Consider the following 132,288-nt stretch of genomic DNA (forward strand, 5'->3'; position numbering starts at 1 on the left):
GGTGGAGGCTCATTTTTTTTTGTTTATTTTCTTTTACATACTACATGTATTATAATTGTTTTACTCTGTAATATGATCATAATGACCAATACTTGTATTTATGTACCTTTTTAAAAATGTTATTGTTTTTAGTGGCAGCCCACAGGTGAATACAAACTTAATATGAAATTATATGCATGTGTAACCCCCCTCCCAATGATTAGAAATATATATACAGTGGGGAAAAAAAGTATTTAGTCAGCCACCAATTGTGCAAGTTCTCCCACTTAAAAAGATGAGAGAGGCCTGTAATTTTCATCATATGTACACGTGAACTATGACAGACAAAATGAGAAAAAAAAATCCTGAAAATCACATTGTAGGATTTTTAGTGAATTTATTTGCAAATTATGGTGGAAAATAAGTATTTGGTCAATAACAAAAGTTTCTCAATACTTTGTTATATACCCTTTGTTGGCAATGACACAGGTCAAACGTTTTCTGTAAGTCTTCACAAGGTTTTCACACACTGTTGCTGGTATTTTGGCCCATTCCTCCATGCAGATGTCCTCTAGAGCAGTGATGTTTTGGGGCTGTCGCTGGGCAACACGGACTTTCAACTCCCTCCAAAGATTTTCTATGGGGTTGAGATCTGGAGACTGGCTAGGCCACTCCAGGACCTTGAAATGCTTCTTACGAAGCCACTCCTTCATTGCCCGGGCAGTGTGTTTGGGATCATTGTCATGCTGAAAGACCCAGCCACGTTTCATCTTCAATGCCCTTGCTGATGGAAGGAGGTTTTCACTCAAAATCTCACGATACATGGTACCATTCATTCTTTCCTTTACACGGATCAGTCGTCCTGGTCCCTTTGCAGAAAAAACAGCCCCAAAGCATGATGTTTCTACCCCCCATGCTTCACAGTAGGTATGGTGTTCTTTGGATGCAACTCAGCATTCTTTGTCCTCCAAACATGACGAAGTTGAGTTTTTACCAAAAAGTTATATTTTGGTTTCATCTGACCATATGACATTCTCCCAATCCTCTTCTGGATCATCCAAATGCACTCTAGCAAACTTCAGATGGGCCTGGACATGTACTGGCTTAAGCAGGGAGACACGCCTGCACTGCAGGATTTGAGTCCCTGGTGGCGTAGTGTGTTACTGATGGTAGGCTTTGTTACTTTGGTCCCAGCTCTCTGCAGGTCATTCACTAGGTCCCCCCGTGTGGTTCAGGGATTTTGCTCACCGTTCTTGTGATCATTTTGACCCCACGGGGTGAGATTTGCGGTGGAGCCCCAGATCGAGGGAGATTATCAGTGGTCTTGTATGTCTTCCATTTCCTAATTGCTCCCACAGTTGATTTTTCAAACCAAGCTGCTTACCTATTGCAGATTCAGTCTTCCCAGCCTGGTGCAGGTCTACAATTTTGTTTCTGGTGTCCTTTGACAGCTCTTTGGTCTTGGCCAGAGTGGAGTTTGGAGTGTGACTGTTTGAGGTTGTGGACAGGTGTCTTTTATACTGATAACAAGTTCAAACAGGTGCCATTAATACAGGTAGCAGTGGAGGACAGAGGAGCCTCTTAGGGAAGAGTTACAGGTCTGTGAGAGCCAGAAATCTTGCTTGTTTGTAGGTGACCAAATACTTATTTTCCACCATAATTTGCAAATAAATTCATAAAAAATCCTACAATGTGATTTTCTGGAAAAAAAATCTCAATTTGTCTGTCATAGTTGGCGTTGTACCTATGATGAAATTACAGGCCTCTCTCATCTTTTTAAGTGGGAGAACTTGCACTTGGTGGCTGACTTAATTTTTTTTCCCCACTGTATATATACAGTGGGGAAAAAAGTATTTAGTCAGCCACCAATTGTGCAAGTTCTCCCACTTAAAAAGATGAGAGAGGCCTGTAATTTTCATCATAGGTACACGTCAACTATGACAGACAAATTGAGAGAAAAAAATCCAGAAAATCACATTGTAGGATTTTTTATGAATTTATTTGCAAATTATGGTGGAAAATAAGTATTTGGTCACCTACAAACAAGCAAGATTTCTGGCTCTCACAGACCTGTAACTTCTTCTTTAAGAGGCTCCTCTGTCCTCCACTCGTTACCTGTATTAATGGCACCTGTTTGAACTTGTTGTCAGTATAAAAGACACCTGTCCACAACCTCAAACAGTCACACTCCAAACTCTACTATGGCCAAGACCAAAGAGCTGTCAAAGGACACCAGAAACTAAATTGTAGACCTGCACCAGGCTGGGAAGACTGAATATGCAATAGGTAAGCAGCTTGGTTTGAAGAAATCAACTGTGGGAGCAATTATTAGGAAATGGAAGACATACAAGACCACTGATAATCTCCCTCGATCTGGGGCTCCACGCAAGATCTCACCCTGTGGGGTCAAAATTATCACAAGAACGGTGAGCAAAAATGCCAGAACCACACGGGGGGACCTAGTGAATGACCTGCAGAGAGCTGGGACCAAAGTAACAAAGCCTACCATCAGTAACACACTACGCCGCCAGGGACTCAAATCCTGCAGTGCAAAACGTGTCCCCTGCTTAAGCCAGTACATGTCCAGGCCCGTCTGAAGTTTGCTAGAGTGCATTTGGATGATCCAGAAGAGGATTAGGAGAATGTCATATGGTCAGATGAAACCAAAATAGAACTTTTTGGTAAAAACTCAACTCGTCGTGTTTGGAGGACAAAGAATGCTGAGTTGCATCCAAAGAACACCATACCTACTGTGAAGCATGGGGATGGAAACATCATGCTTTGGGGCTGTTTTTCTGCAAAGGGACCAGGACGACTGATCCGTGTAAAGGAAAGAATGAATGGGGCCATGTATCGTGAGATCTTGAGTGAAAACCTCCTTCCATCAGCAAGGGCATTAAAGATGAAACGTGGCTGGGTCTTTCAGCATGACAATGATCCCAAACACACCGCCCAGGCAACGAAGGAGTGGCTTCGTAAGAAGCATTTCGGTCCTGGAGTGGCCTAGCCAGTCTCCAGATCTCAACCCCATAGAAAATCTTTGGAGGGAGTTGAAAGTCCGTGTTGCCCAGCGACAGCCCCAAAACATCACTGCTCTAGAGGAGATCTGCATGGAGGAATGGGCCAAAATACAAGCAACAGTGTGTGAAAACCTTGTGAAGACTTACAGAAAACGTTTGACCTGTGTCATTGCCAACAAAGGGTATATAACAAAGTATTGAGAAACTTTTGTTATTGACCAAATACTTATTTTCCACCATAATTTGCAAATAAATTCATTAAAAATCCTACAATGTGATTTTCTGGATTTGTTTTCCTCATTTTGTCTGTCATAGTTGACGTGTACCTATGATGAAAATTACAGGCCTCTCTCATATTTTTAAGTGGAAGAACTTGCACAATTGGTGGCTGACTAAATACTTTTTTTCCCCACTGTATATATATATATATATATATATATATTTCCCAGAAAGAGGGATCAGTATTGTCAACCCACAGCAGGAGGCTCTCTTCATCTGTATCATAGTGACAGCCTTATTAACTCTCCTCCCTTCTACTAAACTACTATTACTGGGAACCCAGTAAACTCAACCCACTAACCCTAACTTCACATGAATGGAGAAACTGATTACAGCTAAATTAATGATGAATATTCACTGGTGTATAGATGAATGTATGTTTACCCTGTTGTATGATGATGACATATTGCTGAGTCTACCGTTAAGTTCTCATCTGTCTACCACAGGCGTTCACAGAGAGGGCCGGACACTGTTGTTCTCACAAAGCCAGTATAAGCAGGAGCAGAAGCTTTGTCTCTTATCACCCCTTCAGCTCCAATGGAAACTCTGTACACATCCTATTCTACTGCATAGTATCTCTATCATCATCATACTGTACTACTTCCTCTGGGGATAAAACTAAATGACAACCTTAAATTTGCATGTCACAAAGATAGTTCTCTGGTGTCTGAGTTCCTTCTCTACTCCCTCCTTCTATCTCTTTTGCTCTCTCAGTTTTTGAAAATACCAAATACCTGATAACAGTGAAAAAGGAATGAATAGTTTAGTGTGTTCCCATGTCACATCTGTCCCAAACAAGGAATGGCATTTAGGCGTTTAAATATAACATGACATAAAATGGACCAAAACAACAATTTATTATCAATATTTAGAAAGTAGATAACCCATACTCACTGTAAGTATACAATCATTTAGGAAATAGTCAACCCATATTAGGAAATCCCTTTGTGTGTGTGCGTGTGTGTGTGTGTGACTTCTTCTCACCTTCGTTATCCCCCACTAAACTAACAGTGTGTGGGTGGGCGTTCATTCAGACTGGTATTTTCCATCCACCCACCGGCCGCCCAGCCCCAATGCATCACTCTGACGCATGCAAGTTCTTCACTCGCCTCCCCCAAATAAATAAGTGGCATTACCTCCAGAGGAAGCCACGGCCCGCCACTGACTACCATTGATCCAACCAGAGATGTTACACCCATCAGTGCTAATATTTACTGCCAGAGAGCCAAGTCTGAAATGTCACAGGGCACGTAATTGCGAAGAAAGAGGAAACAGTGTGAAGAAGTCACAGCCTGTTATCAGTCTAATTACAGCAGGAGGATTGTCGTGATTGGAAGTAAAGAACAAGATCTATCAAAGTGAATTAAACTATGTAAAGTAGCTACAGTGTAGCGACTCCATGTTTCCCGTGCTTTTCTTACCTATTACAGTACAGATGCAACCTCTTTCGCTATCTCTCTCTTTCTCTGTCTCTGTCTGTCTCTTTCAATTCAATTCAAAGGGGCTTTACTGGCATGGAAAACATATTTTTACATTGCCAAGGCAAGTGAAATAAACAATCACAAATTAACAGTTAACATTAAACTCACAAAAGAGAAATACGTTTGAAATATTATATTATTAACTATGTATAGTATTGTTATAATGTGCAAATGGTAAAAGTACAAATGGAAATGAATAAACATAGGTTTTATTTACTTTGGTGTTTGTGCTCCACTGGTTGCCCTTTTCTTAACGCAACAGGTGACTAATTTTGCTCTGATGATTACGCATTGCGGTATTTCAACTAACATATACAGCAACTTATCAATATTTGTTCTCTCTCGCTCTCGCTCTCGCTCTCTCTCTCTCTCTCTCTCTCTATATATATATATATATATATATATATATATATATATATATATACACTGCTCAAAAAAATAAAGGGAACACTAAAATAACACATCCTAGATCTGAATGAATGAAATAATCTTAGTAAATACTTTTTTCTTTACATAGTTGAATGTGCTGACAACAAAATCACACAATAATTATCAATGGAAATCAAATTTATCAACCCATGGAGGTCTAGATTTGGAGTCACCCTCAAAATTAAAGTGGAAAACCACACTACAGGCTGATCCAACTTTGATGTAATGTCCTTAAAACAAGTCAAAATGAGGCTCAGTAGTGTGTGTGGCCTCCACGTGCCTGTATGACCTCCCTACAACGCCTGGGCATGCTCCTGATGAGGTGGCGGATGGTCTCCTGAAGGATCTCCTCCCAGACCTGGAATAAAGCATCCGCCAACTCCTGGACAGTCTGTGGTGCAACGTGGCGTTGGTGGATGGAGCGAGACATGATGTCCCAGATGTGCTCAATTGGATTCAGGTCTGGGGAACGGGTGGGCCAGTCCATAGCATCAATGCCTTCCTCTTGCAGGAACTGCTGACACACTCCAGCCACATGAGGTCTAGCATTGTCTTGCATTAGGAGGAACCAAGGGCCAACCGCACCAGCATATGGTCTCACAAGGGGTCTGAGGATCTCATCTCGGTACCTAATGGCAGTCAGGCTACCTCTGGCGAGCACATGGAGGGCTGTGCGGCCCCCCCAAAGAAATGCCACCCCACACCATGACTGACCCACCGCCAAACCGGTCATGCTGGAGGATGTTGCAGGCAGCAGAACGTTCTCCACGGCGTCTCCAGACTCTGTCACGTCTGTCACGTGCTCAGTGTGAACCTGCTTTCATCTGTGAAGAGCACAGGGCGCCAGTGGCGAATTTGCCAATCTTGGTGTTCTCTGGCAAATGCCAAACGTCCTGCACGGTGTTGGGCTGTAAGCACAACCCCCACCTGTGGACTTCGGGCCCTCATACCACCCTCATGGAGTGTGTTTCTGACCGTTTGAGCAGACACATGCACATTTGTGGCCTGCTGGAGGTCATTTTGCAGGGCTCTGGCAGTGCTCCTCCTGCTCCTCCTTGCACAAAGGCGGAGGTAGCAGTCCTGCTGCTGGGTTGTTGCCCTCCTACAGCCTCCTCCACGTCTCCTGATGTACTGGCCTGTCTCCTGGTAGCGCCTCCATGCTCTGGACACTACGCTGACAGACACAGCAATCCTTCTTGCCACAGCTCGCATTGATGTGCCATCCTGGATGAGCTGCACTACCTGAGCTTTTGTGTGGGTTGTAGACTCCGTCTCATGATACCACTAGAGTGAAAGCACCGCCAGCATTCAAAAGTGACCAAAACATCAGCCAGGAAGCATAGGAACTGAGAAGTGGTCTGTGGTCACCACCTGCAAAACCAGTCCTTTATTGGGGGTGTCTTGCTAATTGCCAATAATTTCCAACTGTTGTCTATTCCAATTGCACAACAGCATGTGAAATGTATTGTTAATCAGTGTTGCTTCCTAAGTGGACAGTTTGACTTGGAGTTACATTGTGTTGTTTAAGTGTTCCCTTAATTTTTTTGAGCAGTGTATATGCATTTTTCCTATCTTGTTGCCTTACAACCTGGAATTAAAATGTAAATACTTAGTAGAGCCAACTTTGGCAGCAATTACAGCTGCATGTCTCTATAAGCTTGGCACATCTAGCCACCGGGATTTTTGCCCATTCTTCAAGGCAAAACTGCTCCAGCTCCTTCAAGTTGGATGGGTTCCGCTGGTGTACAGCAATCTTTAAGTCATACCACAGATTCTCAATTGGATTGAGGTCTAGGCTTTGACTAGGCCATTTCAATACATTTTAATGTTTCCCCTTAAACCACTCAAGTGTTGCTTTAGCAGTATGCTTAGGGTCATTGTCCTGCTGAAAGGTGAACCTCCGTCCCAGTCTCAAATCTCTGGAAGACTGAAACAGGTTTCCCTCGAGAATTTCCCTGTATTTAGCACCATCCATCATCCTTCAATTCTGACCAGTTTCCCAGTCTCCCAGTCCCTGCCGATGAAAAACATCCCCGCAGCATGATGCTGCCACCACCATACTTCACTGTGGGGATGGTGTTCTCGGGGTGATGAGAGGTGTTGGGTTTGCGCCAGACATAGCGTTTTCCTTGATGGCCAAAAAGCTCAATTTTAGTCTCATCTGACCAGAGTACCTTCTTCCATATGTTTGGGGAGTCTCCCACATGCCTTTTGGCGAACACCAAACGTGTTTACTTATTTTTTTTCTTTAAGCAATGGCTTTTTTTCTGGCCACTCTTCCATAAAGCCCAGCTCTGTGGAGTGTATGGCTTAAAGTGGTCCTATGGACAGATACTCCAATCTCCGCTGTGGAGCTTTGCAGCTCCTTCAGGGTTATCTTTGGTCTCTTTGTTGCCTCTCTGATTAATGCCCTCCTTGCCTGGTCCATGAGTTTTGGTGGGTGGCCCTCTCTTGGCAGGTTTGTTGTGGTGCCATATTCTTTCAATATTTTTAAATAATGGATTTAATGGTGTTGCGTGGAATGTTCAACGTTTCGGATATTTTTTTATAACCCAAACCTGATCTGTACTTCTCCACAACTTTGTCCCTGACCTGTTTGGAGAGCTCCTTGTTCTTCATGGTGCCGCTTGCTTGGTGATGCCCTTTGCTTAGTGGTGTTGCAGACTCGGGGGCCTTTCAGAACAGGTGTATACAGTGAGGGAAAAAACGTATTTGATCCCCTGCTGATTTTGTACGTTTGCCCACTGACAAAGAAATTATCAGTCTATAATTTTAATGGTAGGTTTATTTGAACAGTAAGAGACAGAATAACAACAAAAGTATCCCGAAAAACTTATGTAAAAAATCTTATAAATTGATTTGCATTTTAATGAGGGAAATAAGTATTTGACCCCCTCTCAATCAGAAAGATTTCTGGCTCCAAGGTGTCTTTTATACAGGTAACGAGCTGAGATTAGGAGCACACTCTTAAAGGGAGTGCTCCTAATCTCAGTTTGTTACCTGTATAAAAGACACCTGTCCACAGAAGCAATCAATCAATCAGATTCCAAACCTTCCACCATGGCCAAGACCAAAGAGCTCTCCAAGGATGTCAGGGACAAGATTGTAGACCTACACAATGGCTACAAGACCATCGCCAAGCACCTTGGTGAGAAGGTGACAACAGTTGGTGCGATTATTCGCAAATGGAAGAAACACAAAATAACTGTCAATCTCCCTCGGCCTGGGGCTCCATGCAAGATCTCACCTTGTGGAGTTGCAATGATCATGAGAACGGTGAGGAATCAACACAGAACTACACGGGAAGATCTTGTCAATGATCTCAAGGCAACTGAAACCATAGTCACCAAGAAAACAATTGGTAACGCACTACGCCGTGAAGGACTGAAATCCTGCAGCACCCGCAAGGTCCCCCTGCTCAAGAAAGCACATATACAGGCCCGTCTGAAGATTGCCAATGAACATCTGAATGATTCAGAGGAGAACTGGGTGAAAGTGTTGTGGTCAGATGAGACCAAAATCAAGCTCTTTGCCATCAACTCAACTCACCGGGTTTGGAGGAGGAGGAATGCTGCCTATGACCCCAAGAACACCATCCCCACCGTCAAACATGGAGGTGGAAACAGTATGCTTCGGGGGTATTTTTCTGTTAAGGGGACAGGACAACTTCACCGCATCAAAGGGACGATGGATGGGGCCATGTACCGTCAAATCTTGGGTGAGAACCTCCTTCCCTCAGCCAGGGCATTGAAAATGGGTTGTGGATGGGTATTCCAGCATGACAATGACCCAAAACACACGGCCAAGGCAACAACGGAGTGGCTCAAGAAGAAGCACATTAAGGTCCTGTAGTGGCCTAGCCAGTCTCCAGACCTTAATCCCATAGAAAATCTGTGGAGGGAGCTGAAGGTTCGATTTGCCAAACATCAGCCTCGAAACCTTAATGATTTGGAGAAGATCTGCAAAGAGGAGTGGGACAAAATCCCTCCTGAGATGTGTGCAAACCTGGTGGCGAACTACAAGAAACATCTGACCTCTGTGATTGCCAACAAGGGTTTTGCCACAAAGTACTAAGTAATGTTTTGCAGAGGGGTCAAATACTTATTTCCCTCATTAAAATGCAAATCAATGTATAACATTTTTGACATGTGTTTTTCTGGATTTTGTTGTTGTTATTCTGTCTCTCACTGTTCAAATAAACCTACCATTAAAATTATAGACTGATCATGTCTTTGTCAGTGGGCAAACATACAAATTATGCAGGGGATCAAATACTTTTTTCCCTCACTGTATATACTGAGATCATGTGACAGATCATGTGACACTTAGATTGTACACAGGTGGACTTTATTTAACTAATTATGTGACTTCTGAAGGTAATTGGTTGCACCAGATCTTATTTAGGGGCTTCATAGCAAAGGGTGTGTATACATATGCACACACCACTTTTCCGTTATTTTTTGTTGTTGAATTTTTTGAAATAAGTTATTTTTTTCATTGCACTTCACTAATTTTGACTATTTTGTGTATGTCCATTACATTAAATCTAAATACAAATCCATTTAAATTACAGGTTGTAATGCAACAAAATAGGAAAAACGCCAAGAGGAATGAACACTTTTGCAAGGCACTGTATGCTTATCTGTAATGTCAATCCCCTTGTATGTTTTCTTTCATATACTGTAGTGATCATTTGATTTACTGTCTTGTACGTGCAGGTACATATTTTAGGAAACAAGATTAAACAGTTTACACTATGCAAATTTGTAGACAGAAATTCTTGTTATCAAAAAAGTTCAACTGTATCATACCACAAGGGTCTTTACTAATGAAGAATACCTAGTAGTGTGATTAAAAGCCTGGAGAGCCAATCCAGCTGAGACTGATTAGATGGAGAAGTAGTTTTACACACATACAGTGTATAAACAAAAGCATTAACGCAAACTCTTACACACACACACACATATTGTTTGTGCTGCACAAATAACACTAGATGGACTAGATTTTAAATCCAGGGATATTGTTAATAGGTGGACAGGTGTACAGTCTTTATTAATTTACATTTTCTATTGCACTAGTTTGGTCCAGTTTTGGTCCAATGATGCCTTCATAAAGTCATATGGAAGTGAAGTGAATGACACGTGGGCACACACACATGACACACAAACACATACACACGCTCTCACACAATTGCTTGGGAGGTTCTCCTTGTTGATGAGTCATCTCCTGCAAGTATAGAGAGGAAGAAAGAGAGAGAGAGTCTCAGGGGTTTTTGAATGGCAGCAGTGATGCCAGCAGCATTAGTGAGCTCTGAGAGTAGCAGCCCTCTGAAAGGTGTGTGTCCTTGGTCTACCGAGTGGGCGGACATCTCACATCACTTTCCCTTTGTGGAGTTCTTAGTATTGAAAAGGGCTCCATTTGATTTGCATGGGCTGATTAACTCCTTGTCGCAAACACTCTTTGCTTCCGTCTGGCGTGGGCTGATGTGGAGGGGGGTTATGTCGTCAGAATATTTAAGTTAGGCAAACAGAACAAGTGTGCTTGCATACGCCCTTAAAAGACCTTCTCTAGAAAAATTTGGAATAGTACTGTTTGTCCATTTTGAGACGCCGTTGCCAGCATATACTTTCTCAAAATAGTCTGAATAAATCTAAGATAATTCTAGTAATCTTAGATCGGTCATACATTTTTACATATTTGCAGAGGAGATCTTAGTCGCACAATTTTACATCTAACTAATGTAAAATGCTTGGTGCAGTATTTCTCAAGTGAAAAAATTTGCATGAAAACCATTAGTCTCTTGTTGAATGACAACAAACACTTGAAGAATCCCTACTGTTGACCTATGACCAACGAAGGGGCGTAGACTTCGGCTACCGACTTGGGGTTGCCTCGAGAAACATTTTTGTGTGCACGAACAGCCGAAAAAACCCTTGCCGAAGACCAAAATGAACAAAAACATCACAACATTTTGTCATAATGTATGCACGAACTGTTCCGAACTGTTTTGGCTGGGAAGCATGCGGGCGGCTTTAGATTACAAAGAAGAACGGGAGTAATGTTGAGGACTCAAGAGTCCATGGCTGATTCAGCTCAGTGCTCTTCAGGGTGAGCTTCTTGACAGTTATGCACATTTCTGATTTAATATGCTATGAAAAGCACCCGTTAAGTGCATACTGTCGCAATTGGCATTGGCGATATTAAGGGATGGCATGTTTGTTGTTGTTCAGTAATTGGCAGCTAAAGTGCCTAGTGAAAGTCTACACACCCTTGAACAGTTTTCATTTTGCTGCCTTAAATTTCTATCTAAAAAGGGATTAAGTTGGATATTCTCCCCACTGATCTACACAATCTACTCCACATTATCCATGCAAAAAGTATTTAAATTGTAAAATAAAAGCAACAACAAAGAAGTCTTGATTGCGAATGTCTTCACACCCCTTGCTGTGGCACTTCTGAATAAGTTCAGCAGCAAATATTTTCATACGCCAAGGTAAATAAAAGTAGTGGTTTCGATCCCCGGGACCACCCATACACAAAAAAAAAAAAATGTATGCACGCATGACTGTAAGTCGCTTTGGATAAAAGTGTCTGCTAAATGGCATACAGTGGGGGGAAAAAAGTATTTAGTCAGCCACCAATTGTGCAAGTTCTCCCACTTAAAAAGATGAGAGAGGCCTGTAATTTTCATCATAGGTACACGTCAACTATGACAGACAAAATGAGAATTTATTATCTCCAGAAAATCACATTGTAGGATTTTTAATGAATTTATTTGCAAATTATGGTGGAAAATAAGTATTTGGTCAATAACAAAAGTTTCTCAATACTTTGTTGTATACCCTTTGTTGGCAATGACACAGGTCAAACGTTTTCTGTAAGTCTTCACAAGGTTTTCACACACTGTTGCTGGTATTTTGGCCCATTCCTCCATGCAGATCTCCTCTAGAGCAGTGATGTTTTGGGGCTGTCGCTGGGCAACACGGACTTTCAACTTCCTCCAAAGATTTTCTATGGGGTTGAGATCTGGAGACTGGCTAGGCCACTCCAGGACCTTGAAATGCTTCTTACGAAGCCACTCCTTCGTTGCCCGGGCGGTGTGTTTGGGATCATTGTCATGCTGAAAGACCCAGCCACGTTTCATCTTCAATGCCCTTGCTGATGGAAGGAGGTTTTCACTCAAAATCTCACGATACATGGCCCCATTCATTCTTTCCTTTACACGGATCAGTCGTCCTGGTCCCTTTGCAGAAAAACAGCCCCAAAGCATGATGTTTCCACCCCAATGCTTCACAGTAGGTATGGTGTTCTTTGGATGCAACTCAGCATTCTTTGTCCTCCAAACACGACGAGTTGAGTTTTTACCAAAAAGTTATATTTTGGTTTCATCTGACCATATGACATTCTCCCAATCCTCTTCTGGATCATCCAAATGCACTCTAGCAAACTTCAGACGGGCCTGGACATGTACTGGCTTAAGCTGGGGGACACGTCTGGCACTGCAGGATTTGAGTCCCTGCCGGCGTAGTGTGTTACTGATGGTAGGCTTTGTTACTTTGGTCCAAGCTCGCTGCAGGTCATTCACTAGGTCCCCCCGTGTGGTTCTGGGATTTTTGCTCACCGTTCTTGTGATCATTTTGACCGCACAGAGATCTTGCGTGGAGCCCCAGATCGAGGGAGATTATCAGTGGTCTTGTATGTCTTCCATTTCCTAATAATTGCTCCCACAGTTGATTTCTTCAAACCAAGCTGCTTACCTATTGCAGATTCAGTCTTCCCAGCCTGGTGCAGGTCTACAATTTAGTTTCTGGTGTCCTTTGACAGCTCTTTGGTCTTGGCCATAGTGGAGTTTGGAGTGTGACTGTTTGAGGTTGTGGACAGGTGTCTTTTATACTGATAACAAGTTCAAACAGGTGCCATTAATACAGGTAACGAGTGGAGGACAGAGGAGCCTCTTAAATAAGAAGTTACAGGTCTGTGAGAGCCAGAAATCTTGCTTGTTTGTAGGTGACCAAATACTTATTTTCCACCATAATTTGCTAATAAATTCATAAAAAATCCTACAATGTGATTTTCTGGATTTTTTTTTCTCAATTTGTCTGTCATAGTTGACGTGTACCTATGATGAAAATTACAGGCCTCTCTCATCTTTTTAAGTGGGAGAACTTGCACAATTGGTGGCTGACTAAATACTTTCCCCCCCCACTGTATTATTATTATTATAATTCATACAAAATCAAACAATTTCTTGAGTTCCATCTGTTTGGTAAGGTAGTGGTTCTCATGATTTAAGAACAACTTCCCCTGTCCCTGTAAGGTCCCTCAATTGGCTAGTGAATGTCAAATAATTATTCAACCACAGAGCCACCAATAAACTTTAAAGCATGTCTGAGATACAATTTTAGACAGGCATTAATGGTAATTAATCTGTGGATGGTGTATCATATCACCCAAACACTACAAAGATCTGGCATTCCTTCCTAATTGAGATGCGAGAGAGAATGGAAATGGGTCAGGGACATCACTATGAGGTTTAAGATTATTTTAAAACAGCCACAGAATTAATTGTCTGAGCTGAAAGAAAACTGTGCATGGATCAACAAAATTGCATTCAATCCACATTACTGGCATGTATGACAAAGTGAAAAGAAGGAAGCCAGTATTAAAAAATCAATTTCAAATCATCCATTCTGTTTGCAACACGGCCGTTAAAGGGATTGCATATTCATCCTATTTCCTTAGAGTGATCGAAAACATCACCCATAATATCCTCTGAATTTGAGAAAATGAATCCTATCTCTCATCTGTGACTATCAGTGAGGCTGTATGCTTGGGTTAGTGGGGGGCGGGGAGCAATATTATAATAAACTCAGATTGACACACCGATTGACACGCCTATTGCCCCACATCACATACTGCTGTGTTTTCTTGTTGACTGTTCGGCAATCGGCATGAACCTGATTCCCGGTCTACGGATGGAGAGCAATAATGGAGATGGACAAATGGATCAAAATCAATATTCACTCCAATGTGTATCGGAATGGTAAATAATTTATGTATATCTTATAAGCACGTACTGACAATGTTTGGATGTAACCTTCCTATCTTCCGATCTGGGTGTGCTATGTTAGCTAAGCTAGCTAGGTGTGAGTGCTAGTTAGATAGCTAGCTTAGCTAATGTCAATGCAAGCTGTACTTAAGCTCTTTATCAAGTGGCCACTTACTGATGTGTTCAATAGTGATCACTCGAGTCTACAAGTGTTTTGGCCAAAATGTGCATTGAAATGATACACACTCAACGTCCCAAATGCCAATATCAATATTCCGAAAATCTAAATCCATATGTGATCATTGTCTCCCGCGACCTGTCTTGTAGCATGACTCGCTATGAAACACTTGCCCTCAGGCAGACACAGACACAATCTCCGACAGACAGTGAGAAAGTTGTAAAAACAAACCACAACCTGCTTGCTAAGTTATTTTATAGTTGACAAGAGAAAGCAGATTAATCATTTATAGAATAGAAAAACGTACAGTGCCTTGCAAAAGTATTCATCCCCCTTGGCGTTTTTCCTATTTTGTTGAATTACAACCTGTAATTTAAATGGATTTTTATTTGGATTTCATGTAATGGACATACACAAAAAAGTCTAAATTGGTGAAGTGAAATTAAAAAAATAAACTTGTTTAAAAATAACGGAAAAGTGGTGTGTGCATATGTATTCACCCCCTTTGCTATGAAGCCCATAAATAAGATCTGGTGCAACCAATTACCTTCAGAAGTCACATAATTAGTTAAATAAAGTCCACATGTGTGCAATCTAAGTGTCACATGATCTGTCACATGATCTCAGTATATATACACCTGTTCTGAAAGGCCCCAGAGTCTGCAACACCACTAAGCAAGGGGCACCACCAAGCAAGCGGCACCATGAAGACCAAGGAGCTCTCCAAACAGCGACAACGTTGTGGAGAAGTATAGATCAGGGTTGGGTTATAAAAAAAATCCGAAACTTTGAACATCCCACGGAGCACCATTAAATCCATTATAAAAAAAATTGAAAGAATATGGCACCACAACAAACCTGCCAAGAGAGGGCCGCCCACCAAAACTCACGGACAAGGCAAGGAGGGCATTAATCAGAGAGGCAACAAAGAGACCAAAGATAACCCTGAAGGAGCTGCAAAGCTCCACAGCGTAGATTGGAGTATCTGTCCATAGGACCACTTTAAGCCATACACTCCACAGAGCTGGGCTTTACAGAAGAGTGGCCAGAAAAAAGCCATTGCTCAGAATTGAAGGAATGATGGATGGTGCTAAATACAGGGAAATTCTTGAGGGAAACCTGTTTCAGTCTTCCAGAGATTTGAGACTGGGACGGAGGTTCACCTTCCAGCAGGACAATGACCCTAAGCATACTGCTAAAGCAACACTTGAGTGGTTTAAGGGGAAACATTTAAATGTCTGTCAAAGCCTAGACCTCAATCCAATTGAGAATCTGTGGTATGACTTAAAGATTGCTGTACACCAGCGGAACCCATCCAACTTGAAGGAGCTAGAGCAGTTTTGCCTTGAAGAATGGGCAAAAATCCCAGTGGCTAGATGTGGCAAGCTTATAGAGACATACCCCAAGAGACTTGCAGCTGTAATTACTGCAAAAGGTGTCTCGACAAAGTATTGACTTTGGGGTGGTGAATATTTATGCACTGTCAAATGTATTTCTTGTTTTTTTCACCCCCCAAAAAAAAAAAACATCTTCAAAGTGGTAGGCATGTTGTGTAAATCAGATGATACAAACCCCCAAAAAATCCATTTTAATTGCAGGTTGTAAGGCACCAGAATAGGAAAAATGCCAAGGGGGATTAATACTTTCGCAAGCCACTGTATAACTAATATATGTGGTTTGTTCTGTAAACAGCCCATGTAGTAACTGATAGGCTACTGTACCTCTCTGTATAGCTAAAGATACTCTCTGATTTAGCTGTTGATACTTGGGATAAATGCAGTATTAACCAGTGTTAGAAGCCGTTTACGAGGATAAGGTGCATCTGTTCAAATTCATCTGAATAGGTTTGCTATTGTCAGCTTTCTCAGGTATTGTTTCAAGTAATGTCAATAGTATTCCCCCAACTACTTACACATTATGTCTGCAATGTCAATAGTATCTAACTACTTGCCAAGAGGAATTGACTGTTTGTCACGCCCTGACCTATGGAACTCTAGTTAGTTTGGTCAGGGTGTGTATATCATGTGTGTGTTTTCTATGGTGACATTCTAAGAGGCAGCTGTCGCTCGTTGTCTCTGATTGGGGATCATACTTAGGCAGCCAGTTTTCCTGCCTGTGTTGTGGGATCTTGTTTGTGTTCGGTGAGTTTGGGCTTGTTAGTGTATAGCCTTCTGACGTCACGTTTCGTTGCCTTTTGTTGTTTTGTATGTTTATTCAGTTCAATAAACATGTATGCATTTCACGCTGCGCCTTGGTCTGACTCGTTCTTCAACGACCGTGACAGAAGAACCCACCAAAAATTGACCAAGCAGCGTGCCCAGGAGCAGACACCCTGGACACAGGTGGGGAAGTAATTTTGGACTTGGGAGGAGATATTGGCTGGTGGAGGACCCTGGGCGAAGGAGGAAGCCCAGGCCGGAGAGGAGCAACGGCAACACAGAAGGCGCCGGCCGAGGAGGAAGCCCGAGAGACAGCCCCAATAACTTTTTTGGGGGGGGCTAAAAGGGTGGTCGGGTATCAACAGAGAAGTGCCCCGACCACTGCACTCGTGGGGGCTCGGGGAGGAGTCCTCACAGGAGGAGGACTGGGCGCGGAGAGTGAAAGACTGGTACAGTCGGAGATCTCTAACGTCAGTTCCCAGTCCGGTACACCTCGTGCCTGCGTCTCGCACCAAGATAGTGGTGCGTGTTCCAAGTCCGGTACGGCCCGTGCCTGCTCCTCGCACCAAACCAGTGGTGCGTGTCGCCAGCCCGGTACGCCCCGGACCTGCTTCCCGCACCAAGCCAGTGGTGCGTGTTCCCAGTCCGGCCGGCCCGTTCCTGCTCCTCGCACCAAGCCAGTGGTGCGTGTTCCCAGTCCAGCCCGGCCCGTTCCTGCTCCTCGCACCAAGCCAGTGGTGCGTGTTCCCAGTCCGGCCCGGCCCGTTCCTGCTCCCCGCACCAAGCCAGTGGTGCGTGTCCGCAGTCCGGCCCGGCCCGTTCCTGTTCCTCGCACCAAGCCAGTGGTGCGTGTTCCCAGTCCGGACCGGCCCTTTCCTGCTCCTGGCACCAAGCCAGTGGTGCATGTTCCCAGTCCAGCCCGGCCCGTTCCTGCTCCTCGCACCAGACCAATGGTGCGTGTTCCCAGTCCAGTCCGGCCCGTGCCTGCTCCTCGCACCAGACCAGTGGTGCGTGTTTCCAGTCCGGCACGGCCCGTGCTCGTTCCACTGGTGCCCAGTCCGGCACCGGTCAGCTGCTCCACTCCGGAACCAGAGCAGTCCGCTCCACCGTTGCCTAGTCCAGCTCCGGTCAGCAGATCTACTCCGGAGCCATAGCAGTCCGCTCCACCGGTGCCCAGTCCAGCTCCAGTCAGCGGCTCCACTCCGGAGCCAGAGCATTCCGCTCCACCGGGGTCCAGTCCAGCTCCGGTCAGCGACTCCTCTCCGGGTCCAGATGTCAGCCCCTCTCTAGGTTCGGAGACTCCCACACCAGGGTCCAAACAGGGATCGGTGCATCGTGGGAGGACTGAGAGGGGAAGCTCTGCGTTGAGGTCCAGACCGGTCCAGGGGTGCAACGCGGAGTTAGTAAGGGAGGAGACGTCACGGCCGGAGCCGGAGCCACCACCGAGGTTGGAAGCCCACCCGGACCCTCCCCTGTTAAGTCAGGTCTGTGCGGCCGGAGTCCACACCTTTAGGGGGACTGTCACCCCTGACCTATGGAACTCTAGTTAGTTTGGTCAGTGTGTGTATATCATGTGTGTGTGTTTTCTATGGTGACATTCTATGTTTGCATTTCTATGTTTGGCCGGGTGTGATTCCCAATCAGAGGCAGCTGTCGCTCGTTGTCTCTGATTGGGGATCATACTTAGGCAGCCAGTTTTCCTGCCTGTGTTGTGGGATCTTGTTTGTGTTCGGTGAGTTTGGGCTTGTTAGTGTATAGCCTTCCGACGTCACGTTTCGTTGCCTTTTGTTGTTTTGTATGTTTATTCAGTTCAATAGCTGCGCCTTGGTCTGACCCGTTCTTCAACGACCGTGACACTGTTTGAACTTCTCCTCCATGCTGAATGTTCCTGTGGTCACTGGCTCTGCCAAACTAGCACTATGGCACTACTGCAGAAAACTTTTTTTTGTATGGAAGTCCCGTTTGTAGGCCATGTGAAATAGGTGTCATTATAAAACTTAGTGGCCTATTAAATGTTGTATTTTTTTCCACAGGTTACCAGAAGGTTCAACAAGTTCCCTGACGTCCCCAACTACTTGATTAATATTTGTTTAGCAAAAATGCCTCAAGTCATTTTCTCTGTAAAATGCCTTCATGGAGCTGATCATAGGACCGTTGGATATCAAACAGCAGACATAAACAAGCTTTGACTTCAATTCAGTTGTGACTACTTACGGATTATTTATTTCTTGCCTACATCCCATCAATACACATTTTTGTATTTTTATACTGCATCAAGAGAAACACAAAATCAAAAGATAGCTCTGTCTCTTCTGTTATTGACAACAAAAACAGAGCATATACATATTTATTTATGTATGTGCACAATGTATATACAAATATACAGCAGCTTTGTATATGGTGTACATTCCTCTCATTGTACTCTGTCATTGCAAAACATCTTTGGCACATGACACGGAGTACAAGTAGTGGAATGTTTGCTAAACAGACTGGGTCCCAGAATAGGTGTATGAACATTTCTGGGAAAAAGTATCACCTCGTGCCCCCTGGTTGTTGCTGATAATTTAGCATTAGCTCAGTTGTTCTCTTCTGGTGTTACTAGCAGAGACGTAAAAGCAGGAGAGACATCCCACTTGTGGGCCACTTCCACATTTTTTGGGTTTCAATGGAAGTAGACCAGACCCAGCTGCTATGGCAATGGTGTCTATAGGAGAGTTTCCCCCTTAAGTAGACCGGAACTGACCATGTAGGCCCGTGGAGGGATGGTGTTGACCAGTATGAACTGAACAGAGTTTGTTAAACAGAGTGTATACCAGAGGGTTGATGGCTGAGGAGAGGTATCCACCCACACAAGCACGTTCAGAAGCCCCCCCATCACCCCCGGGTCACAGTTCACAGGGTGGCACACCACCACCAGTATATTGGTGATAAAGAAGGGACTTTACATGACCACGAACAGGAAGAAGACCACACCCAGGACCTTGGAGGCCTTCTGCTCATTGCTGAGTGACTGCATGGTGCGACGCCCGTACCACAGTTCCACCCGGCCCCACCGACCCCTCCTCCTACCCCTCCTGTGTCGGGGCTTAGCGAACAGGAGAGGAAGAGCTTCTCTTTGAGGTCTGGGGGAACAAGCCCAGGATCAGGGTGGCACTCTACTCAGGCCGGGGCACCAGCTGTTCCAGGCAGATGGCAGCATCAGTCTGCAAGGCGCTGATGGTGAAGAAATAGGTGATCACCATAATGGTGACGGGGAGGTGTGTGTGTGCATGTGTGTTCCACTTCTTAATTAATCATCTTTGTCATCAACAGATGTTTAAACATGGAACGATTAGTCAGTGCATTGAAAACTAACATGCGCCATCTCTTCCGGTGCCTATGGTGGAAGAGCCCATAGAGCCCAGAGTCTTCACTTTCCCCCTGCATCTCTGAAGCGGGACATAAAGCCAGCGATGGCTTCCTTGTCAGGTTTCTCATACTGGGCACACAGGGGTTCTGGGATGGAGAGCTCACACACCTTCTCCACATACGGTGCTGGATCAGGGGTGACCTCATTGAAGAGGAGATCCAGCAGCCTGTCTACAGTTGAAGTCGGAAGTTTACATACACCTTAGCCAAATACATTTAAACTCAGTTTTTCACAATTCCTGACATTTAATCCTAGTAAAAATTCCCTGTTTTAGGTCAGTTAGGATTACCACTTTATTTTAAGAATGTGAAATGTCAGAATAATAGTAGAGAGAATGATTTATTTCAGCTTTTATTTCTTTCATCACATTCCCAGTGGGTCAGAAGTTTACATACACTCAATTAGTATTTGGTAGCATTGCCTTTAAATTGTTTAACTTGGGTAAAACGTTTTGGGTAGCCTCCCACAAGCTTTCCACAATAAGTTGGGTGAATTTTGGCCCATTCCTCCTGAAACAGCTGGTGTAACTGAGTCAGGTTTGTAGGCCTCCTTTCGCACATGCTTTTTCAGTTCTGCCCACAAATCTTCTATAGGTTTGAGGTCAGGGCTTTGTGATGGCCACTCCAATACCTTGACTTTGTTGTCCTTAAGCCATTTTGCCACAACTTTGGAAGTATGCTTGGGGTCATTGTCCATTTGGAAGACCAATTTGTGACCAAGCTTTAACTTCCTGACTGATGTCTTGAGATGTTGCTTCAATATATCCACATAATTTTCCTTAATCATGAAGCCATTTGTTTTGTGAAGTGCACCAGTCCCTCCTGCAGCAAAGCACTCCCACAGCATGATGCTGCCACCCCCGTGCTTCACGGTTGGGATGGTGTTCTTCGGCTTGCAAGCAACCCCCCTTTTCCTCCAAACATAACAATGGTCATTATGGCCAAACAGTTATATTTTTGTTTCATCAGACCAGAGGATTTCTCCAAAAAGTACGATATTTGTCCCCATGTGCAGTTGCAAACCGTAGTCTGGCTTTTTTATGGCGGTTTTGGAACAGTGGCTTCTTCCTTGCTGAGCGGCCTTTCAGGCTATGTCGATAAAGGACTCATTTTACTGTGGATTTAGATACTTATGTACCTGTTTGCTCCAGCATCTTCACAAGATCCTTTGGTGTTGTTCTGGGATTGATTTGCACTTTTCGCACCAATGTACGTTCATCTCTAGGAGACAGAACACGTCTCCTTCCTGAGTGGTATGATGGCTGCGTGGTCCCATGGTGTTTATACTTGCGTACTATTGTTTGTACCAATGAAAGTGGTACCTTCAGGCGTTTGGAAATTGCTCCCAAGGATGAAGCAGACTTGTTGAGGTCTACAATATTTTTTTCTGAGGTCTTGGCTGATTTCTTTTGATTTTTCCATGATGTCAAGCAAAGAGGCACTGAGTTTGAAGGTAGGCATTGAAATACATCCACAGGTACACCTCCAATTGACTCAGATGATGTCAATTAGCCTATTAGAAGCTTCTAAAGCCATGACATCATTTTCAGGAATTCCCCAAGCTGTTTAAAGGCACAGTCAACTTAGTGTATGTAAACTTCTGACCCACTGGAATTGTGATACAGTGAATTATAAGTGAAATAATCTGTCTGTAAACAATTGTTGGGAAAATGACTTGTGTCATGCACAAAGTAGATGTCCTAACCAACTTGCCAAAACTATAGTTTGTTAACAAGTTTATTTGTGGAGGGGTTGAAAAACAAGTTTTAATGACTCCAACCTAAGTGTATTTAAACTTCCGACTTCAACTGTATGTTGCCTGTAATGTTTGTGAAAAGAAAAATGGTAGATTAAGGGTACTGAATTTAATTTCCTTTCCTTTACTGTTTTGAGTTATGATGGGATTTGTTCTTGAGGGGATGGTCGGGGGGCCGGAACATAATTACAAATAATTTGTAGACTGCAAATTGACCGCAAGACGCCCAAACAGATATAATGTTTGACTAAAATGTAATCATTTCTCAAACCTTGCTTACATCTGTATACGATCAGTGTCTCTCTATTATGCGTGGGAATACTTGGGAACAGATTTCCAAAATTAAAATCACTTAGAGCTGTTTTTCTGGTGTTATTACTGTCTTTTATGTGGATGTGCCGACTCTGGTCTTGGCACTTGCGGTCTAGCCAACAGCTCGCAGATACAGTGTGGGTATTGCCTACTACATTATGAGATTATTTTGGACAAAATAGCGAAATTATTTTTATTTGTGAAATGGCAGCCATCATCATCATGTCACCAGAATAAGACCCTCGATATTTATTGGAAAGGAGCATCAAGGTCATCACCGTGCAATTTCATCACCCTGTGAAGTTCATCATAACTTATTTCCTAATAAACTGCATGCTTTCCCGAGTCGTAGTGGGAGGACTACACACCATATCATCGCGTGACTCCAAGTTTACTTTGATATGATGGTTATTATGTCAATATTTGCGCATAAGTGTTTCCACCGCCATTTCTCACATTAATTAATTTTACCCAAACAGATCCCACTTTGTCTAGCGTATTTATGTTTTGTCAATATTTGGAAAGTTTACAGACAAATTAGCTGTTTCCATCAGGCCCGTCGTGAAGTTTTTTCTCCGACATGTACTTTACTCACATAAAAAGGTTAGATGGAAACCTGGTTTATGACTCAGAAGAGAAGACGTTTTACAATCTGATTTCGATCTTTCTTGCACCAAAAGAGATGCATAGAAATCTGATTGTAAAATGTCTTCTCTTTTGAGTTATAGATTTGACTAACAGCTAGCGAGCTAGCTAAGTTAGCGAACTAGCTCAGTGAAAGCAAGGATATGGAGAATCGTGTCAGAGATATAGCGTAGCACAATGACAAATCAATTATCTAGCTAGTTAATAATCTCTACTATTCTATGTTAGCTACTTACATGGTGATGCACGCTTGCTTTTGGGACTGTCAGTGGCAAGTCAAGTGTTGGAACTGCATCGGGCTTCAGAAGCTTGGCATACCCCATCTTTTTTTGCAGCAGGTTTGCAAAGCACTCTGCAAAATGTGCTCTGCAACGACACTCTTTGTGATCAATTTGGGTGCGTCCTGAGCTTGGGAAACGAATGTAACCCACTTTTCCCATAAGTCTTACTTTTTGGGGAAGAAAAACAACTGTAAATCCGAGTGAAGTCAGGCCATTGGATTTTCAGATGCAGCTCAACGGACAGAGCAATAATATAGCTTTTTCCGACTTTGGTGATACTAATTACATCTGCTTTAGTAAAAATGTGAATCAAATTCAATATAAATCACAGTTTTCACTGTACAACTCCTTTAAGTAATACTGCAAGACAACATGGCAAATAATTGACATTTCTGGCCTAAATTGAACAGGTTTGAGTCAAATCCAATACAACACATCACAGAGTGAAACCCTCTGTGTTTTCAAGCATTGTGGTGGTAGCATCATGTTATGGGTATGCTTGTCACTGGCAGGAACTGGGGAGTTTGTAAGGGGTGAAAATGAATATGAAAGGAGCAAAGCCCAGGTAAAAGAAAACCTGCCTTAGTCTTCTGAATACATAACCCTGAGATAGAGTTTTATTGTTCAGTGGGATAATTACAAAATGTGTTATGCCAAAGACACACCAGAATGGCTTTCCAAGAGGTGTTGAATGTTCCTGGGTGGTCCAGTCTCAGTCCTGACCTGAATCTGCTTAAATAATCAGACACAAGGTTTGTATGTTGCTGTACATCAATGATTCCCAACCAAATTTACTGAGCAATTTTAACAAAAACAATGGATGTTGCTCTAAGAATTGTGCATAGTTGGTATAATATTATTCAAAATGAATCACTGCTGTAATTGCTACCAAAGGTGCTTCCATCAAGTGTTAACTCTGGGGTTAGAAGACATACGCAATAAAGACATCTTCATTTTTTATGTTTTATTTATTTAGAACATTAAGAAAACAAATTTGTTTGTATATGTTGTGTAGATCAGTAGGAAATAAATCTAATTTAGTGTCTTTTTAGATTTAATTTAAAGGCAGCAAAATGTCCAAGGGGTGTGTAGACTTTCACTAGGCACTGTATGTCCTTCCCAAAAGGGTTGTTCAGTAGTGAAGTGTAAGTGCCAATTATGCCCATGTAGTGGCGGTTAAGCTGACAAATTTAACTCAATCGTTCACTTTGTAATAAAAGCACCACATTTGGTAAAGATGTATATTTATGTACAGTGGGGAAAAAAAGTATTTAGTCAGCCACCAATTGTGCAAGTTCTCCCACTTAAAAAGATGAGAGAGGCCTGTAATTTTCATCATAGGTAAATGTCAACTATGACAGACAAAATGAGAAAAAAAAATGCAGAAAATCACATTGTAAGATTTTTAATGAATTTATTTGCAAATTATAGTGGAAAATAAGTATTTGGTCAATAACAAAAGCTTCTCAATACTTTGTTATATACCCTTTGTTGGCAATGACACAGGTCAAACGTTTTCTGTAAGTCTTCACAAGGTTTTCACACACTGTTGCTGGTATTTTGGCCCATTCCTCCATGCAGATCTCCTCTAGAGCAGTGATGTTTTGGGGCTGTCGCTGGGCAACACAGACTTTCAACTCCCTCCAAAGATTTTCTATGGGGTTGAGATCTGGAGACTGGCTAGGCCACTCCAGGACCTTGAAATGCTTCTTACGAAGCCACTCCTTCGTTGCCCGGGCGGTGTGTTTGGGATCATTGTCATGCTGAAAGACCCAGCCACGTTTCATCTTCAATGCCCTTGCTGATGGAAGGAGGTTTTCACTCAAAATCTCACGATACATGGCCCCATTCATTCTTTCCTTCACACGGATCAGTCGTCCTGGTCCCTTTGCAGAAAAACAGCCCCAAAGCATGATGTTTCCACCCCCATGCTTCACAGTAGGTATGGTGTTCTTTGGATGCAACTCAGCATTCTTTGTCCTCCAAACACGACGAGTTGAGTTTTTACCAAAAAGTTCATCCAAATGCACTCTAGCAAACTTCAGACGGGCCTGGACATGTACTGGCTTAAGCAGGGGGACACGTCTGGCACTGCAGGATTTGAGTCCCTGGCGGCGTAGTGTGTTACTGATGGTAGGCTTTGTTACTTTGGTCCCAGCTCTCTGCAGGTCATTCACTAGGTCCCCCCGTGTGGTTCTGGCATTTTTGCTCACCGTTCTTGTGATCATTTTGACCCCACGGGGTGAGATCTTGCGTGGAGCCCCAGATCGAGGGAGATTATCAGTGGTCTTGTATGTCTTCCATTTCCTAATAATTGCTCCCACAGTTGATTTCTTCAAACCAAGCTGCTTACCTATTGCAGATTCAGTCTTCCCAGCCTGGTGCAGGTCTACAATTTTGTTTCTGGTGTCCTTTGACAGCTCTTTGGTCTTGGCCATAGTGGAGTTTGGAGTGTGACTGTTTGAGGTTGTGGACAGGTGTCTTTTATACTGATAACAAGATCAAACAGGTGCCATTAATACAGGTAACGAGTGGAGGACAGAGGAGCCTCTTAAAGAAGAAGTTACAGGTCTGTGAGAGCTAGAAATCTTGCTTGTTTGTAGGTGACCAAATACTTATTTTCCACCATAATTTGCAAATAAATTTATTAAAAATCCTACAATGTGACTTTCTTCTCAATTTGTATGTTATAGTTGACGTGTACCTATGATGAAAATTACAGGCCTCTCTCATCTTTTTAAGTGGGAGAACTTGCACAATTGGTGGCTGACTAAATACTTTTTCCCCACTGTACTATTCAAATATATTTAAGTATGGAGCAACCACAGATTTGTCCCCTGGGGTCCGTGGTGGCCATTTTTCAAAATTGCTGCCGACTGTAACACTATTTTACAATTCAGAAGGACTGTTTCGAAATAAACAATCCAAATTTGGCATAGAGGTAGATTTATGCAGCCTGAAAATATTTAGATATGGGGCCACCACAGATTTGGCCCCTGGCGGCGTTGCCAGCAATCTTACAAAATGCATTTGACCCCAATTAGGGTAGATGTTATACTGGCTGTTATAGTTTTGAGACTTTTGTGTACATCTCCCAAAAATTTTTGTAACATGCCTATGTAACAGTGTGGCCTCCGTCCCTCTCCTAGCCCCAACCTGGGCTTGAAACAGGGATCCTCTGCACAATTTAAGGCTTTATCAGAAAGTGAACCATTTATCAGCATATCCACCCCACTACTGAACGAGAGAGACATACAGAGAGAGAGAGATAGAGAGAAAGGAAGAGAGACAGAGAGAAGGGACAATGAAATAGATTGAGATGACAAAAAGACAGATGGACAAACGGAGAAAGAAATAAAGTGATAGAAAAATAGACAACCCTGGCTCTCTCGGGAAGTGTAGCTGCTCCACCACGTAAAATAAAACATTGGCAGTACTTGGAAAGGTATTTATTCCTTCTCTACTGTCTAAGAAGAACAATAGGTAGCTAACATGTATCTGAGCTGCTGCTGTGTTTACCTCCTGAGTGTGCTTGCTAGGGACAGTGTGTGTGTGTGTTTGTTTTTTTGTTTTTTTTAGGGGGTAGATCAGCTTTAATATTGCAGATAGATTGTAACTTCCATCAATGTAATTGTCTGCATCACTTCCAATCCCCCATATGTTTTTTTTTGTTGCAAATATATATATACACACATACATACATACATACACATCCTTTAAAAATATATATATTTCCCTTTATTACATTCCAACCCCACCACCCCTTCCCTAATTGGAGTAAACTAGTGAACAACAATGCTTAGGCCTCTACTTCCAGCTTATACATACTATATACATTTTATGGACACAGTCAATTTTACAATAATTATATTTTGTTTGTTTTTACCCCTGAACTTCCTCTACCCTGAAACTCTCCGATCATTATCATGATGTCCATCCGGTTTGCTTCTATATGCCATATCTTTCTAACTGTGCTCTTTCACAAAAGTTCTCAACCTATAACCTATATAATTATTATGGACACAGTATGCTTACATTATTAGTTATCTTGTTGTTATTAGTTGTTGTTAGTTGTTATTAGTGCCATCCTTCAACTCCATTCAACACCACCCATCTATCTCTTAACACCATCCGTATTGGATTTCCATTTACCATATATTTTTCAACTGTACTGTGATGTTTTACAAGAGTTCTGGACCTTCTTATTCTCATTGTTTCTACAGATTGTAAATTGATAATATTTTTTTGTTTCTAAAAGTATTATTATATTATTGATCGATTGACTATGACTTTCAGATCACCCAGTAATGCTATCTGCAGGGTTAGTTTCAGGTAAATATTGCAATCATTTAGCCATTCCTGGACCTGTGTCCAAAAACAATCTACAAATGGACAGTACCAAAACAAATGATCTAATGATTCTGTCTCTTCGCAGCAAAATCTGCAGAGCTGGGAAGATTGTATCCCCATTATAAATAACATTATATTGGTAGCAAGAATTGTATATAATAATTTAAATTTAAAAAATCTAAGTTTTGAATCCGGTGTCGTTTTGCGTATCAGTTCATAAACACTATGCCATGGGATCGGTACGTCAAAAATCTCTTCCCAACTATTTTGAATCTATATGGGACGGCTGTCAATCCTTTGGTCCTTAAATGAAACTGGTATACTTTGTTATTTATCACAGTTTTCTTTAACTAATTATGTTCTTTAATGCAAGGCCGACAGACAAGTTCCTTACATTTTCCCCCTTCCACTTTCCTCTTCCATTTTTGCGGTAATGCTGCAATTATTTGGTTGTAATTTTGGGTAGAGCAGACATTTCCATATGTTTTTGTTACCTGCATGTGCGACATAACTCCACCAGTCCCACCAATGATATCATTTAGTGTGTGTGTGTGTGTTTGTTTGTGTGTCATATCTTAGTTATTAGATGTTCAGGGGGAGGTTTTCTCTGTGTGGAAGCTGCATAGTGGTCATATCCTTGCTGTTAAATCTCCCTCTGCTAAAATAATATATTTCCTCTCCTATCCTCTCCATCCTCCCCTCTCCCCCCTTTTCTCTCCTTCCTCTAAGAGAGAGGTGGATGAAAGGAATTAAGGCTTTATTCCATCTGCCAGCATCATTATTATCTTCTATCAGCTGAACAATGTTTCTGTCCCACCTTTTATCCCTACAGTGCCCCAACAGAACTAGAACAGTATATTTTTATACAGATCCTGTCTAGAACTATTTTTACATAGCCCTTGTCTAGAAAATTATATTTATATTCAGCCACTGTATATTTATAGCCATATATCGTCTAAACAACCACTCTGCTAGAGCTTGGCTTGTCTTCAGAGAATTCCCTTACGGAAAGAACACATTAATTTCACGTGATCACATATGAATTGTTCCAAAAACACGTGATCACGTGATCTTATGTGAAGTTAATGTGATTAAGTCGCTCTGGATAAGAGTGTCTGCTAAATGACGTAAATGTAAATGTAAATAACATGTGACAACATGTAAATCAACATGTGATTACATGAAACTACACAAATGAAAATGTTCCAAAAATACGTTTTCACATGATTTCACATGTGAAATTATGAGGATTTTCTGTAAGGGTTCTCTGTGCATAACAATGTTATCTGCCTATCCCTCCCTCTCAGTTTCTCCCTCTTCCTAACCCCCTCTCCCTCTGCCCGTCTCCGTTCCCCCGCCACAACGTTTTCACACTAATGAGCATGCTGCATGGCTTCTAGCCTCCTACTTACGGCAATTGTAACAGTAACAGCAGATATATCGCCACACAAGAGGAGTGCCATCGCAGACAGACACACACACACACACACAGTCACGCACACACCGACGTGGATAAATAGCGGCTTGTTCCTCTCAAACGTACACTGGGGAGGAAAAGAGAGAAAGTGTCCACCTACGCTCATCAAATACACAACAGGGCTAAGGTAAAACATCATCCATATTCATCTGGCTAGTAGATCGCTACGTTACTTAGGTCCACTATGGATAAAGGATGGGAGGCAGGCTGTCGTTATGTAGATCTGTTGTCAATGTGTCTGATCACCAGAATAGAACAGATGGAGACTTCGTTTACAGGACAGACAACTGTCATCATCTGGAAACACACTGTTTGAGACATAAGTGGATAGTTTGTTTGCTACTCCAAATATAGTTTGGTTTTGGTTATTGATTATTTACAACAGCAGAGCATTGTTTACACAATTAGAAATTGTAGTGTGTGTGCGTGTGTGTGTGTCAGTAAATGTCAGACAGTGGAGGAGCTACAGACAGAGGGGCTTTGAAGCACCCACACATCCCACCTACAGGTTTCACCCCTCTCTCTCACTGTCTCGCTCTTTTATCTCAATCATTATCTCTCCTCTTTTTAATGTCTCACACAAGGGTAATCCAACAAATATTCATCATCCTTGTGTACAGAAATAATCAATATCTCTCCCTCCCTTCGTCCCTCCCTCTCTTCCCTTATATGTCTCCACTCGTCCCTTACATCTCAGTATGCCTCCCTCCCTCTCCTGCATATTTCATCCAAAAACCTGCCCCGAATCAAACAGAGATTCTGTGTGGCCACTCTCAACACAGAAACATTATATGAAAGTCTACATCCAAACTGCAAACAGTGTGCGTTTGAAAGAGCAAACAGCTATAGCTACCTAAATCTAGATACAGCTACAGTATTTTTTTAAACCATCTGACCCTAAAAAGGGTTAATAACTATGAAAGCTTTCAACAGAATGAGCTGTCAAGCTTATTCAGTCTGGATGGAGGGGTCTGCAAACCTAATCTCCCAAATACATTGATTACATAATAAAAGTCAGGATTAAGAGCATAATTCCTAACTCAGCAGAAAAAGAAAAAGAAAGAAAAAGACCAAAAGAAGGGCAATGTTCAAACTTGTAATCATCTACTTGATAATCACCAGCCCAGTGGTTATTATCCAACAAGCTCTCACAGTCTCACTGCATAATTAGACGTTGATCCAAGTTCTTTAAATTTCAAATTTCTAAGTTGCTCCAAATGTCAATTTTTGAAGTGTTTTTGTTGCTCTGTATTGTTCTGTTTCTCCAAACGTCAAATTTAGAAGTTAAGGGTTAAGTTTAGGCACTCATTCTGAATGGTTAAGGTAAGGGTTATGGTTTGGGATATGGTTCATCCTTAAGAGTCTATTGATGCACATGTGCATCAATCTAAGTAACATAATAAAAAAATCCTCATCAAAATCTGTCAGTTTAAGATAGAGATATCTGCATGGGCTGCATCTCAATCCACCTCATCTGCCCATGTCACCCTTCTGCATCTGCGGTGGAAGGCAGCCAAGTGGTGTTTGTCAGATCATGAGACGTCCCGAAAATGGGTCTATTCACGAAAAGGTCTGTAGCGTCCGAACGGTTTGGCCTACTAAATTATTATGACCACTCTATGGAAAGGGGAGACTCGCACGAACGTGATGGTGTCACGAGACTCGTCTGAAGGTAACCCATACAAACGAATGGAAGTATGGAGGTAGTAAATGTGTTATTCAATACGTTTCTATGGGCTATAGTAGTAAAGGCCAAATTCAATATTTTATCAAATCATTTTTCAATATTTTATTTTAAACCTAAAGTGGTCCTCATATTCTTAATCAAATAGCTAAATGATCTGTGGTATGACCACCCCCAACGGCTTAGACTTTTAAATAAAAAATAAAAAACCAGTTTCCAAGGCTGGGATCGAACACACAACCTTCTGATCCAGAGTCCACCACCACCTCCATCCACCTCCGTCCACAATGCTATAGTAAAACCCAAGCTTTGAAGGCATTTCCCAACGTCCTCAGGACATGGATAGATGTCCAATTTCAACGTCAATCTTGAACAACCTGGCTGAATTATCACCATATAGAGCATGAGTCCAGAGCAATTTAACAAATATATGTATTTTTGTTGTGCTAAGATTGAATAAATAAGCACATGACTGTGCTCGTTGTAAACCATACAATGACTCTGAAACAGAGATGAAAACGAAAGCTTAAAATGTAATTATAAATTGCATGCTGTGATGCTCTGCACAATGTTCTTTTTAGCCAATATTACATCATAATGTCCCAATTAACATGAGCCCTCTGTGCATATATTTACTTTAAATAGAACTGTCCTCATCGCTCAGGGCTGGATGGGTATGGCCTCGCTCAGGGTCCTTACTGCCCTTGTGTCATATGCCTCAGTCCCCAACTTCCACCTCCAGGGGGCAGTGTGCATGTGTGCATCTGGGCGTGGGTGTGCGTGTGTGCGTGGGTGTGCGTGTGCGTGCGTGGGTGTCTTATTTGATATGGTAAAGAGTGCCTTAGATTCCATTGTAGCCTACGGGGCAGCAGCACCTGTGAAAATCAACCACTTTGGGGAAAAAAGTGACATTAATATGATCGTGCCTGAAGAGAGCTAGGGTAAAAATAGATAGACAGTGTTAGTTTGATGAACTGAGACTGGAGGCTTCTATCCTGGCTTAACCCCACGCCTGTCGAGGTGCGCCATGCATCAGGGCTGATGTGTTTATCAGGATTAGGCATACTCTATGAGAGTGTATAGAGATAGCCTACACTCAGTGTTGTTTACTGCAAAGCTGGCATAACATTACATTTACATTTTAGTCATTTAGCAGACGCTCTTATCCAGAGCGACTTACAGGAGCAATTAGGGTTAAGTGCCTTGCTCAAGGGCACATTAACGTCATTTAGCAGACGCTCTTAGCCAGAGCGACTCACAAATTGGTGCGTTCACCCTATAGCCAGTGGGATAACCACTTTACAATTGGGGGGTAGAAGGATTCCTTTATCCTATCCCAGGTATTCCTTAAAGAGGTGGGGTTTCAAATAACAAGGCAAGGGCATCAGTGAGACAGCTAGCTGCGGCCTGTGGAACAGACAACAGGGCTAATTTTAGTTAGATTACCTGAGAGGGTAAGGTCAATGCCTCTGTGGATAAAAGCATGATAGCTGGGGGTCCACATAACAATGTTCATGAAGGGTAGTAGTTGACAGTGGCTACACGTACATAAATAGGGATGGAGAGAGAGTGATAGAGAGAGGGATGAGGGAGGGATGGAGAGAGGGTACAGAGAAGGATGGAATCAGTTCAAATGGAGTCAAGTTTGCCTTTAGGAGACACACTGGACATCAGACAGATAGACGGACAGACAGATAGAGCAGGGCAGGGACAGGCAGGGCAACCCCAGCCTTAAACAGAGCAGCATATGTCTATAAGGCTAGAAATAGCCCAGAAACAGCCCTCCACCCAGATGCTGCAAATCAGACGGCCTGCCACACTTTGGGCGGCAAGGCTTCAGCAGGGGCACTCATCTTTTGGACAGGGACACAGATGGTATCCAAATGTGTGCACGCGCATACACCTATACAAAAGTAGGCACACACACACACAATAAATAAAAAGGACACAGAATTATTCAGTGATCCCATGATGTTTAACTCACATGGGAAATAAGTGTAATATTTATTGCAGCAACTGCTTCTCTCCATTTCTAATGCAACATTTAGATAATACTGTACTTTAGCTATAGAGAGAAACTCTGCATGGTGGGAAACTGCTTGCACCAAGTCAACGGGGTGGTTATTCCAACCTGGTCTCAGAGCATTTTGTATTATTCTGTAAGTAAATCTGAGACGCTCCATTTAGTATGATATGTTACATTTGGTATGGTTACAGAAGACAGATGGTTATTTCAGGCAAAAACTAAAGTAGGGTGGTTGGTCGTGGTGGGTGGGTCGGAGTATAAAGCAAACGTCCAGTAACACAAAGGTTGTGAATTCGAATTTCATCAACTACTTACTACTTTTTACCTACTTTGCAGCTACTTAGCACGTTAGCTAACCCTTCCCTTAACCCATTAAGCTAGCCCTTCCCCTAACCTTAACCCTGTAACCTAACTCCTAAACTTAACCCTAACCCCTAACCTATTGTACTTTTGCAAATTCGTAACATATAACACGTTTTGCAAATTCGTAAGATATTGTACGTTTAGCATTTTCATACCATATAATACAAATTGTAATTCGTAACATATCAAACAATAGGTGATGGACATCCACAAATTAATATATACAGTGGCTTGCGAAAGTATTCACCCCCCCAGCTCCTTCGAGTTGGATGGGTTCCGCTGGTGTACAGCAATCTTTGAATCATACCACAGATTCTCAATTGAATTGAGGTCTGGGCTTTGAGTAAGCCATTCCAAGACCTTTCAATGTTTCCCCTTAAACCACTCAAGTGTTGATTTAGCAGTATGCTTAGGGTCATTGTAAAGGCCAAATGTCTTCTGATAGTGATGTTTGCGTGACAGATGGACATTACAGAATTTGCTCTCCAACTACATTCTCCACACTAAGAAAAAGAAAACCTTGGCACAGGAAACAGTCAAAATACCGCAATGCACCAAAACAACATCAAAGGATTTATTTTGACTCAGTACTTTCAGGATCCCTTTTTATCAACCAGGCATCTTTTAAAGGAATTGCGAATGTTGTAATATAAAAAATTCATGAGGCAACTGACATGTTCAAATTTTGAATCCTTTTTATAGCAGCCCCTCCAGGAGTCTGTGCCTACTGCATGGCTGAATAGAACATCAAGTGGTTTCCCCCTGACTACACAGATTTGTCAGGGAACTTTATAAATAGCTCTGCAGGCAGGAAAGGCAGGCTTACAGGCAGACAGGCACGTGTTCCCACCCAATGTAGGTGAAGAGATTCAGCCTGCTGCAGAGCAGAGAGAAAACTGGAAAACACAGCTCTGCTTTCCACTGCAGAGAATGATTGATTGATTGAATACTTTATTGTCCCTTTAGGGGAAACTTGTCTGGCAACATACAGCATTTCCTGGCAAACATACACAAAATCAAAATCACAGGACATACAACACTTCACTTATAGACAACACATATCACAAGACATACTTTGAACATATACAGTGGGGAAAAAAGTATTTAGTCAGCCACCAATTGTGCAAGTTCTCCCACTTAAAAAGATGAGAGAGGCCTGTAATTTTTATCATAGGTACACGTCAACTATGACAGACAAATTGAGAAATAAAATCCAGAAAATCACATTGTAGGATTTTTAATGAATTTATTTGCAAATTATGGTGGAAAATAAGTATTTGGTCACCTACAAACAAGCAAGATTTCAGGCTCTCACAGACCTGTAACTTCTTCTTTAAGAGGCTCCTCTGTCCTCCACTCGTTACCTGTATTAATGGCACCTGTTTGAACTTGTTATCAGTGTAAAAGACACCTGTCCACAACCTCAAACAGTCACACTCCAAACTCCACTATGGCCAAGACCAAAGAGCTGTCAAAGGACACCAGAAACAAAATTGTAGACCTGCACCAGGCTGGGAAGACTGAATCTGCAATAGGTAAGCAGCTTGGTTTGAAGAAATCAACTGTGGGAGCAATTATTAGGAAATGGAAGACATACAAGACCACTGATAATCTCCCTCGATCTGGGGCTCCACGCAAGATCTCACCCCGTGGGGTCAAAATGATCACAAGAACGGTGAGCAAAAATCCCAGAACCACACGGGGGGACCTAGTGAATGACCTGCAGAGAGCTGGGACCAAAGTAACAAAACCTACCATCGTAACACACTTCGCCGCCAGGGACTCAAATCCTGCAGTGCAGACGTGTCCCCCTGCTTAAGCCAGTATATGTCCAGGCCCGTCTGAAGTTTGCTAGAGTGCATTTGGATGATCCAGAAGAGGATTGGGAGAATGTCATATGGTCAGATGAAACCAAAATATAACTTTTTGGTAAAAACGCAACTCGTCGTGTTTGGAGGACAAAGAATGCTGAGTTGCATCCAAAGAACACCATACCTACTGTGAAGCATGGGGGTGGAAACATCATGCTTTGGGGCTGTTTTTCTGCAAAGGAACCAGGACGACTGATCCGCGTAAAGGAAAGAATGAATGGGGCCATGTATCGTGAGATTTTGAGTGAAAACCTCCTTCCATCAGCAAGGGCATTGAAGATGAAACGTGGCTGGGTCTTTCAGCATGACAATGATCCCAAACACACCACCCGGGCAACGAAGGAGTGGCTTCGTAAGAAGCATTTCAAGGTCCTGGAGTGGCCTAGCCAGTCTCCAGATCTCAACCCCATAGAAAATCTTTGGAGGGAGTTGAAAGTCCGTGTTGCCCAGCGATAGCCCCAAAACATCACTGCTCTAGAGGAGATCTGCATGGAGGAATGGGCCAAAATACCAGCAACAGTGTGTGAAAACCTTGTGAAGACTTACAGAAAATGTTTGACCTGTGTCATTGCCAACAAAGGGTATACAACAAAGTATTGAGAAACTTTTGTTATTGACCAAATACTTATTTTCCACCATAATTTGCAAATAAATTCATTAAAAATGAATGAATGTGATTTTCTGGATATTTTTTTCTCATTTTGTCTGTCATAGTTGACATGTACCTATGATGAAAATTACAGGCCTCTCTCATCTTTTTAAGTGGGAGAACTTGCACAATTGGTGGCTAACTAAATACTTTTTTTCCCCACTGTAGATGAATACTGTAAGTTTGGGGTTATGGTGCGGCAGTGCATAAATGCCGTCTTATGGGTTCCTGACCAATTCTGCAATTTTGAGTTTTTTTTTACGCTGATCTTCTTCTTATTTTTGTACATAATGTTTCTGCCATCCTATGACCGAAAACAGCTTCTGGACATCAGAACAGCGATCACTAACCTCGATTAGGATGAAGATTTCTGAAAAGTCTGCGCATGTACAAAAATATTGACATTTACAAACTTGCCGCACACCTTACATAAGCATGTTTCCCATTATAAATCAGATCTGTCGTAAAACTGTGAACAAGCATTAAAACTCTGCCTGGAAAACGCCTCCATTCACCCTTTATGGTGACGATAACGCTGTATTTGCTGTATAATTTGGAAAAATTGGCATTAGGCCACAGCATGCAAAAGACTAAATGTTGTTCAATATTTAGCTCATCAATAGATTATAGGGTTTATATGTTCTGCCTTTGTATAAACTCTGAGATGAAATAGGCAACTATATCGCACTCCTATTGCACAGCAATACTGTATCCTTCCCATACTGTCAAAAATTTTACAAAAGCTACTGGTCTATTTACTGTGTTGGCAGAATGTTTTAATCTTCAGCAGTAATTTATGCTGTATCTGTAAAAGGACTGTCAGTTTCTGAAAGAGAAAACGTAACGTTATGATGCTAACTACTGTTCCCTGAAGGAGGGAAACGAGGTACAACATACTATGGGGAGTCGCATTATGCAACTTCCGTTGAAGGACCTACTATCACGCCGGACAAGGCCAATGAAATCCGTGTCCTTGCTGGAAGCCCCTCCTTCCACAGGTGATAAGTGTGAGGCTTGCGCTGCTTATTGACTTTCCCCTGTCCCAGCAGTAAGCACACTGTGTGCCATACTGGGAGCAGTGACATCCAAGTGATAAAGCCTCACAAAAGTGTATGGTGAGGCCCAACTCGCTGCAGCACAAATATCTCTTATAGTCAACCCTTTAAACAACGCCCAAAATGCTACCAGAACCCTGGTGGAGTGGGTGCATACACCGCTAGGTAACTCTTGCCCCTCGCTGCTATATGCCAGGGAGATAGAATCCATAATCCAGTGGGAGCGACGCTGCTTAGAGAGCACCCTGCCGCAAGCTGGATTAGCAAAACAGACAAAAGTTGGTCACATAACAGGATATCCCTGGTCCATTCAATATACGTGCATAAAGCTCGCACCGGACACAGGGTATGTAACCTCTGTTGCGCTTCAAAAGCTAAAGGAAGAGGCGAAAAGGGAAATACCTCAAAACCTAAGGACTTGTAGGACATAGCCATGTCTTTCGGGGCGAAGGCCGCATTTGGACGCAATGTCACCTTAGAGTCGCCCGAGGCAAACTGAGTAAAGGAAGGGTGTACGGATAACGCGTGGAGGTCCCCAACACGTTTAGCCGAGGCCAAAGCAATGAGCAGGGAGGTTTTGTAGGAGAGGATCTTCAGATCCACTGACTCCAGAGGCTCAAAGGGGGCCACACACAGTGCCTCCAACGCCAAGTCCCATGTGGGAGCAATAGGTTTAGAGACCGGTCTGAGACGACATACACCATTCAGGAACCGCACCACAAGGGCTGAGCCCCTGGTGAGGCTCTGTCAATTCCCACTTCACACACTGAGATAGCAGCCATGTACACTTTTAAAGTGGAAAATGCTTGAAAAGCTCCTGTAGGAACATAAGGATGTCCCTCACAGAGCACTGAAAAAGAAAAAGTGTGTTATCTTGGCACCAGAGTTCAAATGTTTGCCATTTATACGCATACAGCCCTCTTGTGGAGGGTGCCCTTGCTGTCTGAATGGTAGCAATAAGATTCGGAGGCATCTGTGTACTGCTCCCCAGCAATATGGAGCAAGACATGGTTAGGAGGGAGAGAGGCAGTCTCTCCCCATCTGTTGATGCGCGCCACCACTGACATAGTCGGTTCTGACCAGCACAAACCGGCCCGACAAAAGCAGGGGGAAGCGCCTGAGCACCAGATAAACCGTTAGGCGCTCTGGGTAATTGACATGCAGTACTCTCTGCACCAGTGTCCGTCCCTCCCCGAATCGAGTTGCTTTCGTACAGAGCACCCCATCCTCGGGAGGAAGAGTCTGTCATGATCACCTTGCGGGATTAAACTCAGCTCATGGGAGCTCCCTGACAATAACAGAGTGTCTCACCATTGGGCCATGGCCCGTATGCCTGACAGGGACCCCCGAAGTGACCGGCTTAGGCTGCGAGATGCGTCCAGGTTAGTGGCTAGCACTCAGCGCAGGAAGGGCTGCATCAACAATAGCCCCACGGGAACGACTTCCATCACAGAAGCCATCATCCCCAGTAGGTGTAGGCACTTACGAAAACGCACTGTGACCCAGCCGAAATTTGGCTAAGCGTAGCCGGAACCCAGACACCCTCCACAGTGATAGAAACGCGCGATACGCTAGTAAGTCTAGCTCGAGACTAGCTCGACACCCAGAAACGGAATGCGCTGAGATGTAGTCAGACAGCTCTTTTTCTGGTTTCTTATAAAGTCTAGAGACTGAATACAGGACAATAGCATGGATGTGTGTAGCACTGCTTGCCTCCTCAACTCTGCCACCACCAGCCAATTGGCTATAATAGAGTTTGCAGACTCTGAGGTGCTTGCTGAGGGCACGTAGGTCTAGATTGAGACTCAAAGTCCCGTCCCTTATCGGAACCAGGAAATACCAGCTGTACCAGCCATCCTGGATCTTTGACATAGGAACCACTCAGATTGCCTGCTTCTGGAGATGGGAGGATATTTCCTCACTCAAAACGGGCGGTGAGGCCTCAGAAACAGTCGAAGTGATGAGTCTGATGACGTTGCAGAAGAGAGGGGTATGCACAACAAATTGTAGCCTGTATCCTGATGTCACTGTTCGCATGATCCAGAGCGACACTGCGCACAGGCGCCATTGGTCGGGCAGGACACCACCCTGTGGACTGGGAGAGATTGGTTCTTCTTCCATTTCCAACTCTCTTGACAACCGTGTGTCTGAACGTGGAGAAGGGACACTTTTCATCGAACTCACGTGCGGGAGACAACACTTTTTACACCCATGAACTGTGTGTTAATGAAACTGTATGCTAATGTACCAAGGTTCGCCTAAAGCCCAGCCCACTCTGGGTACATGGGCTCTGGCAATCAGTGACGTACCGATTGGCAGTGCCACTTGTGGGTACTGTTGTCACAACGAGCCTACTCGGTTTAGGCGATAAGATGCGTTCCGGTAACCGGCTGGCCCCCAGTGCTGGACCGCACGCATTAAAAATAGACCCAGGGAAAAAACTTTATCATGGAGGTTACCCTACCGAACAGTCATAGGTACTGGCGACAAAGGGCCTTGTAACCTAGCTGGGAATGGGACAGACAGCAAAAAAGAACTGACCCCTTCTGTGGTAACAGACAGGGGCGATTCATAATTGAATATAATTCCCAGGAATTAAAAGCTAGAGCTTGAGCTAGAGACAGACAGCTCATTTGGGGACTCATACGAACCACAGAGATTGAGTGTGGGATAATAGCGTGGTCGTGTCGAACCCTGCTTGTTCCCTCGACTCCGCTACAAACAACTAATTGCATACAGCCCATAACCTGTACAACTAGACACCTCATTTGGACTAGTGAGCTACTAGCAGGAATCAGCAATGAATCGCTGTAATGAGCCACCTATGGGGAGGGCCACCCCTCGTGGACAGTGACCCAACTTATCACTCTCACCCTGGGGAGATTGATGTACCCCTTGAACCCTGTGAACACCGTGGAACATGGGGCAACAGAGGGGGCAACATTAAACATGGACAAGCTTCCAACATACAGTATGCTTCTGTGAGACTTTATAGCCTGCATTAAGCCTGGCCCTTTTACGGGCACAGGGGACTCTGGCAATGGCTGACGTAGTACTCCATTTGCAAAACGTGGGGGCACTGTTGTCACAGTAATGTTTTTGCGGCGGGGCGCACTGGTCACTCAGACCCGAGCCAAGGCCCCTCGCTCCAGGGCTTACCCCAGCCGAATGCTCGGGGGGCTGCTTCCTCATCAGAGGTACACGCAAACCCAGCTTCCTCCAACTCCAGGAATTTAAAATAGGAATGGGGTTGCCATAACACCAAGGGAAAGCTAATAAGATAAGCATGTTAGCCGACGTTAACCAGGAGGCTAGCTAGCCTCATTGACCGCAGCATGGTCCATTTAGAATAACCAAGCGACTTAACGCTACGTACTGTATACTAACCAAGAGAGCTACCCCAGCAACTCCACCATGGGGTGCCAGGAATAGCTAGTATTAGCATGCTATGCAGCTCTTGTTTAGCTAGCCTGGTCTCGAAAGTCCACGTATGACCAGATCATCGAAGTGAGATCAGACCTTCATCTACAAGTCTGGGAACAGAGGCAAGCGGTGCTTGACCGAGGCAGACAAAGGCGGCTGGAGGTACCCACCGAACCTGGTCGCCCTCTCTCTTCGAGTAGCCTCCTGTAAACGGCGACAGAGTGCACAGGAGCCGGGTTGGGCAAGTGGCCAAAGTCAATACTTCGTAGAACCACCTTTTGCAGCAATTACAGCTGCAAGTCTCTTGGGGTATGTCTCTATAAGCTTGGCCCATCTAGCCACCTTGATTTTGCCCATTCCTCAAGGCAAAACTGCTCCAGCTCCTTCAAGTTGGATGGGTTCCGCTGTTGTACAGCAATCTTTAAGTCATACCACAGATTCTCAATTGGATTGAGGTCTGGGCTTTGACTAGGCCATTCCAAGACATTTAGATGTTTCCCCTTAAACCACTCAAGTGTTGCTTTAGCAGTATGGTTAGGGTCATTGTCCTGCTGGAAGGTGAACTTCCGTCCCAGTCTCAAATCTCTGGAAGACTGAAACAGGTTTCCCTCAAGAATTTCCCTGTATTTAGCACCATCCATCATTCCTTCAATTCTGACCAGTTTCCCAGTCCCTGCCGATGAAAAACATCCCCACAGCATGATGCTGCCACCACCATGCTTCACTGTGGGGATGGTGTTCTCAGGGTGATGAGAGGTATTGGGTTTGCACCAGACATAGCATTTTCCTTGATGGCCAAAAAGCTAAATTTTAGTCTCATCTGACCCGAGTACCTTCTTCCATATGTTTGGGGAGTCTCCCATATGCCTTTTGGCGAACACCAAACGTGTTTACTTATTTGTTTCTTTAAGCAATGGCTTTTTTCTGGCCACTCTTCCGGAAAGCCCAGCTCTGTGGAGTCTTAAAGTGGTCCTATGGACAGATACTCCAATCTTCACTGTGGAGCTTTGCAGCTCCTTCAGGGTTATCTTTGGTCTCTTTGTTGCCTCTCTGATTAATGCCCTCCTTGCCTGGTCCGTGAGTTTTGGTGGGCGGCCCTCTCTTGGCAGGTTTGTTGTGGTGCCATATTCTTTCCATTTTTTAATAATAGATTTAATGGTGCTCCGTGGGATGTTCAAAGTTTCTGATATTTTTTTATAACCCAATCCTGATCTGTACTTCTCCACAACTTTGTCCCTGACCTGTTTGGAGAGCTCCTTGGTCTTCATGGTGCCACTTGCTTGGTGGTGCCCCTTGCTTAGTGGTGTTGCAGACTCTGAGGCCTTTCAGAACAGGTGTATATATACTGAGATCATGTGACACTTAGATTGCACACAGGTGGACTTTATTTCACTAATTATGTGACTTCTGACGGTAATTGGTTGCACCAGATCTTATTTAGGGGCTTCATAGCAAAGGGGGTGCATACATATGCACGCACCACTTTTCCGTTATTTATTGTTTTAGAATTTTTTGAAACAAGTAATTTTTTTCATTTCACTTCACCAATGTGGACTATGTTGTGTATGTCCATTACATGAAATCCAAATAAAAATATATTTAAATTACAGGTTGTAATGCAAAAGAATAGGAAAAACGCCAAGGGGGATGAATACTTTTGCAAGGCACTGTAGATCATGAGTATCTTTCAGAGAAATGCTATACCCGCTTGACTGAGTGTATGATGTCTACCCCGAACCGGGCTTAGCCATCGTCGTCTCAGTCATCTTCTTAGCCATCTTACTCATTGCACCAGCAAATTGAAGAATAACTAATTGTTCGTGATTAGAAAACTTATGAGAACAAGTACAAACTTCAGGCATTATTGTAGATCCAACGGAGTGCGACTCCCCATAATATTTGTACCAAATATGACTGACTGAAAGGGAACAATGGCAAATTGTTGTGAACCTGTCAGCAGAACGTTTGAAAACAATGTTTTGCATCGACTTTTCCACCAAACTAAAAAAATGCAATTACGCTACTTACAGTAGTTACAGTTATATTTCTTGTGTTTTTGTTCTACTTGACTTTTTTTAATCATTTGTTTTATAGTACTACTGATATTCATTACTGCATTGTTGGGAAAGAGCAAGCACTTGTGCACGTGACAATAAAAACGTGAAACTTGAAACTTGGCTTACTTCAATGTAAAAGATCAGCTGCTAAATTCGACTGCATACCGGTATTATAAACCGCATTGCCTATGATATTGCAAAACTTGAAATACATATAGCTTATCTCTTTATGGCTCTGTGCAGACCAGTCAAGTTCTTCCACACCGATCTCGACAAACCATTTCTGTATGGACCTCGCTTTGTGGGCATCAGTCATGCTGAAACAGGAAAGGGCCTTCCCCAAACTGTTGCCAAAAAGTTGGAAGCCAGAATCGTCTAGAATGTCATTGTATGCTGTAGCTTTACGATTTCCCTTCACTGGAACTAAGGGGCCTAGCCCGAACCATGAAAAACAGCCCCAGACCATTAATCCTCCTCCACCAAACTTTACAGTTAGCACTATGCATTAGGGCAGGTAGCGTTCTCCTGGCATACGCCAAACCCAGATTTGTCCGTTGGACTACCAGATGATGAAATGTGATTCATCACACCAGCGAACTCATTTCCACTGCTCCAGAGTCCAATGTCGGCGAGCTCGGCCATGGAAACCCATTTCATGAAGCTCCCGACGAACAGTTCTTGTGCTGATGTTGCTTCCAGAGGCAGTTTGGAACTCGGTAGTGGGTTTTGCAACTGAGGACAGATGATTTTTACACGCTACATGCTTCTGAGCTTGGCAGTCCCATTCTGTGAGCTTGTGTGGCCTACCACTTCGCGTCTGAGCCGTTGTTGGTCCTAGACTTTTCCACTTCACAATAACAGCGCTTACAGTTGACCGGGTCAGCTCTAGCAGGGCAGAAATTTGACGAATTGACTTGTTGAAAAGGTGGCATCCTATGACGGTGCCACGTTGAAAGTCACTGAGCTCTTCAGTAATGCCATTCTACTGCCAATTTTTGTCTATGGAGATTGCATGGCTGTGTGATCGATTTTTTGCACCTGTCAGCAACAGGTGTGGCTGAAAATGGCAAATCCACTAATTTGAAGGAGTGTCCACATACATTTGTATATATAGTGTATGTCTAATTTCAAGATTCATATGTCTAATTATTTTAGATTCTAAAAATAAAACACATAGATTTACGCATCTTCTCACTAATGGCAAATGGTTGCATTTTTCTTAATATGTTTTCCAGTTTTTAGTTCTTTATGAATAAGCTTTTCATCATATCCTCCATTTACACAAACTACTTACTTGCCAGCTTGCAATACAACATTTCAACCACCAGCAGATGTGCGTACCCATGGTCTAAAGATTGTGATTAAGAGAGCACATTCTGGCGTAGATGGTGGATTGAACACACAGCGGTGCGAATCACCTCAAGATAAAAAAGAAATATTCAATATCAGCAAGTTAGACTAAATATTAGCACTTCACATACTCGTGGGTAATAACATTCAATCTCGATAATAACACAAAACAAATCATAAGTCTAGAGAAATGTATCGACAAATATTACAACAACATGCAACACAAGCAACAGGAACTTAAAAAGGAGAACAACTTTCTGAGAGAAGCCTTACTATACACGCAGACTAGATCGATGAGAGAAAATCTAGTACTTATGGGTATCCAAGAAAAAGAAGGAGAGATTACCGAAAAAATTGTGAAGGACTTCTTTCTTACAGCGCTTCAACTCCCACTCGATGCTGTCGATAAAATCCAACTTGAACGTGTACACCGTTTCGGACAAAGAGGACAGAGATATGAGCATCCAATCGTTGCCAAATTTGCTTTCTTTAAGGATAAAGTAATGGTTAAAAGCCTAGGTAAAAGACTTGCTGGCACGAAAATAGGCATGAATGATCAGTTCCCGAGGGAGATTGCAGAACGGCGCAAAGTTCTGTACCCAATCTTCAAGGAAAATAGATTAAAAGGGAAGCGTGTTGCTCTCGTAGTCGATAAACTGTATGTTGACAACCAAATGTTCCGTGACGCAAAGACTACTCCATGGCTATTCTGAAAGTTCTAATAGAGGAGTCAAATAATGAAACACCCAATACTAGCGATGGTAGGGATTGTAATAATAAAGCACATTTATAGTATTTATAGTATTTAATAAAGGGATAACACTGTTTTACAAGAAAGGATAACAAGCAAAATAATACATATTAAAATATAACTAATTAGAACACAAGTACTCAATCAACATAGAGGAGATAAAAACATAGCAAACAGAAGACATAGAAGGCACATTATGTGTGGATGTATTGTGAATGAAGGTGTGGTGTGCTTTTTTGTGTTTGGAAAAGTGTGGCGTTAAGTGAGTGAGAAAGGAAATGGTTGCATATCCCAGAACCAACGTGTGTTTGTGAGCAGGTGTTGTGTGAGAGAGCTTTAAATTTTGTGCAGATGAAGGATATACATTTTTTTTTAAAGTATACATTTAATCTATTTTTTATTGTCTATCGTGATGGAACGGTCCCCAACTCTATATCCTAGACACCCACCTGAGCGACCCATAACTCAAAGAGATGTCCCCATCTGTTTTATGGCCCTGCTGTAAGTTGCCTATATGCATCCAAAACAGAAAGATAAATGTGGTCAGAGACCTACTAGAGCAGCACCGCCCCCTCAAGATTCTGAGCCTGCCTGGCAGGGTTGGTCCTACAAAGCCAGAGCCCCCTGATGGGAGAGTAGAATATACAAGGACATTCTCAAAGCTGCTAATGAGAACCTTGATGACCTTGTACATAGCCGGTGGGGATTCCGGTGGGGTACCCCCACCCAGGTAGTGGCAGTGCTGGCAACACTGGCTGCAGTAACCCATGGGGAGGGGGTCACACTCTGACAATCAGAGAGGGGGCATATTATTGTGGCCCTGGTGGCACAAAATAATCAATGGTCTGACTGCACAGAGATGCTTGGGGAAAATGGTTACAACGGGGGACCAGAGAGTTTGTGTCTCAGGGGAAGAGGGTGGATCTGATCTCCATCAACTAGGACTTGACATTGGTTAATCAAATCTCAAATTGTTGTACATTTTTGCTCAATCTTGCATGCTTTCTCAAACAGCTGTAACTGTATATGCATTCGTAAATCAGGTCCTTTCTTGAGTTGGGCTCTGGGATGTAACAACCGTTGAGCATCTGAGCTTATGGTTGATTGTGGAGGAAAGGGGTTGAGTGTGTTAGAGTATGTGCATGTGTGTGTGTGTGTGTATCCCACATCTGTTGCAAGGGGGTAAGGATGTTAGGGAGAATATAGGATGAACCACAATAATTGTTTGCTAAAAAATGGCAATCCGGGCCATAGGTAACAATCCTTCGCATTAACTGCCAACATTATTACGCATATAAATTGATAATGATGGAAATTAAGATATGCAAGATATTTAAATAGACATATATTTTTAATAGCTATATATATATTGAGGTGAGAGCATTGGAAATGCTTTTGGCGGTTGACCTGCTTCTGTTTTGTGGGTGGCACTGTGTGCTGTTTTCGAAGGATGGGTCCTGGCCTCTCGGGGGGGCCTAGGGATCTGGGGGGACGGGGGTGGTATTACGATCACTGGGATGACAACCCAACTTGGGATGGGGAGGGGCTTTAGCGGCGGGAATAGTGGAGAACAATTGGAAGGTTACTATCATGGTATCAAATATCATGGTACAGCTATATGGACACTCAATCACTATGTTCTTTTTTATTGGTAAATTTACAAACATATATTATGATAAATAGATTTGAAACTTGTATCTCATTATGGTACAGTTGAAGTCTGAAGTTTACATACACCTTAGCCAAATACATTTAAACTCAATTTTTGAAAATTCCTGAAATTTAATCCTAGTAAAAATTCCCTGTTTTAGGTCAGTTAGGATCACCACTTTATTTTAAGAATGTGAAATGTCCGAATAATAGTAGAGAGAATTATTTATTTCAGCTTTTATTTCTTTCATCACATTCCCAGTGGGTGAGAAGTTTTCATACACTCAATTAGTATTTGGTAGCATTGCCTTTAAATTGTTTAACTTGTGTCAAACGTTTCGGGTAGCCTTCCACAAGCTTCCCACAATAAGTTGAGTGAATTTTGGCCCATTCCTCCTGACAGAGCTGGTGTAACTGAGTCAGGTTTGTAGGCCTCCTTGCTCGCACAGTTCTGCCCAGAAATGTTCTATAGGTTTGAGGTCAGGGCTTTGTGATGGACACTCCAATACCTTGACTTTGTTGTCCTTAAGCCATTTTGACACAACTTTGGAAGTATGCTTGGGGTCATTGTCCATTTGGAAGACCCATTTGTGACCAAGCTTTAACTTCCTGACTGATGTCTTGAGATGTTGCTTCAATATATCCACATAATTTTCCTTCTTCATGATTCTATCTATTTTGTGAAGTGCACCAGTCCCTCCTGCAGCAAAGCACCCCCACAGCATGATGCTGCCACCCCCGTGCTTCACGGTTGGGATGGTGTTCTTCGGCTTGCAAGCGTCCCCCTTTTTCCCCAGACATAATGATGGTCATTATGGCCAAACAGTTCTATTTTTGTTTCATCAGACCAGAGGACATTTCTCCAAAAAGTACGATCTTTGTGCACATGTGCAGTTGCAAACCATAGTCTGTCTTTTTTTATGTCGGTTTTGGAGCAGTGGCTTCTTCCTTGCTGAGCGGCCTTTCAGGTTATGTCGATATAGGACTTGTTTTACTGTGGATATAGATACCTTTGTACCTGTTTCCTCCAGCATCTTCACAAGGTCCTTTGCTGTTGTTCTGGGATTGATTTGCACTTTTCGCACCAAAGTACATTCATCTCTAGGAGACAGAACGCGTCTCCATCCTGAGCGGCATGATGGCTGCGTGGTCCCATGGTTTTTATACTTGCATACTATTGTTTGTACAGATGAACGCGATACCGTCAGGCATTTGGAAATTGCTCCCAAGGATGAACCAGACTTGTGGAGGTCTACAATATTCTTTCTGAGGTCTTGGCTGATTTCTTTTGATTTTCCCATGATGTCAAGCAAAGAGGCACTGAGTTTGAAGGTAGGCCTTATTATACATCCACAGGTACACCTCCAATTGACTCAAATGTTGTCAATTAGCCTATTAGAAGCTTCTAAAACCATGACAATTTTCCAAGCTGTTTAAAGGCACAGTCAACTCAGTGTATGTAAACGTCTAACCCACTGGAATTGTGATCCAGTGAATTATAAGTGAAATAATCTGTCTGTAAACAATTGTTGGAAAAATGACTTGTGTCATGCACAACGTAGATGTCCTAACCGACTTGCCAAAACTATAGTTTGTTAACAAGACATTTGTGGAGTGGTTGAAAAATGAGTTTTAATGACTCCAACCTAAGTGTATGTAAACTTCTGACTTCAACTGTATGTGGTACGTACACAAGGTTTATAAATGAGGCCTCTGAAAAACTGTAATATTCTATGTTTCTCGGAGTGTCTAGTTTGAGAAACAGACACCTCACAGGTCCTCAACTGGCAGCTTCATTAAATAGTACCCACAAAACACCAGTCTCAACATCAGAGTTGCAAAGAAAAAGTCCAGTGTCTCTGTTATTTTGCCCATCTTAATCTTTTATTTTTATTGGCCAGTCTGAGATATGGCTTTTTCCTTACAACTCTGCCTAGGTCAGCATACCGAAGTCGCCTCTTCTCTGTTGACGTTGAGACTGATGTTTTGCGGGTACTGTTTATTGAAGCTGCCAGTTGAGGACCTGTGAGGCATCTGTTTCTCAAACTAGACACTCTAATGTATTTGTCCTCTTGCTCAATTGTGCACCGGGGCCTCCCACTCCTCTTTCTATTCTGGTTAGAGCCAGTTTGCTCTGTTCTGTGAAGGGAGTAGTACACAGCATTGTACGAGATCTTCAGTTTCTTGGCAATTTCTCGCATGGAATATCCTTCATTTCTCAGAACAAGAATAGACTGACGAGTTTCAGAAGAAAGTTATTTGATTCCGGCCATTTTGAGCCTGTAATCGAACCCACAATTGCTGATGCTCCAGATTCTCAACTAGTCTCAAGAAGGCCAGTTGTATTGCTTCTTTAATCAGCACAACAGTTTTCAGCTGTGCTAACATAATTGCAAAAGGGTTTTCTAATGATCAATTAGCCTTTTAAAATGATGAACTTGGATTAGCAAACACAACGTGCCATTGGAACACAGGACTGATGGTTGCTGATAATGGGCCTCTGTAAGCCTATGTAGATATTCCATTAAAAATCAGCCGTTTCCAGCTACAATAGCAATTTACAACATTAACAATGTCTATTTTGATGTTATTTTAATGGACAAAATAATTTATTTTCTTTCGAAAATAAGGAAATGTCTAAGTGACCCCAAACTTTTGAACGGTATTGTATATGTACATATCTACCGTACCTCAATTACCTCGTAAGCCGGCACATCAACTCCGAACTGGTACCCTGTGTATATACTCAAGTTATCGTTACTCATCATGCATTTATTCCTCGTGTTATTATTATTTGTATGTTTTTCTCTCTGCATTGTTGGAAAGGGCCTGTAACTGAGCATTTCACACAACTGTTCTTTATGAAGCATGTGACAAATAAACTGTTATTTGATTTGAATTTTGATTTTGATTTATGTGTTCAGGAATCTGTTGCTGGTTGGAATTAATGACTTGCATCCCCGGTTTGATGTAATGTTTGTGTGTTCTGTGAATGTGTGTATTTCTTGCCTGCAGTTGTGTTCTTGAATGCCTGACATTAGTCCAGCCATGGCTGTGCCATCTGCAAATTTGATGGTGTGGCTTTGTGTAATTTGTGTACAATGTGAAGAAGACTGGTGAAATGACACGTCCTTGCGGTACACCTGTGTTGTTGGGTATGGAAGGGGAAAGGTTAGAGTTCACCCTCACTGTTTGACTGCGGTTATTCAGGAAGCTGTCGACCCATCTGATGATGGAGCTGTTGACTTCCATGTCCATGAGTTTCTGCAACAGGTGATGTGGTTGAATGGTGTTGAATGCTGAAGAGAAGTCCAGGCATATGATTTTGGTATGTCCAGCTGCTGGTGCAGGATGTTCAGGAGGAATAATAAATAGAGTGTCCTCCATGCTCCGCCCTGCTTTGTAGGTGAATTGAAGGGGTCCAACAGCTGTTCTGTGTATGATAAAACAATTATCTCTATTGACGTGAGGGCAACAGGTATATAATTGTTGAGGACTTTCGGTCTAGGGATCTTAGGGAATTCTCACAGCTGATTTCCATAATGATCTGATCTGGTGATAGTCAAGGGACATTTTGAGAGCTTGTGACTATAAGGTTCTATCTGCATTTTTGTCCAAATTGAGTTATTGACATAGTCTTGTTCTGTTCAATGTTCTCTACCTACAGTGCCTTCAGAAAATATTCACACCCCTTGACTTTTTCTACATTTTGTTGTGTTACAGCCTGAATTTAACACACACACACACACTCACACACACCAAGCAGTCTGATAAACCCACTCTTCCTAGATGGAATCTATGAGTGGAATCTTAAGAGTGCATGATGAGAAAGCCCATTAAAGTGATTTTTGCATGCAATTATCCCAATTACAGCAGACGCCAAAACAATCCTCCATAATGCCTCCTCCAACACCCACCAATGTTTCTCTCTAGAGGAAGTGTTAGTTTAGATGGATGCTGAAAAACAATAATAATAGTCAATTTTAGCATACACTTTTATCCAAAGTGACCTAGAATTAACTCATATATTCAGTATGTATGGTAGCACATGCAAGAATCAAACCAACAACCTCAGTGTTTCTATCAGCGCCATTCTCCATCCAACTAAACCATCTTAACCAACAATGTATATTGTTTTGGAATATAGTGGCCTGGCTTATTGAAAAATGAAAAGCTTTTGGGATCCAAGCAGTTTGTTGATATTGAAGTGGGACTGCAGGTGGCATCTGGCTTTAGGGTAATGATCACCAAAGGAAGTAATAATTACACTAACTACAGTGGGGAAAAAAAGTATTTAGTCAGCCACCAATTGTGCAAGTTCTCCCACTTAAAAAGATGAGAGAGGCCTGTAATGTTCATCATAGGTACACGTCAACTATGACAGACACATTGAGAAAAAAAAATCCAGAAAATCACATTGTAGGATTTTTTATGAATTTATTTGCAAATTATGGTGGAAAATAAGTATTTGGTCACCTACAAACAAGCAAGATTTCTGGCTCTCACAGACCTGTAACTTCTTCTTTAAGAGGCTCCTCTGTCCTCCACTCGTTACCTGTATTAATGGCACCTGTTTGAACTTGTTATCAGTATAAAAGACACCTGTCCACAACCTCAAACAGTCACACTCCAAACTCCACTATGGCCAAGACCAAAGAGCTGTCAAAGGACACCAGAAACAAAATTGTAGACCTGCACCAGGCTGGGAAGACTGAATCTGCAATAGGTAAGCAGCTTGGTTTGAAGAAATCAACTGTGGGAGCAATTATTAGGAAATGGAAGACATACAAGACCACTGATAATCTCCCTCGATCTGGGGCTCCACGCAAGATCTCACCCCGTGGGGTCAAAATGATCACAAGAACGGTGAGCAAAAATCCCAGAACCACACGGGGGGACCTAGTGAATGACCTGCAGAGAGCTGGGACCAAAGTAACAAAGCCTACCATCAGAAACCCACTACGCCGCCAGGGACTCAAATCCTGCAGTGCAGACGTATCCCCCTGCTTAAGCCAGTACATGTCCAGGCCCGTCTGAAGTTTGCTAGAGTGAATTTGGATGATCCAGAAGAGGATTGGGAGAATGTCATATGGTCAGATGAAACCAAAATATAACTTTTTGGTAAAAACTCAACTTGTCGTGTTTGGAGGACAAAGAATGCTGAGTTGCATCCAAAGAACACCATACCTACTGTGAAGCATGGGGGTGGAAACATCATGCTTTGGGGCTGTTTTTCTGCATAGGGACCAGGACGACTGATCCGTGTAAAGGAAATAATGAATGGGGCCATGTATCGTGAGATTTTGAGTGAAAACCTCCTTCCATCAGCAAGGGTATTGAAGATGAAACGTGGCTGGGTCTTTCAGCATGACAATGATCCCAAACACACCGCCCGGGCAACGAAGGAGTGGCTTCGTAAGAAGCATTTCAAGGTCCTGGAGTGGCCTAGCCAGTCTCCAGATCTTAACCCCATAGAAAATCTTTGGAGGGAGTTGAAAGTCCGTGTTGCCCAGCGACAGCCCCAAAACATCACTGCTCTAGAGGAGATCTGCATGGAGGAATGGGCCAAAATACCAGCAACAGTGTGTGAAAACCTTGTGAAGACTTACAGAAAACGTTTGACCTGTGTCATTGCCAACAAAGGGTATATAACAAAGTATTGAGAAACTTTTGTTATTGACCAAATACTTATTTTCCACCATCATTTGCAAATAAATTCATTAAAAATCCTACAATGTGATTTTCTGGATTATTTTTTCTCATTTTGTCTGTCATAGTTGACGTGTACCTATGATGAAAATTACAGGCCTCTCTCATCTTTTTAAGTGGGAGAACTTGCACAATTGGTGGCTGACTAAATACTTTTTTTCCCCACTGTACCCTGTTGTTCATCAGTATAAAAAGACCAGACTATTTCTTTCCAACAATCCCTCTCTCTTTATGTGCCAGCAGAGAAATACAGCAAACACCAGTGCTCTTAGAGTAGTCCTTGGATTACAGAAGCTTAACTGACCATTCCAACAATACCAAGAGGCAAAGTAACAGTAAGTACTCTAACAGTTTACCCACTAGCGGGATGGAGATCATGTCACTGATGTAACTAACTACAGATTGGGGAACTCATTCCACTCATTCCATTCTGGCATACTGAGCACTCACAGCAGTGCTTGGTGTGTTTGGTGTGTGTGTTATCAGGGGGAATAGGTGCATGGTAGAGAGGCTCGTGGCTCACAATCCAGATTGGATGTTCTCTGGTTACTAGCTGATGGGTATTCATGTTGGCTGCTCCACATGGAGCTACACCTGCTTTCTATGTCTATCTGGTGAATCTCTTTAGAGCAATGACTCTAATCAGACCCATCAGTATGTCTGTCTGTCTGATCTATCTAATCCTACAGCAGCTGGCCAATAGGTCATGATATTAAACATTACTGTTTGATAAGTAAGGTAGGACAATACTGGCCATTTAATTCATTTGATGATTACATCAACAACCGGTGTGCATGATACACCATAGAAATAAACATTGAACAGATTGATTGTGTGTTATGTAGTGTGAGTGAGTAAGCAGAAATATGTTGAAGGCAAATAACCATGTGTCATCAGGTCGGTGCAGATTAAACAAATGTGAAGTGATGTTTTAGTAAACTTCATGACGCACATCCTGAAACAGTGCTCTCCCACTTCCAACATTTGAGCACCTGGATCCAAACATTTCATTTTGCAGTCATTGGACGGGTCAATACATTGATCCACAGGCCGTGGCCTTGCTCATGACTGACCCATCAGCATACTGAATATAGGTAGGAGGTTTAGATCTGAGCACTTTCCTAGAAAACTATGTTTAGAGCTGTAGGTGTACATGTTCGTTAGCTAAAAAGTAGCTGTGAAGATGAATTTCTACATCAGAGGACAGTCTAAATTTGATATAATTTATTTTGATGTCATGTGATCAATAATCAGGAGAGGTACTTTCTTATATGCTTCTATTCAATTATCCCATTCATGTGAGTAGAACCATGAAGACCAGACTAGGCTGCCTGTCCAATAAGTCTGACTCCTACCCTGACTTCACTGAGTTCCTGCCCCCTGACCAGGACAGGGCCACCAGATGCCTAAAGTAAGACATTTTAATCAGATTACATGGTGCCAGTCGCTTCCATTGATATAGAATGTAGGTATTATTACTCACAATGCTAGAAATATGTAATATATAAAGGATTACCCGATAGATGGTGTAGACTCTTTTAGAGCAACCTCTAAAACTGTTAATGTGTGTGTGTTGAATTGCCTTGAACTGCATGCATGGTTGCATACACATTTGAAAACATGTCACTGTATCTCTCTGTCTTTTCTTTAAGGCTGTCAAAAGATGAAGTCGTTCCATGGGCAGATTCCTTCGATGTTCTTCTGTCGCACAAGTGTAAGTCCCTTTTTATTTACAAGTAACAGTTGATCCTTCTCTTTAGAGTTAGATATGAGAAATTGAAGCAAAATATGGAGGAAACAATATTTTAACTTTTATCAACCAACCCCCCCAAAAAACTGTGTCCATGCCATTGTTAGGGAACTGTTAGAAGCAAACCAGGCAACTATACAGATTACATTTTTTCCTCAGTCCCATTCTATATCCCTTCTGTTCCCTTTGAAAACATGATTGCCTCTCTATTTCCTTTCACAAGATGATTGTCTTTCTGTTTTCTATCTGAGGATGGCTCCCCACATCAGTCCATTTCTCTCCCCCTAAACCCTTCTTATGTAAGATCCCCTGTCTGTCTGGTTATTGATGTGTGACTCATTGTGTGACTCCTCAACACACAATGAGTCACACTCTTGGTTGTGACCTCCTTTGTGGATTACACAATAACGCACGGAGGAGATGGCTGCAGTTTTACGGGTTCCTAACCAATTGCACTATTGTGTGTGTTTTTTCGCGTTATTTTTTCTTTAACGAGTCGGACGCGAAGGATTTACTTCAGACACCCGACAAGGCCCAAATCCCCGTCATTCGCAGGAGAAAGAGACTGAGATATCGGGGACGTAGGTCGGGGTGCCTTATAAGGATCCGACGGCGAGTGTGTAATCTGCCTCTACCATCAGTCCTATTAGATAACATACAATCATTGGATAACAAAATAGACGCGCTACGATCACGAATATCCTACCAACGAGACATTAATATGCTTCACCGAGTCGTGGCTGAACGACGACATGGATAACATACAGCTGGCGAGGTTTACGCTGCATCGGCAAGATAGAACAGTCGCCTCCGGTAAGACAAGGGGTGGCGGTCTGTGTATATTTGTAAACAACAGCTGGTGCATGAAATCTAATATTAAGGAAGTCTCGAGGTTTGCTCGCCTGAGGTAGAGTATCTCACTATAAGCTGTAGACCAAACTATTTACCAAGAGAGTTTTCATCTATATTTTTCGTAGCTGTCTATTTACCACCACAAATCGATGCTGGCACTAAGACCGCACTCAATGAGCTGTATAAGGCCATAAGCAAACAGGAAAACGCTCATCCACAGGTGGCACTCCTAGTGGCCGGGGACTTTAATGCAGGGAAACTTAAATCCATTTTACCTCATTTCTACCAGCATGTTAAATGTGCAACCAGAGGAAAAAAAACTATTGACCACCATTTCTCCACACACAGAGACGCGTACAAAGCTCTCCCTCGCCCTCCATTTGGCAAATCTGACCATAATTATATCCTCCTGATTCCTGCTTACAAGCAAAAACTAAAGCAGGAAGCACCAGTGACTCGGTCAATAAAGAAGTGGTGACGCAGATGCTAAGCTAGACTGGAATATGTTCCGGGATTCTTCCGATGGCATTGAGGAGTACACCACATCAGTCACTGACTTAATCAATAAGTGCATCGATGACGTCCAGAAGCCATGGATTACAGGCAACATCCGCACTGAGCTTAAGCGTAGAGCTGCCGCTTTCAAGGAGTGGGACTGTAACCCGGAACCTTACAAGAAATCCCGCTATGCCCGTCACACAGGCAAAGCGTCAATACAGGACTAAGATGGAATCGTACTACACCGGCTCCGACACTCGTCGGATGTGACAGGGCTTGCAAACTATTACAGACTACAAAGGGAAGCACAGCCGCGAGCTGCCCAGTGACACAAGCCTACCAGATGAGCTAAATAACTTCTATGCTCGATTCGAGGCAAGCAACACTGAAGCATGCATGAGAGCATCAGCTGTTCCGGACGACTGTGTGATCATGCTCTCCGTAGCCGATGTGAGTAAGACCATTTAACAGGTCAACATTCACAAGGCCACAAGGCCAGACGGATTAACAGGACGTGTACTCCGAGCATGCGCTGACCAACTTGCAAGTGACTTCACTGACATTTTCAACCTGTCCCTGACTGAGTCTATAATACCAACATGTTTCAAACAGACCACCATAGTCCCTGTGCCCAAGAACACTAAGGTAACCTGCCTAAATGACTACAGACACCGTAGCACTCATGTCTGTAGCCATGAAGTGCTTTGAAAGGCTGGTCATGGCTCACATCAACACCATTATCCCAGAAACCCTAGACCCACTCCAATTTGCATACCGCCCCAACAGATCTACAGATGATGCAATCTCTTTTGCACTCCATACTGCCCTTTCCCACCTGGACAAAAGGAACACCTACATTAAAATGCTATTCATTGACTACAGCTCAGCGTTAAATACCACAGTGCCCTCAAAACTCATCACTAAGCTAAGGACCCTGGGACTCATCACAAAGCTCATCACAAAGCTCAGTCCCCTCCTGTACTCCCTGTTCACCCATGACTGCATGGCCAGGCACGACTCCAACACCATCATTAAGTTTGCCGACGAAACAACAGTGGTAGGCCTGATCACCGACAACGATGAAACAGCCTATAGGGAGGAGGTCAGAGACCTGGCCGTGTGGTGACAGGATAACAACCTCTCCCTCAACGTGATCAAGACAAAGGAGATGATTGTGGACTACAGGAAAAGGAGGACCGAGCACGCCCCCATTCTCATCGACGGGGCTGTAGTGGAGCAGGTTGAGAGCTTCAAGTTCCTTGGTGTCCACATCACCGACAAACTATCATGGTCCAAACACACTAAGACAATCGTGAAGAGGGCACGACAAAGCCTATTCCCCCTCAGGAGAATGAAAAGATTTGGCATGGGTCCGCAGATCCTCAAAGATTTCTACAGCTGCATCCTGACTTTTTGCATCACTGCCTGGTATGGCAACTGCTCAGCCTCCGACCGCAAGGCACTACAGAGGGTAGTACGTACGACCCAATACATCACTGGGGCAAAGCTTCCTGCCATCCAAGACCTCTATACCAGGCAGTGTCAGAGGAAGGCCCTAAAAATGGTCAAAGACTCCAGCCACCCTAGTCATAGACTGTTCTCTCTGCTACCGCATGGCAAGCGGTACCGGAGCACCAAGTCTAGGTCCAAAAGGCTTCTTAACAGCTTCTATCCCCTAGCCATAAGACGCCTGAACAGCTAATCAAATGGCTAGCCATGTATTTTCATCATAGGTACACGTAAACTATGACAGACAAAATGAGAAAAAAATTACCAGAAAATCACATTGTAGGATTTTTTATGAATTTATTTGCAAATTATGGTGGAAAATAAGTATTTGGTCAATAACAAAAGTTTCTCAATACTTTGCTATATACCCTTTGTTGGCAATGACACAGGTCAAACGTTTTCTGTAAGTCTTCACAAGGTTTTCACACACTGTTGCTGGTATTTTGGCCCATTCCTCCATGCAGATCTCCTCTAGAGCAGTGATGTTTTGGGGCTGTCGCTGGGCAACACAGACTTTCAACTCCCTCCAAAAATTTTCTATGGGTTTGAGATCTGGAGACTGGCTAGGCCACTCCAGGACCTTGAAATGCTTCTTACGAAGCCACTCCTTCGTTGCCAGGGCGGTGTGTTTGGGATCATTGTCATGCTGAAAGACCCAGCCACGTTTCATCTTCAATGCCCTTGCTGATGGAAGGAGGTTTTCACTCAAAATCTCACGATACATGGCCCCATTCATTCTTTCCTTTACACGGATCAGTCGTCCTGGTCCCTTTGCAGAAAAACAGCCCCAAAGCATGATGTTTCCACCCCCATGCTTCACAGTATGTATGGTGTTCTTTGGATGCAAATCAGCATTCTTTGTCCTCCAAACACGACGAGTAGAGTTTTTACCAAAAGGTTATATTTTGGTTTCATCTGACCATATGACATTCTCCCAATCCTCTTCTGGATCATCCAAATGCACTCTAGCAAACTTCAGATGGGCCTGGACATGTACTGGCTTAAGCAGGGGGACACGTCTTGCACTGCAGGATTTGAGTCCCTGGCGGCGTAGTGTGTTACTGATGGTAGGCTTTGTTACTTTGGTCCCAGCTCTCTGCAGGTCATTCACTAGGTCCCCCCGTGTGGTTCTGGGATTTTTGCTCACCGTTCTTGTGATCATTTTGACCCCACGGGCTGAGATCTTGCGTGGAGCCCCAGATCGAGGGAGATTATCAGTGGTCTTGTATGTCTTCCATTTCCTAATAATTGCTCCCGCAGTTGATTTCTTCAAACCAAGCTGCTTACCTATTGCAGATTCAGTCTTCCCAGCCTGGTGCAGGTCTACAATTTTGTTTCTGGTGTCCTTTGACAGCTCTTTGGTCTTGGCCATAGTGGAGTTTGGAGTGTGACTGTTTGAGGTTGTGGACAGATGTCTTTTATACTGATAACAAGTTAAAACAGGTGCCATTAATACAGGTAACGAGTGGAGGACAGAGGAGCCTCTTAAAGAAGAAGTTACAGGTCTGTGAGAGCCAGAAATCTTGCTTGTTTGTAGGTGACCAAATACTTATTTTCCACCATAATTTGCAAATAAATTCATTAAAAATCCTACAATGTGATTTTCTGGATTTTTTTTTCCTCAATTTGTCTGTCATAGTTGACGTGTACCTATGATGAAAATTACAGGCCTCTCTCATCTTTTTAAATGGGAGAACTTGCACAATTGGTGGCTGACTAAATACTTTTTTTCCCCACTGTACGTCATTTAGCAGACGCTCTTATCCAGAGCGACATACAAATTGGTGCATTCACCTTATAGCCAGTGGGATAACCACTTTACAATATGTTTTGTTTTTTTTGGGGGGGGGGGGTAAGGGGGTAGAAGGATTACTTAATACTTTTCCAGGTATTCCTTAAAGAGGTGGGGTTTCAAGTGACTCCGCTGTCCTGGCATCGTGAGGGAGCTTGTTCCACCATTGGGGTGCCAGAGCAGCGAACAATTTTGATTAGGCTGAGCGGGAACTGTGCTTCCGCAGAGGTAGGGGGGCCAGCAGGCCAGAGGTGGATGAACGCAATGCCCTCGTTTGGGTGTAGGGACTGATCAGAGCCTGAAGGTACGGAGGTGCCGTTCCCCTCACAGCTCCGAAGGCAAGCACCATGGTCTTGTAGCAGATGCAAACTTTAACTGGAAGCCAGTGGAGTGTGCGGAGGAGCGGGGTGACGTGAGAGAACTTCGGAAGGTTGAACACCAGACGGGCTGCGGCATTCTGGATGAGTTGTAGGGGTTTAATGGCACAGGCAGGGAGCCCAGCCAACAGCGAGTTGCAGTAATCCAGACGGGAGATGACAAGTGCCTGGATTAGTACCTGTGCCGCTTCCTGTGTAAGGCAGGGTCGTACTCTCAGAATGTTGTAGAGCATGAACCTACAGGATCGGGTCACCGCCTTGATGTTAGCGGAGAACGACAGGGTGTTGTCCAGGGTCACGCCAAGGCTCTTTGCACTCTGGGAGGAGGACACAACAGAGTTGTCAACCGTGATGGCGAGATCATGGAACGGGCATTCCTTCTCCAGGAGGAAGAGCAGCTCCGTCTTGCCGAGGTTCAGCTTGAGGTGGTGATCCGTCATCCACACTGATATGTCTGCCAGACATGCAGAGATGCGTTTCGCCACCTGGTTATCAGAAAGGGGAAAGGAGAAGATTAGTTGTGTGTCATCTGCGTAGCAGTCAATGTACTGGTACATTGACTCTGTACCAGTACCCCCGTATATAGTCTCCTGAGTGGCGCAGTGGTCTAAGGCACTGCATCGCAGTGCTAACTGTGCCACTAGAGATCCTGGTTCGAATCCAGGCTCTGTCGCAGCCGGCCGCGACCGGGAGACTCATGGGCGGCGCACAATTGGCCCAGCGTCGTCCAGGGTAGGGGAGGGAATGGCCGGCAGGGATGTAGCTCAGTTGATAGAGCATGGCGTTTGCAACGCCAGGGTTGTGGGTTCGATTCCCACGGGGGGCCAGTATAAAAAAAAAAAAAAGTATTCATTAACTGTAAGTTGCTCTGGATAAGAGCATCTGCTAAATGACGTAAATGTAAAATATAGCCTCGCTACTGTTATTTTACTGCTGCACTTTTTTTCTTGACCTTTTTTTTTTTTACTTATCAATTTTTTACTTAACACTTATTTTTCTTAAAACCGCATTGTTGGTTAAGGGCTTGTAAGTAAGCATTTCACTGTAAGGTCTCCACCGGAGCATGTGACAAATAACATTTTATTTGATGTGCAAATACACACATGCAAACACACACACACTCACAAGCACACACATATGGTTCACGTGCAGGCACACACACACGTGACAGGTTAAGTGTGTTCATAATCACAGGCTGTCTGAGGTATCCATCTGGAGGGTCTGTCAGTGTTCTCTCTCTCTCTCTCACTCACACATACACTCTCACTAGAGAACCTGACAAAAAGGACAGAAAAGGCTGTGAAAGCTTTAGGCTCTCCACAGGGAGTGGAAAATTAGACTGCACAGTAGGAAGACAGACGACCGACCTTGACTTTAGTTCTAGTTATTTTTTTTATTTTATTTTGCAGTGTGTCAATGAACAACAACTTGCTGTGTTTTAATATTACTAGTTGTTCCTGGTTTTCTCTCTCTTTTTTGTACTGCCTTCACTGTTTCTGGCTTTCATAATTGCCTCAGGCTCTGTTCCTTTAGTGTTCCTGAAATGCAACCTAAAAGTCTTAAACGTTCTGTTGACTTTTTGTGTTGTTTTCTTGTCAGGATACCTAATAGTTTAATAAAGTCATTATATAATATGTTGTCCAAACTAGAGATACACGCACAACTCAAGTCATACGGTAGTGTTATCTTAATGGGCATTTGTAATGTCATGCGTGCATGTTTCAAATTAGCATTTGTCTCTATTGAGTTAATCAAGCATAGTATACAGTATACTGTAGACCCTACTACTAACTCTTTAACAGGTGGTGCAGTTGTATAACATAGACAAATTGGTGTAAACTTCAATCATGGTTTGGCGTCACATCCACACGTAACCTCTTATGAACCTAGCTGCTTGAAAGTCTAGGGTCTCAGTCTGCTTGTTCCTGGAAATGACTAATATTATCCTCAGACAGAAGGGGACAAAGGCAAACACGTCTGTAACCGGTTTTGGCAAACACAAATGAGTAAAGAGACCTTGAAGCTGAACTAAATCCATGTCTACGTTTTTCAATATTAACTTAGAATCTTTACATGTACGTCAGCTCTCTCTGTGTAGTGTGTTTCTGCATTCTGTAAGGAAAATCGAATGAGAGTGAGAAACTAAAACTGACCTGCAGTACATTCACTACCAAATCATAGCATATTCCTAAAGAGACTAATTAATAGCCTATTCCTAAAGAGGCTAATTAAAACCTCTACAAATCTAAGCTAAGATATGTAATTGTTTTAAGATGGTGATACGATGGATAATTGAGCTATTTGATTTAGAATTTTAGCATGCCTTTAGGTAAAAGAAAGTTACAATTAAACATTATTTGATAGAATATTGAATTTGGCCTTTACTACTATAGCCCATAGAAACGCATTGAAAAACACATTCATAAATGGCAAAAAGGACAGTCATAAGGAATACGGTCATAAGTAATAAGGTTTTGAAGTGTCTGTCCTATATCTAGGAGATATAAGAAAGCTCAGGATTATTATTTTTGGGGGACACATATTTAAGAATAAAGCAGGGCGAGAAAATCTTCCTCCAAGCAAAGTTCAATGACTTAGAGGTCTGCTTTTTATTTTGAACACTGTCTGTTGACAAGGCTGCATGCAGTCACAGTGTCCCTGGTGATTTTCCTATAACCAGTGTGTAGTGAGAGTGTGTGAGTAATGTTGGTGATAGGGCCTGATGGACTACTCTACTGCTGCTGCTGGGCAAATGTTAAGCAAATAAAGAGGGAGGGAGGGAGGGAGGGAGAGAGAGAGAGGGGAGGAGGGAGAGAAAGTATGGAGAAAACATGTTAACATGACACGGCCGATTGCAAAACATGACCTCCTTCTGTGTTATCATTGATGTCAGACAAATTGATCACTTATCTTTGATTGATGAAGACAGACAGCTCATTGAAGGTTTGTGGACCATATGTTTATGTTCTAATCACAAAGCTGTTTCCTGTGCTGAGAACAAGAGCACACTCTGCATCTCAGACATTATCATTGCATGATAAACAACCCTGTTAGTATCATGTGAACTACAGCTGCTCTCTGTAGAAAAAAAGCACATAAGTTCCAAAGAAACTGGCCCATGTTCAGAAATAGGTACTGGGATACAATACAGATCTTTGTAATGACACACACACACACACACACTCTCTCTCTCTCTCTCTCTCTCTCTCTCTCTCTCTCTCTCTCTCTCTCTCTCTCACACACACACACACACACACACACACACACACACACACACACACACACTTGCTGTCCGTTAGCTCTTCTAACTGGCTGATGGATGTTTTGTGTCTTAGATGGCCTGGCTGCCTTCCGGGCTTTTCTCAAGACGGAGTTCAGCGACGAGAACATTGAGTTCTGGATGGCCTGCGAGGAATATAAAAAAATCAAGACTCCTGCTAAATTGATGAACAAAGCTAACAAGATCTACAATGAGTTTATCGATGTGAAGGCTCCCAGAGAGGTTTGTGTTCGATCAACTGACTAATGATGCAAAATATTCACTTTGTCTCTTTTAAGGCCAGACACCACACCCTAATAGGGTCATATCACAGTCAACTTTTGCGAGTTGAATGCGGACACAAATATAATACTTTTTTTTATTAAATATTTTCTGAAATATTGTATTGAAATATGCAAATTATGTGTTCTAATTAAATATTTGCATATAACACAAATAAATGTTTCTGGACACTGAATGAAGACAGACTAAATAATTTTGTTTCATTTTGTTAAGACACTCCATGACTGGACTTACGCATAGACGATTGTGGATAAATACTTTTTTCATTTTTCTATCTGTAAAATATTAAGGAAAGGTACGTAAAATGCCTTTTTGGCGCATTTTTCAGAAGAAAATGTAATCTAGTAAATAAATCTTCAAAGTAAGTTACTACATATAGGCCAGTTTGTAACATTCTCTATGAAATGGGCTTTTAAATTATGTGTGATTAAATGAGCTTTGAAATTATTTGTAAAAGTGGTTACAATTCATGACTTTTTGATGAGTAAGATAAACTAATGAAAATATTAATATTAATGGACCAAAATACCAAAACATTTCTAAATTGATAAGCACTGTACAGTGGGGGAAAAAAGTATTTAGTCAGCCACCAATTGTGCAAGTTCTCCCACTTAAAAAGATGAGAGAGGCCTGTAATTTTCATCATAGGTACACGTCAACTATGACAGACAAATTAAGAAAAATCCAGAAAATCACACTGTAGGATTTTTAATGAATTTATTTGCAGATTATGGTGGAAAATAAGTATTTGGTCACCTACAAACAAGCAAGATTTCTGGCTCTCACAGACCTGTAACTTCTTCTTTAAGAGGCTCCTCTGTCCTCCACTCGTTACCTGTATTAATAGCACCTGTTTGAACTTGTTATCAGTATAAAAGACACCTGTCCACAACCTCAAACAGTCACACTCCAAACTCCACTATGGCCAAGACCAAAGAGCTGTCAAAGGACACCAGAAACAAAATTGTAGACCTGCACCAGGCTGGGAAGACTGAATCTGCAATAGGTGAGCAGCTTGGTTTGAAGAAATCAACTGTGGGAGCAATTATTAGGAAATGGAAGACATAAAAGTCCACTGATAATCTCCCTCGATCTGGGGCTCCACGCAAGATCTCACCCGTGGGGTCAAAATGATCACAAGAACGGTGAGCAAAAATCCCAGAACCACACAGGGGGACCTAGTGAATGACCTGCAGAGAGCTGGGACCAAAGTAACAAAGCCTACCATCAGTAACACACTACGCCGCCAGGGACTCAAATCCTGCAGTTCCAGACGTGTCCCCCTGCTTAAGCCAGTACATGTCCAGGCCCGTCTGAAGTTTGCTAGAGTGCATTTGGATGATCCAGAAGAGGATTGGGAGAATGTCATATGGTCAGATGAAACCAAAATATTACTTTTTGGTAAAAACTCAACTCAGTCGTGTTTGGAGGACAAAGAATGCTGAGTTGCATCCAAAGAACACCATACCTACTGTGAGGCATGGGGGTGTAAACATCATGCTTTGGGGCTGTTTTTTCTGCAAAGGGACCAGGACGACTGATCCGTGTAAAGGAAAGAATGAATGGGGCCATGTATCGTGAGATTTTGAGTGAAAACCTCCTTCCATCAGCAAGGGCATTGAAGATGAAACGTGGCTGGGTCTTTCAGCATGACAATGATCCCAAACACACCGCCCGGGCAACGAAGGAGTGGCTTCGTAAGAAGCATTTCAAGGTCCTGGAGTGGCCTAGCCAGTCTCCAGATCTCAACCCCCATAGAAAATCTTTGAGGGAGTTGAAAGTCCGTGTTGCCCAGCGACAGCCCCAAAACATCACTGCTCTAGAGGAGATCTGCATGGAGGAATGGGCCAAAATAGTGTGTGAAAACCTTGTGAAGACTTACAGAAAACGTTTGACCTGTGTCATTGCCAACAAAGGGTATATAACAAAGTATTGAGAAACTTTTGTTATTGACCAAATACTTATTTTCCACCATAATTTGCAAATAAAATCATAAAAAATCCTACAATGTGATTTTCTGGAATTTTTTTTCTCATTTTGTCTGTCATAGTTGACGTGTGTGACACTCTGGCTCCACGGACCTTGATATTTGAGCCAGGGTTGTTTAGTTTCATTGTTTGGGTGTATTTCTATGTTGGGGATTTCTGGTTGTGCATTTTCTATGTTTGGTTAATTGTTCTTGATTAGTCGTGATGACTCCCAATCGGAGGTAACGAAGTGTCAGCTGTCGGCTCGTTATCTCTGATTGGGAGCCATATTTATACTGTGTGAGTTCACTTTGTGTTGTGGGTTATGGTTTCTTTGTTGCTGTTAGTAGTATTCAGTATAGAACTTCACGGATCGTCATTTGTTGTTTTCTTCGTGGTTGCTTTGAGTTAATAAAGTCATCATGTTCACTGCATAGCAGCTGCGCATTGGTCTCCTCCTTCAGACGATCGTGACAGAATAACCCACCAAAAAAGGACCAAGCAGCGCGTCCAGGAGCAAGGGGTCTGGACACAGGAGTTATGGATGCCTCCTAAGGACTTTTGGACATGGGAGGAGATTCGGGCTGGAAAGGGTCCTTGGGCACAACCGGAGGAACATCATCGCCCTCGTGAAGAGCTGGAGGCAGCTGCAGCCGAGAGGAGGTGGTCTGAGGAGGAATATCACCGCCCTCGTGAAGAGCTGGAGGCAGCTGCAGCCGAGAGGAGGTGGTATGAAGAGAAGCGCGGAGTCGAGGCTGGAAGCCCGTGGTTACTCCCCAAAAATTTTTTGGGGGGCACATGGCTTAGGGCGCCTGGGCAGCAGGAGGCTGCCACAGGGAGAAAAGGAGAGAAGGCTATCGGATTACGGGGAGCCATTGGCGAGTAGAGGAGGGAAGTTGTTGTGGCACCGGCATGAGAGACTGAAGTGTGTTCCCAGTCTGGTCCGGTCCGTTCTTGATCCCCAGTTAAGGCCAGTGGTGGGTGTTCCCGGTGCGGTCCGGCCTGTTCCTACTCACGCACCAGGTCCACGATGTGCGTCGCCAGCCGGCCTGAACTGGCCGTCTGCCCAACGGGCGCCTGAACTGCCCGTCTGCCCAACGCCCGTCTGAACTGCCCGTCTGCCCAACGCCGTCTGAACTGCCCGTCTGCCCAACGACGCCTGAACTGCCCGGCTGCCCAACGCCGTCTGAACTGCCCGTCTGCCCAACGCCGTCCTGAACTGCCCGTCTGCCCAACGCCGTCTGAACTGTCCGTCTGCCCAACGCCGTCTGAACTGCCCGTCTGTACTGAGCCTGCAAGCCGCCCGTCTGCCATGAGCCTTCAGAGCCGTCCGCCAGACCGGAGAGCCGCTAGAGCTCTCCGCCAGACAGGATCAGCCAGAGCCTTCCGCCAGACAGGATCAGCCAGAGCCTTCCGCCAGACAGGATCAGCCAGAGCCTTCCGCCAGACAGGAGCAGCCAGAGCCTTCCGCCAGACAGGAGCAGCCAGAGCCTTCCGCCAGACAGGAGCAGCCAGAGCCTTCCGTCAGACCGGATCAGCCAGAGCCTTCCGCCAGACAGGATCAGCCAGAGCCTTCCGCCAGCCATGAGCAGCCAGACCCGTCAGCCAGCCGCGAGCAGCCAGATCCGTCAGCCAGCTATGAGCAGCCAGATCCGTCAGCCAGCCATGAGCAGCCAGATCCGTCAGCCAGCCATGAGCAGCCAGATCCGTCAGCCAGCCGCGAGCAGCCAGATCCGTCAGCCAGCCACGAGCAACCAGATCCGTCAGCCAGCCACGAGCAGCCAGACCCGTCCAGCCAGCCGCGAGCAGCCAGACCCGTCAGCCAGCCATGAGCAGCCAGATCCGTCAGCCAGCCATGAGCAGCCAGATCCGTCAGCCAGCCATGAGCAGCCAGATCCGTCAGCCAGCCATGAGCAGCCAGATCCGTCAGCCCGCCAGGATCCGCCAGATCCGTCAGCCAGCCAGGATCCGCCAGAGCCGTCCTGCCAGGATCCGCCAGAGCCGTCCAGCCAGGATCCGCCAGAGCTGTCCAGCCAGGATCCGCCAGAACCGTCTAGCCAGGATCCGCCAGAGCCGTCCAGCCAGGATCCGCCAGAGCCGTCCAGCAAGGATCCGCCAGAGCCGTCCAGCCAGGATCCGCCAGAGCCGTCCAGCCAGGATCCGCCAGAGCCGTCCAGCCAGGATCCGCCAGAGCCGTCCAGCCAGGATCCGCCAGAGCCGTCCAGCCTGGATCCGCCAGAGCCGTCCCGCCAGGATCCGCCAGAGCCGTCCCGCCAGGATCCGCCAGAGCCGTCCCGCCAGGATCCGCCAGAGCCAGCCAGCCAGGATCCGCCATCTAGTCAGGTACTGCCCCTTAGTCCGGTACTGCCCCGTAGTCCGGTGCCGCCCCTTAATCCAGTGGAGTTTAGTTGGGGGGTGGTCACGAGGAAGGGAATACGGAAGCGGATAGTGACTAAGGTGGGGTGGGGACCACGACCTGGGCCAGAGCCGCCACCAGGGACAGACGCCCACCCAGACCCTCCCCGAGACTGTATGCTGGTGCGCCCGGAGGTCGCACCTTTAGGGGGGGGTAATGTGACACTCTGGCTCCACGGACCTTGATATTTGAGCCAGGGTTGTTTAGTTTCATTGTTTGGGTGTATTTCTATGTTGGGGATTTCTGGTTGTGCATTTTCTATGTTTGGTTAATTGTTCTTGATTAGTCGTATGACTCCCAATCGGAGGTAACGAGTGTCAGCTGTCGGCTCGTTATCTCTGATTGGGAGCCATATTTATACTGTGTGAGTTCACTTTGTGTTGTGGGTTATGGTTTCTTTGTTGCTGTTAGTAGTATTCAGTATAGAACTTCACGGATCGTCATTTGTTGTTTTCTTCGTGGTTGCTTTAAGTTAATAAAGTCATCATGTTCACTCGCAACGCTGCGCATTGGTCTCCTCCTTCAGACGATCGTGACAACGTGTACCTATGATGAAAATTAAAGGCCTCTCTCATCTTTTTAAGTGGGAGAACTTGCACAATTGGTGGCTGACTAAATACTTTTTTTCCCCACTGTATATGTAAAAATGTCATTTCAGTCTGTGGTGCCTGGCCTTCAATGCAAACGGCTATAGGTTTGTTTTTTATCTGGGGTTACTACGTGTCAGATTCAATTTTTATATCCACAACCTCCCAATATTACTGATAGGTACACATGACTACTGTATGCATACTTTTATTATATGGATTAATACTAATGTTGATGCTGTCCACAAACAAGTGTTTCATAGGAAATTCACACTAAGAAGATTTGGATATCTAACATTTATTTTCCCTTCCTTGGTCCCTGTAGGTAAACATAGACTTCCGTACGCGGGAGGTGATGAAGCAGAGCCTTACGGAGCCCACCCCCTCCAGTCTGAATGAGGTACAGGCCAGGGTCCACAGCCTCATGGAGAAAGACTCTTACCCACGCTTTCTCCACTCCAAGATCTACCAGGACTTACTCAACACGCAGTACACACACTGCCAACGGAACTCTGTCTGAAGATCACAGACATGCGCCGTCGCAGATACACATACGCACACAAACACGCACATGCACATGCACACACACACACACAAAGAGTTGTGTTTGTCTTCAGTAGCTAGAACCCAATGAACCATTATTCCTCAAGTTCTAACTTGAGATCTCTATGCGCATCTCAATAACTCAAGTCTCCCATTGATATATTGAATCATGTGAAAGTTTTTGGGTTATCCGTACAATTATCAAATTAGGATTCTCCTCTCACAGAGCGATTCTTAGTATTTAGACATATTGTATCATCCTTCTTAGAACTGTGTCAATATAGTTTACACTTAGAAAACTAAATACCACAAGACTTTGTACTGTGTATCCTTTTATTACTCTTATTAGAAAATGTGTTGTTGTTGATTATATGTTTTTCTCCTATCACTATAGTTCATTTTGGTGTCGATACACTACCGTTCAAAAGTTTGGCGTCACTCAGAAATGTCCTTGTTTTCGAAAGAAAAGCAATGTTTTTGTCCATTAAAATAACATCAAATTGATCAGAAATACAATGTAGATTGTTAATGTTGTAAATGGCTATTGTAGCTGGAAACGGCTGATTTTTTATGGAATATCTACATAGGCGTACAGAGGCCCATTATCAGCAACCATCAGTCCTGTGTTCCAATGGCACGTTGTGTTTGCTAATCCAAGTTTATCATTTTAAAAGGCTAATTGATCATTAGAAAACCCTTTTGCAATTATGTTAGCACAGCTGAAAACTGTTGTGCTGATTATAGAACTACTTGAGTATCTGGAGCATCAGCAATTGTGGGTTCGATTACAGGATCAAAATGGCCAGAAACAAATAACTTTCTTCTGAATCTTGTCAGTCTATTCTTGTTCTGAGAAATTAAGGCTATTCCATGCGAGAAATTGCCAAGAAACTGAAGATCTCATACAACGCTGTGTACTACTCCCTTCACAGAACAGCGCAAACTGGCTCTAACCAGAATAGAAAGAGGAGTGGGAGGCCCCGGTGCACAACTGAGCAAGAGGACAAATACATTAGAGTGTCTAGTTTGAGAAACAGACGCCTCACAGGTCCTCAACTGGCAGCTTCATTAACTAGTACCCGCTAAACACCAGTCTCAATGTCAACAGTGAAGAGACGACTCCGGGATGCTAACCTAGGCAGAGTTGCAAAGAAAAAGTCCAGTGTCTGTGTTCTTTTGCCCATCTTAATCTTACATTTTTATTGGCCAGTCTGAGATATGGTTTTTGTATTACATTTTTGCAGCAGTTCATGTGATATATACAGTATATGTGGGCGATTCTACATAAGTGGTGCAAATTGTGGGTTGGAAAAAAATCTAATCAGTATCATATTTTCCCTAAACTTTCAGCACACGTCTTACAACAGATAGACATATCTCCTACTCATACACTTTGTTTGTATTGCACATTCGAAATGTTTACCTGAATTCCATACCACCCCACTAAATCTGTCACCACCAAAACATAGAGAAAGAAAAATCCAGAAAATCACATTGTAGGTGGAAATTATGGTGGAAAATATGTATTTGGTCACCTACAAACAAGCAAGATTTCTGGCTCTCACAGACCTGTAACTTCTTCTTTAAGAGGCTCCTCTGTCCTCCACTCGTTACCTGTATTAATGGCACCTGTTTGAACTTGTTATCAGTATAAAAGACACCTGTCCACAACCTCAAACAGTCACACTCCAAACTACACTATGGCCAAGATCAAAGAGCTGTCAAAGGACACCAGAAACTAAATTGTAGACCTGCACCAGGCTGGGAAGACTGAATCTGCAATAGGTAAGGAGCTTGGTTTGAAGAAATCAACTGTGAGAGCAATTATTAGGAAATGGAAGACATACAAGACCACTGATAATCTCCCTCGATCTGGGGCTCCACGCAAGATCTCACCCCGTGGGGTCAAAATGATCACAAGAACGGTGAGCAAAAATCCCAGAACCACACGGGGGGACCTAGTGAATGACCTGCAGAGAGCTGGGACCAAAGTAACAAAGCCTACCATCAGTAACACACTACGCCGCCAGGGACTCAAATCCTGCAGTGCCAGACGTGTCCCCCTGCTTAAGCCAGTACATGTCCAGGCCCATCTGAAGTTTGCTAGAGTGCATTTGGATGATCCAGAAGAGGATTGGGAGAATGTCATATGGTCAGATGAAACCAAAATATAACTTTTTGGTAAAAACTCAACTCGTTGTGTTTGGAGGACAAAGAATGCTGAGTTGCATCCAAAGAACACCATACCTACTGTGAAGCATGGGGGTGGAAACATCATGCTTTGGGGCTGTTTTTCTGCAAAGGGACCAGCACGACTGATCCGTGTAAAGGAAAGAATGAATGGGGCCATGTATCGTGAGATTTTGAGTGAAAACCTCCTTCCATCAGCAAGAGCATTGAAGATGAAACGTGGCTGGGTCTTTCAGCATGACAATGATCCCAAACACACCGCCCGGGCAACGAAGGAGTGGCTTCGTAAGAAGCATTTCAAGGTCCTGGAGTGGCCTAGCCAGTCTCCAGATCTCAACCCCACAGAAAATATTTGGAGGGAGTTGAAAGTCTGTGTTGCCCAGCGACAGCCCCAAAACATCACTGCTCTAGAGGAGATCTGCATGGAGGAATGGGCCAAAATACCAGCAACAGTGTGTGAAAACCTTGTGAAGACTTACAGAAAACGTTTGACCTGTGTCATTGCCAACAAAGGGTATTATAACAAAGTATTGAGAAACTTTTGTTATTGACCAAATACTTATTTTCCACCATAATTTGCAAATACATTTATTAAAAATCCTACAATGTGATTTTCTGGATTTTCTTTCCTCATTTTGTCTGTCATGGTTGACGTGTACCTATGATGAAAATTACAGGCCTCTCTCATCTTTTTAAGTGGGAGAACTTGCACAATTGGTGGCTGACTAAATACTTTTTTCCCCCACTGTATATATTCAGAACTGAATTGCTTACTTAATTGACACTATATCTAATGGAGTGCATGTTATTGCCATATATTATTATTACAATTAATTACAAAATATGTTAAGAAATAGCGATATATGGAAGACTAGTCTAGATGGATATAACCATTTTTAGTATGGACATTGCTGTTGAGGGCTTCCACCATTTTAAAGTAGTGAACTGGTAGAGGAATCCAATGGGTTGGTAGCGATCAGCCAATGATCAGAGAGCAGTGTCTTATTCAAATTGGTTTGTCCTCGGTTTGTAAACCAAAAACTAAGGTATGGTTCGAGATCATGAGCCAAGGACAAAGTATAAACCAAGACATTGGTCCCAAGATCCAGACCCAGTGAGTTGAGACCTGGATCAGTTAAAGACCGAATTTGCATCGTCTTGAGTGATCTCAAGACTACTACAGTCGTGGTCAAAAGTTTTGAGAATGACACAAATATTGGTCTTCACAAAGTTCGCTGCTTCAGTGTTATGAGATATTTTTGTCAGATGTTACTATGGTATACTGAAGTATAATTACAAGCATTACATAAGTGTAAAATGCTTTTATTGACAATTACATTAAGTTTATGCAAAGAGTCAATATTTGCAGTGTTGACCCTTCTTTTTCAAGACCTCTGCAATCCGCCCTGGCATGCTGTTAATTAACTTCTGGGCCACATCCTGACTGATGGCAGCCCATTCTTGCATAATCAATGCTTGGAGTTTGTCAGAATGTGTGGGTTTTTGTTTGTCCACCTACCTCTTGAGGATTGACCACAAGTTCTCAATAGGATTAAGGTCTGGGGAGTTTCCTGGCCATGGACCCAAAATGCCGATGTTTTGTTCCCCGAGCCACTTAGTTATCATTTTTGCCTCATGGCAAGGTGCTCCATCATGCTGGAAAAGGCATTGGTCGTCAACAAACTGTTCTTGGATGGTCGGGAGAAGTTGCTCTCGGAGGATGTGCTGGTACCATTCTTTATTCATGGCTGTGTTCTTAGGCAAAATTGTGAGTGAGCCCACTCCCTTGGCTGAGAAGCAACCCCACACATGAATGGTCTCAGGATGCTTTACTGTTGGCATGACACAGGACCGATGGTAGCGCTCACCTTGTCTTCTCCGGACAAGGTGTTTTCCGGATGCCCCAAACAATTGGAAAGGGGATTCATCAGAGAAAATGACTTTACCCCAGTCCTCAGCAGTCCAATCCCTGTACCTTTTGCAGAATATCAGTCTGTCACTGATGTTTTTCCTGGAGAGAAGTGGCTTCTTTGCTGCCCTTCTTGACACCAGGCCATCCTCCAAAAGTCTTCGCCTCACTGTGCATGCAGATGCACTCACACATGTCTGCTGCCATTCCTGAGCAAGCTCTGCACTGGTGGTGCCCTGATCCCGCAGCTGAATCAACTTTAGGAGATGGTCCTGGCGCTTGCTGGACTTTCTTGGGCACCCTGATGCCTTCTTCACAACAATTGAACCTCACTCCTTGAAGTTCTTGATGATCCGATAAATGGTTGAGTTAGGTGCAATGTTACTAGCAGCAATATCCTTGCCTGTGAAGCCCTTTTTGTGCAAAGCAATGATGGCGGCACGTGTTTCCTTGCAGGTAACCATGGTTAACAGAGGAAGAACAATGATTTCAAGCACCACCCTCCTTTTTAAGCTTCCAGTCTGTTATTCTAACTCAATCAGCATGACAGAGTGATCTCCAGCCTTGTCCTTGTCAACACTCTCACCTGTGTTAACGAGATAATCACTGACATGATGGCAGCTGGTCCTTTTGTGGCAGGGCTGAAATGCAGTGGAAATGTTTTGGGGGGATTAAGTTCATTTTCATGGCAAAGAGGGACTTTGCAATTAATTGCAATTCATCTGATCTCTCTTCATGACATTCTGGAGTATATGAAAATTGCCATCATCAAAACTGAGGCAGCAGACTTTGTGAAAATTAGTATTTGTGTCATTCTCAAAACGTTTGACCACGACTGTAGGTCAAGACTCCATGGGCCCTCTCTTCAATTGTAAGAAACTTGAGTAGAGTAAACTTGAGTAGAGTACAGTACAGTATAAAAGAGTAGAGTACAGCAGAGCACAGTAGATTATAGTATAGTACAGTACAGAACTGCACAGCACATTGTAGACGTTAATGTTTAGGCTATTGAAAGGTTGGAGCCCCGTGCTAGCAATGGATCTCAATACTCATCACTTTTTCTTAAAGTCTGCACTTGTCCATTACCCACATGGTGGTCCTCTGTAGCTCAGTTGGTAGAGCATGGTGCATGCAACTTTAAGATGGAGATAGCCTCAATGTGCTACCCGTGATGTCAAAGACACAGATACAAATAATGAGACTTCTTTCTATCTATATGGTTTCAATTGTTTTGGTTGTGACCATTTACGTTTGGACAATTTAGACTTATTTTGGACTTTAATGAACCCCCATAGCTAGCATATGGCTGGCTAGCTTTCATTTGGACAGATGTACATCTCAGGTCAACACTTTATATTAAGGTCCCTTAATAAACAATTTATAAATAGTTTATAAAGAGTTTTCTTACCATTTATAAATCATTATTTCTACATTTGTAAATGTCAACAAGCAATCTCTAAATAGTCATGTACTCATTTATAAACACTATTTTAAATTATATATTAATGATTTATTAGATCATTATAAGGTGTTTGGTGATCATGGTATATTCAACATTTGTAAATAATTAATAATATATTGCTAATGTACCTATAAACCAGTTATAAAGGAGTAATTGTCAACAAGATTATTTAGAAGGTATTTGATAATGGTTGATTAATGGTTTGACTCACCATTTATATACATATTTAAATATGAATTATGTATGTCATGGGATACATCTATACGAACGCAGCTGCCACTTCATTAACCTCTACGGGATCGGTGTCCCGTATACGGGACGGTTGAACTAACGTGCGCTAATGTGATTAGCATGACTGTCCAGGACATAGATATGTCTCAAAGCTTAAATTCTTGATAATCTAACTGCACTGTCCAATTTACAGTAGCTATTACAGTGAAAGAATACCATGCTATTGTTTGAGGAGAGTGTACAACAACAAAAAGCATGCAACTGGTTTGATACATTCACCTCTGAAGGTAAAGAATGTACTTACATTCAGGAATCTTGCTCTGATTTGTCATCCTGAGGGTCCCAGAGATAAAATGCAGCATAGTTTGTTTGATAAAATCAATTTTTATATTCAAATGTAGGAACTGGGTTCTACAGTTTGAACCCTTGCTGTCTCTGGCTCAACACCCACCCCGCCCGGCCATCTAGATGTGTGAAAGTTAGTGTATAAGCCAATGATCCGAATTGACCAATTCGGCACATTTGGGCAGACTTGATACAAAATAGTCCAGTATTGCAATGCTTCACTGGATCAATCTGAAACTTTGCACACACACTGCTGCCATCTAGTGGCCAACATCTAAATTGGGCCTAAACTGCAATATTATATTGTGGCCTTTCTCTTGCATTTCAAAGATGATGGAACAAAAACATAAATAGAAAATGCATGTTTTTTTGTTGTATTATCTTTTACCAGATCTCATGTGTTATATTCTCCTACATTAATTTCACATTTCCACAAACTTCAAACTGTTTCCTTTCAAATGGGATCAAGAATATAAATATCCTTGCCTCAGGTCCTGAGCTACAGGCAGTTAGATTTGGGTATGTCATTTTAGGCGAAAATTTTAAAAAAGCGTCCGATCCTTAAGAGGTTAAAGCCGTTAGATGCAGTTTATCATAGCGCACTGCACTTTATTACGGGTGACAATTTTAGTATTCATCACTGCATTCTTTACCAAAAAGTTGGTTGGCCCTCTTTGATGTCATGTATGTTGCTATGTTTTTGTTTATAGAGCCATTTTACAAAAACTCCCAACGTACCTAACATAATAATATAATAATAATAATATGCCATTTAGCAGACGCTTTTATCCAAAGCGACTTACAGTCATGCGTGCATACATTTTTCGTGTATGGGTGGTCCCGGGGATCGAACCCACTACCTTGGCGTTACAAGCGCCGTGCTCTACCAGCTGAGCTACAGAGGACCACATCATTAATAAACTTTAGACGTATGAGTTACCACACCCAGTCTCAGGGATGGCTAACTCTGGAAATTCCTTTGGTCTCTACTGAGTTAGGTAAATCAGCTTTAAATTTTATTGCACCTTATTTATGGAACAATCTTCTAAATGTTCTTAAATTTGATGTTTTGGTGCCTCTAGCGCAATTCAGAGAGCTGATTGAGGACCATATTACTGATTAATGTGTTTGTTTTTTATGACTGTGTTTTTTCTTTCTGCTTGCATTTTTTATTTTGATGTGTGAATTTTCTGTAATTTCTGTAATTCAGGTGTAACGATGACGCTCGGAGTCAGGAAGCAGGTGCAGGTCGTGAGTTTAATAATAATAAAGAACATAGAGCGATACAAAACAAGAGAAGCGTCTGGACATGAACACAGAACCAATACTGCCTGATGAGTGATGGTAGGAAGTGTTAGATAAAGGGGGAGTAATCAGGGTAGTGTTGGAGTTCAGGTGTGCCTCATGATGGGGTGCAGGTGTGCGTAATGATGGGTTGCCAGGACCGGTGGATAGTAAACCGGCACGTCGAGCGCCGGAGAGGGAGTAGACGTGACACTTACACACCCCCTCCCCCCAGTGGAAATCTCGGAGGACGTTGGGGTCTAGATAGAATGTCACCGCTCCTCTGGACCCTACCCCTCCCAGTCCACCAGGTACTGGAGCCGACCCCCATGACGTCGGGAGTCCGGAAGGGCATAGGCTGGGCTTCCCTCAACGTCCAGGGGAGGCGGATGGGTGTTGTGGGGGACGTCTTCAGCCAGGGGACCAGGAACCACCGGCCTGAGGAGGGAAACATGAAAAGAGGGTGAGATCCGGTAGTTAGTGGTGAGCTGTAATCTATATGTTACCTCGTTGACCCTCTGGAGAATCTTGAACGGCCCCACAAACCAGGTGCTCAGCTTCTTACAGGGCAGGCGGAGTGGGAGGTTCCTGGTAGAGAGCCAGACACGATCACCAGGATGGAACACAGGAGCCTCACTGCGGTGGCGATCCGCCTACTTCTGGCGGCGGATGGCGCGCCTGAACCCCTCATCCACCGCAGGAGCTTTGGTCTAGCTTGGGGTCCATGGAGCCAGGGCTGGCTGATAACCCAGAACACACTGGAAGGGAGTCAGCCCGGTGGAGGAGTGACACAATGAATTTTGGGCGAACTCCGCCCAGGGAAGGAATCGGGCCCACTCCCCCTTCCGGTCCAGGCAGTGACTCCTCAGGAACCTCCCCAGCTCCTGATTCATCCTCTCCACCTGCCCGTTAGACTGAGGCCGGTACCTGGAAGTGAGGCTGACCGTGAACCCCAGCTTCTCCATAAAGGCTTTCCATACCCGTGATGTGAATTTGGGGCCATGGTCAGAGATGATGTTCTCCGGAAGGCCATAGTGCCGGATGACCTGCTGGAACAGTGCCTCAGCGACCTGGAGAGCGGTAGGGAGACCAGAGAGAGGGATAAAATGGCAGGAATTAGAGAATCCGTCCACAACCGCCAAAATGGTGGTGAAACCATCAGAGGAGGGGAGATCAGTGACAAAATCAATGGACAGATGAAACCAGGAGGCACGGGAAGGGGAAGGAGTTTCCCTGCTGGAACGTGCCAGGGAGATTTAGTTTGGGCACATATGGAATAGGAGTTGACGTAGCGAGTGACGTCATGTGCACAGGTGGGCCACCAGTACTTTTCAGAGATAGATTGAATAGTGCGGGTGATACCTGGATGTCCAGTGACGACAGCTGTGTGCGCCCAGGTCATCAGCCGATCCCTTATACCTGTGGGAACGTAGATGCGCTCAGGAAGACAGGTAGTGGGTGCGTGTTCCCTCTCCAGGGCCGGGCTATGACTCGAGAGGGCGGAATTATGGGTACACTCATGGCAGGAACCTCTCCCAAATCATAGAGATGGGACAGGGCATCGGCTTTGGTGTTCTTTGAACCTGGGCGATATGTCAAAGTGAAGTCAAATCTAGTGGAAAAAAGGGCCCACCTTACTTTCCGCAGGTTTAGCTGCCTCGCTTTCCATATGTACTCCAGGTTCCGATGGTCAGTGAGGATGAGAAATGGGTCCTTGGCACCATCCAGCCAGTGTCTCCACTCCTCTAATTCACCGCCAGGAATTCCCGATCGCCGACGTCATAGTTTCTCTCTGCAGGAGACAGTTATTTGAGTAATATGCACATGGATAACATTTTTGTGGATTACCTTGTTGTTGGGACAGGACAGCTCCCACGCCCACTTCTGAAGCATCCACCTCCACCATGAAGGGTAGCATAGGATTTGGGTGTGGGAGCAACGGGGCGGAGGTGAAACGTCCCTTCAGTAGGCGGAAGGCTTCATCGTCTGCAGGACTCCACCCCAACTTACGGGGACCACCCTTGAGTATAAAGGTGAGAGGAGAGGCGACAGAGCTAAAGTTTTGATGAAACAGCGGTAGAAGTTGGCAAATAACAAAAACCGTTGTAACCCCTTTATGGTAGTTGGGACTGGCCATGACCTGACAGCATCTACCTTCTTACCGTCGATCATCACTCCTTGCGGGCTGATCTGGTAACCCAGAAAGGAGACAGCTTCCTGATGGAATTGGCACTTCTCCGCTTTGACATATAGGTGGTTAGCCAGGAGGCGTTCCAGGACTACTCAGACATTGAGTGACGTGATCATCCAAGGTAGCCGAGTAGACCAGGATGTCGTCGATATACACGACCACCTGCCATCCGAGCATGTCCCGGAACACTTTGTTAACGGATGCCTGGAAACTGATGGAGCATTGGCTAAACCATAAGACATCACCAAGTACTCGTAGTGACCAGACACCGTGCTGAAAGCTGACTTCCATTCAACCCCCTCCCGGATGAGGATAAGATTGTAGGCACTCCGCAGGTCCAATTTGGTAAAGAACCGGGCCCGCGAAGCTGTTCGATTGCTGCCTGCAGCGGTATTTAGTGGTGATGGCATTCAGACCTCTGTAATCAATGCACGGGTGTAACCCTCCATCCTTCTTTGCCACAAAGAAGAAGCCTGTCGACGCAGGTGAGGTGGATGTGTGGATGAAACCTTATTGGAGTGCCTCATGGATGTACTTCTCCATAGCCTTGGTTTCAGCCACTGACAGAGGGTAGATGCGGCAGCGTGGGGGCGCAGAGCCTGCAAGCAGGTCGATGGCACAGTTCCAGGGGCGATGAGGAGGGGCGATGAGGAGGGAAAAACCTCCTGCAGGTCTTGGTATACTTCCGGGATGTTGGGCTGAAAGGCAACCACAGGACTCTCAACTGATGTGGAACCACAGGGAAAGGGAAAGCAGGTCCTCTGGCATTCGGGTGCCCAGTCCGTGATTGTCATCCTCGACGATGAGATGGTGGGGTTATGGTGTTGGAGCCATGGGAGGCTGTTACGGATACAGGTATCCTGTGTTTTTGTGTGTTTCTCTCCTTCTGCCCTAATCACAGGTGTCCTGTATGTTCCTGATTGGTGGTCGTTGAGGTGTCTGCTGATTGGACCAATCAGTGAACATTCCTGTGCATTGCACCACCTGTTACTCGTTTGTTCAATCACACAGCCCATTGTATAAAAACCAGTCTTGTGTTTGTTGAGAGAGAGAGAGAATATTTCGGTGGTGTCCTGTTTTTGATTACTCACTAAGTGCTGTTTACTATGATTGGTAACTTTGTTAGAATCTATTTCTTTATGTGAGTGTGGATACTGTTGTGTCCTGTGTATTGTGTACGTACTTAATTGCTGATTACCCTGTTTGGTAGCTTTGTGTGTTTCTGGGAAAAGGGGAGTTTAAGCTAGTTGCCCTTGGGCGTACATTACCCGTAGGAAGAAATCTGTCTAAAAACACTAGTTAGACCTGAGCGGACCACCCACTGTACTTTTGTATGACTAGCAGTAGCCTAGCGGTTCTTCAGGCAGGCTAGATCAGTTTAGGGGGTTTTACACTATTGTTTCATTTCTTGGGTCCTGCTCAGCCCTTTTTCCCAAACCCTTACCGTGTGTTCTGAAATAAACCATTTGTGTTTGACGGTAGTTCATGGTTGTTGTGTCACAGTTGTTCTCACTGCTCCATGCCACACTCCTAATTTGCATAATTTATGTTACGGGTCTCATGTCCATCCACCCTAGACGTTTAGAGCCACGGGGTTCGTAACATAAAGTGGGGGTTCGTCCGGGATCTATCCCATGCTACTCATGCAAATTAGCAAGTGTCTGGTTCAGTGTTGAGCTTGGCAGCTGTACTACCTGTTTTTTTTTGTGTTCAGTAGTCGCCGGCTCGTGTTGCTAGTAGGATGGCTACTTTTGAGTTGGAGGCATTTTTGGAAAACCCTACGTGGGAGGTTTTTGATAATTGCCGTAGAGTGGATCTACAGGCTTTGGCTGACCACTTTTCTGTACCCATACCGAGGGGTTTAGTGAAAGCAGAAGTTAGGGGAAGTAGTGCTAGCGATATTGTTAAACGAGCGAGTGCTTGAGTTACCGCCGCCTGAGTCTGCTGCTCCTGTAGGGGATGTGGTTGCTGTTCCTGTAAGCCCATCAGTGTCTGAGGACGAGACTAAGGCTCCAGCCACATTGCCCCGTTATGACCCACTCTCCCCACTGACTGACAGTGATGCCAGGATGGATGTCCGCTCGACACGGCTCCAAATGGAGGCGGAAGAGCGGGCACAAATCAGGCAAGACAAGCTGGAGATGCGTAAAATGGAGCTAGAGGCAGAACAGGAGACGCGTAAGCTAGAGGCAGAACAGGAGACGCGTAAGCTAGAGGCAGAACAGGAGACGCGTAAGATGGAACTGGAGATGCGTAAGATGGAACTGGAGGTGCGTAAAATGGAACTAGAGGCAGAAACAGCGAGGTTAGTCTCTGCTAATACTATGCCTGCTAGTGAGCCATCCTCACCAGCTGTGTCATCTGCTACGTTTGATATTAGTAGGCAGATCACCTTGGTACCTGTGTTTAGGGAGTCAGAGGTTGATTCCTATTTCAGTGTGTTTGAACGTATAGCGGTAGCATTGAAATGGCCCGAAGAGGTATGGTGCCTATTACTTCAGTGTAAACTAACAGGTAAAGCCCAAGAGGTTCTGGCAGCGCTACCTCTTGAAGACAGTTTGAATTATGCCGTGGTCAAAGCTACTGTTCTTCGTGCCTATGAGCTTGTTCCTGAGGCATATCGACAGAGATTTAGGTCTCATAAAAAGTCTCCTACTCAGACTTATGTGGAGTTTGCTAGAGACAAAGGAAATCTATTTGACAAATGGCACAGTGCTAGTAAGGTAACTGATTTTAACTCTCTACGGGAGTTAATCTTGTTAGAAGAGTTTAAAAATTGCTTACCCGAACGCATTGTAGTTTATCTGAACGAACAGAAAGTATCCTCACTGTCGGAAGCGTCTGTATTGGCAGACGAGTTTGTATTGACGCATAAGAGCGTGTTTTCGGCTCGGACGGAGGGCAGGGTTGCGGAGTTGCTAACTTTTAATCCTAGTCGACCAGCAGTACATCCAGCACGCCCAAAAGATGTGCGTCACTGTTTCTATTGTCATAAGGTGGGACATATGGTTAATGATTGCTTTCTGCTAAAACGCAAACCGGGGATGCCTCAGCACGCCAGGCCGCCAACGGGTGTTGGGCTGATTCGTACGGTTGTAAGGCCGGAATCAAGACAGAGGCCTCATAGTGAATGTGGTTTGAAAGTCCCTGTCCCAGATCACAGTTATGAACCGTTCATTTTTGAGGGGTTTGTTTCTATATCAGATGACGAAGCGTCTCAGCGTCCCAGTTAGAATCCTCAGAGATACTGGTGCGGCGCAGTCGTTCATACTAGCTGATGTGTTGCCCTTGTCTAATAATACATATTGTGGTTCCAGTGTGTTAGTACAAGGAATTGAAATGGGTTTCGTCCCAGTGCCATTGCACTTTGTGAACGTACACTCTGAGTTAGTCAGTGGATTGTTCAGAGTTGGCGTCGTCCTATGTTGCCAGTAAAAGGTGTGACATTTATAATGGGCAACGATATTGCCGGAGGAAAGGTGATACCCATATTGGAGGTATTGGATAAAAGTGACCAGTCTCTCTCCGAGGAGCTGGCACAGGGTTATCCAGATGTGTTCCCCGCTTGTGCTGTCACACGTGCTCAAGCACGACAAGTGGGTGAAGTGATAGATTTGTCAGACACGATTCTATTCAGAGAGTGTGACCCAGAGGATAGTTCGGGTGCTACCTCTGGTAAGCTGGTGCAGTCTGACCAACAGCCCAGAGAAAGGAAGAAGGATGTGGAACTTGTTGCTGAGGCCATACAGTTACCAGTTACTCGTGAGCAGCTGATCGCTAACCAACAGGTTGACATTAGCCTGGCTAAATGTTTTTCTAGTGTTGTCTCAGAGGAGGAGCTAAAGAAGAAAAACATGGCATACTTCATTGATGGTAATCTCCTCATGCGTATATGGACATCCCATGTTGACGCTGGCGAAGATTGGAATGCTGTTTACCAAATAGTGATTCCTACAGCCTTTCGACAAAATGTTTTATCCCTCGCTCATGATCACCAGTGGTCCGGACATCTGGGAGTCACCAAGACTTATGATCGTGTTTTGCGACATTTCTTTTGGCCTGGCTTAAAACAAGATGTGGCTCAGTTCTGTCGGACTTGCCACACCTGTCAAGTAGTTGGGAAACCGAACCAGGTTATTTCCCCTGCGCCTCTTTGTCCCATACCGGCCATAGGTGAACCATTCGAACATGTGATGGTTGATTGTGTTGGACCATTACCAAAAACAAAATCTGTTAACCAGTTTATGTTGACAATTATGTGTGTGGCCACCAGGTACCCAGAGGCCATTCCTCTACGAAGGATTACTGCTCCGGTGGTGAGTAAAGCGTTGATCAAATTCTTCTCAACTTTTGGGTTACCTAAGGTGATACAAACTGATCAGGGTACGAATTTCCTTTCTACACTGTTCAAACAAGTGTTAAAGTCCTTGTCAGTTACACACCGTGTGTCAAGCGCGTATCACCCAGAGTCTCAGGGTGCGCTTGAACGTTGGCATCAGACCCTGAAGTCTATGCTCCGTAAATATTGCTTGGAATCTGAGAAAGAGTGGGATGAGGGAGTTCCTCTAGTGTTGTTTGCTGTCCGTGAGACAGTACAGGAATCCCTAGGGTTCAGCCCAGCTGAACTGGTGTTTGGACACACCATGAGAGGACCTATGAAAGTCCTTAAGGATCAGTTTTTGTCACAAGAGTTGTGTGTGAAAGAAAATGTGTTGGACTACGTTAGTCGCTTTTGTGAGCGCCTACATGCTGCCTGTGCTCTAGCAAAGGAAGCACTGTCTTCCTCACAGAAACGGATGAAACGACACTATGACACACAGGCTGTTTCTCGTTCACTGCAGCCAGGTGACCGAGTTCTTGTGTTGTTGCCTGTGCCAGGAGCGTCATTGTCAGCACGTTTCTCGGGTCCTTATGTCATTGAAAAGAAACTAACTGAAACTGACTATGTGATACAGACTCCTGATAGAAAACGCCAATCTCGTGTGTGCCACGTTAACATGTTGAAGACATACCACACCAGACCCGTCACTCAGGTAGACAGTCCAGAGAAACTGGCCGAGTCGGCTGTCTCTATTGCTGCTACGGCTGTAGTGGGAGGTCATGTTAATGATGTGGACGGAGATGGTTTGGAGTTGCGCAATACTCAGCAGCAGTGTGCTAGATTGCCCAATTCAGAGATGCTGCTGTCTCTCCCGTCAAGCCTGATTCATTTAACGGACAGACAGTCAGATGATATTGTGAGACTATTACACAGCTTTCCATGTCTTTTTAATGATGTTCCTACATGTACTAATGTGTTAGAACATGACATTAATGTTGGAAACGCTGCACCTATCAAGCAACATCCTTATCGTGTCAACGTCGCTAAGAGAAAGATAATGAGGGGTGAGGTCGGTTATTTGCTGGAGAATAACCTGGCTATGCCAAGTTCAAGTCCTTGGAGTTCTCCGTGCATTCTGGTTCCTAAACCTGATGGGACATCCAGATTATGTACGGACTATCGGAAGGTCAATGCTGTCACAGTGCCCGACTCGTTCCCGTTACCCAGACTGGATGACTGTATTGATACTGTTGGTGCTGCTACTTATGTTACCAAACTAGATCTTCTAAAAGGTTACTGGCAGGTGCCGTTAACCCCACGTGCCTCCGACATCTCTGCCTTTGTGACCCCAGATCACTTCCTACAATATGCTGTAATGGCATTTGGGATGCGGAACGCACCAGCCACTTTCCAACGCCTGGTTAACACAGTATTGGCTGGAGTTCCTAATTGTAGTGCTTACCTTGATGATCTGGTAATTTATTCAACTGAGTGGTCTGATCATGTTAACACTCTAAGGGTAGTGTGTGAACGTCTAGCAACCGCTTTTCTAACCCTGAACTTAGCAAAGTGCGAGTTTGGGAAGGCCACTGTTACGTATCTTGGTAAACAGGTCGGCCATGGTCAGGTGCGCCCTGTAGATGCCAAGGTCTCGGCTATAAACGCATTTCCCGCACCTACCACCAGAAGAGAGCTACGCCGTTTTTTAGGGATGGTTGGCTACTACCGTAGTTTCTGTAAAAAATTTCTCTACGGTAGTTGCTCCATTAACGGATTTGCTCAGTCCGGCGAGAAAATTTGTATGGTCTGAAGATTGTTGTACTGCTTTCAACACTGCTAAAGCACTCTTATGTAGTACTCCTGTTCTTGCTGCGCCAGATTTTGAACGACCGTTTAAACTGGAGGTAGATGCAAGTGCCAGAGATGCTGGGGCTGTTCTACTGCAGCAAGACCAGAGTGGAGGTGACCATCCTGTCTGTTATTTTTCACGGAAATTTAACAAATGTCAGACAAACTATTCCACCATTGAACAAGAAGCTCTAGCTTTGTTGTTAGCTCTGCAGTACTTTGAAGTTTATGTTGGTTCCAGTGCATTACCAGTGATAGTGTATACTGATCATAACCCCTTAGTTTTTCTCCACCGGATGTACAACCAGAACCAACGCCTTATGCGTTGGGCACTTGTCGTGCAAAATTATAATTTGGAGATCCGCCACAAAAAGGGGTTGGATAATGTGTTGGCAGATGCTTTGTCTCGTGTGTAATGATCTAGGTTTTTTTTTTGTTATCCCGATAGGATGATTTGTGAATTTGGGTGTTGTGATAGTACGTGTGTCGCAAACCATTGTGGTTTGCTCTTTTAAGGGTGGGAGTGTTACGGATACAGGTATCCTGTGTTTTTGTGTGTTTCTCTCCTTCTGCCCTAATCACAGGTGTCCTGTATGTTCCTGATTGGTGGTCGTTGAGGTGTCTGCTGATTGGACCAATCAGTGAACATTCCTGTGCATTGCACCACCTGTTACTCGTTTGTTCAATCACACAGCCCATTGTATAAAAACCAGTCTTGTGTTTGTTGAGAGAGAGAGAGAATATTTCGGTGGTGTCCTGTTTTTGATTACTCACTAAGTGCTGTTTACTATGATTGGTAACTTTGTTAGAATCTATTTCTTTATGTGAGTGTGGATACTGTTGTGTCCTGTGTATTGTGTACGTACTTAATTGCTGATTACCCTGTTTGGTAGCTTTGTGTGTTTCTGGGAAAAGGGGAGTTTAAGCTAGTTGCCCTTGGGCGTACATTACCCGTAGGAAGAAATCTGTCTAAAAACACTAGTTAGACCTGAGCGGACCACCCACTGTACTTTTGTATGACTAGCAGTAGCCTAGCGGTTCTTCAGGCAGGCTAGATCAGTTTAGGGGGTTTTACACTATTGTTTCATTTCTTGGGTCCTGCTCAGCCCTTTTTCCCAAACCCTTACCGTGTGTTCTGAAATAAACCATTTGTGTTTGACGGTAGTTCATGGTTGTTGTGTCACAGTTGTTCTCACTGCTCCATGCCACACTCCTAATTTGCATAATTTATGTTACGGGTCTCATGTCCATCCACCCTAGACGTTTAGAGCCACGGGGTTCGTAACCCTCCATCCTTCTTTGCCACAAAGAAGAAGCCTGTCGACGCAGGTGAGGTGGATGTGTGGATGAAACCTTATTGGAGTGCCTCATGGATGTACTTCTCCATAGCCTTGGTTTCAGCCACTGACAGAGGGTAGATGCGGCAGCGTGGGGGCACAGAGCCTGCAAGCAGGTCGATGGCACAGTCCCAGGGGCGATGAGGAGGGGCGATGAGGAGGGAAAAACCTCCTGCAGGTCTTGGTATACTTTTTCAATTCAATTTTATTTTATATAGCCCTTCTTACATCAGCTAATATCTCGAAGTGCTGTACAGAAACCCAGCCTAAAACCCCAAACAGCTAGTAATGCAGGTGTAGAAGCACGGTGGCTAGGAAAAACTCCCTAGAAAGGCGAAAACCTAGGAAGAAACCTAGAGAGGAACCAGGCTATGAGGGGTGGCCAGTCCTCTTCTGGCTGTGCCGGGTGAAGATTATAACAGAACCATGCCAAGATGTTCAAAAATGTTCATAAGTGACAAGCATGGTCAAATAATAATCAGGAATAAATCTCAGTTGGCTTTTCATAGCCGATCATTAAGAGTTGAAAACAGCAGGTCTGGGACAGGTAGGGGTTCCATAACCGCAGGCAGAACAGTTGAAACTGGAATAGCAGCAAGGCCAGGCGGACTGGGGACAGCAAGGAGTCACCACGGCCGGTAGTCCCGACGTATGGTCCTAGGGCTCAGGTCTCTCAGTTGGCTTTTCATAGCCGATCATTAAGAGTTGAAAACAGCAGGTCTGGGACAGGTAGGGGTTTCGTAACCGCAGGCAGAACAGTTGAAACTGGAATAGCAGCAAGGCCAGGCGGACTGGGGACAGCAAGGTGTCATCATGCCCGGTAGTCCTGACGTATGGTCCTAGGGCTCAGGTTCTCAGAGAGAAAGAGAGAACGAGAGAATTAGAGAGAGCATACTTAAATTCACACAGGACACTGGATAAGACAGGAGAAGTACTCCAGGTATAACCAACTAACCCCAGCCCCCGACACATAAACTACTGCAGCATAAATACTGGAGGCTGAGACAGGAGCGGTCCGGAGACACTGTGGCCCCATCCGAAGAAACCCCCGGACAGGGCCAAACAGGAAGGATATAACCCCACCCACTCTGCCAAAGCACAGCCCCCGCACCACTAGAGGGATATCCTCAACCACCAACTTACAATCCTGAGACAAGGCCGAGTATAGCCCACAGAGGTCTCCACCACAGCACAAACCAAGGGGGGGCGCCAACCCAGACAGGAAGATCACGTCAGTAACTCAACCCACTTCCGGGATGTTGGGCTGAAAGGCAACCACAGGACTCTCAACTGATGTGGAACCACAGGGAAAGGGAAAGCAGGTCCTCTGGCATTCGGGTGCCCAGTCCATGATTGTCATCCTCGACGATGAGATGGTGGGGTTATGGTGTTGGAGCCATGGGAGGCTGAGGATGATCTTGTGTACGGGTGCACTGATGATGAAGAAAGGAAGGCTTTCTTGATGTATGGACTCCACGGTGAGGGTAAGTGGTGTTGTGATGTGTGTGATAGTACCAGATCTAGCGCTTAAACCGGAAACGGAGAGGAAAGCGGGTTTGAGGTGATGTTCAGAGAAGAGGCAAGGGCCTGGTCAATAACATTCCCCGCGGCACCGGAATCCACTAGAGCTGTAGAAACAGTACGAGGGACAGCCAGCTAGTGAAATCGACACTAAAATTAAATACCTACGCTTACCCCAGGAGACGGATGATCACGGGGCCGTCCCTCTGCTCTCGTGGACCCTGGGTTGGAACGCACCGGACACCGTTGAAGCTGGTGCCCCTCTTGACCACAATAGGGACAGAGCCCCAGCTGTCTCCGACGGCGTCGCTCATCCACATGGAGGCGTGTGGCCCCTCCCTCCATGGGTTCAGGCTCTGATACAGAATGGTCAACGAAGGAGGGAGTGAGGCGATGGGGGTGCCGACGCTCCCAAAGTACGTTGTCCAGACGGATTGCCATCACGATGAGTGCATCCAAGGAGAGGGTGTTATCACGGCATGCCAATTCTGTCTGGACCTCTTCGCGCTGTCCTCTTCTGAATAGAGTGCGGAGCGCCAGCTCATTCCATCCGCTGGATGCTGCCAGTGTTCGGAAGGTGGGCACGTACTCCTCAACGGTCTGGCCATCCTGCCGTAGTTGGAGTAGGCGCTCACCCCCCTTTCTGCCCTCCGGTGGATGATCGAAGACTCCTCTGAACAGAGCCATGAACCCTTCATAGGGAGCGGGGGAGCGGGAGTAGACATCAGGGCTCATGTGTAAAAAGAGACCTTGGTCTCAGTAAAAAATGATAGTTTAAATAAAATATGTATTCATTGTTAATGAGTGAATTGGTAAATGTGAGTATGTGCACTTACTAATACCTCAGTTGATGATTAATGTAGATAAACCATTGACTAATTATTAATAAACTATTAAAGCCCGTAATCGAAAGTGTGCACTATATATACTTTTAAAAGGTTTATAAAGGACTTGTTACTGCCCAATAGCTGGCCACATTAGTAGACAATACCTGACACCACCAATTGCTAAAAAATAACCTAAAGCATGCAATGGTAAAATAAGAAGACACAATATTAGAAAGTATTTGATTAAAGAAAACAAAAAAACAACAGAGCATCTTCAGAATCAATTGTATTGCATGAACTTTTTGCTTGAACAATTTCAGTTACATATTTCACAAGCTTCATAACTGCAGCCATTAACAAAGGTCTGATGTAACACTGATGTGATCATCAACTTCGCAGTATAATTTGCTTATAACTACCTGTACTGGTATGTAATAGTGGAGTGTGAGGACCAGGACACCCAGCAGAGAGAGCTGAAGACCCACAAGATGTACCTCAACGTCATCGGGAGGTTTAGCCAAGCACTGCTCAAGGGTCATAAGAGTGTGAGTGTGATGCGGTCTCTCCTGGGGTCCCAGCAGACGTTTGTGGACAGACTGGTACAGCTGATGAAGGCCGTGCAGAGAGAGAGAGCGGCAACCGCAAGAAGAAGACGGAGTGACTGCAGGCTCTGCTGGCGGACAATAAGAAGGTGAAGCTTTGTGAGATTGACCCCTTTCCGCTACCTCTGGAACCCTCGGTCAGAATCAGAGGCATCGTACCAGACACCGCCACACTATTCAAGAGCGCTCTGATGCCAGCCAAGCTGATCTTCAAGGCGGAGGATGGGGCGATGTACCCTGTCATCTTTAAACATGGAGACGACCTGAGACAAGACCAGCTCATCCTACAGATCATCTCTCTCATGGACAAGTTGCTCAGGAAAGAGAACCTGGACCTGAAGTTGACACCTTACAAAGTGCTGGCCACAAGCACCAAGCATGAGTTCATGCAGTTTGTCCAGTCAGTGCCTGTGGCTGAGGTCCTGGCCACTGAAAGAAACATCCAGAGTTTCTTCAGAAAACACGCCCCCAGTGAAAAGGGGCCCTATGGCATCAGCCCTGAGGTGATGGACACCTACGTCAAGAGCTGTGCTGGTTACTGTGTCATCACATACATCCTGGGTGTGGGAGACAGACACTTGGACAACCTGCTCCTCACAAAGACTGGAAAGTTGTTCCACATAGACTTTGGGTACATCCTGGGTCGTGACCCCAAGCCGCTGCCTCCGCCCATTAAGTTGAGTAAGGAGATGGTGGAGGGGATGGGTGGCATGCAGAGTGAACAGTACCAGGAGTTCAGGAAACAGTGTTACACTGCCTTCCTACACCTCAGGAGGTACTCTAACCTCATCCTAAATCTGTTCTCTCTCATGGTGGATGGCAACATTCCCGACATCGCCCTGGAGCCTGACAAGACTGTTTCCTGCCGTGGTGGAGTAGATACACAAGTTTGCCCAGTACTGGCGCAGATGAGAAGGACAGAACTATCATCTGGCTGAGACGCGACGGATGGACAGACAGGAGGGGTTGTATCCATAGTAACACCCGGTCCCCCACCCCTCTGAGTGTGAGAGATTGAGATGATCCATCCATGATGGGCCCCGTGTAGCTCAGTTGGTAGAGCATGGTGCTTGCAACGCCAGGGTTGTGGGTTTGATTCCCACGGGGGGGGCAGTATGAAGAAAAATATATATATATGCACTCACTAACTGTAAGTTGCTCTGGATAAGAGTGTCTGCTAAATGACTAAAAATGTTTAGTGTTTTTTATAACATGATGCAGCCACCATTTATGCTTGAAAGTCTGGAGAGTGGTATTCAGTAATGTGTTGCATTGGATATGTCCCAAACATAACAGAGCATACAAATCGTCTGTTCTAGGTTGCAACACTCACTATCTACTTACAAACTGCCTCTGGCAGCAATGTCAGCACAATAACTGTTTGTCGGGAGCTTCATGAAACGGGTTTCCATGACCGAGCAGCCGCACACAAGCCTAAGATCACCATGTGCAATGTCAAGCGTCAGCTGGAGTGGTGAAAAGCTCGCCGCCATTGGACTCTGGAGCAGTGGATACGCATTCTCTGGAGTGATGAATCACGCTTCACCATCTGGCAGTCCAACGGACAAATCTAGTTTTGGCGGATGCCAGGAGAACACTACCTGCCTCAATGCATAGTGCCAATTGTAAAGTTTGGTGGAGGAGGAATAATGGTCTGGGGCTGTTTTTCATCGTTCGGGCTAGGCCCCTTAGTTCCAGTGAAAGGTAATCTTAACGCTACAGCATACAATGACATTCTAGACGATTCTGTGCTTCCAACTTTGAGGCAACAGTTTGGGGAAGGCCCTTTCCTGTTTCAACATGACAATGCCCCCATGCACAAAGCCAGGTCCATACCAAAATGGTTTGTCGAAATCAGTGTGGAACAACTTGATTGGCCTGCACAGGGCCTTGACCTCAACCCCATCGAACACCTTTGGGATGAATTGAAACGCTGACTGTGAGCTAAGCCAAATCGCCCAACATCAGTGCCGACCTCACTAATGCTCTTGTGGCTGAATGGAAGCAAGTCCCCGCAGCAATGTTCCATCTACTTTTGGCCATGTAGTGTAAGAAAGATCAGGAAACTATTTTTGTATTTTATTTTATACATGCATTCAACCCCTTATTTTAGGCACTAAATTATCTCCTTATACAGTGCATTCAGAAAGTATTCAGACCCCTTAACATTTTCCACATTTTGTTACGTTACAGCCTTATTCTAAAATTTATTAAATCGTTTTTTTCCCTCATCAATCTACACACAATACCCCATAATGACATAGGAAAAATAGGTTGATTAAAAAGAAAAAACTGAAATATCACATTTACATAAGTATTCAGAGCTTTTACTAAGTACTTTGTTGAAGCGCCTTTGGCAGCAATTACATCCTCGTCTTCCTTAGTGTCGTTGTCCTGTTGGAAGGTGAACCTTCGCCCCAGTCTGAGGTCCTGAGTGCTCTGGAGCAGGTTTTCATCAAGGATCTCTCTGTACTATGCTCCGTTCATCTTTTCCTCGATCTTGACTAGTCTCCCAGTCCCTGCCACTGAAAAACATCCCCACAGCATGATGCTGCCACCACCATGCTTCATCATAGGGATGGTGCCGGATTTCCTCGAGACATGAGGCTTGGCATTCAGACCAAAGAGTTCAATCTTGGTTTAATCAGACCAGAGAATCTTGTTTCTAATGGTATGAGAGTCTTTAGGTGCCTTTTAGTAAACTCCAAGCGTGCTGTCATGTGCCTTTTACTGAGGAACGGCTTCCGTCTGGCCACTCTATCATAAAGGCCTGATTGGTGGAGTGCTGCACAGATGGTTGTCCTTCTGGAAGGTTCTCCCATCTCCACAGAGGAACTCTAGAGCTCTGACAGAGTTACCATCGGGTTCTTGGTCACCTCCCTGACCAAGGCCCTTCTCCCCCGATTGCTCAGTTTGGCCGGGCGGCCAGCTCTAGGAAGAGTCTTTGTGGTTCCAAACTTCTTCAATTTAAGAATGATGGAGGCCACTGTGTTCTTGTGGACCTTCAATGCTGCGGAAATGTTTTGGTACCCTTCCCCAGATCTGTGCCTCGACACAATCCTGTCTCGGAGCTCTGCAGACAATTCCTTTGACCTCATTGGTTTGTTTTTGATCTGACATGCACTGTCAACTGTGGGACCTTATATAGAAAGGTGTGTGCCTTTCCAAATCATGTCCAATCAATTGAATTTACCACAGGTGGACTCCAATCAAGATGTAGAAACATCTCAAGGATGATCAATGGAAACAGGATGCACCTGAGCTCAATTTCGAGTCTCATAGCTAAGGGTCTGAATACTTATGTAAATAAGCTATTTCAGTTTTTTATTTTTAATAAATTAGCAAACATTTCTAAAAACCTGTTTTCGCTTAGTCATTATGGGGTATTGTGTGTAGATTGCTGAGAGAAAAATAAATATTGAATCCAATTTAGAATAAGGCTGTAACGTCACAAAATGTGGAAAGAATCAAGGGGTCTGAATATACTCTGTATATTTCCAATAATTTTTTTAACTGGTACCCGGCTACCTTCAGACTAGTCTTGTGAGGCTTTTGGGCATCCTAATGTGACCCCCCTTGCCATAGAGGGTTCACATTAGCGTATAGCCTAAACTGTTTTGGACGCTACAGATCGGCTGTAGCAACTTCAGACGAGTCTAATTAGCATAATAAAAAAATCCCCATAAAAATCAGTCAGCTTAAACTAGAGATATGTCACGTTCGTTGAATGACGGGTCAGACCAAGGCGCAGCGTGATATGCGTACATGTTTATTGAACTTAATAAACACACGACAAAACAACAAAGGAAACGAAACGTGAAGTCCTAAAGTAGAATACACAACTAACCTTACCAGGAACAAGATCCCACAACTAGACAGTGCCAATAGGCTGCCTAAGTATGATCCCCCAATCAGAGACAACGAGCGACAGCTGCCTCTGATTGGGAACCACACCGGCCAACATAGATATATACATACTAGATCCCACACATAGAAAAAGCACAACAAGGAATATACACACCCTGAATAAACATATAAGCGTCCCCTGAGTCAGGGCATGACAGTACCCCCAAAGGTGCGGACTCCGACCGCACAACATAAACATAACAGGGTAGGGGCCGGGTGGGCATTCCGCCTCGGAGGTGGATCCAGCTTGGGGCGTGACGACCTCTCACTCTCCGCCTCCCTGTTGCGCCCCTGGTCTGGTCTGGACCTCGGCGTGCTGCTTCCCCTCTCCTTCCTCCCACGATATGCCAGGCCCTGTCTGGACCCTGGTGTGGGAGACCCCGAACCTGGAGTGGGGCTGACGTCATGGTCTGGACTGGAGCCGCTGACCGGAGCTGGACTGGGCACCAGTGGAGCGGACTGCTCTGGCTCCGGAGTGGAGCAGCTGACCGGTGCCGGACCAGGCACCGGTGGAACGGGCACGGGCCGTGCCGGACTGGACAAACGCACCACTGGTCTGGTGCGAGGAGCAGGCACGGGCCGGACTAGGAACACGCACCACTGGCTTGGTGCGAGGGGGAGGAACGGGCCGGGCCGGACTGGCGACGCGCACCACTGACTTGGTGCGAGGAGCAGGAACAGGCCGGACTGGCGACGCGCACCACTGGCTTGGTGCGAGGAGCAGGAACAGGCCGGGCCGGGCTGGCGGCACGCACCACTAGCTTGGTGCGAGGAGCAGGAACAGGCCGGGCCGGGCTGGCGACGCGCCCCACTGGCTTGGTGCGAGGAGCAGGAACAGGCCGTGCCGGACTGGCGACGCGCACCACTGGCTTGGTGCGAGGAGCAGTAACAGGCCGGGCCGGGCTGGCAGGAGCAGGAATACAGGGTTGCATTTCTTTTTCTGTTTTGGTGACCCCCGTATCAAAATCCATCACTTTGAAATGTAGCTTACTACCTTCTACAAGTTGTCCTCTATCCAGTGATGTAAAAAATATCTCCAGTTTCCATGTGCTTTTTCAGTTTAACCAGCTGGTTTTCCCCCAAATCAATATGAGTGAATTATTGCCACCTTCTGGTGTGTGCAGTTTATAAGGTATTTGTTTTAAATAAAAGTAATATGATTACTATTGTTGTACATGTATGTCAAGATAGTACATTATATTTTTAGGTTTTCAATATATCACAAACTGTTTCTGCATATTGGTTATTGATTTGGACACTTTAAAACTGTATTTTGACATTGGGGTATTTATCAAAATGTCTTGTCAACAGGAAGCAGCGACAGCATAATTTTCAATTTAAGATTTAGGAATATAAATTGAACTTTCAACATTAATTTCCAATGGTATTGTACCTAAATAGGTAAAAACTGCTGACTGGGAACAAAAATGTGCTGTGATTGATTTATTTTGATGATACACCAGAAATCAACAAAACGGGTTTGCCCTGACTGAGCATAGCAACCATGGCAAATAGAATGGATATAATGAACGACCAGCCTGTTTGGCTAGCAACTTCAGAATCTCAAAGCTAACAACTGGCTTTCCCCCGGTCTATATTGTCTAAGTAAAATAACTTTTTAAATCTTTTTTTAATATGTTGCCAACAATTTTATAATAGCAAGAAGGCACTTGAACCTGGGAATTATCGTGTAATTATTGGCTTCGCCTCGGGCCTAACAGCCCTTAGTCGGGAGCTATCACACGATTATTCCCTGGTTCTCATGCCTTATTGCTTAAATATACAGTATCATGACATAAACAGTGATTTACACCACTTCTATAGAATTACCCATATACTGTGAGTTTATTTTCATATTATGAACATTTTAATTATTATTATTCTGAAGATGATATAATATAGAGTATATTTGAATTATTTATGATATACACATTTTAAAAGATATGATTAAAATGTATGAAAACCTACGAACCTGCATTAGTAAAATTTGAAATATAAGTGGAAATATGAATTGTGCAACTAATCATTGCCAATGGTTTGCTCATAGTGGTGCATACCTTGATTGTAATGTCCTCTGAGATTTAAAAATTTTAAAAATGTATGACCTGGAGTCGAGCTGAATCTTCTCAGACACAGACATGATGCACACAGATATACAACATACCAATGAATAGATAACCCCTCCGGAGAGAGGACGAGCGAGAGAGAGAGCGAGAGAGAGCGTGAGAGGGCAAGAGAGGATGAGAGAGGGCGAAATAGAGAATTAATGAGAGAAATAGAGAGAGAAATAGAGCGAGAGAGAAGAAGAAGAAGAAGAAGAAGAAGAAGAAGAAGAAGAAGAAGAAGAAGAAGAAGAAGAAGAAGAAGAAGGGGGGGTTAAGTAATATCCCAAAACAAGTGCAGGCATAACAAACATATGTTTGTAGAGCCAATCACGAGGGATCTGCCCCCTTTGAATATGTAGACCAGGTGCCCAGTGGTCTCGCCCACTGCACCACTTACTTTCACCTGCTGAGTATCTGTGAGTTGTTGAGTCACTGCGGGGAAGAGGACCAGGGGAAATGTGGGCCAGTGTTCTCATCCATAGACACACGGCAGCACACGGGCAGCACTTGGGCTGATGTAGGTCAATAGACAAACAACACACCCACCGTGCTACCTTGGATATTATTGATGGTGATGATGGTTATGTAATTATGATGGTGATGGTTATTGTTATGATGACCTAAATTATTATTTTAATCTGAATGGTGATGATTACATAGCACAGGGGTGTCAAAGTCAAATGGACGGAGGGCCAAATAAAAAATTTAGCTACAAGCCGAGGGCCGGACTGTTCGAATGTTCATTGAAAATTTTTTAAATGACGCATATAGTCTAGTGAACCTAATTGAACCTACTGAAAACCTAACAAATATATTCCAATATGATCAGATAAATAAAGCAATATTTTCTTATGGCTCTGTCAGTAATCTTTAATTTTCAACAGACACAAAAGACAAATTTCCTTTATATAAAAATCCCCATAACATGAACATTAAATGAAAGAAACCGGTATTCAAGGCACCATCAGTAGCCTATATTTTCTATTTTAGCAAAAGTGGGCTAAATTTACTTCAAAGAAAAAAACAATAATAGCAATTTTCTATCATCCACTCAACTGAAATATTTTTAAAATATAATTGGATTGAAATACAATAAAATAAAGTGCAAAAATCTATTAATCAAAAACAACACTTTGTTTAAGGAGAAGTAACATGCAGTGAAAACAAATATTAAACTTTAACTTTTAAACTTGAACTGAGTAAAAACTCTAAATATGTGATTGCACAGTAATGTTCACTTGTTTGAGGTTGAGGGTGATACTTGGTGGTGTCCCATCTTTTCCACAAGTTCATCAATGTTCGGGGTAAGGCTCTGAGCTGAGGAAATCCTCAGAATTGAGTGGAGGTGTTCAGCACTACCTACTCAGTAAATGGCCGGGCTGATTTAGCGATCTCTTCTGCCAAAATAAAACTGGCCTTGACAGCAGCCTGGCCTTGTGATTTGGCTTTTTTGAACAGAGCCTGTCGAGATTTGAGGCCTCGTTTTAATTCCTCTGCCTTTTGTAGCCTTTGTTCCATGTCCATATTCTTGTTTTTGTCCGCGTGTTTCGTTTCATAATGTCGTCTCAGATTATACTCTTTCAGTACCGCCACACTTTCTCCACACAGAAGACACACAGGTTTTCCAGCTACCTCCGTGAACATATACTCCGACTCCCACCTTGTTTGAAACCCCCGGTTCTCAGTGTCCACCTTCCGTTTTGCCATTTTTGATGGGTATCTGAAAGTTAATTTTACTGTGATGCTGACGACTGCTGTGCCAATAAATATTGAAATGAAGCAGCCTACTGCTCGGTGCGTCACCGTTGCATTGTGGGAAATGTAGTATTGGTGCGTGTAAAAGATCTGCGGGCTGCCGGCTTGCTGCGGTCTGCGGGCCGGTTCTAATAATAAATCAAGATCATCCCAGGGGCCGTAAAAAACCTTCTCGCGGGCCGGATGTGGCCCGCGGGCCTTGACTCTGACATATGTGACATAGCAGTAGTAGTGGTACTCCTTTCTTACATAAAATAAGCTATCAACATAATGTTTTTGGGTGATCCTTTTTTGAATGTTATTCCAACTACTGTCTGTATTTATTTGCAGTAAAGCCAAACAAATGTCAGACTCCAGTTGCACAGTTTTCCAAAGCAAACTGTCCGCAACATGTGTTCTACTTCAATAATGAGAAATCTTACAAACGTGCCGCTCTCTCTCTCTCTCCTCTCTCGCTGTAGCTTCCTAATTAATAGCAAACACAATCACCTTCCCAGAGCCTGCTGCTGTTATGATTGCTAGCTTCCCACTCATCACATTTACAGAAAAACAAGAGTCCCAGAGAACAGAAAAACATCTGCTTTCATCCCAAAGATAGTTTCTTTACATATTGATTGTTATTGCCTAAGTCACTTCAAATGGCACATTGATGTCATTTTCATGTGATGTTTACAGGTATGAGTCAGGTAAAACACCTGTGATCAACATGTTATTTCCCAGGCTTCCCATTGTGTTGTGAAAGATAAGCACCAAATCTTTGCATGCTAGAGTTAATCAGTTACCAGTCTATATTGATCATATGGCCAATAGGCAGTCGGTAAACCCAGTCTAACGCTGGGCAGCATGTGGTCAACACTGGTGCTGGTGGTAGTGGTCAATAAACTGGACCCTAGTCACACTCAGTCCCTCCTCTGAGGCCGAGGAGCTGTGAAATAGTTTATCACAGGACAATAAAACAGACAAAACACTCATCACATTACAGGACCATGCAGTCACAGAGCTACTGTCTCAGCCCAGTCAATATGCTATGAAAGGAACCAGCCATACACAAGGAAAGTACATAGCAACAATTCCTGTCGGAGACAAGCAAAACACAAGAGGGACATTGGTGGCCACTATCTCTGATTGATTGCGATATTAAAGTCTGTAGTGTTCACGTGACGTCAACATATGGAATATTTACTTTTTCAGAGTGTGTGTGATTTGAATGCAGCTTATTGCAGGTCTGGGATGGCTCTCAGGGCCCTGTATGGCAATAAAACCTACCGTAGCAATGTTTTTACTAGGCTGTATTCATATGGACATTCATCCCTTGCACACACAGCTTCTTCTGAATGCTGTAAGCTTACATGTGTGTCACCCTAGTGATATTACATACACCACTTCCTGTACATAGCTAAATGTGTTTGATTGAAGTGGGCCTTCAGTTGATGGTGAGCCAATATAGAGAGGTTATATTTCCTGTCCCTGTGGAGTGGTACAGTGTGTAACGAGGCCTAGGCAGCATCTGTTTGTTGCTCCACCTCTTCCCTTCCGCTCTTCCCCTTTTCCCCTGGAAACTGTCAGACAGATGATGAACCTGAGGCTCCCAAACTCATCACATTGAGCCATGTTGCCACCACAGATGGAGGGGAATACTCTGGTACAAAAAGATTAGTCATTACAAAAAATGTGTAATTTCACACAATACTCATCGCATGGCATTTGATTGAAAAATAGTTTGGAATTAAAGTGGGTTGTGATTGCACTGTATTAATATAGTTACTTTATTAACACTAGAGCCGCAGAGACATGACGCATACAAGAAGCAAACGCATTCCAATGACGCCTTTCATACGTTCACATTTTAAACCTGCATAGATAATCTTTGTCTACTCATGGACGTTGCAGAAACAGAGGTTTTGAACCAACAATATGGACCCCAGAGCCATAGAGCATATCCGGCATCTCTATAGCAACATGTAGCTGAACACACTCCGACAACTCTGGATTCATAGGGGTGCAACTTCCCAAGTGTCTCAAGGATTCCTTCAGTTGGCTGCGTTCATCAATTACTTTGAGAATTGCAATTAAAGTTATCCGGGAAAACGTTTTCCTATCATCATTCTGCATCAATGACGTTAACCAACCCATCCCTTTCTGTGCTGTTGACTCACCTCTCGAAGGCCTTGAAAAAGTGCTGCCGGGAATCATTGCGGGCCTTTCCGGTGGCATTGAACTGAAGCAAACCGTTTTCCAGGACACACACACACAAACACACGCATGAACACACACACAAACAAACACACACGCACGCACACACACTGCTAATTTACCGGATTTCACAGGCATTATGGTCTTTGCTGCTGCTGAACATTCACCACACCACTGTGCTTTTCACACAAGTTGCTATGGCAACCATGTCCTCTCAGGATACATAGAGACAGCCTCTTATATTAAATGATGCCTGTGGATTTGATTACATCTGTGTTAATTAAGATGGAAACACTGAACTGTTTCTGTTGACAGGTGAGGTGAATAACAGTTATGAAAAAAGCAGTGCGATGACAGAAAGGACATTCAATAGAAAGTAACCAGAAAGTACACTTGCTGATCAATGCTGATTGGTTTACATCAATGCTTATTCGTTTACATTAATGCAATTATTGATGTTTGTGTAGTGGAAGTACAGGATATTGCACCTTTGGAGGTACAAAGTCTCAAAGAGGAGAATATTTTTTCCAAGGGAGAGGGAGCTAAACTCTTCTCTTTTGCTAGCCACTTTGAATTTAGGAAAACACTTTCTGTTGAATAAAGCCCCCCCCCCAAAACAAGTACATTATAACTCATGAAAGCACTCATCATTTGTGTAAAACCTTTTTTTTTTTTTGGGGTGGGGGGGCTTTTATACTTTTTTCATTAACCCAAATCATGACCCAACACACGATTGATGAACCAGCCTCATCTTTAGCTGTGACCCAGAATGAACTAGCAGTGACCCAACAATTGGTCATGGCCACCCATTTAGAAAACATTGTCCTAGACTGCTCTCCTGTTTCCTGAGAGCAGTGGAAAGCGGGGCATCTTCAAAGCAGCAGCTGAATCCATCATCTCTGAGCCTCTGATACCAATACCTAATGCATTCCTCCCAGCTGGATCCAAATGGAACAGCAATCCAAACCCTAGTGAGAGATCTGGGGAAGGCCAGGATAGAATGAGATACAAGGAGCTACATTGGAGAGAATGCATAGTACTAAGGGGCTAGTAGACTGATAATACATTGGGGCTAGGTAAAGTAGAATTATGATACGTGGGGGCTGCGTAAGGTAGAGTGAGATACCTAGAGGCTGCGTAAGGTAGAGTGAGATACCTAGAGGCTGCGTAAGGTAGAGTGAGATACCTAGAGGCTGCGTAAGGTAGAGTGAGATACCTAGAGGCTGCGTAAGGTAGAGTGAGATACCTAGAGGCTTCGTAAGGTAGAGTGAGATACCTAGAGGCTTCGTAAGGTAGAGTGAGATACCTAGAGGCTTCGTAAGGTAGAGTGATGATACCTAGAGGCTTCGTAAGGTAGAGTGATGATACCTAGAGGCTTCGTAAGGTTGAGTGATGATACCTAGAGGCTTCGTAAGGTAGAGTGATGATACCTAGAGGCTTCGTAAGGTAGAGTGATGATACCTAGAGGCTTCGTAAGGTAGAGTGAGATACCTAGAGGCTTCGTAAGGTAGAGTGAGAAACCTAGAGGCTGCGTAAGGTAGAGTGAGATACCTAGAGGCTTCGTAAGGTAGAGTGAGATACCTAGAGGCTGCGTAAGGTAGAGTGAGATACCTAGAGGCTTCGTAAGGTAGAGTGATGATACCTAGAGGCTTCGTAAGGTAGAGTGAGATACCTAGAGGCTTCGTAAGGTAGAGTGATGATACCTAGAGGCTTCGTAAGGTAGAGTGAGATACCTAGAGGCTTCGTAAGGTAGAGTGATGATACCTAGAGGCTTCGTAAGGTAGAGTGATGATACCTAGAGGCTTCGTAAGGTAGAGTGATGATACCTAGAGGCTGCGTAAGGTAGAGTGAGATACCTAGAGGCTGCGTAAGGTAGAGTGATGATACCCAGGTGAGGTAAAGTGAGGTAAGGTGCTTTCTGAGTACAAATGTGGTTGAGAAGGTAGAGAGAGGTAGTGTATGATGTTCATCCTCAACAGCTACCTCTCATTGTGTCACACAAGGAGAGAAGAATAATCTACCACAGATGAAACCTTTAATATATTCTGCCCTGAACTGAAATGTCAATTCGGTTTGATGAAGTGTTGCTCGGCTTTGCTGTGCCAAAACACTTCAGGATAATATAAAAGGACTCATGCAATGACAAACAGACACAGTTAGATAAACATATGGGTTTTTGGTGCAGAATAAATCAAATCAAGTCGTAGCTGTCTATTTATCATCACAAACCGATGCAGCACTAAGACCACACTCAACAAGCTGTATAAGGCCATAAGCAAACAAGAGAACGCTCACCCAGAAGCGGCGCTCCTAGTGGCTGGGGACTTTAATGCAGGAAAACTTAAATCCATTTGACCTACTTTCTAAAAGCATGTATGTGCAACCAGAGGAAAACAAAACTCTAGACCAGCTTTACTCCACACACAGAGATGCATACAAATCTCTCCTTCGCCCTCCATTTGGTAAATCTGACCATAATTATATCCTCCTGATTCCTGCTTACAAGCATAAACTCAAGCAGGAAGTACCACTGACTCGCTCAATAGAAAAGTGATCAGATGACGTGGATGCTAAGCTAAAGGATTGTTTTGCTAGCACAGACTGGAACATGTTCTGCGATTCATTCGATGGCATTGAGGAATATACCACATCAGTCACCAGCTTCATCAATAAGTACATCAACGACGTTGTCCCCACAGTGACGGTACGCACATATCCCAACCAGAAGCCATGGATTACAGGCAACATCCGCACTGAGCTAAAGGCTACAGCTGCCGCTTTCAAGAACCGGGACACTAATTTGAACGCTTATAAGAAATCCCGCAATGCCCTCCGACGAACCATCAAAGCGTCAAAACAAGACTAAGATTGAATCTCGTCGGATGCAGCAGGGCTTGCAAACTATTATTACAAAGGGAAACCCAGCCGCAAGCTGCCCATTGACACGAGCCTACCAGACGAGCTAAATGCCTTCTATGCTCGCTTCGAGGCAAGCAACACTGAACCATGCATGAGAGCATCAGCTGTTCCGGACGACTGTGTGATCACACTCTCTGTAGCTGATGTCATTAAGACCTTTAAACAGGTCAACATTCAACATTACCAGGACGCGTACTCAGAGCATGCGCTGACCAACTGGCAAGTGTCTTCACTGACATTTTCAACCTCTCCCTGACTGAGTCTGTAAAACTTATATGTTTCAAGCAGACCACCATAGTCCCTGTGCCCAAGAACACCAAGGTAACCTGCCTAAATGACTACCGCCCCGTAGCCCTCACATCTGTAGCCATGAAATGCTTTGAAAGGCTGCTTAGTCCCCTCCTGTACTCCCTGTTCAACCACGACTGCGTGGCCACGCACGACTCCAACACCATCATTAAGTTTGCTGATGACACAACAGTGGTGGGCCTGATCACAGACAATGATAAGACAGCCTATGGGGAGGTCAGAGACCTCGCAGTGTGGTGCAAGGACAACAACCTATCCCTCAACATGAGCAAGACAAAGGAGCTGATCGTGGACTACAGGAAAAGGAGGGCTGAGCACGCCCCCATTCACATCGACGGGGCTGTAGTGGAGCGGGTCGAGAGCTTCAAGATCCTTGGTGTCCACATCACTAACAAACTATCATGGTCCAAACACTCCAAGACAGTCGTGAAGAGGACACGACAACACCTATGTGTAGACTGAAAAGATTTGGCATGGGTCCTCAGATCCTCAAAAAGTTATAATTGAGTAAAAGTAAAGATACCTTAATAGAAAATGACTCAATTAAAAGTGAAAGTCCCCCAGTAAAATACTGAATGTATTTGGTTTTAAATATACTTAAGCATCAAAAGTAAAAGTACAATTATAAATAATTTCATATTCCTTATATTAAATGAACCAGACAGCACCATTTTCTTGTTTTTTAAATATATTGATAGCCAGGGGCACACTGCAACACTCAGACATAATTTACAAAGGAAGCATGTGTGTTTAGTGAGTCCGCCAGTTTAGAGGTTGTGGGGATGAACAGGGATGTTCTCTTGATAAGTGTGTGAATTTGACAATTTTCCTGTTCTGCTAAGCATTCAAAATGTAATGAGTACTTTTTGGTGTCAGGGAAAATGTATGCCGTTATTTTCTTTAGCAATGTAGTGAAGTAAAAGTTGTCAAAAATATAAATAGTAAAGTAGAGTACAGATACCCATAAAAACTACTTCAGTAGTACTTTAAAGTCTAGGTCCAAAAGGCTCCTTAACAGCTTCTACCACCAAACCATAAGACTGCTAAACAGTTAGTCAAATGGCTACCTGGACTATTTGCATTGACCCCTTTTTTTACGCTGCTGCTACTCGCTGTTTATTATCTGTGCATAGTCACTTTACACCTACCTACATGTACTGTGCATTTTACCTCAATTACCTCGACTAGCCTGTACCCCCGCACATTGACACAGTACCAGTACCCCCTATATATAGCCTCGTTATTTTTATTTTATTGTGTTACTTAATTTGTCATAAATGTTTTAAGCTAAAAAAAAATTTACTTAGTAAAAAAAAAAAATCTGCATTGTTCGGTAACGGCTTGTAAGTAAGCATTTCAAGATATGGTCTACACCTGTTGTATTCGTGCATGTGACAAATACATTTGATTTGATTTTAACAGATAGTTCGATAAACAGATGGCTATTTGGTTCAGAATAACACCCTCAGTGCTGCTACACAGCACCACTACAAAGCACCAGCAAACCGGTTCAGAGAGACTACGTCGGGGGATACTCAAGCACATTCCATGAAAGACCAGAACGGTTAATAAAATAATAGAGATGCTTTCAATTAATATTTACCTTTGGAGACATGTGAAATTAAGTTTGACAGTCCTCCTCAAGGACTGTTGGTTTTCTGAACGGATGTATCTTTGGTTCATACAGTACCTTATCTTCTCATCTGCTTGTGTGCAGGGTATACCAAGAATAGGTCCTTATCAGGGGATCGTCTAACAGAGCAGGTCTGTGTGAGTATGTTATATCAATCATCTAACAGTTCTTCACAGCTTCTGGAGAACTTGTTTTGTGCTTCATCTTACACAACAAACACATTATTTCCCTCCTCTTCCTAACAGATTGATGGAGGAACAAACAGACCTTAGTGTGTGATGACATTAGTGTGATGTCTGTGTGTCTGTGTGTGTCTGTGTCTGTGTCTGTGTCTGTGTCTGTGGGTGGGTGGGTGGGTGGGTTGCCCAGGCCTTTCTAGGGACCAGAGAGACCTTTTATTCACTCGTATTAAATCCTAATCGAATGTTCTTTTGCATCGTGGTTATGACACTGTGTTGTGGAGCGAGTGGCATCAAGTCCATAGGGGGCACAAGGGCACATGCCCCCTCAGATTTGACCTGTTTCTTTGTTTCATTTAATGAATAAACTTTAAATAAAACATTTTTTAGCTCACGTTTTATCATAATTATTTATATAAAGATCTGTCAGCGGTATTTTGCAGAGGGGGCACACTGACCAGCCCCCCTCCCCCTATTATCCCTAGTAAGTGGTTCCTTTCAAGGTCCCTGGAGCAAAGATATGCTAGGAAGGACGTTAGATACTCTAGTGTGTGCAGTATCGTCATTGGAAGAGGACAGAGAGTGCAGAGTGACACATACAACGTTTGATTTGATTTTAGCTGCTGGTGATAGGCAGGACTCACAGGAGGTATGTTTGTAAATTAATTTGATCAAGCTATGCTGCCTATTGATTCCTTCTTGATGAATAAATACATCGAAAATGTTTTGTTGTTTCTCTGTAATACTAGCCACCTAGCAATTTTATGAAGTTGGCTTTAGCTAGCCAGTTAGATAGGATCCCAATCTCCCAACCTCATCACTAACTACCAAGCCATTTCAGGCTATCAATCAAATTAAAGTAGCTTGTCTAACTGTCTTAGCTGGCATGCCTGCTGGCAAGGTTGTTAGACTTTAGAAAAGCAGGCAATTACTAGTATTTTTATTTTATTAGGATCCATATTAGCTACTGCTAAAGCAGCAGCTACTCTTCCTTGGGTCAACACAAAACACAAAACATGACATAATACATAACATTAATAGACAAGTACATCACAAGGACAGAACGACAACAATTTAAAATAAGTATACATACTTCCATTCATTTATGTCTTCATAATCATGTGATCCAGGCTCTGTCGCAGCCGGCCGCGACCGGGAGACTCATGGGCGGCGCACAATTGGCCCAGCGTCGTCCAGGGTAGGGGAGGGAATGGCCGGCAGGGATGTAGCTCAGTTGATAGAGCATGGCGTTTGCAACGCCAGGGTTGTGGGTTCGATTCACACGGGGGGCCAGTGTGAAAAAAAATATGTATTCACTAACTGTCAGTCGCTCTGGATAAGAGCGTCTGCTAAATGACTAAAATGTAAATGTAAATGATACATACAGTGGCTTGCGAAAGTATTCACGCCCCTTGGCATTTTTCCTATTTTGTTGCCTTACAACATGGAATTAACATTGATTTTTTGGGGGTTTGTATCATTTGATTTACACAACATGCCTACCACTTTGAAGATGCAAAATAAAATAAAAAGTGAAACAAACAAGAAATAAGACAAAAAAACTGAAAACTTGAGCGTGCATAACTATTCACTGCTGGTGTACAGCAATCTAGGCCATTCCAAGACATTTAAGACGTTTCCCCTTAAACCACTCAAGTGTTGCTTTAGCAGTATGCTTAGGGTCATTGTCCTTTATAACCCAACCCTGATCTGTACTTCTCCACAACTTTGTCCCTGACCTGTTTGGAGAGCTCCTTGGTCATCATGGTGCCGCTTGCTTGGTGGTGCCCCTTGTTTAGTGGTGTTGCAGACGCCTTTCAGAACAGGTGTGTATATATACTGAGATCATGTGACACTTAGATTGCACACAGTTGGACTTTATTTAACTAATAGTGTGACTTCTGAAGGTAATTTGTTGCACCAGATCTTATTTAGGGGCTTCATGGCAAAGGTGAATACATATGCACGCACCACTTCCGTTATTTATTTTTTACAAATTTTTAATTTCACTTCACCAATTTTGACTGTTTTTTGTATGTCCATTACATGAAATCCAAATAAAAATCCATTTAAATTACAGGTTGTAATGCAACAAAATAGGAAAACCGCCAAGGAGGATGAATACTTTTGCAAGGCACTATAGATGCTACTCAATGCAAGTACAACACTCGAAAACAAAAAATGGAAATGCAATAACAAGGAGGTGCATTGCAAATAGGCTGAAACTTTTCGCAAAATTCCCCTTACGTGAATATAGCTACCTTGTTGTTATAGTTACCACCTGTAATGGGTATCCTGGGGTACTAAATGTACTAAATAAGACATATACCTTTCAATATTTTACCCAGATTTGAGCTGAGATGCAGAGAAGCATATTTAGTTTCTTTAAAAAAAAGAACCACCAGTAAGAAGGATATAGACAGCTCAAGAGGTATGCTTAGATATGGAGAAAATAATTATGATGCAATGTGCCTGTATTGATTATGTGTGTTATGGTCCCATGTACTCTGCTGTCATTTGGATGTACTGTAAATCCTAGGCATGTAAGTGCAGTATATTAAGATGTGTGATTTACAACATTCAGAGTGACACCCTCAATGGCAATTGAACAGGTAAAGAGGTATGAATAGATAACCTATGCAGAAAAATTTACATATTGTTTACATAGAATTAGACATAATGATTATGGTTCTAGATTGCAGGAAAAAGCTGTTTCAGGTGTTTAAAAAATACGTAATTCGTGCCCCCTCTAAAACAATTTGTGCATGATGCCCCTGTGTAGAGCGTTAGGTAAACCGAATGGTCCCAAGGGTCTATTTTATGAATCATACACTGATGATGCAGGTGATTCATCCTCATCATCGCTAACTACCCTTTATTAATGCTCTGATTCAAAATGACATTTGTGCATTTTACAGACATTATGTTTGTGTATTGCACAGTCATATGTTTTTTTTCTCTAGGGTCATGTAAGAAGGATGGGCAATGCAAATGATGCATCTGTCTCTGATGACATTATGATGATATACTGTACAGTGCCCTGCAAAAGTATTCATCCCCATTGGCAGTTTTCCTATTTTGTTGTATTACAACCTGTAATTTAAATTGATTTTTATTTGGATGTCATGTAATGGACATACACAAAATAGTGCAAATTGGTGAAGTGAAATGAAAAAAATAACTTGTTTCAAGAAATTCAAAAAAATAAATAATGGAAAAGTGGTGCATGCATAAGTATTCACCCCCTTTGCTATGAAGCCCCTAAATAAGATCTGGTGCAACCAATTACCTTCAGAAGTCACATAATTAGTTAAATAAAGTCCACCTGTGTGGAATCTAAGTGTCACATGATCTCAGTATATATACACCTGTTCTGAAAGGCCCCAGAGTCTGCAACACCACTAAGCAAGGGGCACCACCAAGCAAGCGGCACCATGAAGACCAAGGAGCTCTCCAAACAGGTCAGGGACAAAGTTGTGGAGAAGTACAGATCAGGGTTGGGTTATAAAAGATATCCGAAACTTTGAACATCCCACGGAGCACCATTAAATCCATTATTAGAAAAATGGAAAGAATATGGCACCACAACAAACCTGCCAAGAGAGGTCTACCCACCAAAACCCACGGACCAGACAAGATCAGAGAGGCATCAAATAGACCAAAGATAACCCTGAAGGAGCTGCAAAGCTCCACAGCGGAGATTGGAGTATCTGTCCATAGGACCACTTTAAGCCGTACACTCCACAGAGCTGGGCTTTACGGAAGAGTGGCCAGAAAACCTGAGTTTATTGAAAAAGGGCTCAAAACAATGGGTATGATAATGGGAGTTTCTGTTTCATTGTAGTGTGTGTTTGTGTTATTAAATATGTTTGTATTGTATTTCCCAAATTAATATTTGTCCTGTGTTGTCTCCTGAATGTGATGTGTAGTTTTGATATTATATATCTTAACTGGTTCCTGGTTCCAGTAAACTTTAATATACAGTGAGGGAAAAAAGTATTTGATCCCCTGCTGATTTTGTACGTTTGCCCACTGACAAAGAAATGATCCGTCTATAATTTTAATGGTAGGTTTATTTGAACAGTGAGAGACAGAATAACAACAAAAAAATCCAGAAAAACACGTCAAAAATGTTATAAATTGATTTGCATTTTAATAAGGGAAATAAGTATGTGACCCCTCTGCAAAACATGACTTACTACTTGGTGGCAAAACCCTTGTTGGCAATGACAGAGGTCAGACGTTTCTTGTAGTTGGCTACCAGGTTTGCACACATCTCAGGAGGGATTTTGTCCCACTCCTCTTTGCAGATCTTCTCATTAAGGTTTCGAGCCTGACGTTTGGCAACTCGAACCTTCAGCTCCCTCCACAGATTTTCTATGGGATTAAAGGCTGGAGACTGGCTAGGCCACTGTAGGACCTTAATGTGATTCTTCTTGAGCCACTCCTTTGTTGCCTTGGCCGTGTGTTTTGGGTCATTGTCATGCTGGAATACCCATCCACGACCCATTTTCAATGCCCTGGCTGAGGGAAGGAGGTTCTCACCCAAGATTTGACGGTACATGGCCCCGTCCATCGTCCCTTTGATGCGGTGAAGTTGTCTTGTCCCCTTAGCAGAAAAACACCACCAAAGCATAATGTTTCCACCTCCATGTTTGACGGTGGGGATGGTGTTCTTGGGGTCATAGGCAGCGTTTCTCCTCCTCCAAACACGGCGAGTTGAGTTGATGCCAAACAGCTCCACTTTGGTCTCATCTGACCACAACACTTTTACCCAGTTCTCCTCTGAATCATTTAGATGTTCATTGGCAAACTTCAGACGGGCCTGTATATGTGCTTTCTTGAGCAGGGGGACCTTGCGGGCGCTGCAGAATTTCAGTCCTTCACGGCGTAGTGTGTTACCAATTGTTTTCTTGGTGACTATGGTCCCAGCTGCCTTGAGATCATTGACAAGATCCTCCCGTGTAGTTCTGGGCTGATTCCTCACCATTCTCATGATCATTGCAACTTCACGAGGTGAGATCTTGCATGGAGCCTCAGGCCGAGGGAGATTGACAGTTATTTTGTGTTTCTTCCATTTGCGAATAATCGCACCAACTGTTGTCACCTTCTCACCAAGCTGCTTGGCGATGGTCTTGTAGCCCATTCCAGCCTTGTGTAGGTCTACAATCTTGTCCCTGACATCCTTGGAGAGCTCTTTGGTCTTGGCCATGGTGGAGAGTTTGGAATCTGATTGATTGATTGCTTCTGTGGACAGGTGTCTTTTATACAGGTAACAAGCTGAGATTAAGAGCACTCACTTTAAGAGTGTGCTCCTAATCTCAGCTCGTTACCTGTATAAAAGACACCTGGGAGTCAGAAATCTTTCTGATTGAGAGGGGGTCAAATACTTATTTCCCTCATTAAAATGCAAATCAATTTATAACATTTTTGACATGCGTTTTTCTGGATTTTTTTGTCTCTCACTGTTCAAATAAACCTACGATTAAAATTATAGAATGATAATTTCTTTGTCAGTTGGCAAACGTACAAAATCAGCAGGGGATCAAATACTTTTTTCCCTCACTGTATACAGTATATGTGCCGGCACTGCAAACGTTTTTTCTGGAATTAGGTGTTTATCTGAGTCATTGTAGATCCTTGATAATCCTAAAAAAGGAAAGGTGATAGCATCTGCAGTCATTTACCGGAGAAGCTATCAACCTTTCCTTTTTTGGAATAGCAAGGAGCTAAGAAAATTATATCCAATCAAATGTTGCAATGATAATTAAACATTACTAAATAATCAACCCACATTTCCTTCCCTGAAACAGGCCCTGGGGCCTTCTTTATCAATATTGCGTAGGTTTATTCTAAAATACTACTTACAAACTAAATTTAGAACATTCGTACGCATAGAAAAAGTGTGATTTATAAAACAATCCGACGAGCATCATACGCACACCGGTAGGAGATAACCAATGATAAATACCAATTGTTCTCAGCCTCAGTGCGCTTGCATGACCTTGGCTATTTGCATTTTGAAACACCCCTAGTTAACCATATATGGTCAAAATCATATCTTTAAAGCCTGTGGAGAATATTCGACGGCGTACCATGACATACAACACCGCAAATAAAAAAACGTACGAAAAAAAAACTTTGCAGAGATTGAAATAGAAGCGCTAGTGTCAACCAAAACGTTTTATTTGGCTTGTTCAGTTGTGGCTTGACCAGTAAAAATAAAACATAGCTACAAAGAGAGGACCATTAAGACAATTCAAGGTGCTTTAGCAATGGCAAATATACTTCACATGAGTAGGCAACACTCACCAATAAGCCATCCATCCTCAACAGCTCTCTCCTGTAGGCGTATAGGCCAACATTGCTGTTCTGTAGAATGAAAGAGTCGTGCGTTCCACCTGTCCACCTTGCATCCAAATTCAACAGCGTCTTTTGCGCATCACATAACCTATGACCTGCACATTAAGAATGGAAACCTTTTCTGTTCACATAGTTGAAATAGTTTTGGGATGGTTATTTTATGGCAATGTGGGTGCTGTCTATTGCTCCGTTCGTATTTGGGAACCCATTGATGGCATCATGGCAAAGAAACCCTTCTTGACTTCAACCTGTTGTGAGATGGTGTATGGAAATTGTATGTGTTACTGTTAATTTTGCTGATGATTGCATCCAAAACATTGGCTCATCGAGGGCTGTGAGATGCGATCGGCAAGCTCCCATTGAAATGTGCCTGTTGCCAAAAACCTGAGAATGAATAGCACTTGGATGTGCACCGGAATGGCATGTGTTTGCCTTTTTAAAGTAGGTGTTAAATCCTCTCAAAGATCCTATACGATTGGTTTTGGGAAATTATATCTGATAACCAATCTGTACACGCTCTCTGCGAAATGCAGCGTGTGCCAAATCTTCCAACAGAGCAAAATCAGCCATCTCTCATTCGATTTTCCATTATAGTATTTCAACAATGGTTTGACTTTCACACGTGCCTCTAATTTAACAAATTACTGTACTTTATATAGATTCTTATCATTACAAATGCACTGATGTGGTCAAATTATAAATAGCCTGTCAAGATATGTTGCATGAATTCACAATAGAAATACAATTAAATAGAACAATTATTGAATTATGACTCACAATTTCACAAATGTTCAACATATATTTTCCCTATTCTACACTTGACAAGCAGTTCCCTTATTCCACCACTTGGAACAGTGTGTATTTACATTTACATTTGTAGTTATTTAGCAGACGCGCTTATCCAGAGCGACTTACAGTTAGTGAGTGTGTACTCATGGTCATGGCTGTGCTTACATTTACGCACACTCTAAAGGAAACGTTCATATTGATGAATCTCACTATTTGTATGGTTTACGCACAGATTTGTGCCTATGCATGATTTACTTTTTGTATCTATGAGATCATCTTTGTTGAGGGGTCATTCCTACAGTTGTAGGATGTTGTATTATTACTGTATTCTCATTTGATCTCCCCTGTTATCTCCTGTGTGTGTGTGTGTGTGTGTGTGTGTGTGTGTGTGTGTGTGTGTGTGTGTGCCAAGCAGTGACCATTAACAACAGACAAAGGAAGAGCATCCTTGTGGAGCTGACATCCAACAGGTGGTAGATATAACAATGCACATGTTGACACCTTATGGTTAGTAAACACTGCCACACATACACACACTAACATATGCATACAAACACATCCATGCATGCACACACACACTGACATGGACACACACACACACAAACACCCGCTGGCCCATGTAAGTGGGAGATACATTTTGTCCAATCAGACAATAACATGTTTTCAGAGATCAGAAAGAAAATAAACAACACAAAGGACATGTTTGATTTCAGCGATGTTGAAAATAATATCTAAAAAAATATCAGAAGCTTTTATCTTTAGGTCACAGTCATTTCCCAGCTTCACCTCCCTCCATCTCTCTCCCGCTCTCTCCTCTATATCCCTCTCTTTCTCTCTCTCTCGCTCCCTCCCTCGCTCCCTCCCTCCCTCCCTCCCTCCCTCCCTCCCTCCCTCCCTCCCTCCCTCCCTCCCTCCCTCCCTCCCTCCCTTCCTATTTCTCGTCCTCCTTCCCAATCTCTCTCTCTGTATCTCTCTCTCTCTCACACACACACGCACAGACAAACACACACACACACACACACACACAGTCTTGAGGCCGTGTCATTGGCTGAGTAGGCTGATGACAAGTCGCAGGCTGGAGGATAAAAGCTCGCTGCTCCCTCACTGCAGACACTCTGTTGATCTCAGTCCAATTGCTCGCCTCAACTCAAAGGATTTACTTACCTACACTACGTACCGCTCTCTGCCATCCACAACAACTATGTGCAAAGGACTAGCTCTGTCTACCACCTGCCTAGAAAGGTACATACAACTCTTCACTGTTGCTGTCTCTGGCATTTGGATTAAAGGATTAAAGGGGATAATTATTTGGCTTTCTAGCTTCTGTAATGGTGAAAGTGAAGGCGGTTTTAGGGGATTCTACATTTAGACCTTTCAGCGAGGAGACGTAGCAAAATATTGTACTGAACAAGGACTCAATTCAAGGACGTGCATTATTTATCTCACCTATGATATTATTCTCTCTCCTTAGGGCCAAGGAACTGAAAGCAAGGATGGTCAGCTTTCTGCAAAAACCCAACTGGAGTCTATCAAGCTGCAAAATAGGCAAAACTAGACCTACTCTGGAAGAATGCATGAGGTGGAAAGAGTCTTTCGAAAAGCTGCTGTCCAATAAACGTAAGTAAACCTTACTCTTCACTGCACAAACACATGTACACACATACACACACACACACAATTAGTTCTGCAGAGATGCAATGAAAATAATCCTTTAATTCTGCACTGAGGTTAGAGTAGGATATTTTGTCCCATTTTATCCCTAGATGCTTATAGTGTATTACTGGGAGCTTGCTAATTACGAAGATAAGAGATTTGATCATCACAACATCACACAGTCGCTGCTGTAGAATACACATGCTGGCACTGTGCTGGGGGTTTTTCCACAAGATACAGACACATGCATACACATGTGTACACACGTAGACACACACACACATGTACACACACACTCATCTACGCACACACATTCCCACACAGTAGGTAATGCAAGGACACAGATGCTAGGATAGCCTACGACATAGCATCATTGTTATTGAACTGTACCAATATTAATCTCTCTCTCACTTTCTCTTTCTCTTCATCAGATGGACTGATAGCCTTCACAGATTTCCTGGTGTCAGAGTTCAGTGAGGAAAACATTGCGTTCTACTTTGCCTGTGAGGACTTCAGGAGCACTAAGTCTGCTGCCAAGCTGGCCGCCAAAGCCCAGAGAATCTATGATGAGTTCATCTGCACCGACGCACCCCGAGAGGTATGCATCCCTCAACAGCTTGCTTTATTCTCCCTCACCTATGACATTTCTATGGCATCCCACTTTCAATCATCTTTATTACAACTAGAAATTACAACTTTATTACATCTATAAATAACAAATAAAAAATCTTCATTCAGACTGCAGCAGCTGACTAACCTCTCTCTCTCCATTCTCTCTCTCCAGGTGAACATTGACCACGAGACTCGTGACATCACCAGGGCCAACCTGAAAGATCCATCTACGTCCTGTTTCGACATGGCCCAGCATAGGATTTACCTTCTCATGGCAAAGGACTGCTACCCTCGCTTTCTCCGTTCCCCGGCTTACAAAGATCATATCAGCCAGCTCCGTGCCAAGTGCACATCCACCTCCAAGAAGGCGTGAACTAGTAGCAGTGGACCTAGTGTGGTCGTCTAAAGTTTGAACAGAAAAGGGACTCATCGCCGTTGAGCGTTGACCAGGAGTGAAGCCTTAAGATGGGAATGTCTACAGATCGAGATGGACAGATGGGGAAATTCTGGTGCCAGCTATTCTGAAAGATGAGGACTGTCAATTACCATACAGCTCTGAAGGAGGGAAAGAGAAACAGAAAACACAAACGGAGTGATACCCATATGGACAGAAGTTGGGACTTTAACAAGAACTGTGATGCAATATCACCACATGATGTGGACTATCATTAGTGAATGTACGGAGATACAGAGTGGGCTGAAGGAAGTGTGTAAAGGATGCATTGATAATGAGTTGGACTTTAACAATCAAAGGCACACTGATACAGTGTCCCAGTCTACTGCATCAATGTCTAACTGTGTTCGTAACTAGACATGTTTTCAGGGTTGGGTATGTTACTTTGTAAATGTAATCCATTACAGTTACTAGTTACCTGTCCAAAATTGTAATCAGTAATGTAACTTTTGGATTACACAATCTCAGCAATGTAATCTGATTACTTTCCCCTTAAGAAGCTTTAGAAGAAGACAAAAAGGTCTGACTTGTGGTCAGACTCGCTCAGGTGGAACAATTAAAACTTTAGCCTTTTTTCAATGCTTAATTGAATGTCATTGAGAAAACAGAAAGGTGTCAATGAATTTTTCCTCAAACATCCTTTCTGAGTTTAAAAGTAATCTGTGAAGTAATCATCGAGTTCTTAAAAAGTACCTGTAATCTGATTATAATATTTTTGCTGCTAACGTAACTGATTACAGTTACAGTTTGTTTTTTGTAATCAGATTACATGTAACATTGCATGTAATCAATTACTCCCAACCCTGCATGAGTATTTATTTGTTTCTACTTGGTTCTGTTGTCTGTATGTGTTAAATAATGTGTTTAACAAGACAAAGAGAGGAAGAAAAAACTGTGCAATATATTTCTACTGTTGTCTGATATCTACTGTTGTTGTTTTTTACATGACAGAAATAATATGCTAAGTTATTTGAATAAAAAACAAATATTTGAATATTGAAACTGTGTCTTTGTCTTACTTTCGACATTGATTATATCACTTTCATACGCAAATGGTTGATATGAGTCAGTGACGGTCAAAGTTTGAGAAGATTTGCAGACAACCAATATTGATTAGGTAACTGAATACCAAAGTCGAGATACAGTTGAAGTCGGAAGTTTACATACATCTTAGCCAAATACATTTAAACTCAGTTTTTCACAATTTCTGACATTTAATCCTAGTAAAACTTCCCAGTCTTAGGCCAGTTAGGATCACCACTTTATTTTCAGAATGTGAAATGTCAAAATAATACTAGAGAGAATGATTTATTTCAGCTTTTATTTCTTTCATCACATTCCCAGTGGGTCAGAAGTTTACATACACTCAATTAGTATTTGGTAGCATTGCCTTTAAATTGTTTAACTTGGGTCAAACGTTTCGGGTAGCCTTCCATAAGCTTCCCACAATAAATTGGGTGAATTTTGGCCCATTCCTCCTGACAGAGCTGGTGTAACTGAGTCAGGTTTGTAGGCCTCCTTGCTCGCACACGCTTTTTCAGTTCTCCCCATAAATGTTCTATAGTATTGAGGTCAAGGGCTTTGTGATGGCCACTCCAATACCTTGACTTTGTTGTCCTTAAGCTATTTTGCCACAACTTCGGAAGTATGCTTGGGGTCATTGTCCATTTAGAAGACCCATTTGCGACCAAGCTTTAACTTCCTGACTGATGTCTTGAGATGTTGCTTCAATATATCCACATAAATTTCCTTCCTCATGATGCCATCTATTTTGTGAAGTGCATCAGTCCCTCCTGCAGCAAAGCACCCCCACAGCATGATGTTGCCACCCCCGTGCTTCATGGTTGGGATGGTGTTCTTCAGCTTGCAAGCCATCCCCTTTTTCCTCCAAACATAACAATGGTCATTATGGCCCAACAGTTCTATTTTTGTTTCATCAGACCAGAGGATTTTTCTCCAAAAAGTACGATCTTTGTCCCCGTGTGCAGTTGCAAACCGTAGTCTGGCTTTTTTATGGCGGATTTGGAGCAGTGGCTTCTTCCTTGCTGAGTGGCCTTTCAGGTTATGTCGATATAGGACTTGTTTTACTGTGGATATAGATACTTTTGTATCTGTTTCCTCCAGCATCTTCACAAGGTCCTTTGCTGTTGTTCTGGGATTGATTTGCACTTTTCGCACTAAAGTATGTTCATCTCTAGGAGAAAGAACGCGTCTCCTTCCTGAGCGGTATGACGGCTGCATGGTCCCATGGTGTTTATACTTGCGTACTATTGTTTGTACAGATGAATGTGGTACCTTCAGGCATTTGGAAATTGCACTCAAGGATGAACCAGACTTGTGGAGGACTAAAATAAATGTTCTGAGGTCTTGGCTGATTTCTTTAGATTTTCACATGATGTCAAGCAAAGAGGCACTGCGTTTGAAGGTAGGCCTTGAAATACATCCACAGGTACACCTCCAATTGACTCAAATGATGTCAATTAGCCTATCAGAAGCTTCTAAAGCCATGAAATCATTTTCTGGAATTTTCCAAGCTGTTTCAAGGCACAGTCAACTTAGTGTATGTAAACTTCTGACCCACTGGAATTGTGAAACAGGGAATTATAAGTGAAATAATCTGTTGTGAACAATTGTTGGAAAGATTACTTGTGTCATGCACAAAGTAGATGTCCTAACCGACTTGCCAAAACTATAGTTTGTTAACAAGAAATCTGTGGAGTGGTTGAAAAACAAGTTTTAATGACTCCAACCTAAGTGTATGTAAACTTCCGACTTCAACTGTATCTGATTTTGACAGTGTAGTACAACAATGGCTACATGTTTTTTTTAAATACTAACATTCTCACTGCATAATTAATATGAAGAATATACAGAATTATTTATTCATTTTAAACTTTTTATCCTTGGATACTAAACAGAGCCTCTCCTTAGGAAGCTAGGCAACATCCATCTCAATATATGACTTGTAATTCATTTAATAACACTACTTCCTCTCTCCGGATGATGATAGAATATGTTTGCTCATAGACTATGAGCCTGTGATTACTTTCATTAAGCCCACTCTGCAGTGAGATGAACTAGCAGGTGTCACGCCATACACTGATTGGGTCACCAAGACAACTGTTTTGGCCTGTATTCCAAAGCATCAGGAACACTAAATGTTCTTGTCAGCTAACGGACAATGCTTTTGTCTCATTGTGCATTGTATGTGCATTGTGTAGACTATGTGATATTTCGTTTCACATGGTGTGAAATGGAAGCTAGTTCTTGGAAACAGGAAATAAAAGGGAGATATTGTGAAGCATCTACGTAATAGAGAGTCATAAAGCCTTGTTAGTCATTTTTGTTTGCACAAGTCATCGATCTTTGGCAATAAAGGACATAAATCAGCTAGCGTTGTGACAGGGCAGCTACAACCACACCAGCCATCTAACATATCCACAGTGGTTTCATACTCATAGGTCACTGTACTGTCACTAATACATGTCAGCATAGCCCGACAATCATTTGGGTATTTGTTTAGATAGTTCTAGCAATTCTCACATAAAAACTTCATTGGGAGGAAGGATGTTTAACATGCTTTTTACATATGTTTCACAAAAGAAACTCATGATGAAAGTGGCCATTTTATGCCCTTTTGATCTGTACATGCCTCCTGTAAGACTCTATGACTGGTGAACCATACATGGTGCAGACAACATATTGGTGTCATTATACTCCTTATAGTGTGCTCTAAAATATGGAGTATGGCTACATTATGTTTTTTAAATCACATTAATCTATTCAACATTAAAACATATAATTATTAATATCTGAAAAGTACCCTTTTTGATTTTGCTTATTTTTAGACATGTTGTTTGAAACAATATACTCTTCAAGCACATCAAACTGCCAGAGTGAGCTCTCTGCTACTTTTGAAGAAATTATCGATGTTATACATAAAAATTGACATTATGGAGTATGGCTACATTATGTTTTTTTGGGGAAAAAAGTATTTATTTGTTTTTGGGGGAAAAAAGTATTTAGTCAGCCACCAATTGTGCAAGTTCTCCCACTTAAAAAGATGAGAGAGGCCTGTAATTTTCATCATAGGTACACGTCAACTATGACAGACAAAATGAGAAGAAAAAAAATCCAGAAAATCACATTGTAGGATTTTTAATGAATGTATTTGCAAATTATGGTGGAAAATAAGTATTTGGTCAATAACAAAAGTTTCTCAATACTTTGTTATATACCCTTTGTTGGCAATGACACAGGTCAAACGTTTTCTGTAAGTCTTCACAAGGTTTTCACACACTGTTGCTGGTATTTTGGCCCATTCCTCCATGCAGATCTCCTCTAGAGCAGTGATGTTTTGGGGCTGTTGCTGGGCAACACGGACTTTCAACTCCCTCCAAAGATTTTCTATGGGGTTGAGATCTGGAGACTGGCTAGGCCACTCCAGGACCTTGAAATGCTTCTTACGAAGCCACTCCTTCGTTGCCAGGGCGGTGTGTTTGGGATCATTGTCATGCTGAAAGACCCAGCCACGTTTCATCTTCAATGCCTTTGCTGATGGAAGGAGGTTTTCACTCAAAATCTCACGATACATGGCCCCATTCATTCTTTCCTTTACACGGATCAGTCGTCCTGGTCCCTTTGCAGAAAAACGTTGTTTCCACCCCCATGCTTCACAGTAGGTATGGTGTTCTTTGGATGCAACTCAGCATTCTTTGTCCTCCAAACACGACAAGTTGAGATTTTACCAAAAGTTATATTTTGGTTTCATCTGACCATATGACATTCTGCCAATCCTCTTCTGGATCATCCAAATGCACTCTAGCAAACTTCAGACGGGCCTGGACATGTACTGGCTTAAGCAGGGAGACACGTATGGCACTGCAGGATTTGAGTCCCTGGCGGCGTAGTGTGTTACTGATGGTAGGCTTTGTTACTTTGGTCCCAGCTCTCTGCAGGTCATTCACTAGGTCCCCTTGCGTGGAGCCCCAGATCGAGGGAGATTATCAGTGGTCTTGTATGTCTTCCATTTCCTAATAATTGCTCCCACAGTTGATTTATTCAAACCAAGCTGCTTACCTATTGCAGATTCAGTCTTCCCAGCCTGGTGCAGGTCTACAATTTTGTTTCTGGTGTCCTTTGACAGCTCTTTGGTCTTGGCCATAGTGGAGTTTGGAGTGTGACTGTTTGAGGTTGTGGACAGGTGTCTTTTATACTGATAACAAGTTCAAACAGTTGCCATTAATACAGGTAATGAGTGGAGGACAGAGTAGCCTCTTAAAGAAGAAGTTACAGGTCTGTGAGAGCCAGAAATCTTGCTTGTTTGTAGGTGACCAAATACTTATTTTCCACCATAATTTGCAAATAAATTCATTAAAAATCCTACAATGTGATTGTCTGGATTTATTTTCCTCAATTTGTCTGTCATAGTTGACGTGTACCTATGATGAAAATTACAGGCCTCTCTCATCTTTTTAAGTGGGAGAACTTGCACAATTGGTGGCTGACTAAATACTTTTTTTTCCCCACTGTATGTCCTTAGCCAATCACAGCCCTCCTGTAGAAGTGAACATTCAGCAAATCACCAACAGAGGGAGTTCCGTTTGAATCAATTTTCCCATTGACTGTGTTGGTGGTGCTCATAAAATGTATCATCATTTTAAAAGTAGCAGAGAGCTCACTCTGGAAATGGTATTGTTTAAAACAATATGTATAAAATTAACAAAATGAAAAAGGGTACTTTTGAGATATTAATAGTTTTAATGTTGAATGAAGTCATGTGTCAAATTGTATTCAGAATGTAGCAATATGCCTATTAGGAGTATAATGACATCAAGGTTCACGGAGGGGGGCATGTATAGGTCTAAAAAAGGGCCCAAAATGGCCACTTTCATCATGATTTTCTCAAAAATGGTTTGCATTACAAATGTAAAAAGCATTTCAAACATCCTTCCTCCCAATGAAGTTTCTATGTGAGAATTGCCAGAACAATCTGAGATACAAAAACATATTTTTGGTATATGCTGGCATGGAATCGCCCAATTACATGGTACAAGTAAGTGCAGTGTAATGACGATGTTGGTACCCTACACACTATTGCAAAGTTTCTACTACTAATGTGATAAGGATAATTATCTGATTATGACCATGGAAATTTGAAGTTTTATTTTATTCAGCCAATATCTTAATGATAAGTGTCCAAGTCAGTAATACCATTTTGGGAATTTAAATGTTATCAGTGAGGAGTGGATCTAGTGCAGGTGGAACTCAGAGGTGCTGAATTTTCATCTCAGCTAGATCTGATCTTCTTGGGAACAAAATGTCCATTCATCTCAGCCGATGAGTGTCAGTAAAGCTGGTTTTGTAAGCATATGCTGTTTGCCGAGACCTGTTCAGTGCAGTTGAGACTCTGAAGATGGGTACTCAGGACTATTTTGATGAAGCCTCTTCAGCATCAACTCATTGTTGGAAATTCCCTTTAGTGGAAGACCAGGCAATGTTCTGACTGGGAAAGCAAGCATCCAAACCAGAGATAACGGCTGTTTGACCTTGAAGGCAAATGCAACAAAAAAACGAAGCTTGAAAACTGGTTTGAGAAGAGACCTTCTAAGAGCATTTTGCACCTGTGCAAAGTTTCCAAAATGTTGATCTGTAGTGAGATTGCTTACTTTGTATCTGGCCCTTAAGTAGGCCGATGTGTTGGTGTTAGACCATCTGACAGAGCTCAACCGGACCCAGAGGAAATGTACTAGTTTGTAGAGTGCTAACAGGTGGTGAGGGAGGAATGTGGAGTGTCCCCAGTCAATTAAGTACTCAAACCAAGTCGGAAATAGTTGTCGGATAGCTGAATCACCAAGCAACTGTAGTCCACTTTTAGCTCAGCGGGAGCGAGGTGTAACATATCCACTTGCTAAATGTGTTGACTCTGATATTGAGATTAATATGACAATGGACATTTCCAATCATATTACACCATTTAAATACCTTGCAATGATATTATGTGTTTGGAGAGAATCCAACATGATTATGATATTTTTCTCTGGCAACACTGAAATACCGCTCTTCTTTCTCTTCTCTATTTCCCCATCCTGTCTACCATCTCATACAGTAAGCTGTGGAGGAGGAGGTGGACTGTTATGCAAAGCCCACTTCATCATCTGTCTGCAGGGTTAAATCAACTGCATGATAGTGGAGAGAGAGCGAGGCAGACCTCTGTGTCATCAACTTCCTGACACATTTACATTTATGTCATTTAGCAGACGCTCTTATCCAGAGCGACTTACAGTTAGTGAATACATTTTTTTTTTATACTGGCCCCCCATGGGAATCGAACCCACAACCCTGGCGTTGCAAACACCATGCTCTATCAACTGAGCTACATCCCTGCCGGCCATTCCCTCCCCTACCCTGGACGACGCTGGGCCAATTGTGCGTCGCCCATGAGTCTCCCGGTCGCGGCCGGCTGCGACAGAGCCTGGATTCGAACCAGGATCTCTAGTGGCACAGTTAGCACTGCGATGCAGTGCCTTAGACCACTGCGCCACTCAGGAGACACGACTGCCTGAACTTCTCCTCTCAGTAATTTCATAAAAGAAAAATGTAAAATGACCCTGGATGTAGCAGGTGATTTGGATGGAGTCAGGCGCAGGAGGTGTAAATCACAGAATAATGGTTTATTCGGCCAATACAGCGGTTCACAGCAATGTGTAAAACAACTACAGTGCGACTTAACGGCGCACTGGGAAAAACAAAACACACGGCTGAATATCCCGGCAATAAAGTACATAATGCTCCACCGAGCTATCGACACCTCCACATGGAAACAACCACACAAAGACATGGGGGGCAGAGGGAATACTTATACAGGGACTGATGAGGGGATATGAACCAGGTGTGTGTAAAAAACAAGACAAAACAAATGAAATGACGAGAAGAGGAGAGCCAGTGGCTAGAAGGCCGGTAACAACGACCGCCGAAGCCTGCCCGAACAAGGAGAGGAGGCAGCTTCGGAGGAAGTCGTGACACTGGAATTCATCTCCTGCTGTCTTTATAAAATGTAGATGGTATAAACAAGAACATAAAGGTACAATTCATCAAGTTTACAGATATTTAGAGTGTGTGGTTTAAATACATTTTACCTTGCACCATAGTAATTGTCTATAGCTATAGCCTCATTGTGTAACAACAAATGTAGTGACAAAAATATACTTTAAGTTGATATATATCATAGGCTACCTTCTGTACATCAGTGGAGGCTGGTGGGAGGAGCTATAGGAGGACGGGCTCATTGTCATGGCTGGAAAGGAATAAATGGAACGGTATCAAACACATAAAACGTATGGAAACCACGTTTGACTCCATTCCATTGATTCAATTCTAGCCATTACAATGAGCCCATCCTCCTATAGCTTCTCCCACCAGCCTCCACTTCTGTATGTAACCGGTGTGAAATGGCTAGCTAGTTAGCGGTGCGCGCTAGTAGCATTGCAATCGGTGACGTCACTCGCTCTGAGACCTTGAAGTAGTTGTTTCCCTTGCTCTGCGAGGGCCGCGGCTTTTGTGGAGCGACGGGTAATGGTGCTTCGAGAGTGACTGTTGTCGATGTGTGCAGCGGGACCCTGGTTCAAGCCCAGGTAGGGGCGAGGAGAGGGACGGAAGCAACACTGTTACATGTGATTTGTCAATGCCAAACCTTTTATTGCTAACACATGTCAGTAGCTAAACTATATAACCTCCTAGAAACCCCTTCTTGAGGCTGACCACTGGGAGAACATTCACAGGAGAGTACTGCCACCATATGGGGATAAACTGATACAGCATATCCTTTCACTGACTCAAGAGCAGGGGTCGCCAACCTTCCTCCTGCAGATTTACTGGGTGTGCAGACTTAGGGGGTAGTTATGTGAGGGAACCACCAGTGGGCGTACTAGGCTTCTAAATAAAACAGAAGCCCAATTCTTTGTCTCCCCTTCTCCTGTCCACTGGTACAGTACATCCCCCCTAATGGACTTGGGAAAAATGCTTAAAAATGCTGTCCATCCAACAAAAGCATATACCTAAACCTACACCAATCCAACGCATAAAATTGTTTGAGCGGGGGTGGGGGGTGGGGGGGGGGGGGTGGGGGGGGTGAAGGATTGTACTCTTCAGAGGAAGAAACAAACTTACCTGGATCTCTGACAACTTACAGTATTTCACACCAGGTAGAAAGAAAAACCAGGACTACTTCAGCTTGAGAGCCAGTAAATAAATAAACCTAGGCTAGGGGCTTGTTTTCAGACAAAACTACAGTTGTCCTCTTCCTCTGTGGCCTTGGTCGAACTGTCAGTTGAGTACGTATAGGATAGATGCTCACTCTCAGTACAGCCTGTCTGTCAAAGAAAGGCCAATTAAATACTGCTGAGGTTTAATGTAGATTCAATTTGGTTACAACATCTAACCTCAACTAGGGAGGGAGGAAAGAGTGAGCATTTGCAAGCGAGAGAGGAAAAAAGAGAGAAGCAACTGCATGTTACACTCGAAGCGTGGGAAATGTCTTGTTGCGTGTCCCTAGCGGAAAGGGAAAACTGTGCTATCCCCTGACCTTGGTCTCCATGGGGTTTAGATGCTTTATCCACTGTGGATCACAGAGATACCCAGAGAGACCAGCTCATACGCTATATCTCTGTTAGGTCATTCAACTCATCATAAGGCACAAAAATACAAAAATATCCTCAAATATGTATTTATGACGTCCTACCCAATGCCTGTTTGTCACAGAGACAGTATGTTCCATTTACGCCTACTCACAAAATCTGAGATGCAAGAACCTTCTACAACAGTCAATTCAGTGAATTCAAGAACCTTTGTATTTAATAATTAAAATGTTTAAATAAAAAAATATTAATAAAAATTCCTATATTAACTTGAACCTGAAAGATAACCCTATCTCAATCCCCAGGCTCAGTGTTAGATGAAGAGTGGCAGGTGCCTGGACTGCTGTGACCTCAGCAAAGCTTTGACTTGGCCTCTCCTCTCTAAGATCAACTAACTCTGATTGAGCCTCCACTTTCATGTTCTCTGCTATTAATCTATTCATCCCCTCCTCTCAACTCTGTACCAGCGTGAGAAATCGATTCTGCGCTCCCCTCAGTGCATTCCGTTCCTTCTCTGAATCGAGGAGGCACCCTTGATGAGGAACACAGTGATGAATATGAAGTCAGAAACAGACTGATGCTTTCTGGGCGATTGCACGAAACCAGCGCCAGGTTATTTGTTGTTGTTCACCTATCCGACATCAATCTCAGAGTTTTTAGCATGTCGCTCCATGTTTGAACTTAACTCATTTAGAACTTAGAAATAGAAATGTCTGGCCTGATCAGCAACAAAAAAAACTTCAACCAGGGAATGCTACACAAGAGGTCTTGGTAATAAAGACCATATGTTACAGTTTTTTGGATTGCTTACACACTAAAATTAAAGTAGTACACTATTAGCAAAACCTTACACTCAAGAAGCAAAACATCAGCCCATATTTGCACAACTATAAGCACATTGTCAACCTTACACTTGTTGCAAAACTCTACACACAGTGATTTGCAAAACACTAAACACACTTAACATACATTACACACAAAAATCTATCATGAAGTCACGTCCTTGCAATACCAAAGCACTGACTGTCAAATTACCACACCGTCCAACCAATTGGTTCAACACAGTCATCAGGTGTGCAAACACTCGTTTGCTTAATTGTAGACACACCAATCAGGTGTATAAGCACTATAAAAAAGCAGCAGGTGAGTTCATCGGTCTTCAAGCACAATGGAAAGAGTCAGAGAAAGAGTAAGATGAGGAGGAGGAGGAGGAGGAGGAGGCGACGAGGGAGAACGAGGAGGAGGACGAGGAGAACGAGGAGAACGAGGAGGACGAGGAGGACGAGGAGGACGAGGAGAACGAGGAGGAGGACGAGAGAACGAGGAGAACGAGGAGGACGAGGAGGACGAGGAGGACGAGGAGGACGAGGAGAACGAGGAGGACGAGGAGAACGAGGAGGACGAGGAGGAGAACGAGGAGGAGGAGGAGGAGGAGGAGGAGGAGGAAGGGAGGAAGAGGAAGAGGAAGACAAGAAGGTGCTCAAAGAGGACCGAATCTGACAAATGAGATCCGCGCAACACTGGTTGACCACATTGTCAACCACGGCCTGACGCTGAGGGAGGCACCACTGCGAGAAAAGCCAAATCTAAGCCGATATACAGTGGCAAGTGTGATGAGAACATTTCGACTGGAAAATAGGTATTGTAAAAATATCATCATATCAAAAACATCTGCACGGTTTCAGTAACTGCTTACAGTACTATATTCTATGCACTATCAGCACTTCTGTTACCTTTTCCTGTGAAATTACTGTACTATTGTATACTGTTTTTTTTTCTACATAGGATTGAGGGTCAGGGACGACAAGGGGAAGGCCTCCTATGTTCACAGAACAGCAAGAGAGGGAGATAGTAAACATGGTTTTGGCCAACAATGCTATAACACTCAAGCAGCTCCAAGCTAACATTGTCAATAACCACGCCATTTTCAACGATATCCATCAGGTCTCAACATCAACACTGGCACGCATCCTAAAAAAAAAACATATTCAAATGAAGCAAATTTATCGAGTGCCTTTCGAGCGCAATTCGAAAGGGTGAAACGACTGCGGCATGATTATGCAGAGGTATGTATTCACTTTAGCAGTGTGATCTTGCATACTGTCTCATAATCTTTTACTGTACTGTAATATGTATACTAGATCTACACTGAACTACACAATTTTGCCTGACACTGTTTTTCAGAGAGTTTTACGAATGGATGGAGAGGAGATCCAGCATGAGGATTCATTTACGTAGATGAGGCTGGGTTCAACCTGACGAGAACACGAAGGAGGGGAAGAAACATCATTGGCCACAGGGCTATAGTCAATGTCCCAGGGCAACGTGGGGGTAATATAACACTCTGTGCAGCCATTACACAGAATGGGGTCCTCCACCGCCATGCCCATATGGGCCCTTACAACACAGCACTCATACTTACATTCTTGGACCAATTGCACAACATAACAGCAGCAAATCAAATCGATCATATGCAATACATTGTTGTCTGGGACAATGTGTCTTTCCACCGCTCTGCTCTGGTTCAGAACTGGTTTCAGCAACATCCACATTTCACCGTCCTATATCTTCCACCATACTCTCCATTCCTCAACCCTATAGAAGAGTTTTTCTCGGCATGGCGGTGGAAGGTATATGATCTCCGTCTCCAGGCTGAGGTACCCCTCATCCAAGCCATGGAGGAGGCCTGTGACCAGATGGAGGTAGCAGTAATGCAAGGATGGATTCTTATTCAAGACGTTTCTTTCCAAGGTGTCTTGCTAATGACAACATTGCCTGCGATGTTGATGAAATTCTCTGGCCAGATCCAGCTAGGCGAAGAGACAATGTCTAGTTATTTTTTTAAAAAATTTTTTAACTTACAATACGTAAAGTGACGTTTGGTTACAGTATTATGAATCTCCATGTCAACATTTTGGGCGTGTTGAGAAATAAATTAGTTTCTTCAGTCTGCAACATTGGTCTTGTGTAGTGTTTGGTGAATTTACATTATATTTGTACTTTGTTGAGAGTAGCCTACTCTAATCATAGGGAAGTAGAAGTGCTAAAAGTGTTGTTTTAGGTTTATCACAGCAGAGTGTAACTCGTGCAAACAGAGTATAGTAATGTGAAACGTGTGTGTTTCATATGGTAACAAAGTGTGGTTTTTAAAAAGAAGTGTATAGTTTTTACAAGAGTGTTTAATTTTGCAAAGGATCTGTAGTGTTTTGCTAATTGGGTGTGTGGTTGTGCTAATTGTGTGTAGTGTTTTGAAAACACGGGCCTGTTTTGAAAATCGTGCTTAAGCAATCAAAAAAAACTGTAAGAGGAAAATAAGGCTTTCTGGCTTTGCTAGGTACAGTACAGTATATCTCTATAATAGGGCTGATAACGAGAGACTACAGTACCTGAAGTGTTTTCAGGTCTCGCAGCCCAAAGTGTGAAAATAGTATTTTGCTCAATACTTCAGATCTCATCTGACATACCATAGTCCATAATGTATGCAATACGGTCCAGTAATGTGCCAAATTCTGGCACACACAGTTTATTTAGTAAAATATCTGTTAGATGCGTTCCTCTGTGTGAACCCCCTCCTCCTTCTCCCTGTCGGCCAGCCAAACACTATAGATTACAATGAGGTCCATAGCCTACAGGGTATTTATAATTCCCACAGAGGGGCTGTTACACAAGCATCACTCAGCCTTCCATTCACCTCTCCATCTCCAAGATCACAAAAGTGGTCACCTCAGACTGCAGCTATTGTCCGTAATTGCTTCAGTGTCATGTTTGGTTTGGCCATTTTTTTATCGCGCCTCTTACAGTCTTAGGGTACACAGTCTGATCTGATCTGATCTGCCTCCTTCTTCTGCTAGACCAAACACATCGAGACTTCAGGCCCAGATTGAATGTTTTTCCATAATCATCCTCATTATGATGTGGATGGACATTGGGTTCATCTGACACATTTTTCTGATTATCGTTAGTGCATTTTGTCCTTGAAAGCAACACACTGAAAAGAGGTTGAGGTTCTTTGGACACCGCCGACTTCGGTAATATCAGGACGGGCCATCCCTGTTTCTTACCCTATGTATGTAGAGTGTTGTGTGCTTGGTTCTTGCTCATGATTGCTACTGCGATCAACAGCATCAGTGCCTACTAAATATACAGTAATTATATACACATAAACATTATACCTGTTAAACAAAGTCTATATCTTACTGACAAATTGATCCACGGTACAAATCAATCAGTGCCTAATGGCATCTATAAAACACTTATAATAAAGAGGCTTTTATAATAGACCCACTTATAACGCTTTAAACTGATGCCGTCATTTCATGTGTGGTGGAAACTAATTTCTCTCAATGAGGATTAATTTATTTCTCTAAGGAGAGGAATGATAACTAATATATCTATTTATCCCCTGGCATGTGTATAGCTCCGGCTACAGTTGCATACTAGAAAAGAGAGATAGGCATTGTAATTCAAAAGCAAATAATTTCTGCAATTATTTTCTTCCACTTTAAAGCATGCAAGTTCTCCAGAAAAGCCTTTGCAAATAAACCTCCTTTATGTAAGCAATTAATGGTGCTGTGGGAAAAGCCATGTAATTTCCTCTCTCTTCTGGCCTGTGATAGCATTCTAGAGAAACAGGACACCTTCATAAGAATCCATCGAGGCCTGGTCTGTCTAGCCCATGTCCTGGGTCAAGTCCAGTCCAGTTTGGGACAGTTTAGAAGTGTGGATATGGCATTGGAGATAATAGCCTTGGCATTCCATTGGGTTTCAATGATATAGTCTCCACAATGACACTTGTTCTGGGACAACTTCATCTTACTCTGCTTTATCAGCCCCTACTGCTGTTGACCTTTGCTCAGTAGGAAGTAAAACGTCAGAGGGCCAGTCTAAGAGCCACACCAATGAGTCATAACAAGCACTGAGATTACAGCAGAATGTGTTCTGTGGTATTTTTGGAGAAATGTCAACATGAGATTAAACTCGCCTTCCTGTTTGGCCAAACACTCTGGCACGGGTGGCCTGTTGTTTAAATTTTTTTGGGAAACCAGAAAGGCCTAAAAAAGTTAATCTACTGTTAAAGGCCATTCACCAATGGGGGGGTCCTAATAAATACAAATACCACAGGCAAAAATTACATTTTTGCATCTTCTTATCAATTTTGAGATTTCTTGGTATTTTGGTACATTAATATTAGTATTTTCAAAAAGTAAACAAACATTTCTACAACTTGATGAAAATGTATATTAATTTAATTTATCATACTACCGTTATCGAAATGGCATTCAGTTTAACCACTTTTAAATGGACATACATCCATAATTTCAAAGCTCACTACATTTAATCACACATAATTTTAAAGCCCATTTCATAGAGATTGTTACAAACTGGACTATATGTAGTAAGTTACTTTGAAGAGATGGTGATTGGGTCAAAATAGGCATTTGGCGATTGGTAAGCTAAATTCAGTGTAACTGTCTTTAACTGCCATTTCCCAAAAGTCAGACTCTTCCCAAACGCCAACTCATGGGATATGCAAAAAAAGGGAAAAGGGTCTTGGTTTAGAGCAATCGGCTACAGAGAGCATGATCACACAGATGTCCGGAACAGCTGGTGCTCTCATGCATGTTTCAGTGTTGCTTGGCCTCGAAGCAAGCATAAAAGGCATTTAGTCAGTCTGGGCAGCTCGCGGCTGGGTTTCCCTTTGTAGTCCGTAATAGTTTGCAAGCCCTGCCACATCCGATGAGCATCAGAGCCGGTGTAGTAGGATCAAATCTTAGTCCTGTATTGACGCTTTGCCTGTTTGATGGTTCGTCTGAGGGCATAGCGGGATTTCTTATAAGCGTCCGGATTACTGTCCCTCTCCTTGAAAACGGCAGCTCTAGCCTTTAGCTCGGTGCGGATGTTGCCTGTAATCCATGGCTTCTGGTTGGGATATGTACGTACGGTCACTGTAGGGGCGACGTCGTCGATGCACTTATTGATGAAGCCAGTGACTGAGGTGGTATACTCCTTGGATGAATCCCGGAACATATTCCAGTCTGTGCTAGAAAAACAGTCCTTTAGCTTAGCATCCACGTCATCTGACCACTTCTGTATTGAGCGAGTCACTGGTACTTCCTGCTTGAGTTTTTGATTGTAAGCAGGAATCAGTAGGATATAATTATGATCAGATTTGCCAAATGGAGGGCGAGGGAGAGCTTTGTATGCGTCTCTGTGTGTGGAGTAAAGTTGGTCTAGAGTTTTTTTCCTCTGGTTGTACATGTAACATGCTGGTTCAGGTAATGAGGTAAAACAGATTTAAGTTAGCCTACATTAAAGTCCCGGCCACTAGGAGTGACACTTCTGGATGAGCATTTTCTTGTTTGCTTACGGCCTTATACAGCTCGTTGAGTGTGGGTAGACCTAGTGTAACTAACAACCATGTAGTTATTATGTAGTTATGATGTAATTACAACGTTTTTAGTGCCACTTAATGGAAATTGCAACCAACTACTTTCTAAAGCATCTGGACCATTTTACAGAATCCTGTCTGATTGCCCTCCATATAAGCCCATACTGTACGTGGAATGACAACTAAAGAACTAAAGTGATTACATATTTGGATCATTACATCCCTAAGCTGACCATAGAGCACATGTCCATGGAGCAAACAAACCACCCGGCTGCCAGCTGGTCCAGGTTTATTTGAACTGCATTGTAACGATTGCCTCTGGCCTAAGTACACATCCGCCAAATACTTTTATTTTCACTCAGTGAACTTGGGCTTCCAGTAAAGTCTGTCCTCAAAACAAATATTTTGTGATTTTGTATGCTTGTATTGTCTCTGATCCGTTACTTCTGATGTTGCTGCTTTAAGCACACAAACACTTTTCAAACATGCTGGCTTTTGATGAGTTGCCACTAAAGTAGAAGATAAATGTTATCCTTGCCTGCAACTATGGCTTTTTTTCTAATTTTCTCTTCTCCCCAGCTGCCTGCCACAGTGCTGCTACTCAACTGTAGCTGGGTGGTGGTGCACTGCACACAGGAAAAAGTATTGTTCACCATGTCATCAAGATAAGCCATGCTGCTTGGCGCCACTTTATGGTCCACTTGAGAACATGCTAGATGACATTTTGTTGTCAACAATACTGAACCACTGTTCCTCTCTCCAGTTTCCATTTCTTCTAAAAACATATGTCAACAGTCCAAACTGTCAATGATGATATCTGGAGGTCTATAGATTAGATCCATAGCCCACATGTTCGAAAGACAACACAGCTCACACAGAGCAGAGACAAATTAGCAGGCCTCAATGAATCTGGTCAAAATATATAATTAAAAGGCCTTTGTTAATGTCACTCAAAGGAAAACATTGTTATCAAGAAAGTTTGATATTTCAGTAGAACAATGTTAAGCCTTTTGTTTATGTAACTAGTCTGGTCCTGGTTTGTCTGGGACAGGAATGGGCACCTTCTCCTATCCAGGGTACATGCCTCTGTTTTCTGTGTGCTCTCCAAATATCCGTCCCTGTCAAGCAGCCTGGTCTGTATAGTATGGCTACTGGCTGTAAATCACGTTCCGTCACCCAGAGAAGGAGATTGTTCTACACAAAAGGGTTCCAAAAGGGTTTTTCGGCTGTCTCCATAGGATAACCCTTTTTGGTTCCAGGTAGAACTATTTGGGGTTCCATGTAGAACCCTCTGTGGAAAGGGTTCTACATGGAACCCAAAATGGTTCTACTTGGAACCAACAAGGGTTCTTCAAAGGGTTCTCCTATGCGGACAGCTGAAGAACCCTTTTAGGTTCTAGATAGCCACTTTTTTCCAAGAGTGTAGTTCCTGGCTTGGATCCTATTCAGAGATGCTCTTCACTTTCCAGCAAAGAGACAAATTAAGTGTATTTTTATTTTATTTGTGTTCTTCACACAGTAGAAGGATCAGACTGTCTGTAATGGAACGTTTGTTTACTTGTTTTCTGAGTGTCGTGTGTAATTGCAGTTTTCCATGCTTGTTCACCATTTTGTTCTTGAAGTTTCTTTTAAAAATGTCATGTTCTTCTGAAAGGACTCCTCGCATTGGGAGATTTTGGAAGATTGTTTATTTTCAATGTACTTTACACATACAGATGAAGAGTAAATGTCATGGTACGTAAATGGTACTGATTTACTGAATTATGGAAAAAATGTCAAAGCAACTAGCATTTAACATATATTGACTACTACTATACTGTATATTGTCAACTAAACCTTTCAAATGCCAGCACCATGATCCAACCAATCATGCTTATGTCAGCCATGGAAATTGTGTGAGAAGTTGTCACAAGTTACATTGCATTAGCTTTATCAAACCAGTGTTTTTAGATGAATGATTACTGAGAATATACACAGTTCATTAAACGCAGGCTTGTATCACAATCTATCCAAGATAAATGGGAAATACCTCCAAACTCCCAGACAAGTACGTTTTCAGATCAAATCAAATCAAATGTTATTTGTCACATACACATGTTTAGCAGATGTTATTACGGGTGTAGATAAAAATGCTTGTGTATCTAGCTCCAACAGTGCAGTATATCTAACAATTCACAACAATACACACAACTTAAAAGTAAAATAATTGAATTAAGGAATATATAAATATTATAAATATTAGGATGAGCAATGTCAGAGTGGCATAGACCAAAATACAGTAAAATAGGATACAGTATATACATGTGAGATGAGTAAAGCAAAAATATGTAAACATTATTAAAGTGACTAGTGTTCCATTATTAAAGTGGCCAGTGATTCCAAGTCTATGTATATAGGGCAGCAGCCTCTAAGGAGGCAGGGTTACGTAACCGGGTGGAAGCCGCCTAGTGATGGCTATTTAACAGTCTGATGGCCTTGAGATAGAAGCTGTTTTCAGTTTTTGAGAAGTTCCACTGTTATCATAGTTATGATTTTGCTTTATAATGATTGGTAAACATCAAGTATTACTCTGTACCACCATTAACGAGTAGGCCTTATTTAGGGTTGCTGGTGTAGCTACATTATCTACCAGTGTGCTGGACTTTCGCATGACAATCAGCGTGAGTTGGCATGGGAATGTGAACTTCCAAAATGAACCAGTCTTTTTCGTGTTACTGTACATTAGTAACCATTGCGATCAGCTATATAGGAATGGGAACTTCACATCCCATTGTTAAGGGTTCAAGTCCAAACCTCAGTCTACTGAGACTTGCTAGTGCCAAAGAAAGTTGGAGAGCGTGGGTGTGCACTCTATGTCTATGCATAATATTACTCATCAATGGGAAAATGCAATCACTGTTCACCATTCTTGATTACAGCATGGTCAGTTACATTTGTCACACTGGCTAATCAACACCATTTTGAAAACAATTCAACATGCAACTACTTTAATAGCAACTTCTAAAATGAGGTCCAGATCTCTTGAAAAAGCCAAGCATGCATTGCTCACACAGAGTGCATTCGGAAAGTATTCGGACCCCTTGACCTTGTACACAGTGTTTCACGTTCCAGCCTTATTATAAAATGGATTAAATTGTTTTTTTTTTCCCCTCATCAATCTACACACAACACCCCATAATGACAAAGCAAAAACAGGTTTCAAATATTTTGGCAAAAGTATGAATTAAAAAAACAGAAATATCACATTTACAGAAGTATTCAGACCCTTGGGTATGATGCTACAAGCTTGGCACACCTGTATTTGGGGAGTTTCTCCCATTCTTCTCTGCAGATCCTCTCAAGCTCTGTCAGGTTGGATGGGGAGCGTCGCTGCACAGCTATTTTCAGGTGTCTCCAGAGATGTTCGATCTGGTTCAAGTCTGGGCTCTGGCTGGGCCACTCAAGGACATTCAGAGACTTGTCCTGAAGCCATTCCTGTCTTTTCTTGGCTGTGTGCTTAGGGTCCTAGGCCAACGAGTTCAACCTTGGTTTCATCAGACCAGAGAATCTTGTTTCTCATGGTCTGAGTCCTTTAGGGGCCTTTTGGCAAACTCCAAGTGGGTTCTCATGTCCCTTTTACTGAGGAATGGCTTCTGTCTGGCCACTCTACCATAAAGGTCTGATTGGTGGAGTGCTGCAGAGACAGTTGTCCTGGAAGGTTCTCCCATCTCCACAGAGGAACTCTGGAGCTCTGTCAGAGTGACCATCGGGTTCTTGGTCACCTCCCTGACCAAGGCCCTTCTCCCCCGATTGCTCACTTTGGCCGGGTGGCCAGCTCTAGGAAGAGTCTTGATGGTTCCAAACTTCTTCCATTTAAGAATGATGGAGGCCACTGTGTTCTTGGGGACCTTTAATGCTGCAGAAATGTTTTGGTACCCTTCCCCAGATCTGTGCCTTGACACAATCCTGTCTCGGAGCTCTACGGACAATTCCTTTGACCTCATGCCTTGGTTTTTACTCTGACATGCACTGTCAACTGTGGGACCTTATATAGACAGGTTGTGCCTTTCCAAATCATGTCCAATCAATTGAATTTACCACAGG

General features: G+C 43.4%; 2 protein-coding genes and 1 pseudogene across 4 annotated transcripts; all 3 read left to right on the plus strand.

Annotated features, from left to right (window-relative positions):
- The first annotated feature begins 28,698 nt into the window (after positions 1 to 28,698).
- LOC123481938 (regulator of G-protein signaling 8-like) lies at positions 28,699 to 67,721 on the plus strand. 3 transcript variants are annotated; one of them, XM_045207661.1, is made up of 6 exons: positions 28,849 to 28,930; positions 51,632 to 51,726; positions 52,698 to 52,802; positions 53,044 to 53,105; positions 61,505 to 61,671; positions 67,027 to 67,721. In XM_045207661.1, the coding sequence occupies exons 3-6, from the start codon at positions 52,702 to 52,704 to the stop codon at positions 67,219 to 67,221; spliced, it is 525 nt and encodes a 174-aa protein (XP_045063596.1). In that variant the 5' UTR covers positions 28,849 to 28,930; positions 51,632 to 51,726; positions 52,698 to 52,701; the 3' UTR covers positions 67,222 to 67,721. The 3 variants fall into 3 exon arrangements, with proteins under 3 accessions (XP_045063594.1, XP_045063596.1, XP_045063595.1); XM_045207660.1 differs by having other exon boundaries at positions 51,635 to 51,726; XM_045207659.1 differs by lacking the exon at positions 51,632 to 51,726 and having other exon boundaries at positions 28,699 to 28,930.
- Positions 67,722 to 87,129: 19,408 nt separating this feature from the next.
- LOC123481924 lies at positions 87,130 to 88,250 on the plus strand (annotated as a pseudogene).
- Positions 88,251 to 110,489: 22,239 nt separating this feature from the next.
- Positions 110,490 to 112,644, plus strand: LOC123481939 (regulator of G-protein signaling 5-like). Its single transcript, XM_045207662.1, has 4 exons — positions 110,490 to 110,705; positions 110,935 to 111,080; positions 111,548 to 111,714; positions 111,901 to 112,644. The coding sequence occupies exons 1-4, from the start codon at positions 110,524 to 110,526 to the stop codon at positions 112,099 to 112,101; spliced, it is 696 nt and encodes a 231-aa protein (XP_045063597.1). The 5' UTR covers positions 110,490 to 110,523; the 3' UTR covers positions 112,102 to 112,644.
- Positions 112,645 to 132,288: the final 19,644 nt, after the last annotated feature.

This window comes from Coregonus clupeaformis, chromosome 26 (genome assembly GCF_020615455.1).
Source record: "Coregonus clupeaformis isolate EN_2021a chromosome 26, ASM2061545v1, whole genome shotgun sequence".
Taxonomy (NCBI): domain Eukaryota; kingdom Metazoa; phylum Chordata; class Actinopteri; order Salmoniformes; family Salmonidae; genus Coregonus; species Coregonus clupeaformis.

Bases quoted from the DNA above. Each gene is read 5' to 3' on its own strand.
- LOC123481939 (XM_045207662.1), top strand. From the start codon at position 110,524: ATGACAAGTCGCAGGCTGGAGGATAAAAGCTCGCTGCTCCCTCACTGC. The intron at 110,706-110,934 runs GTACATACAACT...CTCTCTCCTTAG, and splicing joins TCTACCACCTGCCTAGAAAG to GGCCAAGGAACTGAAAGCAA. The intron at 111,715-111,900 runs GTATGCATCCCT...CTCTCTCTCCAG, and splicing joins GCACCGACGCACCCCGAGAG to GTGAACATTGACCACGAGAC.
- LOC123481938 (XM_045207659.1), top strand. From the start codon at position 28,716: ATGGCTTCTAGCCTCCTACTTACGGCAATTGTAACAGTAACAGCAGAT. The intron at 52,803-53,043 runs GTAAGACATTTT...CTTTTCTTTAAG, and splicing joins AGGGCCACCAGATGCCTAAA to GCTGTCAAAAGATGAAGTCG. The intron at 61,672-67,026 runs GTTTGTGTTCGA...TGGTCCCTGTAG, and splicing joins ATGTGAAGGCTCCCAGAGAG to GTAAACATAGACTTCCGTAC.